This window comes from Dermochelys coriacea, chromosome 26, assembly GCF_009764565.3.
Source record: "Dermochelys coriacea isolate rDerCor1 chromosome 26, rDerCor1.pri.v4, whole genome shotgun sequence".
Lineage (NCBI taxonomy): Eukaryota > Metazoa > Chordata > Testudines > Dermochelyidae > Dermochelys > Dermochelys coriacea.
The window spans coordinates 2,572,391-2,716,569 of record NC_050093.1 but is presented as its reverse complement, the minus strand read 5'-3'; the positions used below and the strand labels follow the sequence as shown (position 1 = coordinate 2,716,569).

The window sequence follows — 144,179 nt, the reverse complement described above, 5'->3', positions numbered from 1 at the left end:
ATTTATACCATGCCTGTATCCCAAACCAAACACAAAGATTTGCACTCATCCTAACTATTGGGAGCCAGAGATGTTTTGAAATCAGATCTTGATCTGAATTTGCAAAAGGACCCTGTTTTCCTAGCAGGTTAATCCCCCAAGTGCACACAGCCCGAGAACCCTGGGACATTCAAAACCCAGATCTGAATTTTGCAACCTACGTACATTAGTGACTCCCACTCCTTCTATGGAAGCCCAGAAAACACAGGATTCTGCCTTAGAAATGGAGCCCTAGCTTTGTTCACAAAGCAGGTTTTGCTGTCTCAAGGTTTTTTAGGGGCTCTCAAGACTTTCCGTTTTTCTCTTAGTGTTTGAGGTTAAGAAGTATGCTAGAATATTCAATAAATCGCTTGGCATGGTGTATGACAAAACAAGAAAATGTAATTCAGATTAAAGTCACCCTCTGGCTAAAATGATGGTTTATTAAATAAACTGCAGCACTGCCAATCAAGTCTGCTGGCAAGCAATCCTTTGACATTAATCTTTTTTGATGTGATTTAGGGTACACCTGGGCCTTTGTAGAGTATTGCCCATAATTTCTTTCCCATCTCTCTGGATCAAGCTGCTGTGCTTGGCTCCGTTGACAAATTCCCCAAGTAATCCCTCAAAAGACTGGAGAAATGCTCCAAACGCTCCATTAAATTTATTTTCCGTGCTTTAAGAGCCCCAAAACTATGTCCAATAAATAAATGTTCACTCTGATTTATTGAAATGCTTCTCTGATTTAAAGTTATGGGAGGGGGGAAGAAGAATATGTCGCCCCTGGGAACTGGAAGACCAGACTTGCAAGTGAGACCAGATGTGCTATTTCTGCATCAGGAGGGGGAGACAGAAAAACTAGCCAAACTGGTAGAGCTTTCAGAGTGACAATGTCTAAACCCTAGTTCGAAACTTTAACATAAAAGGTCCCCAGTTGAGTTTTCTTTCTCACAATATTTATTGTCCTTGTAGTTATTGGGGAAACCATCAAACGAGTAATTCTGGCCCTTGTTTTTGCACAGCCCTTTTGATAAATATGATACTTAGAAGTATGCCTCCCACAAGACAGAAAAGCCATAGAGTTAAAATGAAGTAATCTGTCAGTAAACTCACTGGAATCAAAGCCAGAATGAAACCTGTAAAAGTAAAGGGAAGGGGAAGAAAAACAGAGGCCTCCACTCAAAAGCATTTTAGTCAAAGTGGGGAGAAGGCAGAGATCCTTCCCACAGATATTTTTATCTGCAGAGTTAAAAGTGAAGATTTATTTTGAAAGATGGGTCTATTTCTGTTCAAATTTCTAGCAGATGGATGAGATTCCTTCCAGTCTCTCTGAAGTCTCTGTGTCGGAGCAAAAGCACTTTCCTTTTGTCTTTTACATGCTGCTTTACCTGAAACTTACCCACACCCTCACAAGCTTAAAAGCTTACGGAATAAGATAATATTGTACATCCCATTACACCTTTAAAGCACTGTTGAAATGCAGCCACCTGCAGTGTGGGAGATCACACCTAGCAGGCGCAAATGAGAGGAAAGGACAATTTGGCCAAGGACTTTGGGATAAACGACTCTTATGAAAAGACCAGTGGGAGTTTTGGGGTTTGTCTAAACTGCACACCAAGTCCACACACTGACTCGGGTTTGAGACCAAGCCCTCCTTCCATTAGGGTGACCAGATGTCCCAGTTTTCATAGATTCATAGATACTAAGGTCAGAAGGGACCATTCTGATCATCTAGTCCGACCTCCTGCACAGCGCAGGCCACAGAATCTCACCCACCCACTCCTACGAAAAACCTCACCTATGTCTGAGCTATTGAAGTCCTCAAATCGTGGTTTAAAGACTTCAAGGAGCAGAGAAGCCCCCCTCAAGTGGCCCGTGCCCCATGCTACACAGGAAAGCAAAAAACCTCCAGGGCCTCTCCAATCTGCCCTGGAGGAAAATTCCTTCCCGACCCCAAATATGGCAATCATCTAAACCCTGAGCATATGGGCAAGATTCACCAGCCAGATACTACAGAAAATTCTTTCCTGGGTAACTCAGATCCCATCCATCTAATATCCCATCTCAGAGGATTAGTCCTATTTACCCTGAATATTTAAAGATCAATTTCTTACCAAAATCACATTATCCCATCATACCATCTCCTCCATAAATTTATCGAGTAGAATCTTAAAACCAGATAGATCTTTTGCCCCCACTGCTTCCCTTGGAAGGCTATTCCAAAACTTCACTCCTCTGATGGTTAGAAACCTTCATCTAATTTCAAGTCTAAACTTCCTGGTGGCCAGTTTATACCCATTTGTTCTTGTGTCCACATTGGTGCTGAGCTTAAATAATTCCTCTCCCTCTCCTGTATTTATCCCTCTGATATATTTATAGAGAGCAGTCATATCTCCCCTCAACCTTCTTTTAGTTAGACTAAACAAGCCAAGCTCCTTAAGTCTCCTTTCATAATTCATTTTCTAGGGAGAGTCTCAATATTTGGGGGTTTGTCTTTTATAGGTGCCTATTACCCCCCAGCCCCAGTCCTGATTTTTCACACTTGCTATCAGGCCACCCTACCTTCCATCCACACACAAATGAGCCTGACTCAGGTCAGCAAGCTCACAGAACCCCGGTCCTAAGACCCCGTTAGGAAGGCAAGTCAGAGACTGCGTCTTGCTGTGACTCAGGTCCAAGCCCTGTTGTTTTTCAGCTCAAGCTGCGGATCTGAGTCAGAAGGTCTGTGCAAAGCAATATGAACACGTTAGCATGGCTGTGAGACCCAGGTCCAGCAACTGTAAGCCCAACCTCACAATACAGTGTGGACATCCAAGTGCAGGCTTAGAACTATTGAATCCACAAGCCCCAATCCCACAGACATGGGTTTACCATGCAGTGTACACATACCCTTAATGTCCATGCAGAACAGGCAGAGGCAAGGTTTTTATGGTCTCACACACAATCAAAACAGCCTCATTTCTCAATATACGTATCAGGGATGCAGGTCTAAAGGCTTGATCCAGTGGGAGTCTCCATTAACTTGGATGGAGTTCTCAGTGAGTCAGCATTGTTGGGAGTTGAACCTCAGGCTCCAGGAAGACCTGATACTTCAAAGCATACATCTAGGGTCACCAAGCCGTCTTCCTCTAGTAACGCAACACACAGGAGGTTTCTTCTTTCGGGAAAAGTCCTCTAGCTGCATTTGTTACAGGTGAAGCCAAAAGGCTGCAGTGAGTGAGCTCCCTGCCCCAGCACAGGGTGCAGGTTGCAGTTAGGTTCTGCTTATGAGAAGCCCAAATGCTGCATTGCAGCATCTGTTTTCCTAGCATTGCTACAGACAAGCTCACCAGCTCACACCAGTATCACACCGAAAGGTCTGTCACACTGCACAAGGAATGGGAAGCAACATATGAGATACAAGACCATGAAGGGAAAAGGACTATCCCAACCGCCGCATCATGTGTTTCAGAAAAAAATCCTCTTGCCGCGCACTCTCCTGTTGAATAAAACGTGCTACAGAGCTCAGATCCTGCTAGCCCCCTGCATGCATGTGCACTTTCTATCATTGCCCTAAAATTCAAAGTCAGGCAGAAATCCTCTATGTCTAAATTTAAATTGACTTCAGCAGGGCCAGGATTTCACCCATTGTTTTAAGGGATTCTCAAAGAAAGAGAAATGAAGGCCACAGGAGATGCCCGGAGCCCTCTATTTCACACACACAACCAACTTGAGGCCCCTTTGGACCTAGCGGGCCAAAACAATTTGTCAGTTCAGAGATATCCCATTGCTGAGCTTTTGCAATGTCGCCTGAGTTTGATCAGGCCCTGTGCGTATAAGGGACTAAAGCGCAATAGGGGGATGTCCCGTATGCATCTCCCCTGGAAAAAACAGAGGTCACTCCACATTAACCTCCCAGGCCCATAGATCACTTCTTGGTGCCTCAGAACCCCAGCCAGACCTGATCCCAGCACAGGTTGACCAGAGGGTCAGCAGGGCCAAACCTGAGATGGGGGCCATGTGCAAGTGTATCCAGTGCACATTGGTTAATCCCTGCCTGATTTCTGCAGGTGCTATTGCACATGGACCACCGCTAAAGCCGCTGAAAAATTTCTGTGGAAATTTCCCTTTCACTGAAATCAAAGCTTTCCACAGGAACATGTTGATTTTGATTAAATTCTATTTTGAAAACATTTGAAAAGAGCATTGCAGTCAAGTCACGGCATGGACTTTATCCGATTTCGATTTTTTATTTCAAAATGACTTTTCATATCAAAATTCATTGTATATTATATTAAAAATTATAACATTGATTTTTTTAAAAAGTCAAGATTGGAATGAAACAAATTGATCCAAAACCTTTTTTTTTTTTGAAAATTAATTTCACAGGAAATTTTGAAATTATTTGGTTTTACTCCAGTTTGGAACGAAAAGAAATCTGGAAATCTCAGAATTTTCCACAGGGCAGAATTTTCTTTTTTTGGCTGGCTCTAGAGGGTACTGAGTACTTTTGAAAGTCTGCCCCCAAGTGAGAGCCTGCCCCTGCCCAAAGAGCTTGTAATCGAAATATGTGCCAACCAGAACTTTGAAACAACCAAAGAAGAGATTCCCACTAGACTATTCCAGGCTTTATTTTGAACCCAGTGCATTCTGGGATGGGACTTTGGAGAGTTAGTGAATTCTATGTGGATCATGTGCAGCGTTACAAAGCCTCTGGCTCTGCATCTCACTATCAAATCTCACTGCATTGCTTTAAGGAGTTCCCAGTAACCAGAGAAACAACAATGCGGCCCATGCGGATTAATGGTCATGTTCCTTTAATAGAGTAACTGAAATAAGAGGCAGTTCCCATCCTTGCTCGGAGTGCCTGCTTTCTGTATTGTCTCTGCTGGTCTGGACATAGTTAAAAAGTGATCTGTCTTGTAACACCTGTGTTTACACTGTACAATCTGCAGTTTACTGTAATAAAACCATTTAATACAGTGATAATTTTTTTGGCAAGGCGCATGTTTACGGTAAGTGGCACAGAATGAGGCTGATTGACAGCAGCCTGATTAAAATGAAAAATCAAAAGCGAGTCTGCTTTTAACAGGAATCAACATGAAAATCCAGTTTAAAGCTCATGCTTCAGTGTTTGTGGTGTGGTCGCATTAGACTCTGCTGATGGGTATGGCTCTCCTCAGAACTCCAGCCAAGCTATGCTGAGCCTACTGTCTAGAAACCAGGCTTGAAAAGCTCAAGAAAACAAGCTCTCTCTTGAAATCTCAAGTGCTTACTGGCTCTGGCCAAGTAATAAATACCGTGAGAACACCCTGAGGTGGTGCTATCTAGCGATTAGATCAAGGAAGTGGGAGTCAGGATTCCTGGGGGTTCTGTTCTAGACTCCACCACTAACTTTTTGTTTGACCTTGGGCAAGTCACTTCATCTCTCTCTGCCGCTGGTTCCCCGTCTTTAAAATGAGTACAATAATGAGACTTACGTTATCTCACCGGAAAGTCAGAATGTTGAAATCTAGGCACGTTGAACCTGATTCTCATTTATGCTAACACTCCTTTATACTGCTCTGGTAATATAAAGGGGCATAAATACATTGACACCCTCTTCAAGGCCCCTCTACAATGCCACAGTAGGGTGAAGGGACCTGTGTATAAATAAGAGTCAAGAATCACCTTGATACTACAGTGTTAAGAGCATTAGAAATACAGAGCAAGATTAGATAAAATGCTAATTCATCTTTGGATTTTTTGGGATGAAAGTGCAATGATTTTTTATGCAGAAAGGGATCCTTTTGCTTGTTTTTTGTGCTTAAATACTTCATTGTTTTGTTAAATTAAAAAAAAAAATGGGGCAATGGATGTTCCAGTGTCTCCAGAGTCAGGTCTTAGGACAGGACTACACACAGACTTGCCATGAAATAACTCCATCAGTGTAAATTCCCACCTCTTGTTATTTCTGTGCCAGTCCGTGTGTGAATGGTCTTATTTCAGAATAAAAGTGTCCTAATTTGATATTGCTTAAATTGGTGAGAACACATTGGTTCTGAAATAAATCAGTGTTGGGAAATAAAGAAAAGGCAAAGGAATTGTTATACTAGATCAGACCAGCGGTCCATCTAGCCCAATCTCCTTCAACAGTGGCCAACACTAGTTGCTTCAGAGGAAGGCGCAAAAAATTCTGCAATAGCTATGATGGAATAACCTGCTCCAGGGAAGGTTTCTTCCTACCCCAAATAGTTAGTTTCATGGCTGTTGTTTTAAAGAAAATGCTAAAAAAGAAAAATTAAACCAAAAAATATTTCAACCCACTCCCCTGTGAGAATAAATATTCCATGTAGTTCTTATTATCTCTGAACTGGCTGACTCGCCTTCCCTAGTATATTAGCACTTTTGTGCAGGAGCAGAGGGAAAGAGTCATGGTGAAACATAAGGAGCCTGTTGCATTCCTTTTGCACTTGCCATTCAGCCAGCATTTATGTGAAATGGGGAAATACAGTCTCCCCAAGACCTAACATGCTGGAGCTGTGCAAATGAACAGGTATGCTTTATATATCGACACCGGATATATAAGAACTAATAATTTACATGTGTGCACCAAGGTAAATTATACAGGGCCTGGTCTTGGCTTTGAGACCCTTCACACATGTGGAGCTGGAACTCGTGGGGCAAATCCTTACTTTGCAGCCTGTCTATGCTAACTTTTCTTTACCCACCCCAGGCAAAAAGGGGAGAACTCATTTCACCAAAGTCAGAAGGCACTCAAAAATCAGGGGTTCCATGTTTAGAACAGAATTTGAAACTTGGAGCCGGCTCTGGCAGCATGTGAGTTGTTGTTGCTTCAAGTTTCTTTTATTTTATTCTCCTCCTAGTCACAGAAGCAGAGGAAGAATAATAAGTGCTTGCTACATATAGCGGCCACAAAATAAGCCCAACTGGCAAAGCCTCACATAAGAATGGGTACCACTGAAAGAGTAGAAGTGGAAGCCTGACATGTATTTGGATTGAAGAGCAATCTGCAAATGCAGTTGATCAACTGGGTATATAACTTGTCTACTGAAAAGGATGCAAAAATGATATTCTTAAATAATTTGATGAGGTGTTTCACAGGCTGTGATGCATTAAGGATCCAACACACTGATCCATCAAAAATGCATGCATCCTGTAACATCTCATTAGCACTGACAGATAAAACAAAAGCTGAACTTGACCAGATAGTGAAATCTGTTAGTGAGTGAACTCACACATCAACTGACAGTCTGGTCATTCTAAAAAAAGACAAATAAATGAAGGATTTGTATAGCTCCAAAAGATTTCACAAACTTTTTTCTGAAAAATATTTCCCAACCAGCTCTGCAGTCGCCACACAGGGTCTATTCACTTCTGGCCCGGATTCAGCAATCATGGAATGGATTGCTGACAACACTACAAGGGAAAAATTCACAGCGAGGCTTGGGTTTTCCTAGATACTTTGATTCCTTTTTCCATCTCCTCCTGTTGAGTTCAGGGCTGTGGATTGTTGCTTCTTTTTTTCCCCAAGTTAATATGAAATATACAAAGTCTAATTGAATCGTGTAGCAGTTTCTTCACCTCAGGACCCAGACTGCTGCATTCTAAAGACTATAACATGCTTTCCAATTAAAATCCCAACCATGGCCTCACAGACAGAAAGCTTCTTGTATGGGGCTCTCTCTCTTTTTGGCGGCTGTTTTCCTTTTGACTGTCAACACAATCAGTCCTATGAAGCGTTGCTGATGAAGTGGATCTGTAACAATAAATTTAAAAAGCACAGCAGGGCGGGATTGGTAAAATGATAAGCAAGGCAGTATGGCAGACGTCTGCAAAGCCCTGCTAGGCCATACCTGGCTGCAGAAAGCTAAAAAGAAGGCTTTCCAGGTACATTAATCTTCAGCTTTCATCAGATCCAAGAAGTTTGGCAAAGTGAAGCAGAGAAGTAAATCAGGAAGCTGGGAGACAAAGACCGCTCTTAGGAATGTTATACAAAGTGGGGCCATGGGGCTTGAAAGTATTGGCAAAAGAAAAGGAGGAAAACCAAGTCCTGATCACTTGCAATGCTTAGTGGTGTGAGCACAAGCCAGTCACCCACCCAAGACCAACGTTCCACCGCAGTTTTGCACCCACAAAATCATTCGTTTGCTCCTGCAGTCAAGGTAACCATGGACCCATTTGCACACACAGCTTTTCCCTGTCCCTGTGCTGATGTACACTTAGATGAAGAGGCTGCATGTGCATTCCCCTCGCACCCTGTTTTGGGAATTTGATCCCCCCCTCGGGTTTAACAAGGAAAGAAAAGATTCATTTAAAGGGAGACCAAGTAAGGGAAGCTTTCTACTACTGACCAGGGGCCTGATTCAACACCCATGAAAGTCAGTGGGAGTCTTTCCCATGACTTTGGATCAGGCCTCGAGTGAGGGAGGAGGGGATGCGGGGGAGCAAAGAGCGGAACGGCAGAGGGAGAATGAGGAGAGGAGAGGAGAGGAGAGGAGAGAGAGAGAAAGGCATGTGTGTGCAACTGTTAAGAGAAACAGGATTCATGGTAATTTCCTGCCAGATGCCTGAACTTCTCCAGCATGCAGACATTTCACATGCTAAATATCAAAGGGTTCCCAATAACAAATGTACTTCCTGCAGCTTCTCAGATCTGCCTCTGTGCCAGCAAGGGAGCTCTGGAACTCAGGGGAAAGGAATGCTCATGTTTTTGCAAAGCAATGTAAAGTTTCCTTGAATTTATATCTATGCGTGTGTGTGTGTGTGTCTCTGTGTGATTACATCCCATTCATCAAATTAGCGTTACCGAAAAAGAAACCCCAGTGCATCTCTCTCTTCCTCTGCCAGGTAAGTGGAAGGGCACTGGCTAGCTGCACGCTCTTCGGTTTTGTTCCACCGCAATCTGTGAAACGTTAGCCTCCTTTTTTCGGAAGCAGTGCCTGGGCCTCTGTGAACACTTTTACACATATTGGTTCTGACAGCTTGAATTAATATGTCAGATTCTATGATCCATATTGGCAACAGGCCTTTTGACCCTATCAGCGCAATGCTTCCCCAACTGACAATCCCTGGGCCTTAAATTGATTCAGAGCTTTGTAAACATCCTCACATCGGGGCTGGAGGAAGGGGGAAAAAACCACTACCAAGGAGCTGCTCAGAAGCTCAGTCCTGTGCCAAGCAGTGTGCGGACTAGAATGGAGGCATGAAAGAGATAGTTCCTCTTGGCTAACGGCTGGTGAGTAAAGCCAAGTGAAGTTCAGGATTTCCTTCTCATCGGGCCTCAGTCGCTGCTCCAGTGCCCATTAGCTGCAGAATCATGGGTCACCCCACTGGGGTTTGAATCAGACTAATCTAAAGGGCCAAGTGCCTTTCTTAAAAACTAGTTTTAATCCGTGATGTGTTTATGGAATCCCTAAGAAGGGGAAACCACAAATAGCCATGCTTAGCAGTTAAAGGAGTCAGGACTCCTTCCTTGTGTGACTCGCTTTTTCTCGGTCTGTTTTGAGGGGGATGGGGTCAGAGGTTATCTGCTATAAAGCTGGTTGAAAGTTTCAATTAGAAAAACAAAACAAAAAATTTTAAAAAGGGGATTGGTGTTTACCCTGTTTTTCAACCTGTTCTAAATGCCACCCTAGTTGTGCAGCTTAATTAATTAATATATGTAGCATGTTTTAAGACCTATCAGTTGCTGTTGGAGCACTCTGTGTTATCATCATGTATCACTGGCAGGTAGAACTGTGGCTCATTGCCCACCTTCTTTGCAAGGCATTTGTAACCTTGGAACAAATCTTCCTCCCCTATTTGCTTCTCCTGGAATTAACAAGTGTGTAATCCCTGCCTGCGTGAGAAAGTCATGCAAAGGACCCAAATAATCATAAATCAATATTAACTGTACATTGCTTATTATTTTCTGTTTATTATCCATTGGCCTAAGAAGTTAATATTGACTCAGTTGGCACAAAATGTCAATAATCACAGACCCTGAAGGTCATGTAGCTTGATACTGATTGAAAATAAAGGCTGCTGTTGGATGGATTAATTGGGTACAACTTCTAGGCCAGAAGGACGGCCTTTCCTTCCCTGGCTGTGTGAGCAACCCACAAGACGCAGCTCATTGTGTGCTTCAGAAAACAGAGGGGGGTGGGCCTTGAAGAATTTTGGAATCAGGAAGAAGACACCACCATAACTGCCAGGTTCCAGAGTGAGCTGTGGCATGCCACAAGATGCAAGAGACCAGGTCATTGCTTAGTGACAGTTTCAAAGGCGCAGCCTCACAAAAGCACTGCTCCTTACCCATTTCTGATGTCTGTGGAAGGCCTCAAAAGTCCTTGAGCTGGAAAGAGGGAACGTTCTTGGGGCAAGTTCCAAGCCCTGGAACTCCTGACTGTGTCTCTAAGGGGTTATGATCTCATTGGCCTTAAGATGGACCTGCAAAGCAGCTGGCAGGTTTTCATATACTCCAGGGTGAACGAACTAATTTCTCACCAACTCCTGGTCTTGGGTTTTGTACTGAGGCAGAAGGAAGGTGACTTCAGTGTCCCTGTAGCATGTCCCACACAGGCCTCAGACACTAAGAAAAATGACTTGTTGCCAACAATGGCTTTAAGAAACAGGTCCCCTCTGGGGGCCCCTTTGACTAGTGATGAAGCTGGTTTAGATGCTAGAGTATATGGGTCAAAGCAATTTCAAGGCCACTGCAGAGAATGGAATTGGCCCGGGGCTCCACAGCAATGCAAATGATTTGGTTCCATCTACAGTAACAGAAAAAATGTTTTCAGCACCGTTGAGGGGAGGCTTTTGCTGAAAACTATTGTCAGTGACTGGCCAGTTCCCTAATGTAGATGGGGCCCTAATTTCTTCCTCCATGCTTGCGAGCTAATATAAGGAACCTTCTGCCAGATAGCCAGGACTGAGCTATGTTGTCATGTGTGAAATGGGAACTAGGCTTTCCTCATGTTCAGACAGGCCTAGCCATTTCAGTTTCCACCCCTTTCCCTCTTCCGAGCCCCAGAAAGGATACCCTGCATAAGCATCCAGAAAATAAAATGCTTGTTGGGAAGCTTTTATTGACCAACACAACAGCTTGGGTATGCCAGCTTGTGTGGGCAATCTTGCCAAAGCAACCTTTCTCGTGGGAACAGGCCGTGCCACTTCCAATCCGGATAAGTGCTCAGGTACCACAGTGGTGGATGCAATAGAAGAACCAGAACAGAACACTGCATGCAATCGTCAGGCAGACAGACAGAGGGAGAGAGAGAGGCGTAGATGCAATGACAAACCGATGAAAAGGACACATCACGTTAGGGACAATTAATGGAATGTTCCCAAACTTCAGCTAGTTGAAATTCAGGATGAAAACTTTACACTGATTCTGATTCTTTTCTAGACCATTTTGGCCTGCCCCTGTTTCTAACCTGCCCCCGCCAGTGCACCTTTTGTGTGTGTGTAGAAAATACAGCACCAGCAGCAATTATTACCCTGCCAGATTTCCGTCGGCTTTTGCAGCAACGGAATCACAACAAAGAAACACCACTTCAAAAGCTTCCCAGTCTGTTTCCTATTCAGCCCTTCAAGTACAACTCAATAAGGGAAGTTGACAGGCCGTTCTGGTGAGCGATCACAGTGTTTGCCATCACACCCCCTTTCTTCGGCTGTCATGTGCACCGTCCTCTCCCCTTCCCCGCCTCCTCTACTTTCTAGACGTGTGTGAAGAGCAGTGGGGAGGGGTTCCCCAACTTGCCTGAGAGTTGCTAATCACACTCTTGTCAGGAGCCCGGGAGAGAGGGGAGCGTCACTCGGAGATGTTACTTTCCTCCCTGAACCAGTTGCTTCCCTTTCTAAATATTGCTCCCCTTTGAAGGCTTTGTTGGGTGGGTTCTTTCTTCAGGAGAGTCAGGCAAGGTCACTTACGATGGGGTGGGGAGGGAAATGAATTACAAACACCCTTAGGAAGCCTCCCTGTGACAGTTTTGGGGCACAGCTAACCCAGTGATCAGCCCATACACCGAACCTTTTATGCCTTGAAAACAACTTCAGCCAGCTATTTGATTGACTGATTGATTGATTGCTGCTGTTTCTTTATTTGAATTCCCAAGGCCAAGATTTCCACAAGTGACCAGTGATTTTGGGGGCCAACTTCAGCCATTGTAGAGAGGCCTGATTCTCAGAGGGCAGGTGCTCAGCACTTCCTATAATTCAGGTCCCTTTAAGGAGTCTCAAGCTGGGGGCCCAAAATCATTAGTCACTTTGGAAAACTGTGGCCCGATTGTCTCTGAGTTTCCTGAATTTGAATTTGAACCCAAGTCCCAGATTGTGGCAAGAAAGGCAGGTGGTACCGAAAAGCACATTTGCATGAGATCATCAGGTTGTGCTTCCAACCCAGAGAAAACTTAGATTCATTTGGATGAGAATGTGAGTACTTTTCCAAAGTGCACCTCAACATTTTGTTGAGGCTCACCCATCATTGCGTCTGCTCTTGCATGGAGTTTGTTCTGCATCTGCTTAGATTCTGAGCATTATTTATCGGAGTGCAGTTCATTTTGTAACAGGGAAAGAGTGCTCCCTGTTATTACATAAGTGGCTCTCTTAGCTGTTTCACTACAATGGAAAGAGTTTAAAGTCAGGCCTGTAAAATTTAAATCTGATGAAAGGAAATACTTTTTTACACAACGGACCACGAGGTATCACTGCGTCCAAGAGCTCAGCAGGACTCGCCAAAGGACCAGACATTTATCCAGGGGTATCTGGGTTTTTTAGTGCTTACTTTTATAACTCTAAATGTTTTAGAAGGACTATAAACTCCTCCCCCTGCTGCAGGGCACACACCCACCTCTAACTAATGGGATTGAGGCAGAAATTTCCCCAAGGGGTGAGTTATCCCATGGGTGCTACTTCAGGGTTCCCTGCACCTTCCTCTGAAACAGCTGGTACTGGTCACTGATGGAGCCAGGATACTAGACAGCCTGGCAATCCCCATGTTCCTCCATTTCAAATAGAATACATGATGGAGCTGATGATAATCTCAGGAGTCTGCACACAGGTTTGAGACCCAGGAACACCGCTTAGGTTCTAAACCCTGCTCTGATATTGACAATATCTGTAGCACCGGGCCTTTGTTATTATTATTTGGGAAACCATGTACCTACTGTACCAGACAGGTGGGGTTGCAGGGGCTGGGAGCACTCTGAAGTAGAAAAGTGCTGTATGAGAATTAAAGGATGATTATTAATATCAACATATGCATTCCCCTCCCCGCTGCAATATTCACATTAAATCACAGGAGCCAGTCCATTTCCATCAGGCAGCTGTGACTGGAACACCCACACTCACACATCCACAGTCCCCCCAGCAGAGTTAGGTCCTTACTTCTTCAGCTCTGCGGGCCATTGGGGCCAGATCTCTTGTGGAGTTTAGCCACTGCAAACTGATGTAGCTTCGTTGGATCCAAGGGAGCTGTGATGAATCCCACCAGCTGACGATCTTGCCTGCTTTGCCTGAACCTCACTCCACTGGCTGGGCTAGGCATGCGTTTCCGTTCTTGGCCCCCACCTCAGGGTTCTTCTGGTCAGTTTTCCATCAATGACCCTGATTCTCCTTTCACTGACACCAGTGGAGTAATTCCTCATATGCACCAGTGCAAAGAAGATCAGTTCAGTTGGAGATATGAAAGAGGTCACATGACTGAGCTGTCCCCCCAGAACCACTTGAGTTTTGTATCTCCAAGGCTTGCAGCTGCTAACTATGGATTTCCCTAAAAGGGCAAGTTTGGCTTTCTTACTCCTTATCCTTTCAGGGGAAAAGAAAATCTTTTTAACTAGGTAACACCCCGATTAGTTCTTCATTCTGTTCATGGACTTTTACACCACGTAACGCAGAGCCATGGAAATGGGGTGGTTAAATAATACAGCACATGGCCAGCTGTGCTTGGGTGAAGCTATAAGCTAGAGGATAGAACAAGCCAAACATGTGGTTATTCCCACAGGTTGACTCACTCTAAGCCTGACTGCAAAGTCCATGGAAATTGCTTCTGAACGTATGAAGGGTGGTGGTTTGCATATCTCTGCAGTTACTGCAGTACTCACGTCCATGTACTGTCAATGCCTGACACTTTACCTTTAAAACTCATCCTACAGAAGAAAGCTTTAAAAAAACAAAAGCCCCACACTCCTCTGAGACTGCGGTATCCTTCTTTGAGCCCGCCTGGTCCCAGTCACATCTGCCACTTCTTATTAGACCCCATCAGCAGGGTAATGTGACTTGACTGATGTAATCAGAGGTGACATGCCAGCAAAAAGGATCTCCAGAAACTTTAAACCATGTGGTTTCCAAAACCACACTGTCTCCAGCTCTTTCCTGGAATTGGAGTTTAAAGGGAAAGTTCTGCTCTGCACATGCAAAATTGGGGTCAAGTGTTTGCAAATCTAATCTTGTTTTAGAAGCTATGGAACACTGACTTAGCCACTGCATATTTCACCACCAGCATGGGGAACTAGATTCAGGGCCCCATCAGAACGTGCTGGTTAGAAATGCAGGATGCTAGTTTTAAATTCCCTCAGTCAAACTCTGAGGTTCTGATCCAGTCCACAGCTCAAGCAAATTTCCCACTGACTTCAGGGGGAGCAGTGAGTGACAGGACCCCAGAATAGGGCCCAAAAGGCATTGTAATCCCCCTTTTTCTGTTTCATACAAAACCTCTGTTTCTGGTGCCTCAGGTAAACAGCAGATTCCCCTTTGAAAATACACAACTGCCTAGTGGGGGTGGGTCACACCAGGTTGATGCTCACACCAGTTTTGGACTCAGTGGAGCCTGATATGCAGCTTAAACCATCAATGTCATAGCTGCTTTTGGCCCACTGTGTACCTGCTGGCCTGCCTAGAGACTAAATAGGTGGGGCCGGGCTGATCTCTGAGCAGTGCCCATGGCATATTCTGGATAGAGGGAAGACATGGACTTTTCCTGAAGAAAGTCAGCTGAGAAAGAGTTAAAAATGGGAGTGGGGAGGGAGGGGGGGAGAGAGAGAGAAAAGATATTCAAGCAATGTACAAAGTAACAGTATGTCAGGCTCTGACTGACTGAAAATAGCTGGAGTGGAAGTTTCCCAGAGCAAGAAGTTAATAAGATCCTCACGAGAATGGCCACACTGGGTCAGACCAATGGTCCATCTAGCCCAGTATTCTATCATTCAACAGTAGCCAATGCCAGATGCTCCAGAGAGAATGAACAAAACAGGTGATCGTTAAGTGATCCATCCAGTCGTCCATTCCCAGCTTCTGGCAGTCAGAGGCTAGGGACACCCAGAGCATGGGGTTCCATCCCTGACCATCCTGGCTAACAGCCATTGATGGACAGATCCTCCATGAACTTACCCAGCGTTTTTTGAATTTATAATTTTGGCCTTCACAACATCCCCTGGCAACAAGCCCCCAGATTGACTGTATGTTGCATGAAGAAGTTTGTTTTGTTCCTTTTGTGTTTTTTAAACCTCCTGCTATTAATTTAATTGAGCGACCCCCAAGTTCTTATCTTATGTGAAGGGGTCAACAACACGTCCTTATTCACTGTCTCCACACCAGTCATGATTTCATAGACCTCTATCACATCCCCTGTAAGTTGTCTCTTTTCCAAGCTGAAAAATCCCATCTTTTTCATCTCTCCTCATAGGGAAGCTGGTCCATACCTCTCATCATTTTTGCTGTCCTTTTCTGTATATTTTCCAAATATATTTTTGAGATGGGGTGATCAGACTGGTTCGCAGTATTCAAGGTGTGGGCGGTACTGCAGGATTTGGCGTATTGTTAATACAAACGGTCCTTCTGGCTCATAAGAGACAGCCTATGTCAAGAGAGCTCTGAGCCAGTATCCTCAGGTTCCTTGGGGCAGGCACCTCAACTTCCTCCATCTTCACACAACATCGAGCAGGATAATGGGAGTCTGTTGAGAACCAAGGGCTTGATCCAATGCCTACTGACGTCAGTGTGTGTCTTCCCTTGGGCTTTCCACTGGGCTCCAGACTGAGGCCAAAAACAATGCAAGGTGCTTAATCTCAGAATCTCTGGACTCCAACACAGCTTGGGGGGGATGGACCTGGGGGCGGAAGAAGGGAAAAAGGAGCCTCCTGTCACACAGAAAATTTACCAGCTTGGGTGCATGACAGGCTCTGAGATCTCCCAGCAGCTCCCTCTGCAACCAGATTTAAGCAACCACACTCACCTCCAGCCAAAACAAACCCCAGCATGTTAAATCCCAGGTAAAACATCATCTCAGTTACTCTAACAACATTCCTCCCTGGGTGGGATTGAGAGTTAAAGAATCTTTCTCACATCTCCACCCTGTCCCAGAGCGTGAGGCTTGGGGAGGCCATGGACAGGTGAGACAATGCCTGCTAATCTTTCCTGTCTCAAAGCTGCATGACAAGCTAACACCTTTCCATACCTGGTGCTTCCCCTTGTCTGGCTAAGTGATACCCTGAGCTTTCGGTGCTCCCCTTGTTCTCTGCTGCCAGAGTGGGCAGTGAGCAAAGAATCAGTCGGGCTGCAGAATATGCCAGGGTGCTGGAACTAGGCTGCTGGGTGGGCAGCCGCACACCTTGGCTTCAAGTGATAATAGTAATGGAATAGCCAGCTTCCATCACATACAGGGCATCGGCACCCCACTATGAAAACCGCTCCAGTGCCCGAGTAATACGTATCAGAGGCAGCACGAAGAGGGAGAACAAGCTCCTGCTGGTCATTCTTAGGGCGCGTCCTCACTGCAGCTTTAAGATGAGTTTTCTATGCTCCCGGCACTCCTCTCGAGTTAGCCTAGCTCGAGGGAGAACAGGTACGCAGCACCATAGCCCTAGGGCTGCCGTGTCCACACAGCTGCCGCACTCACTCTGTGTGGTGCTAAGACTTCTGGGGGGCGCATCCCCTGGGTCTTAGCACAGCTGCAAGTTGAGCCCTGCTATGAATTCCTTCCCAGTGAGTGGTGAGAGAACTTTTCCGTCCTTTCTGGGCACGGGGGGGAATTGTGGGAAGCCCTGGAGGACTAGCAGCCCTCAGGTGGCACTAGCCAGCATTCACCCTACAGAGCAGCAGTGTTAGCAGCTGACAAGTTGTGCTCACTCGAGCTGTAGCCCCTGACAAACCAGCCAACGTGTGAAAAGCACCATCCCACTTGAGGCAGGCAAGGGTTTTTGCGTATGGACAGGACTCAAATTAGGGGAAACCCTTGAGCTAAAATTTGAGTTAACTTTGGAATGAAGACAAGCCAGTAAACAGGTCCCAGATTGTATTGTACTCTGTCCTGTTACCTCCTTCTCTCCCTGGGCACAATTCACCCCTGTGCAGAAGAGCTTAGAACAAGACCTTTGCATCACTTACACCCACTGAAGCCCTGTGGGACTTAACTGCCACCCAGTACTGACTATGTAGGTTGCAATTCCTGCAAGCTGTGATTACAACTCCTAACTGGGTAAACTGTACACGTCCAGTTATTTTCATTACCCCATCTCTGACCTGCTTGCCCATCTCATCCACCTGCTATGTCTTGTCTTTTAGATTGTAAGCTCCTTGGGGGAAGGGACTATTATTTAGAGTATGTTTGTATGGCACCTAATACACTAGAGCCCATGTTGGTTGGCCTTTAAGGTCTACCACCCTATAGATATTGATAGACCTTATTCTCATTGACATGTACAATCCCATTAAGGTCCTTTTATGCTACCAGAATGGCAAACGAGACTCAAACCCATAAATAATAATAGATGATGCCCAGTGCTTGTGTGAACCCCTCGGCACTGGATGAACAGCTTAAGAACATAAGAACAGCCACACTGGGCCAGACCCAAGGTCCATCTAGCCCAGTGTCCTTTCATCCAACAGTGGCCAATGCCAGGTGCCCCAGAAGGAATGAATAGAGCAGGTAACCATCAAGTGATCCATTCCTTATCGCCCATTCCCAGCTTCTGGCAAACAGAGGATAGGGACAACATCCCTGTCCAGCCTGGCTAATCGCCATTGATGGACCTATCATCCATGAACTTATCTAGTTGGGACTTAAGTGGTGCACCCCCTCTGTAGGTTTGGGTTTGTACAGTGCATGCCCAATAAGGCCCCAATCTCAGTCAGAGCATCTGAGTGCTATTGTAATTCAAATGAAATACTACAAATATTGCAGCATCCAGAGGCAGCTAGTCATGGACTGTGGGCCATCTCTAAACTTTATTCACTAACACATTATCCGCTTCACATTGTTGTGTCGCTCATCACAACAGACACATGGAAATATAGGAACCTGGTCAAGAACCATGGTAATAGCTCTAACAAAGTATCTGAAATGTCTTTGCCACTAAATTCCCAATCCTTTCAGATCAGTTTATATGGTAAGTTTGTTGTTTTATTTGCCGCAAATGCCTTCTAACTGCCAGCATCGTATGTAACAAGTGAGCATATCCGGCACTTTGGAAAGATCAATATCTTTGCCATTGTAAATATCTTGGAAAAATCGATGGGGGACATAAAATGTATTTTGTCTATTTTCACTTTTAACATCTCTTTGTAATAAAAATGCTATTTTAATAAATGAAAATGGTGAGATTCATCGCTGGACTGCGCTTTTTATCACAGCCACTGGTCCCTGAGCTCCCAGAGCAAAACAATCTACCCGAGGCAGAACAGTTGCAACCTGAGCTGGAGATTATCCGCTTCCCCTTGCTCACCTCTTGTAATAAGTCAAATGCATCCTCTACTCTTTAGACTTCTATTTCCCCAAGCCATACTGTGGAGCCCTTACTCATGTTGGTGAGCATTTACTCATGCAATTGCCTTCAGTGGGACGACTCATGTGAGTAAGTGTTCACCAGTGGATGGAACGCACACAGGAAAAGGCATATGCATTGCTCGAGTGCCACTTAATCCCTCGGAACAAACACTTAATGTGAGGCATAGACCTTGTGTTGGGCCCTGTATGCTGTCTGTTAACGACACCCCTAACACCAGTGCTAAACGAATTGGGATGTTCTCTCCATCAACAAACTGTCCAGGTCTTGCCTCAACCTTGGAATGGATTAAAACCAAGATAGAGGGGAGAGGACTTATGTTTATGGGCTCATTCTATGCCAAAGTATCATTTACTCACACTCAGGTTGTTAGTGTACTTGCAAAACAACAAAACAAAGCAACTCAACTACAGTGTGTTGGCATGATATATAAATTGAATCTTTACCTCATCTGTAATTACTGTGCAGTACTGGCTCAGTAATTATTAAATAAAACCTCTTGCTGCATCTGAGATGGATTTATGGAAGAAATTCCCTTATCAACATTCATGGCAATGCCAGTGAGAAATGTGTGGAGCGGTGGGATTGTTATATCATTTGTTGCTGTTGTAATTGTGACTGACCTTGGAATCTGCCAGGGGGATGAGGGAGGCGGACTCAGGGTTTGGGAAACATTTGCTTTTAAGGAAGACTTCCAATATAGATATTTAGGGAGAGATTTCCAAAGGCACCTAGGTGATTGGGGGTCAAAGCTGAAATTTTCAAAGCTGCCTAAAGGATTTGGATGCTTAATTCCCATTCAAAGAGGACTAGTCTGAGGGTATGTCTACACCGCGGCAGAGAGGGTGCTTCCCACCATCAGTCCACATAGACAGGCTAGCTCTGGTCCAGCTAGCACCTAACAATAGCAGTGTGGCCTCAGCAACACAGACTGAATCTTGGGCTCACTGCCCGAATACATACCATGGAGGTCAGGCAGGTTTGTACTTAGGCAAGTAGCCTGAGCTGCCACCTGGGCAGATCTAGAGCATGTCTGTCCAACCGTGCTGGGAAACACCCTCCCTGCTCCTCCTTAGACATACCCTCAGAGGCAACAGCTCCAATTATCTTTATCATTGCATGTTTGTTATAACACATGACCATCTACTTGCTGCTCCAGAGTGGGCTTGGAAGGCCTGATAATGTTATACTTACTTAGGCCCTAGCACCTGTCAGCTGAAGATCTCAAAATGCTTTACAGGCATTACTTAGTTGAGCCTGAGATCAGGTGGGTCAGTATATTGCTACCCCTTAACTATCTGGCTAAGACTGAAAGTAATATCAAGTCATGTGCCTGTGGAACTCATTGCCACAAGATATAATTGAAGCCAAGAACTTAGCAGGATTCAAAACACAACTGTAATATCTGGAGTTATAATAGTGAATATTGAAAAAATAAAACAAAGAAGTGCTTTGCAAAGGCTATAAACCACCCTATTTTAGGACACCCTTAGCTATTGGTGGTTAGGAAGAGCTATTCCCTGGGGACAAGTTATCCCATAGCTGCGGGCTGCAGGGCTTCTGGCACCTTCTCCTGAAGCAACTGGTACTGACCCGAGTTGGATACAGGACACTGGAGTAGTTGGATCATTGATCTGTTCCAGTCTGGCAAATCCTATCTTCCAGTTATTGGACATCTCCTTTACTGGGGTGCTAGATCCTGCCCTGGCAGGGAAATGGACATACTCAGCACATGAGACTTCTCCACCCTTGATTCCTAGAGTGCTCATTTTACCCCTAGGCTACAGACTGGGAAGTTGAGGCACAGAGGAGTGAAGTGACTTGCTCCAGCCTTCCCTGGGAGTCAGTGTCAGAACTGGGAATAGAATAAACCAGGGCCTGATTCCCAGCCCATGTTTCCCCTGGTAACCTGACCTGGTCCCAAACTCACCATACAAAGAAGAGCCAGTCCGTGAAGTTTACTTCAGATTATGTGATGCTGGGAGAAGGCTCCCTTGTCACAACCTTCAGCCCAGTCTGCAAAATGCCTTTTTTTAGTGTGTCTTTTCCCTTCATCTCAACACGCCCCTCTCCTGTTGCCTGTGAGCCTCCAGGCAGCTTATTCCTCCTTTTCATCTCCTGGAGAGCTTCACCCATTGTTTTAGCAGTTCAAAGGATAGCCTAGTGGCTAGGGTGTTAGTCTGGAACTTGAGAGACCTGATTTCAATTCCCTTCTCTGACACAGACTCCGTGGGTGACCTTGGGCAAGCCATTTAGACCCAGATTTTTAAAGTACATAGGAGTGGCTAGGCTCAGTATTGCAACTCCTGATCTAGAGCCGAAATCTCATTTTCAAAGGGAATTTAGGGACTTAGAAGCCTAAATCCCATCAACTGTAAATGAGAATATGGCTCCTAAGTCCCTAAATCACTTTTGAAAAATCTGGGTCTCAGTCTGTTGGTGCCTCAGTTCTGCGTCTATAATAACGCCCCCCACCTTGTAGGCATGTTGTGAGAATAAGTGCATTAAAGGCTGTGAGGTTCATAGGCAGCACAGTAGAAAGGAGACTGAAATCTTGGCCAGAATGACGAAGCAAGGTGGAGCTACAGTGGCTGTGAATTTGGGTTTGCTCGGAGGCACATAATTCTTCTCCACTTCTCCAGCCCAGATTGCCACAGATCTCCCCGTGTAGGAGCACTGTGGCTCAGGACCACCCAAGCTTTCCAATCCCTCAGACACAAGTGAGGAGGGAGTGGGAAAACCCATCTCCTCACCTCACTCCTGCCTATGAAGGAAAGTCCAAGAGCCTCAAAAAACAATCTCCTGGCAGCTGCCTAACTGTGTAAGTGTTTGATTCTACAAGACGGATCAGTCAGTGACAGCTGGCTGACATCAGCTTTCATGTCTCTCTAGGAGCATAGAGTGGAAGGGGGGCCAGGTTAGCCTGGAGATAATTACAGAGCAGAGAATGTCAGTAAGTAGAACTAAGATAAGAGCAAACCACCAAAGAATACATAAATAAATAAGGACAGGTTTCAGAGTAGCAGCCGTGTTAGTCTGTATTCGCAAAAACAAAAGGAGTACTTATGCTCTAATAAATTTGTTAGTCTCTAAGGTGCCACGGGTACTCCTTTTCTTTTTGATAAATAAATAAGGTGTTTTTTATAACAGGGTAATTACCCATCTTAAATATACAATCATCTCGCATTTTGCTAAATTTTATGACACATGATGACAAGTTAATAAATGAGATGTCTTACCAGCAGTTAAACAGCTATTACCAGCCACCTTGTGTGGATGAGTAGCCCAGAGCAAAAAAACCACTAAGCCAAATGAAAAGAAACTGGTTATTTCTGCTTGTCGAAATAGCCCCTGTAATAAATCACCATTAACAATGCTGTCATTTATCAAAGGGAAAGCTCTTGTTGCAAAAGCCTTTGAAGTCCTGGCACCCATAATTTCCTACCTATAAAAAGATACCTTTGTGTATGTGTCATACCTTGAACTGACAGGAGCCAGATCCAGAAAATATTGAGGAGTTCACCGCTGAAACATGCCCCTCCTAATGAGCACGTCCAAAGCATCCCAGGAAATTGCTCATATGCGTATGTAGGCAGTGAGGTGTTGACTTATGACTGGCCAGCCAAAGGAAACTCCTTCAGAGCAGTAACTCAGCCGGAGTGCATTGCTGTTGTGGAGATGGTCCATCAGACTGTGGAAGGAGCCTCCCTAAAAGATTCTCTCTAGTTCAGCCACAAGCTACTGGGAATCTGTGGGTGATATTGCTTGCCCTGTGTTAAGCAAGTCAGCCTAGATGACTGTCATAGTCCCTTCTACACTTAAAATCTAGGAATTCAGGGAAGAGTCTCCCATGGGAAATGGTGGAATCTCCAGTGATCAGAGCCTTTAAAATGCTGTAGAATGTACAGTAGGGAACTATCTTGGGCTGGCCAGTGAGAGACTTTTCGGATCTCCAAGCGCCAAATCCGAGAGCTGAGCTTCTGTAACTCCCAGTGAAGTCGCCAAACGACTAGCAGTAACCTCATCCCCAACAGATTGAACCAATGGTAAACCTCGTCCAGTGTCCTGCTCCTTGTCATGCCAGAACAGTTCCAATCCAGGGTCCCTACTCCCGTACTGGAGATTACAGAAGAACAGGGGTCTCCTTCCCATAATGCACCTGACCCACCATACCACACCACAGCACACAGAGGAGGAATGATCTCCCCGCCCCGCCAGATAATCAGCTGATGCTGCAAAGTGGGAGGATGAGCCCTACCCCTGCACCTTTTCATTCTCAGTGTCAAGGCTGCAAATGTTATTAATACTTGTGTAATTATGAAATAGTTGCAAATATCCTTGTTTAACTCTGCACCCTGGGAAGATGTGCAGCATCCACTGCTTTGATAAAATGCAGTTTTCCTTTTCATCTCAACATTGTGTTGTGTCTAAGGCTAACTCAATACAACAGGCACAAGCAAAGGCAGTTGTAACAAATCCTGGCCCTGTAAATACAGACAGCTTGGCTGTCAGTGGGGATTGAACCCTTCATCATCCAAAAACACAAGCGTCCTGCCACTCGAACAAAAGAAACAACTGTTTTAGATGTGCGAAAGGAAGAGGCTGTTATAGCCATTGGGGCCAACCCATAACAGGAGACATGGTCCCATTCACTAAGCCAACATATTATACAATGCATGCTAGATAACACTAGAAGGAGTTGGAGTGACAGAGGAAAGGTGGCAAAGAGTCCTGTGGCACCTTATAGACTAACACAGCTACCCTTCTTATAGAGGAAAGGTGGTCTCATGGCTAATGCCCTAGAGCAGGTCCGAGCAGATCTGAATTTACTTCCTGGCTCTGCCTAGACTGCTTATGTGACCTAGGGCAAGTCACTTTATCTCTCTGTGCTTCAGTTCCCTATCTATGAAATTAAGGTAACAATCCTTCCTTTCTCCCACCCTTCATCTGTCTGGTCAACTTAAGCTCTTTGGGTCAGGAACTGTCTGTCACTGTGCGTGTACCGCACCTGACACAATGGGGCCCTGCTCTCATTCAGGGCCTCTTGGTCCACCACAAGATACCTAGTAATATTAATGTAAGGAATATTACTTAGAGATAACACAGCGAGATAATGGAGCTGCTACATTGTTTGAGTTTGTTTTAGGGTTGGCTGGAAAACAACATTTCCATTTCATGAAAAATGTGACGGTTCTGGCATTTGTTTTCATTCTGATGCAGAATTAAACCAAGACATTTAGAAAATCTCCATGAAAAAATGAGAGAGAGAGAGAGAGAGAGAGAGAATATGAATTACCAGAATAGCATATAGTCTGGGGTCCAGGGCATATAGCTATGACATGGAAGATCCAGGATGAAGTCATTCTCTGCCTGATTCAGAATTTGCCTATTGAGTCAATCTCTCCTCCTGAAGCTGTTCCACTTTGGATAAAAGTAACTAAATATTCCTGAATCAGACAGAGAGCAACTCACTCTCCAGCCCAGAGGTTAGAGCACTCACCTGCTCTGCCTGAGAGTAGCGACTTAAACCTGAGTCTCCCAGATATTGAGCAGGTGTCCTAACTATTGACCATTCTGTCAACTCGCTCTGGCTTGGACAGAAATTCCACCCTGGACCTGAGAAACCTTCCCAATGAAAGTCTAGTCAAAACTGATCATTACATTCCCAAGAGAAAATGTTTAGTCAAAAAATTCCTGACCAGCTCTAATTTATGTTAATAAACACTCCAATATAATCCTTCATTTGCTTACTAACATACATCGTGAAGGCTGGACCCTCCCCTGGTGAAAACCAGCATAGATCTCGGGCCCATATTATTTAAAGCAGAGAATATTCTACAGCCACCCACAAATATTACAAAGCCAAGGAACAAGTGCAGGGATCAAACTGTTGTTCCAACTGCATAACTTGAGGGCTGAGTTTTGTCCATCTGCTTTGCCCCCTGACTGATGGAGGGTTTGAGAAAACTGAACAATTTAAGCAGCACCCAGCAGCCAAGGGAGTTGTCCTGGATTCTAGGGAGGGAAAGTTTTACAGCAAGCAGAAGCCCTTTGCCAATTGGGCCACCTTGCCCCGTTTGTGCAGACTGGAACACAAGCTCTGGGTGCAGCATGACCCATTCCCACGCTTTTGAAATCTCATGGGACAGATTTCACCCCGCCTCAAGACAGTCATAAATCAGCCTCAAAGTACAATGAATGAAACATCTCCAGCGAGTCAACAAAGGTGACCTTACATCATCTCGGCCAGCTGGGAAAACAACACACCTAATCATGGAGCAAGAGGCAGCTTATCACTGGCGTTTAATTGAAGAAAATAGACCAGCAGCATTGGAGGTTTATCCCTCATCTGGGAATGCTGGATGGGGTGGAACAGGAAGGCCCAGAAAATTAATTATTCTTACATGAGCTCCAACCTAGACAGACCCAAGGGATTGGATTAGGGCTGTGTGAACTTGCCATGAATCCTGAAATTCAGCTGGTTTGAAGTTCTGTTACAAACTCAAAGCCCAGACCGTGACTGGGCAGAGATTTGCTTCGGAGCCCGAATCCAATTCCCAATGATCCTGGGGTTGATTTATGGTTGTATGAAACAAGCATCATCACACTGGTTTGATGGGACACCGGGTGAAAGGCATCACTTTTCAAGTGATTTTTTGCTGAGAGTTTTGGGGCACATTCAAATCTGAACCTCAGAGCTATCCTCCAAGTGGTAAAACATCTCACGCAGATTGGAATCAAAGGAAACATGCATGGATCCAAGAGCTTTAGGAGAAGGATCCACACTTAGGGGCCCTTATTCAAATGGCATACTGAGCTCTGGCCTGTCTTCACAGACCACTCAAAAAAGGGCAAAGATCAGGGCTGGGGTTTTCAAAGTAGCCTCAGGGAGTTTGGTGCCCAAATCCAATTCAGTGCAACTCCTTTAGAGCTGCTTTGGAAATCCCAGCTTGACTGCTTAATGGAGGTAATAAAGGTGGAGCAGAATTGCACTGAATGAGTTAGAATCCAGTCTCACTTACACTGATATAAAACTAGACTAACTTAGTGGAGTCACCACTGGTGTAACCCAGATCAGGATCAAGCCCAGTGAGACTGAGAATTCCTTGGGGCAGTCTCTCAAGATAAGAGTTTGTTTGCAGTGTTGTTGTAGCTGTGTTTGGTCCCAGGATAGGAGAGAGACAAGGTGGGTGAGGTAATATCTTTTATTGGACCAACTTCTGTTGGTGAAAGAGACATGCTTCTGAAGTACACAGGGACCTGAAGATGAGCTCTGTGCACCTCAAAAGCTTGTATTTCTCACCAACAGAAGTTGGTCCAATAAAAGATATAACCTTGCCCACATTGTCTCTTGCAAGACAGGAGTTGGTCTAATAAGGGTGCCTTCTGGTGCAGGTTAAATTGTACGTGTTCCTGTTTTAGCAAAGCAAACAATAATTATTGAGACTGTAAATGCTTCAGGGCAGGGACTGTCTCTAATTCTTACAAAGTACAATGAGGCCCTGTTCTTGGCTGGCCCCTACGTGCTACCATAATAAACATGTTAAATAATCAATTCTAAATGAATGCATTTATTCCTCAGAGTATCCATCCATTTAGGAGGATAGGGCTAGTCTTCTTATTCCAGAGACCCGGTATTTTTGATTTCCTCGGCTGTTAAATGAGGCAGCTCGTGTGTAGCTTTGTCACTTTTCTGCTGCTGAAGAGGCTTTTCTTTTCTTCTCATCTGAACGGCTTGCACTTCACCTGCCTTGTAAACATCTGCCACAAAAAGTCGTCCCCGTCACCTCATCCCAAGTGACTTCAGAAAAAAGGATACGGCAGCTATAAATAATTAAGGCCCTGTCTTAGGTGGGCGCAATGACAGAGTTTTGAAACTGCCTGTACATCATTGAAACTCACTTGGTAGCCAAATGGGGATCTAACCTGGTGCAGAAGGATGGTGTGAATGGAGCCATGACAATTTGCTAAGAGTAAATAAGAGTGTAAGCAAACTCTAGCCTCAATTCTTACCTAGTAATCCCTTAGCTAGGAATAACCCGCCCACAGTGGTGAGTCAAATCATGCTAGAACCCCATTTGGCCACAGCCAAGTTCAGACTGTGCTTAAACCTGCAAGAGAAAAGCCCTAAAAGGAGCAATATTTGCTCTAAGCCCAGGATTCCAGGCACATGGCATATCTGTGTCCCTTCATATGTCATGGGAAATGAGGAGCTTCTTGCATTTCCACAGCCTCTCCATTAGCATGCATGATTTACTGATCAAATCCTCCAGTCATCTCAGAGTGTGTAAGAAGTTAACATCAAAGCCATGGAGGGGAGGGGATGGTGAGAGTTAGAGAGAGATGTCACATTAGTGTCTGGCTCACTGCGTGCTTCTGCATTTTATACCTTGTTCATCGAGATTTCAACTTCATTGCTGTGATTCATAGAAAAAAAACAGGCCACACATACCTCTCAACTCAAAACATCCCCAAAACATCCTCATCTTTTCAGAGAACTGCCCGGGTCCTGCACTCAGCATGCAGCACACTCTGTGTTCTGCTTTGCAAAGTTTGGTGTTCTGTTCATGTCTGCTCGTCTCCCATACTGCATAGTGTTGGAGCACCTGCCGGTAGGCCAGCAAACAAAGGGATTAGCTTCTATTCTGTGCGTCTCTTTCCTTCTTTTTCTCTTCCTCCCCAAATAAGAGCCTTTGCAAATTTCACCACTTCCACCAGAGAGTGCTTGGGAAGGCAGCATGATCTAGTGAGCAAGGGACTAGATTAGAACTCAGATCTGTGGTCTCGACTTGCCTCTGTCACTGACCCATCGTGTTACCTTGGGCAAGTCACTCCCCCACTCGTAACATTGTTTCCCCTACCACTCTTTGCCTCTCCTTGTCTATATAGAGGGTAAGCTCTTCGGAGGAGGGACTATTTCTTAGTATGTGTTTGTACTGAACCTAGCACAATGAGGCTGCAACTTCAGCTGGGTTTAGGTTCCACAATGACATTAATACCCCAAACAAAATGTTAGGATGTATAAATAATGGGAGAGACAATAATACTGAGGTGATAAGAAGGGCATTATGTAACTCAATGGTACCCCACGCCTGGAATACTGTGGTCAGTTCTGGTCCCCCTATCCCAAAAGAGAGATGACAGAAATAACCGAGGTTCAGCAATGCCTGACAAGCTAGTTAGAGTCCTTCTGTGTATAGGACAGGGAACAGTTTGGGACTTTTAAAGAGGGGACATGACAGAGGTATAAAAATAATAAACAGGCTAGAGATGGTAAATCTACTTATCTTTTCTTGTAAAACAAGAATAAACAGAGTAGGAATAAAAAAAACAGATTAGACATTAATCCTCAGTCCTGCTTAGTGGGGGAATGAACTAGTTGACCTCTTGAGGGCCCTTCCATCCCTACATTTCTATGATTTTTATGGACAATGAGAACAATCCACATTTAAATGAAAGGGAATGAAAAAATGTCTAAGGGATATACACCCTCCTGCTTTGGGGCATAAATCAATGCAAGGCGTAACTGACAAGGATTAGGTAGAAACTTTGTGTTGGAGCAATTCTGTAACTATACGCTAAGGCCCTGATCCACCAAAACATGCTTAACTCCCACTGAAGTCAAAGCAGGCACCAGTGAGGGTAATTAACCATTGGGACACCTTACCTAGGGGCATGATGGATTTAAATAAAGGCTGGATGTCTTTCAAAACACTGAGCTGTGAATCAACCAGAAGTCATTAGGCAGAGCTGGTTGAAAATTCCCTGACAGAGCAGGTTTCTGTTGGAAAATGCTAACTCAACAGAACTGAAACATTCCGTGGGAACAAATTGATTTTGTCAAAACTTTTGACGGAAAGCAGGAGGGCAGGCTTGATGGCCCTGCCTGGTTCCCTGCCAGCTTGCCCAGCTCCCAGGATCCCTGACTTCCCTACAGCCCGGCTGGTGGCCTGCCTAGCTGGCTGGCTCTCCAGGCTGCCTGGCTGGCAGACAGGCATGTGGGTTGCCCAGCTCCATGCCTCCCCAGGCATCTGACTCCCTGGCTCCGCATGGAGCTGGGTGGCTGGCCCTCCAGGTGGCCCACCTCTGAGTTGGCTGGCTCCCTGTAAGGGCAGCCAGTAAATTGAAAAATTCCATTTTGGTTCTCCAAATCTCAGAATTTCTTTCCCATGGGAAATTTGGAATATTTGATTTTTTTGGTCCCAATTTGTGATTTTTTTTTTCTTCAGATTTGAAAATTTTCACGTGATGGAAATTCCATTTTTGGGCTAGCTCTGTTACTGAGCTAGAGGCAGGAATCACAGTCTCTGCCCATGTTCTGCAGGAGGTCAGACTTGATGATCACTGTGGTCCCTCCTGACCTTAACATTTATGAACCCGTGCTGATTTGGGACACCTGTTGAATTGCAGCTCTGGAGTTCTTGCACCTTCCTCTGCAGCAGCTGGTACCAGCCAGAGACAGGAGACAAGGCTAGATCAGTCTGATCCAGGCTGGCAGTTCCTGTGTTCCTAGGCTGATAAGAGAAATCATACAGTTCTGCCCTAGAACAAATCATAAATGTTCACTTCTGTCTTATGCAAAAAAAAGTTATTTTTTTGCCTCCATGTTTCAATGATGTCTTTTGGCTTTGTGCAAACCAGAGAGAGAATTTGCTACAAACCAAGAAAATACTTTACAGGCCTTTTGCAAATTCCATGATCAGGGGCCACCTTTCAATCCTCTGGTGGTGTGTGCACTTACTGAAGCCTGAGAAGAAGAATTGAGCACTTCAACATCATCCCACCACAGATCCTCCCAGGGATAAATCTTTGGCCCCAGCCCCTGCCCTGTTCATCTGTCAGACACATGCAGTAGGCTCTGGGATTTCTCCTTCCCCACCAGTTTTTATGAAGGGACACCCATTAGTGCAGAAAGCTGCTTTGGTTTGAACTCCATGTTACAGTCACGGGGAGATTTATGACCTGAGCAGCTTTGATGTGGGCCTCTGATAAGCATCAGGAATATGTTTGTTTCATGACAATGTCAGCCAGTAAGCTCTGAATGAAAAGAGTTTACGGGCAGCAATGTTTCCTGGAGCTATTCAGCCGGCGGTTACATACCAAGGGAAGGCCGGCCATTAAAACAAAATCATAAAAAACCCTCCTGGTAGGCTTTGTAAACAGAGTGAGGCTTCTCCTTTAAGGTAGAGGACAGGGGAATATTTCCATTTCAGTTGGGAGGGGGTAGCCCTGGAACAAGACTACAGAAAGGCCTGTGTAGAATTTGTCAGAAGATTAGCTCAGGAAAAGAGAGAGAGAGCAGGATTTTTCCCCTTCACACTCACTCGGCTGTTATTCCAAATTAGGCTGTTCATGTTCGGCTCGGAGGAGGGATAATGAAAACCAGAAGGGCAGCAGCGGCCGGGGCTGGGTGGAAGGGAGGGGGCGGTTTAAAAGTCGAGAGCACATATGGCAACTCATGCTGGCCCAGACCATCTCCTCCTGTTATTCCTTGACAACCCGATGCAGGAGACCGTGGTGCAACCCCACACAGCAATGCAACACAAGGGGGCACCCACCACCCTCTACGCCCAGGGTCTCCTGCCCCATTGGATTACCACAGTCAATGTTTGGGGAGTGAAGGGCCATCAAACCAGGATGCATCTGCTAGGGATGGGAGGAGATTCTTGGTGCCATTGGGATACCTTGTCTGAATGTTAGAGGATTCCCTTCCCCACTGCTAACCTCTGCTGCCCGATCACCCTCACGCCTTGGGAAGGCTCCTCTTTTACTTCATGCTCTCTTCCTGCCAGGGACGACAGGTTCCTAAATGGGCCACAGGTTATGGGGGAGAGAGAAATTATCTTTCCTGCCTCCCTAGTGCCCAGCCAGCCTTCTGGTGTGCATGACCACCTCGTAGGCAGCTAGGAAGTGTGCGGCTGTTATGAATGTGTTAATATCCTGCTCCTTTCTTGCAGCTTTCCTGGAAGGTGAGCAATCCCCAGGCCAGGCAATGATACACACAAATGGCCATGAAGACACATGGGCAGTGATTAGAACGGTTTTTTTAGGGGCTGGGTGTTTGGTCATCAAGGGAAGCACAGGATACTCTAGCCCTGGTTCGGACAATGCAGCAAGGGTCACATGCAAGGAATCTCACAAGAAAACCCAGTGTCATTTTGCCCTCAGCAAACCACTTAGTAACCAGACAGTAAATGGCCAGCAGAGCTGGAAACATTCAAGTAACTGACACTCCTGTTTCTCAGCATTGCATTTTATCCAATCAGGGAACAGAAAACAGTACCATGTGACCTCAGTCCAATCCAAACCAACCAAGCAATTCAAATTTCAAAGACTCACAATGAGCAAGAATTATGTCCCCTTCTCCAAAATTAATTCAGCAAATAATGTCCATTAACAAACAAATCAGAGCACGTAGTAAACATCTCACAAACACAGAAAAAGAGTCTGAAAACACAGACTAAATTGTCCACCAAGAACCAAGAACCACTCCTACCATCCTGGATGCTACCTTGAGCATCGTCTCAGGATCTCCAAGAGCGAGGCAGCATATTCTAACACAGCTTGGATGGCAGCTGAGGATGGGACAGGTCATGTTTATCCAAGGATCCTCACCTGCTGCTCTCCTTCCCTTCCTACATCCCCTGTCTCCATTTTCTAGCGTTATTTTTTATAGATAGATTATTTATTATCTGTATTGTGATAGCTCCTAGGAGCCTCGGTTACGGACCAGGACCCCATTGTTCCAGGTACAAACAGAACAAAAAGATGGTCGCTGCCCCAAAGAGCTTTCAATCTATGTATAAGACAAGACACACAAGATGGACACTACTGGATTTCTAGGGTCACTCCCTAGCTGAGCAAGAGCACATTTTTAAACAGAGTTCTAATACAGCTGGTTCCTGTTCATACTGGGCAGCCAAATTGGATTAGGAAGCAGTTTATCCAGAAGCAGGTTTAAACCTTGCCCTGGATCTATCCATTCCTGAGCCACGCAGGCCTGCATGAGAGAGGAGCTAGCTTTCCTTGGCTCACGGAGACTCAGGCCTTGTGGTACCGTCCCCAGGCTGATCCAGCCTCCTGCTTTGGAAGGAGCGATAATTGCCTGGCGTTCTCCCCACACCAGGCTCTGCTCACTGTCAGCTGTTTCCATTTGATTTATTTGAGGTTTACACTCCATTCTGTAATGTGAAACCACCAAGCACATTTCTTCCTCCTTGCAATTAAGACCCCCCCCCACCCCGATGCTGCAGCACACACCTGGCATAAATAGCTATAAAAAAATATATAGCACCAGCCCAATTTAAATGCTGGCAATGCGACATGACACTGAGGTGCACATCCAAGAGCAAGACAAAACGGGGGTGCTGGCTCCAAAGGTGCCACATTCGCAAGGCAGAGTTTAGGAACAGCAAACAGGACTGTGGCCTGGGCCACCTGACCGTGCAGCTGTGTGACTCTCTGAGGAACCCAGCACGCTATTGCTCTTTTGCACTGCCAGGGATGCAGGGGCTTCGAACAGCCACCACCGCCCATCACCTTCTCTGGTTCTACTGCTCCGGCACCCTGTTTGCAGCAATAAAAAGGTGGCTCCCCTTTCTTTTCGTTCTTTCTTTCTTCACTAGGGAAAGCACAGAGGCTTTCAAAAGGGAGCTAGATACTTGGCTGTATGCTCAGAGCTAGCATCACAGCTTGAACCCAGCATTATAACAATTCCCTTTTCAGTCCGCACCACTCCCCACGAGGTACACATGCAGCCCTTCCTCTTCAAGCTGAGATTAAAACATGGGAGCCACATCTAAAATGAGCTCATTAAAACACCCTGGGCAGCAGACTAGTGTCCAATCCATCATGCTGTATCCCCCGCTGCTGCGGCTGAGACTAAGAGCTGGAGGTGCAAGGGAGCTACAGAGCATCTGTAGGATAACTCGGATGATGTCAGCCGGTGCCTTCATAGGCCCCCATACTAAAGTTAACTCACTTCCTCCATAATGGAACCGGACGACGAGAGAGAGAGAGAGAGAGAGAGAGAGCTTCCACTCTAACAGCCATAGGAGGAAAGTTACTAAAGTTGAGCAAATTTACCCTGCCTTCGGCTCTCACAGTGCTTGGCTTGTGTCTGGCTCCGATGTTCCCATCCCCGGCTGAATATCAGGCAGGAGCTGAGCCCATCAGAATGTTAGTGCAATGCAGTTTTGAGGAAGCAAACATAGCAAGGAAGCTTCCCTCTGGTGTTCAGGATTCCAAGCCTGATTGTCATCACATCCGTTTGAACCAAGGGCCTGAGTCTCCATAGCATTAGCCCAGTGCTCCGCCAGCACAGAACTGGAGGAAGTTAGTGGTGAATCAGGTCTCTGACCTCCAAAAGGTGCCATTACAAATTCTCCATTGCATGCTAGTTTTCAGCAGAAATGCAACATCCCACCTTTCCCCTTCCTGGCCCAACACTCGGCACTCACCACTCAAGCAGACTGTGCCAGTTGGAAGTCAGAAGTATCAGTCTTGTTAGAAACTTGATAGGCACTACATTAGGGGAGGTGTTTTTTTATGGGGACTGAACGTTCTTCCTGCCTCAATGGGAGCACCATGTATCCAAGGCCGAGCTCCAGGCTTTAAAGTAAAGTGATTAATGCTGGATGGGTTTGAACTTTCCAATGGTAAAGAGATCTACAACAATGGTCTTCCTGAACTACCATGAGATGAAGCCGGCATGAATTCTAAAGCATGCTGTCTGCAGGAGGCTAAGTCCACTTGTCAGGGTGCAGTGGAACGAAAGAATCGCCGTACAATTTGGAGGAGGAGACAGAAGTACAGATGCTTCACCAAACCTCCGTGGTCTAGAAATCAGACTGGAACTGAAACCCATAAGAGCCAGGAAATGCACGCTTACAAATCAAGCAGCTAGGGCCAACATTTTCCAAGCGGGGTCCTTAAATTTTGGCTCCTAAATCCACACCTGACCATCTAAATAGAAGGTGGCCTGATTTTTTTCCCCAAAGTTGCTGAACAATGTGCAGCCAACAGTGACTTTCCTGTTTGTGCCTGTGAGTCTACTGTGGATGCAAAATTGCACCAGCAAAAATGGAAGCCAAGTAGAGGCCCCCGTAGAAATCAGGAGCACAAAAAAAGCAGACGGCAAGTGCTGGAAAATGAAATAATGCAACAAAACACCACACACCTCCCCTCTTCACAAACCTCCCCCCACATGTGCCATTATCAGATTGCTTAATACCAGCAAGTCCCTTCAGCCCCATCATTTCGCAGATTAGTGTTGGTGAAGCAGGCTCTATTAAACAGATTCTGAGGAAGGAGAGAGGCCCTTTGCACATGTTTGTTCCCCTTGTTAAAGCTGGACAAAGGGGCTGCCACTCTGCCAGTGGCTTTCTGACAACGATGCACAAACCCCAGCATTTGGGCTGCCACTCACCACACTCAAACCAAACAGAGGCCAAGCTGCATGGAAGTTTAAATCCTAGGTTTGCAGAATGGGGCACATGGGTGGCTGGGCTTGCTATTAGTTCTCCCCTTAGCCAGAGTTAATAAACCCTTGGTGGATTAGAGTTGGGGCAGCTTGTTGTTTTTATGTATAATACAGTAATGCTTAGAGGCTTCATCTGAGATCAGGGCTAAGTGCTGTATAAATACATAGTAAGAGACTGTCCCAGCCCCAAAGAATTTACAGTCTAAGGAAGCACAACAAAAGTCTTTGCTATTCTAGTATCAGAGAGCCTGTTCCAGTCAGGTGAGCCACATGGTCCATTCCTTCAAATGCAGGTGTCCTGGAAATCTGCTGCCCTAATGCCTGGTGAACAGGGCTTTTCATAGCAACAGGGATCCCCAAACTCCAGTCAAAATGGATTAAATGGCCACATTTCAGCCTGTTTTCAACATGGAACATAAAGCAGGCACACTTTTATTCACAATGTGGCCCAGCATGGTCATGGATCCCAGCAAAGAGCCTGCACCAAGTTTCAGGCTTGTAATGAAATGCAGCGAGGGGTGTTTTGCACTTTTGGGGGGGAGGGGATGTCTCATTGATATCACTTCAGCAGCAATAAGAAATGGGCATAAGCCACAGAATTCAACTCTGTGCTTCAAGCACCCCAAAAAGCTGGGTGTTTGCACCTGGGGATTTCATTCAGATCCATCCCTTGTAGTGCTCTCTGAATAATATATTGTTCAGATGACTGGCAGTTCTGAAAAATAGAAAAAAATCATTGTGGTCAACCCAAAACTGTAGGGGTTTTTTCAGAATTTTCGGTGAATTGAAAAGTTAAAAAAAATCCATTTCATGTTGAATGAAACTTTTGTTTCTATTTCAGGCATTTTTAAACTTTTTAAAGTTCAAACAGTAGGGGAATGTCTACAGGAAATAGCATTATGACACAAAAAATCAAACCATTTTGTTTCAAAAATATCAAAACAACACATATTTACTTTTTCAGATTTATTTTTCTTTTAGGTTTTTTCCCACAAAAACAATTAGCTGAAATTGACATGAAATCACCAAAAGTTTCACCCAAAAAATACCACCCCACTCTAATGCCTGACAGCGATGGAACATGGGCAACTGCATTTCTAAAGCGCCTCAGATTGTTCCATTCCCGCCAAGTTTGCAAAGCCAGGCCAGACATCTGGCAAGAGCAGATTTTCTCATGAGATTTCAGACAGCTTGAATTCTGCTCTGGTCCAGAAATAAATCCAGTCTGGAAGCACCTTTAGAGCAGGCTCTCTCACTGCATTTTTGGCAATTCCAGTCCTTAGCTGGAAGCTCACAGTGGTGAATAACGTTGTTGCTGAACACCTCCGAACCATTAAGAAATGCTCGGTTTGAGTCTGGTTCTCAAATAACGGACAAAGACTTGGAGGGAGGAGATGTCCCCCCTTTGCCCTTCACGGGAACAATGAAACACAAAATAGAAGGCTTCTGAGACGCACCTAATCATTTTGGGTAACCACACTTGAAACAACCTCAAAGCTCCAACCCTGGGGCTAAATCCTGAGCGGTGCTAAGCTGCGCAGCTCCAGCTGACTTAGACCTGGAAATCTGTGGACTTCAGGGAGATTTCTGATGTGGATCCAGAACAGCATGCTGTGACACAGACATGCCCAGGCAAAAATGTTGAATTGAGACTTGTCAGCTGAGGCAAGGCGGGTCTCAGGGTTAACTCAATCAATATTAAGAACAGTGTACATTCAGGGAGACAGCATTTTGTTTATTGTCTGGACCAGGTGGAGACTGGAGCATTTACAAAGACAAATGAACCCCAGGAGAGTTCTCTGAAGATGGGGCCCCCTGGGCTAAGAGCCAATAGCCTGTAACTGTATAAGAGCAGAAGAAATGGCACAAGTGGAGAGAATCAGTTAGTGGGGGTGTCTCATGAGAGGTGAATCCCAGCTCTCAGGCTGGGACAAGCATTGCAAGGACTGACCACTAGGTGAGAAATACCTTGTTAGACAGGAAAGTCATCTGTTAATAAGTACAGGCTACAGAATGCAATTTATGGTGTTCTTTTGACTTTTACCTGAAACCTTTTGTTCCCAAATCCCTAAACTTGCTTTTATTTGAATCTTTAACTCAAGGTTTGTTAAATAAACTTCAGTTTGGTTTTATTAATGAGTAAGTGCCTTGTGCTAAGGAGAATGTAGAACTGAGGTGAAACCAATAAACTGGAGGGCCCTGCTTCCATGACAGCAGCAGATCAGTGTCCATTGGGCTGTCCAGAAGGTCAAGGACTGGGCACTCAGGGGTAACAAAGTGGGGTGTGTAAATTGCAAGCCTGCAGGAGAAAAGAGTGTGGCTCACAGAGCCCAGGGCACAGCACCTGTGTTACCAGCAGCTGATGGCTGCGGAGAGTTTTCACTGGTGGGCACAAACAGGGCTCCCTACTCCTGTGAGTGGCTAGTAGTGATTCACACTGGACACCTGGGGTAACCATGAAAAGTGTTACACACACCAAGGGACTCTTAGGCCCAACTCCTGTCTCACTGAAGTCAGTGGTGGCTTTGCCATTCACTAGACTGGGAGCAGAATTCGCCTCTGGTGCATCTTGCTCTGGGACGTAGTCTCTCTTCACAGTGGCCTGAGAGCCATGCAGGCAAAGGGAAGGGTAAGTTGCAAGAGGAGCAAGCCCCACGGGGATCTGTTCACCAGGCAGGAGAGCGAAGGCGACCTCCAGCCAACTGCGTGGCTGGGTTTTGTGTCTGGGGAAGCAAGAGAGTCCCGCCATGTGCAAAAGGAAATCTAAATGCTAATGCAGGACGAAAGCAAACAGCCAGGGCTTGGTTGGCTTTGCAGAGGTAGCGAGAGCAAGTGAGTGCAGAGACGCCTGCACTGTGTAGCATTGCAATTTACCCTGGACAGGCAAGATGTCTGAAATTCCACCACTCAGCATAAGGAAATGAAACTTTTTAATTGGACTCCGCTTAGCAATCACGCTGGAGGGGTGTATTATATGTACTGCATATATAACCAAAAAAAAATTTACAGCTCATGTTCGCCATAGCAGACACATCTGGGCTGCCAGCTTCTGCCTGTTATAACCCGAGGGTTTGCAGTGCACGCGAGAGGGGGAGAGAGAGGGAGTGTCTGTATGTGTATGTGTGTGCATGGAATTGGAGTGAGGGAGAATATAGTGCAAACACAAATGCAGAGATTATTCCAAATCCTACCCAGCGAGTCTGCGGTTTCACATAAGTTCGCTGAGGGAATGGGAGCCTTTTCAAAAGGAAGTGTACTGCCGAGGTATTGGCGAGTCCCACGGCCTAGGCCAAGTTCCTGTAAACATTCTGCCATGAGCATTCAGGACACATCCATGACAGGCCAACAGTTTCATTGCTCCAGTCGAATGTCGTTGTCATAACAGGTCACAGCAATGGCAGGAGAGGCAATCTGGCAGGGAGGCTTTTGCTTATCAGGACAGAGGCACTTCGCTGGCCAATGCACTCAGTGGACAACCAATGCAGAGAAGAGAGCCCCAGGACGATGTGGCTGCATTTTGTGCAAGGGAGTGCAGCTCCATTCCTCCACACAATGAGTTGCAGAAACCATGCTTGAAGGTCACAAATGTATCCATCATCAATGGTGGGTTCTGTGCCTGATAGGATGGTGGGTGGAGAAAAAGAAGCTAGGAGTCCTGCCTCTAACCACTCTCATGCCTGTTGGTAATGGTGAGAAGAAAGCTCTTCTGCATATTGATTAACCAGTAGTTATAGTGACCAATACAAAAAGTCTGCTCTTACCGAATAAATAGGACACAAAGCTGAATTTGCTTTGAAGAACTCACCCAGCTGAAAAATGGAAGCATCTAATTAAGACTAAATGCTATTTTAAAAAACACACACACACACATTATTTTTAGAGATTTCTTTCTGACTGTCAAGCCCTTCTGCATAAATTAAAGTGAAAGGAAACAGAAGGCGTGAGGGCGCAAGGAGACTTGTCCCTTTTAAGTGCATCTCAGCCCCGCCCCCATTGATTTCTTCCTGTGTCCTTCAGTTCCCTCCACTTCGTAAACATGCCAAGCTGTCCATCAAACTCATTTATATTATTTGGGCCTAATGCATTTACCTGGCAGCTTATTCCATACGATTCCTAGGAACTGAGGGAGTTCTTCCTGCATCCCTTGATTTGTCTCAATTTGCTGTTCTTTAGCGATTATCTCCTGATAGTGTGCGTGCGCCACTGAAAGAGCTGCTTGCCCGGCAGAGGGTGCTGAGCACAGAGAGCTGCCCACCCTAGGAGAGTGCATGAGACATGAGAACAAAGTGCTGAGGGCCAAGGCACCTTCCACTGATGCACCTCTGAATGACACGGCTCTTGAGCACGTGTGCTGCTGTTGTAGCAATGCTGGGTACTGTCGGTGGGGTACTGGGGTATGCTGTGCTATGCAGGGGCGCTGGAACAATGTGTATAGTGGGGGTGCTGAGAGCCATTGAACCAAACTCTAAACCCTGTATATGATGGGAACTACTTTCAGCCAGGGGGTGCTGCTGCACCCCCAATCCCTCTCGTGCTATGAGGGGATATTCCCAGCAAGGTGACTCCTGCTCTTATCTAGCTGATAGCCACCCACACACCCCAGAGAAGAGCAAGCCTGGACAGCATTTATGCCAGCCAGCTCTGCTCAGCATTAAGATCATCAGCAAGTGCAGATTATTCCCCACCACCACCCCCATTATTCAGGGAACAAAACACACAGAAGCGCCAGCCCCATGGGTAATCAAATATGGTTTCTGTTCAGAGTCTAACAAATAAACATTTAATCAAAACCTACTCAAGCACTTTGCACAATTAACCTTTTATAGCCCTCAGGACTGGCATCAGGCAAACCGAACTAGGGGCAAAGGAAGGGACACAACACAAGCCAGCTGAGGCCAAGCCAGGGCCACGCAACCACTCCTCCACCAGTGGGACTGTAAATTCACATTGTGCACATGGTCCCATGTGCGATGGCATGTCTGAGAAATGAGCACTGCTGGGGCACGCCCCGAATACGGACATACCCTGGCGGTGGTGTGAAACAGGGCCTGTGCTCATGGGACTTACACCAGGAACCTGCCAGAGCAAGCTACGCACAGGTGCAAATCTCCCTAAGGTAGGCAGGCCCGTAGTCAGGCCAGGCCCAGCACAATTCAGCTGAGGAGGAAACGGTGGGAGGAGGGATTGCCCAAGGAGGTGAGCTTTATGAAGAGATTCTGCAGGCACTCGGCAGGTGGGGTCAGGGAAACGGCATGGTCCTGCTGTGACAGTGGAAGCCAAGAACAGGAGTAAGACAAGAGGATGAGGAGGAGCAGTGATAGGTGGAGGGGGTACAGAAAGAAGGAGCACAACGATGGATTTCATCATCTTGCAGGTAAGGCCGTGGACTGGCACTCAAAAAATATGGTTCAGTTCCTGCATCTGACAGACTCCTTGTGGAGCTCGGGAAGGGGCCCCAGGAGGTTGAAACTGCAGGGAGAGCAGTATGGGATGCTGCTAATGCAGAACAGGAAGGGAGCGCACTGCTGCTTTAGTGGGGAATGCAGATTTCCCAGGCTAGGTGTTCCATCCTGAGGAGCTCTGCTGTCCCTACCTGCACCCGACTTTAACCCCAGACCCTGGGCAAACAGCTTGTGGCCAGACTTCCCAGGGCTCAGCACCTACATTGGGGGGCCAGGATTCCAGCAGAGCTCTGCACCCGGTATGCTGCACTCGGTTAAAAACCTAGCCATGGATTTTGGTACACACACAGAAAGAGGTTAGATAAAAACACAGCTCCTCTTGCTGGAAGATTGCAACCCACTCGACTTTATTTCTCCACCTTCAGAACGATAACACACAAGAACCCAAAACCTTAGCGAGAGAAAGCAGGCAGCTCCCTAGCTCAGCAAGGCTCAGCTCACCTCACTTCGCTTGAGGCTGGCTCTTTCCAGACGGACTCCAAATGCATGCTTTGCTATACAGTCCCCTAGCCTGCGAGCAGGACAGGAACCTCTCCCTCCCTACCACGGGTAAAGTGACAGCTTGCAATTCCTCCAAGTGGGAGCTAACCTTTACTGAAAAATCTGGCCTTACCTTCTATGCACCTCAGTTTCTTCCTCTCTAAAACAGGAATAATGACACATCTTCCCTTCATAGTGTAGCTGTGGGGACACATCCAGCCATGCTATTGTTTATGAGTGTCTCAAACACTTCAGTGAAGTGGGTTGGATAAGTACCTAGGAAGAAGTAGTTGAGGATGAGGTTATGTGATGCTTTGTAGGCTCTAAAACCTGGTGGCTTAGATGAATTAGTTAATCAACAGCACACCTTGAGTTGATGAATTCCAGCCTTAGAGCTGAGCAAATTGAGCCCACTTCTTCTGTAACCCCAAGTATCAAATATAAATCTTCCTTTCTTATAAAGCAGTTTGATCTCTCTATTGACAAAGAACACAATCTGGCAACCCCCGCACAACAAATATACAGTAGGAGTTCTGGAGCACAGCTCGGTCATTTAGATAAAGGACATGCCAAAAAAAAATTTAAAAATCTTTTTTTGAGCTAACGATTTTGCATTGTGTTACCCGTGAATAATCATTCCCATCATAATAATACCTTGCAATTATATACAGTGCTATTCAGTTCAAAATGAACAGCATTTAATATTATTTCACATCAAAGAGAAAGGTGGGGGAATACTATGTAAAATAGCATTTATTTCTCTTCTATAAAGGACATAAAGTCAGAGGCACACAAGATATCAGAGCTCAGCTCTGTTGTATTCACCTAGGGACTTCTATAGCCCTCATCACCATAGCATCTGAATGTCTCATAGTTATTAATAGAATTTTATCCTTCCAGCAGTCCTGTGAGGTAGGCAAGTGCTATTATCCCCATTTCACAGGGAAATAGAGGCACAGGGCAGATTCAATAACTTGGTCGAGGAATTGAACCCAGCTTTCCTGCATCCCCGTCCAGGGAGCCATCCTCTAGAGCAGCATCTTTCACTGAGGATGTGTGGGAATACATGGGATTTTTCTAAACTATCCTGTGGCTACCTATGCCCTTCCTACCTTAGACTCTGGCGAAGAAGACCACAAACTTTCATGACCCTTCTTCCTCTTTTGGTGTGATTTCACTTGCACAGGGGCATCGGATTCTGACTCTAACTACAGTATGCACAGGTGGTTGAAGACATATCAGTTGACAATAATAGTGAGAGATGTAGAAGACCTATGAGCCCTTCCAGTCCATCTCTCCACTAGATGAGCAAAGGCAGAGCAGAGGCTGTTCCCCTTGCTTGAAATGATGCATTTTATATTGATACTACCCTTGATCTAAGCCCAAGGTCTAAGGTGTCACTCATTAGTCAGTGAAGGACATATTGACTGAGATGTAAGACCAAGGTACTGGCCACTGGACCACTGAGATCTTCACGTCCATTCCCCCTTCCAAGACAGGGTAAAGTCATTCCCAACTATATGATGTGCCAGAGGTTCTACTGACTCCACATATGATCTTAGCCAAAGGGCTCAGATTTCACCAGTTGCTTATTGAAGGCTAAGGAAGAGGATATCATAGCAGCATCTTCAGAGGATATGTAAAACTGAGGTCCTGACTTCTTTGTAGAACCTGGTCACCCTCAAGCTACAGGGCACAGGGCAACCTCTCATTATTTGGGGTTAGGAGGAAATGTCCCTGGGCAGGTTATTCCATAACCACCTACTGCAGGGTTTATTGCACCTTCCTTTGAGGCAGCCGGCACTAGCCAATGTTGGAGCCAGGATACTGGACTAGATGGACCGTATCCTACATGGCAGTTACCAAGTCCCTTTGTGTATATGAGGGAGCACAGGTATGCAGAGGGAATGTATTTGGGAGATGTACCGGAGAATTAAATGGGGGAGGTGTATATGCAAGGGTGAGGGGCCTGGGGATCTATGTACACACAGGGCTATACTCCCTTGTGAGTAGCTGGTGTGAATAAGGGGAGCAGACTGGTTTCCTCATGCTTTGATCATAGGAAATTTCCTGGCCTCCCCACACAAGCAGGACGGTGGGTTCAACAGGCTTGGCAGGCGGCGCAGAGTCACAGGAAGCATTTAATGTCTGAACAAACATTCTCTTTTCTATTCTCGGCCTACGATAACAATCAAATCCCCACCTGCGGGGGACAGAGAGAGCTGAGAACAACAGGATCTCTTCCCCTGGCTGCCACACGGGGGAGGATCCAGCCAGTCCATGTCCTCTCCCATTTCCCAGAGGGAGTGACACCCAAGTCAGACCCGGGAGCAAATGCTCCCAAACCTCTTGCATCAGAATCTACTCCCCACACACCTGGCCTATCAGCAAAGGGTTATGACTTTGTTTTAACTAGGGATGGACCCCACCTGTAAAATGTGAACCCACCGTTTGAAGCTGTCCTGTCAGCAGTGTTCTGAGGTGTTTGCACCCAGCTTTTGGCACAGGCCCATCTCTAGCTATTTCAGGTGTCGTTCCCTCACTAGCCATCTCCCCCTCTTTGCTTGTCCTCGGCATTATGCCCTCCCAGTTGCACAAGCTCCAGGAAAGTAGTGGGGAGGAATAAGCTGTTATGTGCCCCTCAAGCTAATCTGGTGCAGATGCTCACTTTTAGCATCCCGCAGAGCTAACTCACTTTCTACACCTTGATGTGCCTTTCGCTCAGCAGAGAGCCAAATGCGTGATTATGTCATAGCTCGGCTGCCGCGAAAAGTGCCGCAAACGTGGCTCATCTGGAAAAAAATCAACACCCCCAGGATCTTTTACAGCTCACCTCCAATCTGTACCTCCCTCCCTCGAAATTATCAGAGGGGCCTTCAGGGAACCTTGCCCTGAAACTGTTAACATATGTGAATTTTTACCCAGCACTGAGCAGGAACAAATCAGCAAGCGGTGTGGCAGTTTGCCAGCAACAAAATGCCCCTTTTAAGGGGGAAAATGGACACATCGAGATGTCAGGCCTCTTCTAGTGCAGCAGAAAACACCTGTTAAGGGCTTAAGTATTAATGACAGGCCTGAGTGAGTGGCATGAAGGGTAACACCTGCAGTAGTGCCTGCCCCCCTTTGAAGGTCAATGGTGCCAATTTAAATCACACTAGTGAGAAAAACTTCAATCAAGAGCTGCCGACTCCATTACTTATGTTCAAACTTTCCCCAGTCATCCATGTAATTGACATAACGGAGGGGATTTTCTCCCAGCCAGTGCCTGGGAAGGGTTGTTTGAGACCTTGTTTATAGGATCTCATAAATGCACCGGGGTTGGGTTGTTCTGTTTTGCGTTGCTTTATGTCAGTGTAAGGTTTAACTTTGGAGGCTTTTTCCCTTTGGCACAGAGTTGGTAAGAGCTGCGGAGCAGGGAGCCTTCCTGCAGGAGTCGCTGTGGGGACCTATCCTCCCCAGTGCCACCTGCCAGGGGACAGTTTATAATGGGAAAAGTTTGTACAACACCTGCAGTCAGAGATTCCCCAATACAGGGAAGGATTGTCTTGTGGTCAAGGCACCAGACTGGGACAACTCAAGAGAACTGGGTTCTATTCTTGCCCTAGACTCCCTGTGTGAACTTGAGCAAATCATTTCCTCTCTCTCTCTCTCTCTCTCTCTCTGGCCTCATGCATTCCCCCGCTGCTGGAGCGGGAGTCTCCTGTATGCCTTGCCATGAGTATCGCAAGTAGCAAGGTTTCTGGGCCGTGATGTAGACAGCGGAGACTGATCCCATCAGCCTGTGAGCCTGCTGGTAGAAGATAATCCCCCAGGAGCAGAGCATGTCTATGTCACAATCTATGTCAACCTGAACGTCCTGTGGTACCTAAGAAAGGAAAGATGCAGAAGCAGGAAGTTGATCTCACGATGGTGTAAATCAAGAATAATTCCTCTGAAATCCACGTAGCCTGGTGGGAGAGGAGTTTCTAGCCAATGGCATTCTGAACTCTCAAGATACCTTCTTGCGGCTTCCCAGGAGGATATGTCAGGCCACATCTCCATCCAGCAGAACCTGTGGCTACCATGAGGCTTCTCCTGTGGGACTGTGTTGCAATGAAATTCCTGAACCAGGTAAGCATGGAGGAGAGTTGTGCTGTCCAGCAGGTACCTCTTATCCATATTTCACACGGGAGGAGGTAACAATTGGGCATGTTACTCCTGAAAACCAGGAACTCAAAGCAATTTTAGGTGAACTTTCAAAATGATGAACAAATAGCCCTGTCCACATTATACAGCAAATAAATCACACCAAAATGATAGCTGTAATTCCCAAAAGAACACAGAGGATTGATTTTTGCTATGACACTCATCATGATAAACTGGCGCAGCAGCACATAGGCACATCTTAAGTTGCAGCTGGTTAACCCCGTCCATTTATCTCCCATCCCATCTGCACCATCCGTATTTACAGTGCCATTATCACCACTGTTAGCAATAATCCTGGAAGCCACTCCAACTCATCCTGACACAACAACCCAGCCCCGCTGCTTCTCCTTATCCCACAACAACAAGAGCAAGGCTGGAGCTGCACTTGAGAAACTGACCACACCACGTAGAACCATTTTAACCTCCTAGCACATTTATAAGGCTAGGGGGTCATATTCTCAGCTGGTGTAAATTGTCATGTCAGTAGGGTATGTTTACACTGCAGCTGGGAGTATCCTTCCCAGTGCAGGTAGAAAGACACACTAGCTCTGCTCCACATGCTAACAAATAGCTGAGTGGCCAGTGCCACCTGAGTACAAACCCATAGAAGTGCCTCAAATGCTTCAGAAGTGTGCTACAAAGAGGGCTGGGCAGATTTTAGACCTGTCTACACTGAGGAACATTCAACCATGAGACCAGTCCAGTAAAAATGGGTCAGACTACCATAAGCCATGTACAATCAGGTCTATGCTATAGGATCTAACCAGTTTTAAAAGCAGTTTAGCTAAATTGGTTTTAAAACCAGTTAGAAAATGTCTGTAGTGTAAACAGGTCCTCTCCAGGGCTAAATACTAGTTTAGTCTGAACTGATTTAGTGGACACAGACAAGCTGAAATGGTCCAACCAGTACTCCTGGTACTGTCCCATGATGCACTAATGGCTTAGTGAAATTTCCCAGAGTGCACTGCTTCTGGGAGCTACACTAGGAATTGAGGGATAGGTCCCAAGAGGCCACTTCAACTGCAAAAGTGTAGGACAGCTCTAGTGTGGACAAGGAGAAACCTGCAATGGATCCTAAACAGATTCAACCTGGCTAGCGTGGAAATAACTCCATGCTTGTGCTTAAATCGGTCCTATACAACCAGACTAGTTCTCTAGGGTAGAGAAGTCCCTGATGACTCATTCTGCCATTCTGATCTCATTGTTTGCTGGAGCCTTTGCTTTCATTGGGACAATCACCCCCATTCCTGTTACTCTGTTCATCAGGTAAAAGAAGCAGTTGGCAACTTGGGATCCAGTGGGTTATCCCAAACAAAGGATAAGGAGCCCCCACTTAAGCAGTATGTCTATGTTCCCTGGCAATGCCCAGTGACTTTCATGTTCCCAGGCTGGCCTCAGAGCAGAGAGGCAGAAGATGTAACCCAAGTTCCAAAAGAGAATCAAAGGGAGGTCTAAAATTTTCAACAGGAAAAACTCAATCCCTCCCCGAAGCACTCAGTTGTTCTCCCAGAAAGAAAGCAGCAGCCGTGACTGTGCGATGAAACCAGCTACATGAGGATAACATTGTTTTCAATTTGCAATCACATTTAAAAAACTACACCCCTTTGTCGGAGCCTCACCAGGCCCTCCCTCCTCTCTTTTATTTGTCTTACTGCTGTTGCAGTGAAAATGTATTGGCTTTTCGGTTAGTGATTACATATCATCACCTACCCAATTTATAACACCATACCCCAAAGAACAGATGTAATAAAGCCAGGCCAGGAAACAGCAATGTTATAAAACAGAGCAGTCAACTCAAAGGTCCTTGCACGTGTGCAGGAAAGAAAGCATTACACAGAGTGGTTCAGCAGGGTCTCACTTTGTGCTCAACAAGTAGTCCTTTTCTTTTTGCGAATACAGACTAACACGGCTGCTACTCTGGAACTTTGTGCTCAGAATGTCAGTATAGGATGTGTGCATGCGTTGGGTTATCTAATCCAGGAGTTCCTAGCCTGGGGGTTGTAAACAGGTATCAAGGGGTCACAGCCAGCTGGCCCTTCTTGTATTGCTAATTGGGTGGGGGTCCAGGGTGACCCCCAGAATGGAAATGGGGGGCACAAGGTGAGAACCTCTGATCTAGTCCATCTCCTTGACAATGGAGGATTATGAATGTGTAACCAACACACACAAACAGCAGGAGTCTTTTCTTATGTCCTAATTCTTGGTTTATGTCTCCCTCCCCACATACCCCACCACAACTCCGACATCCTCTGTATTCCCCAAACATCCCTACCAAACAGCAAATCACCAAGGGGAGCAAGCAATATTCTATGCCCTGGCCAGGAGGACAGCTGAGAGCGCTTTCTTCCATGGCACTGTCAAACCACAATTATCCAGTAGGAGGCACCCTTATCAGGGTCTGGCCAGCACCCTTTGCTGGGAAGCAAGCTTTTCAGCTGAGGGAACAATCAAATCTGTCTGGTTTGGACTTGGCTCATATAAATCCAGAAGCTAGGGCTGGGGGGAAAGCTGGATCATATATATATGGAGCTAAATATGGTCTGTACAATTCCTAGTAGGATACACGTTTTACTATCCTGCTGGCTGAACACCCACTGTTATGAAGACAGCACACTGAAGTTAAGCCCATGCTGCGCATTAGCTAGGACACTTTCTTCCTAGGCCCAATGTGGCCTTTACTCTCTTTCAGCTACTTACTCAGCTCTGATCTAGTAGTGCTATTGAGCATTTACATCACGCTTCCGATCTTCAAAGCTCTTTGTAATGCACTCACTAATCTGCACACCACCCCTGCGCGTTACTGAACAGTATCGTCCCCATATAACAGGGAAACTGAGGCAGAGAGGTTAAGTGATGTTGCTCCTGGCCATATAAGGAGTGTGTTTTAAAGCCAGGATTAGACTCACTCCCAGCCCTGTGTTCAGGTCACCTCTCTGTCTCTTAGGTGGCATGGGATGCGGGGACCTGTTACTGAAATAAAATTAAAATGCAATGGTTCTCCCGCTTCCAAAGCCCTGAACCAAAGAGCTGTTGAATCATGAGAGCCATCTTCCAAGAGGACCTACCCAAAGCAATAAATTATCTTCTATTATTCCTCTTCCACAGAGACATGAAATCCACCAGCACAACTGACTAATAATAACCAGAGATGGACGTAAAATCCCTGGCTCCGATAACCTGTGCAGAGGCAAAAGGGGTTAGAACAATGTAGCATCTGTGCCTTGCTAGAACCAGCTTAGAAAAGAGCAAGTCTCCGTTACGGTGATTCCAAGTTTAAGAACAAATGTGAAGACGCCTAACATTTCGTTATCTATAACTGTATGTTTAATCATCCTGGGTAATAAAATACACCTCTCGAGGGCTTTGCACAGGTAAAGGAATGCAAATCCATGATAAAGAGTTTTGAATCTAACTACCACAAAGAGTTTCTATTGTTTCTATTGTTCTCCTTTGGATCATCGAGGGGGTTAAGACAATTTCCAGCTCCTCCTTTAGCATCCTGGGGTCAGGCTTGCATTAAGAGGGTTTTTGCTAAAATCCAGGGGCCAGCCTGAGTGAACTGCAGAGGAGAATGCATCCAATGAAGTGAGCTACAGCTCATGAAAGCTTATGCTCAAATAAATTTGTTAGTCTCTGAGGTGCCACAAGTCCTCCTGTTCTTTTTGCAGAGGAGAGCGAGGTGACATTTTTTGACAAATAGTTTATTGGAAGAAAAATGCAGTGTCAGTCGACCCAAAACTACTCACAAATTTGACACAAATTGTTTTGACCATTCACAACCCTGCTAGAGGAAGAGGTGCTGCTGCTGCCACTGCTCCCCCACATAAGCTTAGGTTACGGCACTCACCGGGCCTGGGAGAGACCTAGATTCAAATGCCCCTCTGGAACAGCCCTGAAGTGGACTTTTTCAATTCACTAAAAATTCTGATGATTGTCAGATTCGGAACGCCCACTGACCCAGACATTCAGTTATTCACCCAGCTTTGCTGCAGAATCCTGAATCAACGGGCTCCTCTTCACTAGAAAATTAGGTCATGTTTAGCGGACGACCTGGAGGAGTCATGTTAACCAGCATAACCTTGCAGCCAGCGTAGGCCAGGTCACACTAAACATTAGATTAGCTCTACTCCTCAAGGTCATATTAACATGACAATAATTTTCTAGTGAAGGGAAGCCTAATGCGAGCAGCCATCTGCCACCAGTGTGTCTGCACTAGAAGTTCTGGTCTAAAATGTCCAGCTGTTACCACCACCAGTTCAGCTCCACTGTAGACAGGGATCTGGGCAGCCACTGGCATCTGCACCTCCCAGGGTGGGATTTTCAAAAGCATGTAAGTGATTTAGGAGCACAGGTTCCAGTGACTTCCCTTGAGATGTAGCATTATATAGTCCCACTGACATTCCATGGGGCTTGTGCTCCTAAATCTCTTAAACTCCTTTGAAAATCTCACCCCACGTCATCTAATCCATATCAGGTCTCCATAACATGGTGCTTAAAACCCCTCACCTGCAATAGGGAACCCAGTCTTGTTATCTTAGTATAAACAAGGGCACTGGGTGTGCTTCCAGGACAAGCTTGAGCCACATTGGCAGGAGACGTTGTGGGTGTGTGCGCGCACATGTGTTGGTGGCATCTTTTTGTGTTGCTGTCCATGCTACCCCGTCCTGGCAGCAGACAACAAAAGTCTCCAGGGATGTCAATCCAGCACCTTTCACCAGCATGAATTCACATGAAAAAGTAAACAAAGTAAATCACATAGGAAGGGCCAAAGTCCCTTAAACTAAAACCAAATCTGTCCGGGATGGCGACTTAGGGCGAGAAATGATCTATGGATGATGAAAGCAATTGTGTTATATGACACACACGTGCCCGCATCTGATATAGGCTCTGGGAAAATAGTCATATTAAACAGCAAAAAAGTTTGAATACATCTTGCGTTCGGGGTCTGATGCATTCATTGACCTAAGCCCTTGCAAATGTTTGGCAAACATGCACTAAGGAGGTTGTAAATACAATGTAAAATACCACCCTGTATGCCTGTAGACTCAGAGGGCTAATCCTGGCTTTGTTGACTTCAAGGGAGCCAGGATATCCTCCATAAGGTTTATGTAGGACTTAAGTGGTACATTAGCCTTCTGTACAGGGATGACTTTCCCCCAGTGAGGAAACCAGCAACAGCCATTCCCTCCCCCCAGCAAGCCCACAGATGCTGCCAGGAGGGCCAATCCTGGGGATTGTGTGGGAGACAGGAAGGATGTTCTGTGAGGCAGACATAGGGAGGGACAGGCTGTGGAGGTTCAAGCTCACCAGATTCGGACTGCCAAGCGATCCAGAAGAGGATGCTTTGATTTGATTCCAAGCTGTGCAGGGCTCCGCTCCCCGACACCTGTATGAACCACATCTTACAGGGTTGGCACGGGATACTGGTCATTGTCCATCTAAAGGAGAAGAGCAGGAAATGCAGGTAGATATATATATGGAGCTATTGGCCGATATTTCATTCCGCCCGTCACTGTCATGGGCACCAGTCAAAGCTAAAACCACTTCATCCTTCTGCCCTGGATATACAAGTCGCGTTAGCAGGAACATCTCATCATGGCAGACTGCATCAAGCCTGCTTTTCGGGAAGATTGCAGATAGGGGTGACATGCCTGCTGTTACTGCTTTGGCAGCAGGAAACAGAGCCATTAGTTACTGCCCTTCTCTTATTTTAGAGGAATCAATGCTGGGTCATTTGAAATCAAAGCTAGAAGCATAAGAAATTTAAAGTCACTGAAACAGAAAAGAAGCAAAACTAAGTATTGAAAAATTTACTGCTAACGAGACCATGATGGGACAGAGTTAAAGCCAAAATTAAATGGGGTTATAATGTCCCAAGCAAAGCCTATACAAGAGAATGTAAATTATCTAGAAAAAATATCTAATCCATGTGCAGAAATACATACACCCTTACTAGACTGGCCTGTATTAGCAACCACATTTTCAAACCTGGCTGCCTACACCTTCACCCATCTTTGAAAACAGTGGGCAAAGATTTTCAAAATTAAGGACCTAAAGCTGGCCTCCATGGAAGCTTTTGGGTGTGGAGTGTTTTTGAACCTATGACCAGTAGGACCAGATATTCAAGGGCTCAGTATAGCAGGTGCATGCTGGATGCTAAACTCTTTTGAAAATCTGGGCCCAATTTCCAGTGCTGAAGATTTGAAAATCTGGTCCTGAGCAATTTGGAAAGTCCTCAACACTGCAAACTCTGACGCCCATGGTTCACTTTGCACACAAGGAGTCCCAGTGACTGTAATGGGACTGTGTGATTGCACGAAATTTTGCCCGCAGGTATCTGCAGGGTCAGGGCGTAGATTAGGTACCTGAATATGGATCTGAGGCCCTGACTGTAGGCTTTTATTCTTTAAAACCTCAGCCTTGGCTGGTGTATATAGTTTAGAAACTGACATTATGCAAATTAGTTTGCTTAAAAAGCTAATCACTTTGAAAGGTCAAAACTCCCATTCATAATCGGACTAAACAAAAAGCTAATTAGAGGCCTTTTGTGTGTGTAAATGAGGAAGGAGAATTCTGCGTACTCTCAGGAGCTTTGATGTTCAGGAGGGCTCTTGGCAGAATTAATTCCACCCTGAGGTATTTACTAGTAAAACACGCTTGCAAAATGAGTGGAAATAATGACACAGAAATGGCAAGAGTTTTAAATGTATATTACTGTAGCCATTATGGATTGAAGGATGAATTAGAGGGAGGCCAGAGCCAAAGCTGGACCTTTGGCTGGGAGTATTGAGTATAGAGCATGGGAGTCACCATTATTGATGTTAGAGATAGTTAGACACCTTGCCCACCCTCTCTGGCCTGCACCAGACCGGTCCCGACACTGTACTCTATCTGGCCCCCCATTACCATAGCATCTGAGTACTTCGCAGCCTTTAATGTATTTAAAGACTCTGAGCATTGCCTTGTCATCCCCATTGTACAGGTAGGGAACTGAGGCCCAAAAAGACTAAGTGACCTGCCCAAGGTCACCCAGGAAGTCTTTGGCAGAGCAGGGAATTGAACATGAGTCTCCTAGGCTAATGCCCTAAGCACTGGACCATCCTTCCTCCCTGTTCTCCAGTGCTTTGACCAGTCCATTTTAAAATGAATCTACCCATGTGGCTTTCACCACTTCCCTTCTGAGATTATTCCAGACCTTGCCCTTAGGAAAATATTCAGCACATGATTCTCAGAAATGCCCATTCACTCCAGTTGTCGATCTGGCCTTTTGGCTTTAGAAGAGCTGTGCTGACAGCGGAAACAGGAAATCCATTCAGTGAAAATATTGTGTGCACACAAAGGCAATGTGCGCAAAACAGCCACGTGGGAGCTCCTCGTCTATCCAGCCTTCTCATTAGCAGTCCCTGATTTGGGGTGTGTCTTCATTCCCAGCTGACCCAGTGCACCCCCTTGCAGGTGGGCGTGGAATTGTGGGTGAGCCCTTACTCGATTTTTCCCTCTCCCAGGGTATTAACCGGTCCCGACAGTTAGATGCTAAAGAGCACCTCCACCCACTTTTGGAGGCCCTTATTTATTAACAGAAAAGCTGCCGCAGGACACAAACAAAGCTTTCACCCCAACATTTCAGCTGGTGACCAGGTCTTTCTTAATCCATCTGTCTCCCACCTGCGTCCAGTTCTTGCTTCCAGCCAGGGGATCTCTCAGTTCCAGTCTTTGCCCCTGGTGTTAGGCTTCCTGCCTCTGGAGTCAGGAGTCCAGGGAGGTCCGTCCACCGCCGCTCTTCTCCATGGATAGTGGCTGATCCTTGCCAGGTTGGGCTTCCAGATGGTGTCAAGGGCATCCATGGCTGAGACCAGGCCCTCCTGGATGCCCACTGACTGCAGTCCTGCATCTAGGAGGTTCTCCCCTTCCACAGCACCAGACTGTGGGGTCCCCGGATAACTCTCACTCTAGGCTCTTCAGCAGCAAACTCTCCTGGGAGCTGCACTGACCAGGAGCTTCATGTCTCCCTTGGGGGCTCTCCTCTAACTGAGCTTGGGGAACCTTTATTAAGTCCAGGTGCTCGATTACTAACCAGACACCTGGGGCAGTCAATTACCCCTAGGTGGGACCTTCATAAGGCAGTCAGGGACAGACTGGGCACTAACTCCACATAAACGGCAGCTGGTCTGTAACTGGATCCCACAAGTTTGGGTGGCTGAGGAGAGTCAGTGGAAGTCTCTACGGGTTACATCTATGCTGCAGCTGGGAGTGCACTTCCCAGTGCGGGTAGACAGAAATGGGCTAGCTCTGCTTGAGCTACTGTCCTAAAAATAGCCGGGGAAGTGGGGTAGTACAGGCCATGGCTCGGACTAGCCATGCAAGTGGAAACACGCCCCAGCACCCTGGGTTCGTATTCAGGAAGATAGGCCAAGCCGCCACCATGCTGGTATTTTTAGCTCACACAGACCTAGCACGTCTGTCTAAGTGGGCTGGGAAGCGCACTTACAGGTGCAAGGTAGACATTGCCCTCAATGCGGTCTCTCACTTTAGGTAACGAAAATCAGTGGTGTGTTGGAAAATGTAGCTGTTAGATCCCAAACCTGTCAAAAAGTGACTTCATTTCTGTCTCAGGGTGCTGGGCCCCAGCTTGCAGGATTGGGACCTAGTCAGGCTGTATTTGCATGAAGGCCGAATCAGACATGCCCACGAGTTTGGGATAAGGCGAGTCTCAGCAGTTGGAGGAAAAGCTTTTGAAAAGAAAAAGATTAAAACATGGGGTCAAGCAGAAGATAAACAGTGCTGCTGTCACTCTTCCAACAGTCCAGCTCACAGCACACAGACTGCTGGGGACAGCACAGGCTGGGACGTAGACCACTGATCCCCTTGAAATGGGTTTTCACACTGGTGTAGCACCAGCCTTCCAGCTCTCCCCAGCTGTCATGCACCACTGTCACTCCAGCTGCTACACAGCAATGGATTCCTGTTGCCAAGCTATGGATTTGGTTTTAATAACAGTTAGTGCAAACATTGTAAATTTACTGCTGCTAGAGAGAGTTTTTGAAAACGTCCAACTCTGGTTATAATTTTTCAACCGCACCAGCTGTTTGCGTTCTGTTCATACCTGACACGGTGCTTTGAAATAGCAATCACTGTATTTATAAGAAGGGAAGGACTCATAAATATGTCAAGAGTGGAATATACAACACCATATTTCACCATTTTCTATTTTAAAATTGTGAGTTATGGCTACAGAAATGTGGGCCCATTAAAGGTGATATGATGTATTTTGTGTCTTGTTCAGGAGCCCATCCATCATTGAGACAATAAAGAAAACCGCACTTACTTTTTTCCCCTGTCGTCTGTAATTTATGATGCCCAAAAAGCTGTAACCTTTTGGCAGGCTTTGCAGAAACTGCTGCACTGTTAGCAACTAAATAACCTTTTATAAGGTTTTAAATGTGTTGCTGCAGTCTCAATGCACTTGCCATATCGATCCAGAATATCCTGCAAAAAAAAGGGGGGGGGAAAGGAACATGATCTATAACAGGATCGATAACGGTATATAGATTGTTGAAAAATGCTCTAATGATTTTTGCCAGCCATCATCTCTGTGTGTTGCTTCCCGTCTTTTAGGCTTCAGCCTTTGCTCAAATTAATTAACCTTGTTGAGGCTCTCTGTGCTCCAGCATTAGTAAAGGAGAGACAGGGAGTACTGCAATGGCTTATTTGCAGGCTGAAAATGAACCCGAATAAATAAATAAATAAATAAATAAATAAATAATGAAAGGCAGCAAATAGGGCACTAGTCAGGAAACCTGGGTTTTATTCCAGCTTTGCCACCCATCTGCTGTTTGACCTTGGGCAAGCCACTTCCCCTCTCTGGGCCTCAGTTTCCCCTCCCACACCTTTGTTCGTGTTCTCTATTTAGACTGCTGTTTTGGGGAGAAAGGGACTATCTCTTGCTGTGTGTCTGTACAGCACCCAGCATGGTGGAGCTTAAAGCTCATCTGGGATCTCTAGGCCAGTGGTTCTCAACCCAGGGTACATGTACCCCTGGGGTACTCTGAGGTCTTCCAGGGCGTACATCAACATATCTAGTTATTTGCCTAATTTTACAACAGGCAACATAAAAAGCACTAGTGAAGTCAGTGCAAACTAAAATTTCATAGACAATGACTGGTTTACACTGCTCTGTATACTATACACTGAAATATGAGTACAATATTTATAGTCCAAATGATTTATTTTATAATGATATGGTAAAAATGAGAAAGGCAACAATTTTTAAGTAATAGTGTGCTGGGACACTTTTGTATTTTTATGTCCGATTTTGTAAGTTTTTAAGTGAGGTGAAATTTGGGGGCACACAAGACAAATCAGATTCTTGAAAGGGGTACAGTAGCCTGGAAAGATTGAGAGCTACTGCTCTAGGCATTACCATAATACTAATAATAATTTTACACCTAGGGAACAATAGTTTTATGTCCCCAAGAAGTTTGCCCAAGATAGTGACTTAGGATCAGTTCAGCCATTCAGCCACCTCCATTTGGACCATCTCTCTTATGGCCCGAGTCCTGCCTCCACTGAAGTCTATCTAAGTACTTGTATGGCCCCTATCATCACAACCTCTCCAAAATATGTAAAAACTGACCCCCAGATCCTCAGCTTCAATCTAGGAGCATCCGATGGTTCTAAGTTACCTTTGCACTTCACTAATCCTGGGTCACCTATGAATCAGGCTGGTTCTCTAATGTGAGTTACAGCAGTGGCCATTCTAACTTGCAATGGCTTTGCAAGGTGCAAAGGAGCCCTGAGCATCCCCTCTTTTCCCCAGCCATGCCTCTACTCTGGCAGAATGGGTGGGTGGGTGCAATAGATGCTGCTGGTCAGGGATGATTCCCCACCCCACCCCAGGGCCTGCCCTGCCAGCTTTAGAGAGATTTTGCATTGGCAGTGGGGTGCAAAGCAGAATCCAGCCCAGAAAGTCAAGGGTGAAACTCCCGTTTAATTTAATGGGGCAGGATTAGTCCCTTTGATTGCAGAAGCCCAACTCCTTGACAAAAAGGGAGGGCTTGTGAATAAGGACGTAGAACTTTGGAGACCTAGGTTCAGTTCTTGACTCTGGCACAGACTGGCTGGGTGACCTTGAGCATATCACTTCATCTCCTCTGCAGCAGCTTCCTATGTGTAGAAGGGGGATAATAATACTCCCCGTGGCTACGTAAATTGTCTGCTCTTTGGGGCAGGGTCTGTCTCCTACTGTGTCTTTGTACAGCACCTAGTACAATGGGACCTAATCTCAGTTGAGGCCTTTAGGTGCTACTAATACAAATAATACATACCAATGGGCATGGGACAAAATCAAGCAGCTCAAAATGAACACCTTGTAGAAATCGCTTAGAGTGAAGTGGGATCAATTATGTTAAGCTACAGCATATTTTTCCAGAATCTGATTTCTCTAGGGATAGGCCTGAGCCTCAAAGAAAATGCTGAGCACCCACACTTTGAAAATCAGGGTATTTAAGGTGTCTCATGTTGGGCACCCAAAATCACTAGCCTCTTTTGAAAATCTTGGCCTGGTGGATTCTGCTGCTAAGCAAGGTCCACTCACAGACCCACTAGTTTGTAGACATAACAGATCCACTTTCCCGGGTTTAATTATTAACACTAGACACTTACAGGTTTTCAAAGTGCTGAGTGGAAAGCAATTATAAGGCAGAAGTCTCCTGGTTCGCAGAGCTAGTCAATCAAATATAAAAGAGAATACAAAATGAACTGAGGAAGCACGTAGCCATGTATTGACAGTACACTGCTCCCATAAAGCATAACTCCAGTTACTGTCCCTTTGTGAATTGGTCTCTTTGTCATCTATGTTCTCCCCCCGCAGCAGCCACCAAATCATTATTAACATTATAAATAAAATGAGAGGGCAAGTTATTAAATCTAAAATATGTGGAGTTCTCCTAGAACTCACTGAGTAGTTCATAAATATGATGGCTTAATTTCATCTGTAATCCAAATGGCTGATGAAGCATTACACAGCTCTCTGTTAATTGAAGTTGTTAACAAAGCTGAAGAGAGAGATTATTATGTATAGACTTATCCTTCAGGGGTATCATCATAACAGATCATAAATGGAAATGAATTCAATTGCCTTCATGTGCCACTGCAGGATCCCTGAACACAGTTTTATCTCAGATGGATGGACACAGACACCCAGCAAGTTTGGGGGATATTGCACTGCTGGAAATGTCGTCTTTTGGATGGAATATAAAACAAAGGATTTGGACACTTGTGGTCGTTAAAGTTTGTAAAGAACAAGGTTGCCAGCCCCATGTCCTGACCAACTTCCATTCTCCCTGCTTATCTTAGCCCAGAAGTTTCAACTGAATAAGGTATTCTCCTTCATTGACTATCCTAAACCCCTGTGTGCCATCAAACAGCTGCCTCATTCCACCCCACACATAGCTGCATTGCAGGGTGATCCTGTGTAGAGTTGGTCTATCAGACTGTGATATTTGAAAAGCTCTTTGACACCCTTCAGGATGAAAGACTCTATAGAAATGCAAGATCATTGTCATTATAAGGATTGTACAATACAGGAGTAAAGATGCAAAAGCCATTCCAACAGCCCATATACTCTGACAGAACTGTCCAAATGCAATAGACTCCTCTGAGTTCAAACTGGTTAATCTACTCCAGAGCATAAGCCAAGTTTCTGTGCTCGTTGCATATAAACAAAAAACTAGCACATTTTTCCAATTCATAGACAAATGGTCATTATTATCCCCATCTTAAGTGTCTATATTTTCAGCATGTTGCTTACAGTAATAATTGTTTCATTTCTGCAATAACTGCTTGTTAGTGATGGGCTATTTGTTTTACGGAGAAGAGGCTGCATGCTGTAATTGAGGATTAGAAGTTTATTGATACAACTGTACCTCTTCCAGAAGCTTTTGAATCTTTGTTTCTTAAACTCGGATTCCTTTGGGCACCAGGAGATATTTCAGACACCAAGTACATGCACATGCCACCAGAAAGTAAACTAGCTAATCTAATTACACCCATCTCCATAGGATCTATAGCGTCTGTTTCTATAGATATACATGTTCTAACTACCTAATGGAATATTTTAAGCATTATTTGATGTGTTGCATTCATATAGCTGTCATGGATTCATATAGCTATATTTGTGTAACAGAGAAAGGATGGTCTTGTAGTTAAAGGACTGGACTGGGAATCAGAAAATCTGCATTTCAGTTCCTGGCTCTGCCACCGATTTCCTGTATGACCTTTGGACAGTTAATTATTCTGTGCCTCAGTTCCTCATCTGCATAATAATTAATAATGTGTCAGAGCAGGAACTGCCCCTTGCTCCATGTACATATAACACATAGAACAATGAGGGCCCCAACTGGGTTGATTGCCCACCCTCCTCCACCCCACATATACAACCTGCAAAACACCGCACTGTCCTGTCACAGGGTCTCTAGATGGGCCTGTCAGGTTGATACTAATAAAGAAATAATATTGCATCACCGCCAAATGTGGGGTGCAAAATCATGTATAGATCCAGCCCATCAAATTTGCTCACTGATCAGAGGATCCGCGCCGCCCCTTCCCTCCCCAACAAATGTGCAGGACTGGCCCTTGTCCCCATTAGTACTGCCTCAACTCTAAGGTTTACTACGGAGCGCAGCAGCCTCTTTGTTATTCCTGCTGCTACTGGTCTGCCATTGTATTTGCAGCACTGCAGTATGTATTTCTAAGCTGCGCCTATTCCAGGTGGCGTTATGAAAACACACAATGCTGTTTCCTTCTCCTGGATCCCGTCGGGTTTTTCCATCCAGCACATTATCCAGGAAATTCTCCTCTATACCTTTGAGGACTTACCACGATTATCTGGAATGTGTTACTTGCACACAGCAAATGCAAATTAACATTGTCTTCACATTTTGCTGGGGCAGTAAAGGGGAATGTTGACATCAGCCTGAAAGTAGAATTAGCTTTTGCATTATGTGGTGCGAGACAGAGGTGTTGAAACCTGCATGTGAGACTTTCCAAGTTCAGTAAAGAACTGTTCTGGCAGCACTGCAAAAACATTGTACGGCTTCCAACAGCCAGAGGTAAGCTGAGCGCTCTCTCTGTTAGAGGCTGTATTATTGCTTTTGCTGGCCTTTCAAAACCCTGCCATTTTGTCTAGTTACTTCTAATGTGCTGCTTGGTTTATTGCAAGCTCATCTCTTTAAGAAGAACAGAGTTGCAATGCTGTCAGGCTCAGCTACTCTCTGATAAAAAGCTGCTTTAGATCCTAGCAACATGAGCCCCCAATTACAATCTCTCTAATGACATTTCTTTTATAACATCCATAGGAACACTTTGAACTAGACTAGACGTGGACAGTAGGGACTACTCTGTAATACCTGGGAGTCAGGCGGGTTGCAGGGCCATCGTACTCAGCGGTCAGAGTTCATGCAAGGAGTCTGATCGCCAGGAGATCCAATCCAAGGGGAAGGTGCAGCTGGCAGGGTCAGGAAGTCCACGCAGCAACTAGAAGGCCATGGCTTGTTGCTCAGACAAGGGCAGAAGATAAGCAGGAAGTTTTATGTATAGTCACCAGCCAATCAAGGCCAAGGCCATGTGGCCAATCAGGAAGTGGGTCACGGAACCCCGGAAGCTGGACCACCCAGGTCTGTGAATTCCCTGGCAAGCTAACGTGTTGATTTGGCACGGTGGCTAAGCCTGCTTTCTGAAAGAGCAGCAGGCATGGATTTGAGACCAGGGTCCTGACGCAATCCTGCACCGGCGGAGGTGGGACATACTCGATCTCTCCCAGCTATAACTTCTGTGAGTCTGTGTTAACACCTGGCACACAAAGGTGATGTTTAAGCTACTGGCAGCTCCTTAAATTGGGGCACAAAGACTTCATAGTAAGATACAAGGCTATGAGCTTTTCCCATGGGCATTCATGCACCAGCATCTAACCTCCAAGATACCGTGCCCAGTCCTGACAGGGCTGGTCTCTTTGGCTGTTCCACAGTCCTGCAGGAGATGTCCTCGGGACCCCACTGTGATGTAAAGATGCTGGAATGCTCACTCCATCCCACTGAGGGTATTTTTTTATCCCCGGGAGATCAACATTAGCATTTGTGTAACAAAGTGTCTAGTGATTTGGGGCACCCAAAATGAAGCAGCTTAAAGGGGACTGATTTGCAGACAGTGCTGAGCACTGACCCTCTGAAAAGCAAGCTTCTTTAAGGTGTCCCAGATTGGAAACCCAAAAATTCAAATCACTGTAGAAAATTTTGGGCAGGTAGAAGTCAAATACATCATGCTTTGTCAAGAGCAGCTGTTGCAATGAGTGCCAGGCTCTGGCCCTGCCCTTTCTATGTACTGAGAACTTTCATAGTGATGGTGGAATGGACATGTATCTGAAGCCATGGCAGGTCAGGGTTTGACCCCGAGGGTGTTGGGCAGCACTGTCACTGGGCTATTTTCCCACAAAAGTAGGTCAGTTTCAGTTTTCCACCTACTGTTTCGGAGCCATCAGATGTGTTGCAGGTTTGATGTTTGGCTTTTTCACTAATTATATTGAGAATCGCTTTACCAGACATGCTGAGAGGGCAGGGGCTAAAAGGATCAGAGCTGAAACCACGAGGGGAAAGCAAGAGCAAGACACTTACAGAGGACAGGCTTGTGAGGTCAAGTAGCCTTTGCTTGCCTGGCAATTATATTCCGTCCTTCTCTTGAGGCAGAGTTTTGAGAAGAAGGGTAAATTAGGCTGCGTGATTCGAATTAACCCTTCATCTGCCTTTGCCTCACAGATAGCCTTCAGCACCTGCAAGACGAGAGGCTGTTTGGGGATCCCACGTAATCCAATCCTTACCTCTAGGGAGGCTTCCCACTGTCTGGTTCCACCTTGCCCAGAAGCAGGCAGCAACTTATCACTCAGTCCTCCTACACAGGGTCCTGATCTTTCCAATAAGTCTACGGCCATGCCTCCTACTTAATGGGGGGACTTGACAAGGAACAGGGCAAAAGCTGATGGAAGAATAGAACAAAATTGGGGTATGTGCCCAGTGGGGGCAAAATCCTCACTTAACTCCTTGCTTGTCAGAAATTGTGCTTGCTGCAGTATTTTTATGGTAGGAGTCACCAGGTGGCACTTTTCAGAGTAGCAGCTGTGTTAGTCCGTATTCGCAAAAAGAAAAGGAGTACTTGTGGCACCTTAGAGACTAACAAATTTATTTGAGCATAAGCTTTCATGAGCTACAGCTCACTTCATCGGATGCATTCGGTGGAAAATACAGTGGGGAGATTTATATACACACACAGAGAACATGAAACAATGGGTTTTATCATTGATCATTTATCATTTAACAGGTGGCACTGTTACACATAGTCTTACAAGTTCTTCTTAGCATGCAAGCACTGTTCAGTCTTTGAAGAAATGCTGTATTGTTATTAGTTTTGTTTTTACAGCATCAATTGGAAGGTGCCATTGCAAACAGCAGGAGAGTTTGCTCTCTGCCTTAGTTCTCCAACTGTTCAGTTCCTGGGGCAGAGTTGCTTCCTGGGTGCCAGGCATTGGTGTTTTGCCTGAAATTTCTGAGAGGGGATTGCCTGGGTGTCATTTGTGACCACATCTGTTCCAGGACTGGTGTATATAGTGTAAATAAACAAGTTACACTAAGAAAGAACAGAATTATCAGACACACAGATAAACATGGTAAGTTGGAGAAGGGTCAACACAGCTTTTGTAAGATGGAAACTATGCCTCACCAATCTACTTGAATTCTGTGAGGATGTCAACAAGCAAGTGGACAATGGTGATCCAGTGGATATACTGTTCTTGGGGTTTTCAGAAAGCTTTTGACAATGTCCCTCACCAAACACTCTTGAGCAAAGTAGGCAGTCATGGGATAAGAGGAAAATCCTCTCATGGATGAAGATAAGGTTAAAAGATAGGAAATAAAGGATAGCAATAAATTGTCAGTTTTCACGATGGAGAGAAGTAAATAGTGGGGTCCCCCAAAGATCTGTCCTGGCATCTGTGCTGTTCAACATATTCCTATATGATCTGGAAAAGGGGGTGAACAGTGAAAAATTTTCAGACAATACAAAACCACTCAAAGTATTTAAGTCCAAAGCTGACTGCAAAGAGTTACAAAGGGATCTCACAAAACTGGATAACTGGACAACAACATGGCAGATGAAATTCAATGTTGATAAGTAATGCACACTGGAAAACAATCTCAACTGTACATACAAAATGATGGGGTCTAAATTAGCAGTTGCCACTCAAGAAAGAGATCTTGGAGTCATTGTGGAGAGTTCTTTGAAAACATCCACTCAATGTGCAGCAGCCATCAAAAAAGCCAACAGAATGTTAAGAATCTTTAAGAAAGGGATAGCAAAACAGGAAATATCATAATGCCACTATATAAATCCATGGTACGCCCACACCTTGAATACTGCATGCAGTGCTGGTCATCCCATCTCAAAAAAGATATATTAGAATTGGAAAAAGTACAGAGAAGGGCAACAAAAATACAGGGGATGGAACAGCTTCCATAAGAGGAGACACTAAAAAGACCGGGACTGTTCAGCTCAGAAAAGGGACAGTGAAGGGGGATATGATAGAGGTTGATAAAATCACGAATGGTGCAGAGAAAGTGAGTAGGGAAGTGTTATTTACCGCTTCCCGTAACATAAGAACTAGAGGGTCAACCGACTAAATTAATAGGCAGCAGGTTTAAAACAGCACACAGTCAACCTGTGACACTCGTAGCCAGGGGATGTTGTGAAGGCCAAAAGTATAAATTGGTTCAAAAAAGAATTAGATAAATTCATGGAGGATAGGTCCATCAATGGCTTTTAGCCAAGATGGTCAGGGATGCAACCCCATGCTCTGCGTGTCCCTAAATCTCCAACTGCCAGATGCTGGGAGTGGATGGCAGAGGATGGATCACTCAATAATTGCCCTGTGCTATTTATTTCCTCTGAAGCATCTGGCCACTGTCAGGATACCGGGCTAATGGATCCTTGGTCAGACCCAGTATGGCCATTTTTATGTTCTTACGGAAATTCACAGATTCCATATCACTGATTTCTCTTCCACCAGAAAACCAACCTGTAAGGCCACCCCAACATCTGCTACTGATCAGCTCAGGGGTGAGATTATCAGTGTAGAGGAGAAAGCCTCCGGTGTGGCCTGGTGATTCATGTTCCAGTCTGCCAGGAAGCCATGTTGTTGAATGTTTCAAGCTGGGGAGGCAGGATTCCTGAGTTCTATTCCCAGATCTGGTACTGACTCACTGTGTCACTTTGGGCAAAGCACTTGCCCTCCTTGTGCCTCAGTCTCCCCTTTAGTAAAGTGGGGATAATACAGTCACACAATTCTGCCTCACAGCTGGGTTCATTTGGCTTCCCAGGTCACAGGAGGGGAATGATGCTGCTGCAGATGAAGGAGCATACCCAGAGCATTCCTCCAGGATGAATTGGGAGCAGTCTTCACACTTTCTGAAGGGAGGCCACATCCGACCTACTCTAGCCAGAAAACAGGCATCCATCGTAACAACTGGGGCTGAGAGGTTTGTAAATGGGGAAGGAGGGAAACCCGGTGATGCCAGAAGCAGGTAAACGAAATGAAGGAGCATTATGTATAATATTAAATGTAATGCTATTCCATTTTCCATCTCAGTTATTGTATTAACTGAGAACTTACGCTTGCACTTAGAAGATTCCTGTCACATTTTATGAATGCGATGATCTCAAAGTAATTGGTGCTAGAAATATGTCATATTAAATTAAAGATACCAATAAACCTTATTGAAACTCGTACATGGTAGATAAACGATATGGGCCAGATTCTCCATTGCCCCTCTCCCTACGGAGGTATTTCCATCTGTGCAGAATGGGCATCAAATCAGAGGTAGCATTTCAAAATCTCTGAGCACCGGGGTAAATATTCACACAACTGGTTGTCAGGGTTTGAGGTTCCTTTGCTTTGGTACTTGCTTCTTACCTTGGGCCACCAGAATGTGTTGGTGGTGACTTCAGGGCCCCATGTGGACCCACATCACTTTTGCTTTGCACCTTGCATCATCATTTACACAGTATAAATTGGGTGTAAAATGCTGAACCATTCAGATTTGGTAGGTCTTTGCACTTCCTTGCACAACAACACAAGGTGCAGGTCAGTGGTGATTTGGACCATTAGGCCAACATTTTCACAAGTGCTCAGCAACCCACACTTGGGGCCAGATTTCAGAAGAGCTCAGTTCCCATTTAGGCACTTAAATTAGTGGCCCATTTTCCAGAGATGCTCAGCACTTCCAGTGTGTGTTGCATGCTGAGCTCTGTTGACAATCCGGCCCTACAAATCCAGTCTTTTCTCCCAGGTTTTTCTTGGTTGGGTGGGGCTGAGTAGGATTACTGGGGTTCTGGGGTGGAGATTTTGGAAGGAACTTGTGCTATCGAGACTTGCCCTGGGACTGATTTCAATTATACCAATTATATTCAATTTATTGAAGGCATTAGTTAATTATTGTCTCACTATTTCCTTGTGCTCCCTGTCTATCTCCATCTGTCTCTTGATTCAGAGTAGCAGCCGTGTTAGTCTGTATTCGCAAAAAAGAAAAGGAGTACTTGTGGCACCTTAGAGACTAACAAATTTATTTGAGCATAAACTTTCGTGAGCTACAGCTAGTGAGCTGTAGCTCACGAAAGTTTATGCTCAAATAAATTTGTTAGTCTCTACTTATGCTCAAATAAATTTGTTAGTCTCTAAGGTGCCACAAGTACTCCTTTTCTTTTTTGTCTCTTGATTGTAATCTCTTTGGGGTAGGGACTGTCTTTTTGTTCTGTGTTTGTACACCTAACACAATGGGATTCTGGTTAATAACTGGGACTACTGGATGCTACCACAATTTCTATAATAAATAGTAATAATTAATAATAACACCCTTGTGCTCAGAGAGCTGGGGGTGTCAGATGGCTGTGGGAGTGGCCAGTCTCCTGACTCTTTTCACAGGAATCCCTTTGCAAATGTTCCTGTTGCTCTGTGGATTAGGCTTTTAAAACTTTTGTAAGTGCTGGAAGAACTTGAGAGGGGCAGTAATAAACCAGAATAAATAACAGATAGCTGTAAATACCCACGCACTTGAATAGGACTGAACACTCTGCTACAGGAAAGTATAAATCAATTCATTTGATAACCTCCACTCCCAAAGCAAACAGAGACATCTCCCAGGTGCTTTGGTTATCCCTTGGCTGGAATGTCGGTCACCTGCCAAACAAGCTTTTGCTCACAGACTGCACCTTACCTCTGCTGGGAAGTTTATATAGGTTCTAATCAGCATGAAAAGACATCCTGGCAACTTTAAACGCTCTTATCGCTTGCCATACTTTACCCAGCGGCCGGTATCATGATTTGAGACCACTATTCTCATCATTCTAGGGTAGGTTGTTTTATCGACTTCGCCAAGCAACACAGAACAAAGTTTGAAGTCTATCACAATGCAGTGTCTGGAGCGGGACATAGACACAGTGTTACTCATTCCCATAATCCAGACAGAGCCTGCAGAGTCCTTTGCAGAGGGCTGGCCGCTTATCGGCTTGGAGAGTGTGGTTTGATGGCGTGGCAGAGCGGAGTGGTAGCCTCTAGGAAAGTGACAGGCATGGCTGAAGTGGGACAGGTGTTCTGAAGGGGAATGCTGGTGGCTGGGGAGATATTTTTTATCAGCATCAAGATTTCTTTTCTCCATATCAGAAGCGGAATGATGCGGGTCTGGGCCATATTGTGTGTCACTTCCACCAGCATGAATCCAAAAGACCTGCTGTACGGTGCACGCTCATTTGCCCAGTGCAAAGGGGGTGTTAAACACCAACGTTCTGAGCTGGTAGCATTTCACACCCATTTGCCCTGGCATCATGGATTCGTCCTCCATTGAGCTCAGTGGGCTTACTCTGCATTTGTGCCAGCGGAAGAGAGAGCTGAGTTTGGGCAGCTGCTGTTTCCTGAGGAATGCCGGAATCCTTTTCTTTATTCCATTCCTGAGTCACATACTGAGGTCTTGTCTAGATTACAAGTTACACCAGTTTCACTAATGGAATGTTTTGTTATTGATTTTAGGTAAATTTGTATGTACACTTAAATCAGTTTAAATCTGGCGTATTTTAGGCTTAAACTAATCTCATCAGGGCCCACGCAGACAGCTTCACCAGTTTAACCAAGGGCTTCTCTACACATGGAATTCTTCTATAATAGTTATGTGAAAATGGATTAAACTAAACCAGATCAAAGCACTTTTAATCCAGAATGAGAGATTACACACACAGTTATTCTAGAATAGCTATTGCACCTTAAATTCACACCCCATCTTAATCTGAATTAACTTTCTAGTATAGACAAGCACATAATCAATAAAAAGCCACCATTAGTGAAACCAGTGCATTTTATAACCTAGACAGAGCCCTATTCCCTCATCTCCTCTCCCTGTCACTCATCAAACAAGACAAAGCTCACGCTGCCCTCTGCACTGCAGAGTTCTTGATACCATTCACTTTGGGTTACTTTAGGGCAAATGTAACATTGTCCTTGTTAAAAAAGTCAATTCTTATTAAATAGGACATCTTATCAATTTTAAGCTGCCAGCTCCTGATCACTGCATGACTCTCACTGTCTTCTTAGCATTGTTCCTGGGATGAAGGCGAGCAGGATTGGGCCCTGTGTTAATAATAATACTCAGCACTTTATCGTGCTTTAAAACATTCAGATCTCTCAACAAGCATTATATCATTAATCCTCCAAGCAGCCCTGCAGGGTAGGTAAGAAAACTTATTATCCCCATTTTACAAATGGGGAAATCAAGGCAGAGAGGTTAGCATGTATCTAGCTAAAGGGGACATAGCATGTCAGGGCAACACTGGGCGTAGACCTGAGGAATTCCTGGCTCATTGTGGAAGCCTGTGTTGCTGGTTGGGAAATGGGTGGAGGGGAAGAGGGAAATTACAAAAATGTTCTCCTCAAAATAAAATCTGCAAAAACGTTGACAAAATTCCATTGCCGTTTTTCATTGAAATGTAAGTTTCTAAACCTCCCTCTGCTCACATTAAGTTGTGCTGAATATAAACAGTGAGGCTAGATCCTCAGCTGGCATAGCTCCATTGACTTCGCCAGAGCTAGGCCGATTTCCACTGGCTCAGCACCTATCCAGTGAGTCATGGACCCAATCCTGCATGGCTAACACTCCCACCAGGACCAGCCTGGCATGAAAAAGAAACACCTAGAATAGTGTGTGACTCTTGGGCATTGATTATAAAGACCTTTAAAAGAGTAACTCTGCTTGCTATGCTCTCTCCTCCGTCACTCCCACCTTGGTGTTTTGCCTGCTCTCCCAGCTGCCTGGCAATGCAGCACGCTCTTCTCCCTGCGTCCTGGCGGCGATGGGAAATAATTGGGTGCAGCAGCACATGTTGTATGGCTGCTTTAATCCTGATCCAGGTGGCTGCAATCCAGTGCATGATTTACATTGCCCTGACCCTGAGCTGTCAAGAAGGAACAGCCAGATTAATGGGGTGGGCGGGTTAGTGTAATAATCGTTTGTTTGATGTGACAAGCCTGATAGGCGTTGATTTACTTACAGACTGATAGGCTTTTAATTGAGCACCTCCATCCCAGTCACATCAAAGGCAGAGAAGTTGACAAGAGGCCCCCTTTTACTGAAAGCTCTCAATGACTGACAGATCCTGTATGCTAATTATTCGGGGGTTCTCAGGATTGGCCAAGCCATATTCAGAAAAAGCCCCTTTTCTTGCAGAGGGTGAGTCCCTCCCTGCATTATCCAGTGCCCTCTAGCAAAGTAACACATTCTCTCTGTAACTCAGCAATAGCCTTTTGTCAGCTTTCCAAGAGGCCTTTTTAAAGCCCCAGTGTCTCTTTCCTGCTGCTAGGAGAGCAAGAGGGATGTGTGGACAAGGAGTGGCATGAGATGATCAGAAGCCGTGCTATGTTGTAAACCCATGGGTGGTGAGTTTATTTTGACATAAGCAGGAATGGCAGCTGCCACTTGTTTGCAACTAAAATAATACACACAAGAGTTCTGATGGCGGACAAGAGGCCTGTCAGAAGTTTTACCCATGAGCTATGTACAAGCTCTGAGTATTGGCTGTCACTTTGGGTTTAAAAGTAAAGGGCCGAAGCACCCGCCACTTCCACTAGAGACCAGGGAGCTCTCACCACCCAACAGTCAGGCCCTAGTGTCTTGGCATTTGCTGTCTCCAACAGCTCTTTGATTTTGTTTTTAAAAGAGGATTTGATTTTGTACTATTTGGTGATCACTTAATTCTTCATTTCATACGATGGAGCAATGTTTTTTTTAGGTACAGGTAGGTCTTATCTGCACTGGAAAGGGTTTGCTAGTCTAGCTATGCCAGCAAACTGAAAGATGCATCTGAAAGAACTTTTTTCCCAGTATAATTTATACCAGTTCCCCAAATAGAGTAAGTTATACCAACAAATGGATTTGTGCGTATGTCGTTGCTGAGCCTATACTAGGGCTTTTGAGGGCAGGGCTGTTGGTTGGGGTGGGAACAAATCACACCTCTGACTGACAGCGATGGTGCTTTGCCTGGGTTGGGATTGCCAGTTTGGGTTTATTATGAGCTCTGTTTTGCTATCCTTATGCAGCCAGAGTAGTCCCATTGAAGACTCTTCTCAAGCTGAGTACGAGTGGCACAGTATGTAAATATGTGTTTTCCTTATGTCCGTCAGACAATTCCACTGTAGCTCTGGAGATATTTAATCCAAGATCACACCAGAGCCCTGCAGCCAAATCAGAGCTCTGTTCTGAGAGAAGTTTGTATCCTTTAGCATGAGGGGTCACCTTTGTGTTTAGAACCAGAGTTCATGCAGTAGGACACAGTGGGTACCTGAAGAGTGGAAACTAGCCAGTACTGCCAATCCCAAACATTCAAAAATCATGAGATTGGCTTAAAAAACTCATGAAAGTGTACTTTTTATTTGCCTTCCTGTCTTTGAGCCTTTAGGGGGGGTCACATTTTCAAGCTTTTCTTCACAACCATGAAGGCTAGACACTTACTCTTTTTAAACCACAATGCAAGCCGAGATTCCCATGTAGTATCATGATTCCATGAGCTGGAGCTTTAAAAAAAATGCCAAATATCATGCGACCCATGAGAGTTGGCAATGTCTGTGAGACCACTGTGAATACTCAGCCCACGGAGGGACTTTAAAAATGCCCCATAGAAATATTGTGTAAAATGCAATTAGCCAAGAACTTCTAGCCCTCAGTAATATGACTCTCTTCCCCCGCCGCCCACCAAATTGAGCCAGATGCTTGGGCCTTTGTCATCCTTCACTGATGTATTAAATATTTGACACAAACCCAGTTGCCCCCTAAACACGGCTAAGCTTGTGGTTGCATCTGTATTAGATCATGAACAAAAGATGGTTTAAAGGATGTGAAACTGGGGGGGCAGGGGAGAAGCAGGAGCCAATATGCAGTTGTTTTATAGCTGATTTGTTATGTATCAGTTACTTTAATCTATTTTATCTGGTGTATAGTCTTTGTTGGGATTTGGTTACTCCACTGAAAAATAAATATTGTGAATTAGCTAGAGATAGGTAAAGACAAAGAAAGTAATACTGTATCTGTAAATGAGAAAAGTGTATGAGTATAGTGCGTGTATACTTTGTGGGTCATGTGCAATGTGTCTATGTGTACATTTTCATAAAATATTGAATGTGGTCTAAAACAACCAGATACTTTATGTGAGACTTAAGGGAGATTATACTCTTACTGGGAAATTTAAGAAACTGGATATAAATCACCTACAGTACAGTATATGCCTGAGTCTTTGGGATAGGATTAGCTATGTATATTTATGCTTTAAAGTCTGATGTATTTTTACTGTATCAATGATTAAATATTTTTCTTTGAGATCACAGAGTCCAAAAAAACAAATGTTTCTGAAAAGGCATTCAAAAAAAAAAAACAACTGAGAGCCTCTTTTGTCATTGGCAACCAATAAAAATGCCCATTGTTATGAAGGGCTCATAAATAATCTGATTTTGGCATGCTTTCCTACCATACAGAAAATGAATAAATTAAACTTGATTTACAGCCTTTTTCATTTTTATTAGCACTGCTCCAAACATTTTATGTAACAAACATGCCAGACGAGCTATGCCAAATGGTTTAGGGCTCTGGTATTGATATTGTATAAATTAATTTGCATAGTTCAATTAACTAGTACTGGCAAGGAAAAAAAGAAAGCCAGAGGTAACTGCCTCTGCATCTGAAAATTAGAGGAACCCACTGAATCAGAGAGCCCCAAAAGCATTTCATTCAGCTTCAGTCATCAGTTAAATGTTTTCATTTCTTTTCACTGTACTTTGTTAAAGTATCATTACAACTTCGGACCAGATCCAGCACCCGTTGCAGTCAACAGGAATCTTTTCCATTCACTTCAGTAGGCTTTGCACTGGGCCTCTTAAACTAAATACCAAGAGGTGCTGGGGACCTGCAACTCCCATTGACTACAAGTCCATCGCTGGATCAGGGCCTTGCAGGATTGAGCCCTGCTTGCATTTCAGTGAGTGATCTAAAATGTCAACATTTTCCTAAATAGGCATCCAAGATGTCACAAGTTTTACTACTCAAGCTTTCCAGCTGAAAAATTCCACCTCTTATCTGAGAGCAGTTCTAGAGCAGATGTGGTTTGGGGAGGAATATTCTACCATCCTCTGACTTACACCCCTCAGCAGACACTGAACCCCACACAGACAGGGACTCCAGGCACTCATGTGGAGCTGAGTGCATGATTGGGGTCATAATTAGTTTGAATTATGAGACACAACTCAGCAGGCTGACTCGTGGCTGAAGCCTGAGAGTTTTGTCTTAATTGGGAGAACAGGATCACTCCTTGTTTTTCAAGAGCAACAGTAAAACTGTAACTAAGCTGAAACAATTTTTTACTCATTCCAATAGTATGAACAGTAAAAAAAATAATAATCACACACCTTCCAAAAAGAAAAGGAGTATTTTTGGCACCTTAGAGACTAACTAAGGTGCCACAAGTATTCCTTTTCTTTTTGCGAATACGACTAACACAACTGCTACTCTGACATCTTCCAAAGCATGCCATCCTCTCAGTGCTGTGGTCTGTGCATGACTCTCAGACTTGGATGTTAAAATTATTGCAGTTTCATGCATGGCAATATGAGAGATTGTCCACATTATGCAAACAGAGGATTTCTGTCCAAGCAGTTACATTTGTATTTGGCATAGGCCAGGGTTCTCAAACTACTACTGTCCGCTGGCCCTCAGAATAAAGGATTTGAAAATCAAGCAAAAAACATTCTCTTTACGTAGTGCATAATTGGCTTGTGGAATTCACTGACACTAACTGTCACTGAGATTGAGAGCTCATTGGGATTCAGAAAAGGATTGGACACATATAGGTAACGAATGTATCCATACTTATGTTAGATGTGTGTGGGTGAATGAGGGGAATATATAAGGGATATAAAATCTCATGCTTCAAGCATAACCAGTCCCTAACTGCTGGGGGTTAAGAAGAAACTTATTTTTGAGGCAGGTTATTCCATAATTGTCCTTTACAGGGGTTCTTAGCACCATCCTCTGAAGCGGCTGTTGCTGGCTACTGTGAGAGACATGATACTTAGCTAGATGGGACTGGTGGGATCCAATGTTCCTAAGCACAGTGGGTTGGGAGGGGAACTGATCCATGTGAGGAGAGCTCTTTCATTAGATGAGGAATGTGGAGAACCACCAGCATAGGCCGTTTGGAAATGAATTTGAGCCAGAAAGTGAGACGTTCAATTAAACTTCTAAGGGCTCACTGCTGCACGTTTAGCACTGGGTGAAATTTTTCATCGGAAACTTTTTTTTTTTGCCAAAAATTGCTGATTAGTGTTGATCAAAACTTTTCATGCATTTGTTCAGATTCCAGCAAATTGTGTTGATTGGGAGGAAGAAAGGGTGTAATCAGAAATGTCAAAATGGTTCATTTCCACATTTTTGAAAAAAAAAAACCAAACCTTTTTGATTATTTGAGCTAGATTCCCAAGGGGACTTACATGCCATTCACAAAACTGCGATGGTGATGCCTACTTTGTGCCCAACAGTACATTTTGATTTCAGGCTGACTCAGGGCAATTTTATTTTGGTGACTTTTTTATTTTTTGTAACTGCCAGCAAACAGAAATCAGTATTTGCGCAGCTCTGTGGGCTGTACTGTGTGTGTATACCTGGGGGCTTCTACTGCAGGGTTGCATTAACTCTGGAAACCAAATGAGTTGAAACCATTTTGTGGCTGTATCACATACAGTATATGGAAAGCTGTAAATACTCAGCTCAGAGGCTAAGATGGCACTTTGAGCTTCTCCTCCTTTGGCACTCAGCACTTTCTTCCAGAGCACATGTCCAGGGACACTTCCTCTTGCCCCCACCTACTTCACACCACCTGTCTGACAATTTCAACTGAGCCTGGTCTACACCACACAGTTAAGTCGGCGCAAGGCAGCTTACATCAACCTAGCCGTGGAGTGTCTACACTTACACGTTGCTCCCGCCGACATAAGTGCCCCACTCGGCCGACATAATAACACCACCTCCCCGAGTGGTGTACAGTCATGGTTGATGTAGTTAGGCCAGTGTGGACGCTGCGTTACTTACGTCAGCTGTTACTGGCCTCCAGGAGCTGCCCTATCCTGACCTCTGCAGCACCAGTACAAGCGCTCCTGGTGAGGACGTGCCCCGCCGGAGCATAGTCTCCAGACGTACAAACAATGGAATAACTGCGGCGACTGTATGCCAGCATATCTTAGGTCAACATAATTTTGTAGCATAGACATGGCCCAAGGATGGCAATTGCTGTTGTCTTCTCACATGTTCGATACTCAGGGCTTGTCTACACTTACAATGGTACAGCTGGAGTGCTGCAGCTGGGCCACTGGAGCGCTTCAGTGTAGACGCTACCTACACTACTGGGAGGGGTTTTCCCATTAGTGCAGGTCATCCACCTCCCCAAAAGATGGTAGCTAGGTCAATGGAAGAATTCTTCTGTCAACCTAGCACTGTCTACATGGGGACTTAGGTCAGCTTAGCTATGCCGCTCAGGGTGTGGATTTTTCGCACCCACGAGCAATATAGCTGGGTTGATCTAGTTTTCTAGTGCAGACCAGCCCTCCCGCTTAGCAGTAGAAGGAAGGGGCCCCGTGTTCCTGCCGGCTTACACAGCCTGTTAACCTTTCAGCTCTTTAGCTCACTTGATTGAGCTTTGAAATCTGAACTCTGAGATCCTCAGTGGAAATCCCTCATATTCCTTCCCCCCCACCACCACCACCCCTGCCAACATATTTCCCTTCTGAAAAGCCCAGCAGCCTACCATTAGCACCCTCTTGAAATCCCTGGCCTTCCCGTGAATTAAAGAGAGGTACGAATAACCACTGATAGGCAAGGGGTGTTTTTTTCACACTTCCTTGGTGCATGCTCTGAAAGGTTTCTCCAAACATTGCTGAAAATGTATTAGAGGCTGAAGTCCCACACGGACCCATACAGCCGGATCCGGCTCCCACGGATGTCAATAGGAGACTTTCTATTGACTTCATGGGAGTTGTAAACAGCCCATATGAAATATACAGAGTTTGGGGTTTGCTGTGAAGTCCAGGAAAAGTGGTCACATGGAGGCTATGTTGTCACTGACCAAAAAGGTGAGATCAGCACGATACCCCTTACCTGGGTTTGACCTCCCCTCACTACATTGCAGTAAAAACTACCTGTGCCTTTTTGTCACTCGAATTTTACAGTGAGAGAGGGAATGTGTTCTAAACCTGCTGTACACACAAGGCAGTGTAGAGTTTACAACAGGTTAAGGTGGCTGGGTTGAGACCTAGTGGGGAGAGAGACAATTTGCCCTGTCTCCACTAGAGGTTTATAATGCATTAGCTACCACCTGCTAACACCACACCTTTAAACCCTACTCAGTTCAAGCCCTGTGAGATGAAGATGTAAAACTGTAAACTCTTTTGGGAAGGGACTGCCTTTTCAATAAATAATAATGCCAAGCTCTTATAGAGTGCTTTCATCAGGCCATTTCAACGCACTTTGTAAAGGACATCAGCGTCATTATACCTATTTTATAGAGGGAGAAACTGAGATACAGGGCGGCGATGTGACTAACATATGGACAGCACCTAAATACATATAAGTATTAATACAATTGGATCATCTGGGGAAAACAAATCTGAATTATGGTCATCCAACATAACACGAACCATTTTTCAATGAAGAACATCATTTTGCTCATAAAAGGCCCTTTAAAATAAGTGAGAAAAATAGTATAAACGAATATCACTGTGACCCAGTGTCAGTCACTCAAGAGTGTATTTTGATCTGCTGGCCATCCCTTCAGAACAGAGGAGTGGTGTCCCCCGAGCACTTTGATAAGTGTGTGAAGTTCTCCTCCCCTTGTGCAATTTATCCTGTAGAACTTCACACCAGGAAACAACTTCATTATATCAACAACAGGAAGACCCCACTGATTTGTCACAAAGTAAACCAGCTGTTAGTCACACATCAAGGGAATGGAGAGGGTGGGGAACGGGCACTTACCTTTTTTTTTTTTAACATTCACACAGTTCTTTAATGTTAATCACTCTGTTGAGGGAAGCAAGCTACCAGGCTATTCAAAAAGTAACCATGAACCAAGTGTGTATCAGTTAATATCTAAGTGTCTTGCTGTTTTTCCTGCTACACGATTGCTTTAGAAATAAAGATCAATTCCAACTTTAAAAAAGGTTTCAGTGTAGCAGCCGTGTTAGTCTGTATTCGCAAAAAGAAAAGGAGTACTTGTGGCACCTTAGAGACTAACAAATTTATTAGAGCATAAGCTTTCGTGAGCTACAGCTCACTTCATCGGATGCATTTGGTGGAAAAAACAGAGGGGAGATTGATATACACACACAGAGAACATGAAACAATGGGTTTATCATACACACTGTAAGGAGAGTGATCACCCAAGATAAGCCATCACCAGCAGCAGGGGGGGGGAAGGAGGAAAACCCCCCACGGTGACAAGCAAGGCAGGCCACCTCCAGCAGCCAACAAGAACATCCGAGGAACAGCGGGGGGTGGGGTGGGGGGGAGAAACAACATGGGGAAATAGCCCCACTCCGTGCAATGACTCATCCACTCCCAGTCTCCACTCAAGCCCAAGTCAACTGCATCCAGCCTGCAAACCAACTCCAAATCAGCAGTCTCTCGTCGGAGTCCGCCCCCGAAGCTTCCCCGCTGAAGGACAGCCATCCCCAGGCCTGCAATCGAGTGACCAGAGAGACCGAAGCGCTCTCCAACTGGTCCTCGAATGCCACAATTCCCAACGTCTGACCTGTGTCCACCCACTCCCCCACGTAGAGACCGTCCAGCCTGACCAATGCACATGGCAGAGGGGCATCGCCGGCACACGATGGCACACACCACATTGGCAGATGCGCAGGTGAACGAGCCCCCGACAGCGCGGCCGATGCGATCAGGCCCCACGATGGCGTCCCCTGAATAGACATGTGGACAGAGTTGCCAACCACCTGCTGAAGTGAAGAAACAGATTGACAGAGCCAGAAGAGTACCCAGAAGTCACCTACTACAGGACAGGCCCAACAAAGAAAATAACAGAACGCCACTAGCCATCACCTTCAGCCCCCAACTAAAACCTCTCCAACGCATCATCAAGGATCTACAAACTATCCTGAAGGACGACCCTGCTGCTGGTGATGGCTTATCTTGGGTGATCACTCTCCTTACAGTGTGTATGATAAATCCATTGTTTCATGTTCTCTGTGTGGGTATATCAATCTCCCCTCTGTTTTTTCCACCAAATGCATCCGATGAAGTGAGCTGTAGCTCACGAAAGCTTATGCTCTAACAACTTTAAAAAAGAAAACCCTATTTTTATCTTTGCCAGAAGTCTATGCGATTTTAAAAAGAAAAAGAAAGAAAGAAAGAAAGAAAGAAAGAAAGAAAGAAAGAAAGAAAGAAAGAAAGAAAGAAAGAAAGAAAGAAAGAAAGAAAGAAAGAACACATTTGCTTGTCATTTTACATCTTGCAAGTTTGTCAGTTGTTTTAAAACATGTCTCCTGTAATAAATAAGATCATTTCTAGGCACTTGTTCTGCAGTTACAAAGGATGCCTTTCGATTGTATCACACTCACAGTAAGGTGGGACTTCGAAACCTGTGGGGAGAAATAGCTGACGTTTACAAATTTTCTTCCACAGAGTCAGGTGGAAGGGACAGTTACAGTTTGAGTACAGGATCCCATCATCTCATTGACAGGGCGGCTATAGATTTACCTATATAAAATAGCAGGTGCATAACAAACCTTTTCTTCACTGTTATGTCAGAAAGCCACAGTGGATCACTCCTTGCCTCCACTGTCCCTGCCCCCACATCACACACTGCCACCTTCGCTTCCTCCCCGCAATAGATAGCCTAGATCTTATCCTGCAACACTCATTCACATTAGGATCCTGGTATTCCCTCCTTTGCTTGCTTTCTTCTCCATTGGGCCTGATGCAGATCATACTTATACCAGCATCACTCCATGGACCACAGTGCTGCTACTCCTGATTTATTCCAGGGCAAGCCAGCATTTCTAGCAGGGAGAGTGGAGGTTCACCCATTTTCTTGCCAATGTCCTCGAGCCTCTCCTTTCATCCAGGCGAGCTGCCAGTGCATCTAGAGCCTGGACTGCCGCATCTCTGATCTTCTCCACAGTTGGACCATTTCATCTTCAAAACAAAGAGGTGGAATATGGGGGTGCAGCATTTCCCACTTTCTCTTCTGGGCCTTCTCTACAAGTAGCCTCTGAACAGGGCGTGAAAATAGATGACGCACGCAAAGCCCCAGTACGGCTATCTTAGCCCTAAAGCTACAAGTGCCATTTCCCCATATTTCTAGTACTTTAGCCCCTGATTAGGATGACATTTAGGGCATGATCTAAAGCCCACTGAAGTCAGTAGGAGAACCCTTCCGCTAAGTATAATGGGCTTTGGAGCAGACCTTTAAACACATGCTGAAGTCCACCCGAGTCAGGAAAGCCTGTGCTTAAATTGAAAAGTGCTAAATGCCATTGAACAATGTACTCAGAGCTAAGCAGGTGTTTCCCTGGATCCAGAATGCTTCCCTGAATCAGGACCTTTTTGGCAACCGCAATGTATCTTCCAGCATGCGTGCTATTCTCTGTACCCTCTCTTTCTTTGCAGTCCCATGGGCAAATACAGTTCTTCTTCTCTTTTGGACGTTCTTCTAACCACAAGGGGACTGGCTCCATGAGAGGTTCTCCTGAGATAAGTTTAGGGTGTGGATTAAACTGAGCAGTATAACTCCACTGTTGACTCTCTTATTCAGCAAGGAGAGTGGATTTTTCCAGTTTAGCTTAAGCAGCTTCCAAAGCGACACATTAAATTGGAAAAAGACATTCACACCGGAATAAGAGTGTCTACATGGGGAGTTACACCAGTATAACTATAGATGTTTAAATACATGCTACCCCTCATACTACTATAACTTCCTATGGGGACAAGCCCTAACATTAAAATACCTCTTCCCCTGGTTCCAGATCTGGGATTTGCTATTTAGCTAACTTGTTAACTTTCCACAACTCCACCCCTCGGTTTCAGAGAAAAATGCTTACATCATTCGCTAGCACAAATCCAAGCCGCAGTAGATGCAAGTCTTGAAGCTCAGGGCAACATTCTGCATATCAGCAAGACAGGAATATGTTGTAAAAGTCAGGGGTTCTTTGTTGAATGACAGGGCAGGCATACAGAACAAAAACGTCCAGTTTGAAAACTCTGTAATCTGTTAACTGAAGACTGAAAATATGCAACCTTATTGGCTACAAAAGCAGATAGGTAAGAGAATATTGTTAACACAGTAAGGAACTATGTCAATTAAGTTATTTATTACCGCTTCAGAGTGGGGGGTGGGGGGTGGGGAGTGACCACCTCAAACAGTAATTTCTGGAAGTCAGGATTACTGTCCAATCCATCATAAATGACATGCTTCCTGTGTTAAAAGAAAAGAAGGACTTGTGGCACCTTCGAGACTAACAAATTTATTTGAGCATAAGTTTTCATGAGCTACAGCTCACTTCATCGGATGCATTCAGTGGAAAAAAAACCTGTGTTAGTAACTCTGCAGACAGGTCTGGTATTCAGGGAGTTTTTCCAGTAGTCCCTGTACATCACTCACTTCCCAGTTTGCATTTTTTTATTTTTGCTCTTCTCCCCTACGCCCCTGTCCAATGTATTATGTTTTTCTTTCCTTTAGAAAGCACTTTTTTTTTGGTAGTGTCTTAAACTGCTGGGACGAGGCCGGAAACAAGTACAAGGAGTGATGGACGCCCTAATCTATGTGTTTAACAAGGAAGCCTTGCCAAAGGGTAATTACAAGTTGCTGAAAGATCTTAAACACAAGAGGAAAACAAAATTCCCTGTTTGACATACATACTTTTCAGTTTGTAAATATATAAATAGCTGCAGAGGGAGATATTATTACATGTTGTTGCTATTAGAAGATGTGTGTTGTTGTAGATTTGCAAAGAAGAGATCAAACAATACAGAGGGGAACACTTTGGCTAATATACATTAAAGCCCTGGTCCTGCAAATACTTGTGCACATTCTCAACTTTATACATGAGTAGTTGTATTTATGTCCTTCAGTGGAACTACACATGTCCATAAAGTTAAGCACTATAGATTAAGTGTTCTCAGAACTGAGGCCTGAGCTAATACAATTCATTATAGAACAATATCTGTTGGAGCATATTTCCTGGCTGTGAAACTTTATTTAAACTATTACAAACACATAAATATTTAGGGCCTACATTTTCTAGAGGTTTTAGGTGCCTCCATTTTTTGGGTGGCCAGATTGAGGCACCCTTTGAAAAACAGGCCCCTTTAAAGGCACCTGAGTTTGGAGAAGTAAAATCATGGCACCCAAAAATCATTATCAAAATCCCTTTTGAAAATCTTGTCCTAAGTTCCCAAGAAAGCCTTTTTTGTTTGTTTTACCGTTATTCAAAACTTTGTTTCTCTTTATTCAATACTGTGTGTGATTTATTTATTTTTTCTTACCAAGTGTTCTCGTTTCTACTGTAAAAATATAAAATACATATTTCTTGAAAGGCATTTTTCTGGCACGAGGTGACTTTTTACAGAGCTGAAATGAATATGAAATAGGGTCTTATTTCTCGTCCTCTCCCTCCCCCCCCCCCCCGGTTAATGTTCTGCTTAGGGAAAATAGCACCCAGACAGATTTAAAAACCAAGAGTATAATCAGAGATAATAAGTCCCTATAATATTAGAATGTTAAACAGGACTCATCATTATCTTGATGATTTTTTGATGACGTTTTATTCTTGCAGACACAAGTTTGATCTGGCAATTTTGTTTTCCAATGTACTGATAACTGCCACACTCTATTCCTGCAAATGCTCCCCTTGCTCTGCACTTGTTCTCTGGCATAGAATATTTAGAAAGAAAAATAGCCCCTGCCTGAGCCTGAAAACTGTCAGTACAATTCAAGCGTCAGAATGCCGCACCTTGATTATCATTAGAAACTCAAATGCAATCTACATAATAAACCCTCACTTTCAGAAGGAGAGAATGTATTTTCTCTACTAACTTGACTGGTTGGGATTTTTTTAAAAAAAAAAAAAGGAAAAACCTTGTGTAATTCATTCTGTTGGGCTGATTCACCACTTCATTTACTCTAATTTTACAATGGTATAACACCATTGACTTCGACAGGCTGCATCAGCATCCAAGCAGAGTTGAAGCAGGGGCAAATTAAGCCCTGTAATATTTCTGGGGACCAACATATACAGTCCTCAAGATACCATTTCTCTGCTCCCTACCTGTATTTTTTTTGTTTGCTTGGAAGTCCAAGTGCCCGTTGTAATGGCTGCTGAATTCCAGCCCACATAACAAACTAAAATAAAATAAGGTGTGACATGGGTGTAAACGTGGTGTTGTTGTTGGCACACAACTTGAATTACTTGGCGGAAAGGTTTTTTATTTCCTTCTTACTTGAATGGCTCCTTTGAAAGGCAGACCTCTCCTTTTACATTTTTTGTTGTTCGGATTGAATCAATCTTGAGGTCAGCTTCGGAAAAAAAAGTCTCACAATGAGGCGGAATTGACATGTCTGACAAACAGAGTGATTGATTGTGGTTGGGAAAGTGGTCCTGGAAGTGAGGCATGTAACACAGAGATGCCTTCATTCCACTGGGGGAAATCCAGCAAAGCTTTTTTTCCCAGAACACTGAGCACACGGACTGTAATGGGTGGCCATATGAACTTAATAATAGCAACATTGTTGTTACATAAAGCATCTGCCAGGACCTAATATGATTAATTATACGTCTCTCTCTTGCGTGCTCGCTCTCTCTCTCATTCTCTCTCTTTTTTCCCCCAGGTAGCTGGAATTTGCACTTTGCAAATGTAAAAGTGTAACTGTACTGCAGAACTCTGGTTCCCAACAGTGAATTCCCCTGGCCAATAAAGTGTATACAGAATTAAGAAACACACTGCTGAAACATTGTTCATTTCCATTATCCACAACTATGCAGCAAACAATTGCCATGCAATGTACTACTGGCAAATTATATGCCTTCAGCCAGAAGTACATGAAAGAAAACATGAAAATGTCAAACATTCAGAGTTATAAATATGTTAGTGATATGCCAACGGGAGAGGCAGGGTTACTGGTTTTTCAATAGCTAATTTGTTCCAGATAAACCCTGATTTTAATACTGTAGCAATGACATCACCTAAAATGTACTAAGTTAGTGGTTTTCAACCTGTGGTCCACAGACCACAGAGGGTCTGCAGACTGTCTAAGATTTCCACAGGGGCCCATGCCTTCATTCAAAATGTTTTAGGAGTCCACATATTGAAAAAGGTTGAAAACCACTGTACTGAGTAGCTGTTCCTTGGCTTTTCAGCACATGACTTGTCTGTGCAGAGAACACACGGCCTTTAGTGGGTTTGGTGATTGTTTCATTGTCTAAACACATGGAAAATAAGTTATGATGGCTGCCAAAAATAATTAGATAGATAAGTAGAATGTGGCTTACAGTTAATTCTAAAGAAATCACATTTTTGTTTTATTGGCCAAGGCAGGCCTCTCAACTTTCGCCCACCCACAGCCCCCAAAATACTCCCTGGTTTTCTCCCATGAGCCCATAATCCTTTTCACCTCTATCCCAGAGTTCTCTGTTCTACACAGGCCTCACTGAAATCCTACAAATGCTCATACAGGTGTGTAGCTTAAATGCCAACTCTAAAAAGACTTAGGTAGGGGCATAACTTTATATCGGTGAGTAGTCTGGACTATTTAAAATTAAGTACCTGCATAAATCTCTGCAGGACTGAGAAAGGCCCCAGTCCTGCAGACTAATGTGCTTAATTTTACTGCTCCCGCTAGTTCTCCTGATTTCCACTGGAGTACTCAAAGTAGTCAAGTTTTTAGTAAATTTTCAAGTGTTGGCAGGATGAGAGCGTTACTTTGCCCTGGTTCACTGGGCTATGCATTCAGTGCACAAACCTTGATGATTTCACATTTAATGATTACATAAATGTAATTAATTAGTGAATGTTTGTTCAGCACTCTGAAAACACAATGTGCAATATAAACACCAAGTATTATTATTATGAAGTATACTTTAAATGCAGCAATTGCATACTTTATTTTACAAATTATAAAATGTAAACTCCCATACCAGATTGCACAACACTACAGGATATTTCCAATAAACCTAACTACTGCACCGATTTGGAGTTGGAGTTAACCTGGCAACCAAAACTGGACACTGCAAATAAATAAATAAATTAAATAAAGCTTGGCTTGGAGAGAGAAACCTCTCAGCATTCCAGATAACAGCTTAGCAGCCCACCGAGGTGAATGTCACTGCTCCAGTTACTAACTCAGGGCTCACACTCTTAAACCTAAAAAGAACAGGAGTACTTGTGGCACCTTAGAGACTAGCAAATTTATTTGAGCAAAAGCTTTCGTGAGCTAAGGTGCCACAAGTACTCCTTTTCTTTTTGCGAATACAGACTAACACGGCTGCTACTCTGAAACCTGTCCTTATGCAAGGCACTGAATTTAGCCGTATGGAGTGGAAATCTGTCAATGCCATCCGATGAAGTGAGCTGTAGCTCACGAAAGCTTATGCTCAAATAAATTTGCTAGTCTCTAAGGTGCCACAAGTACTCCTTTTCTTTTCGCGAATACAGACTAACACGGCTGCTACTCTGAAACTCTTAAACCTAGACACTGTCTGGAGTGTGCCCTGTTGCAGTCACCTGCTCTGTACCTTTTCGGTAGGTTATATTTCACCACCTGTCTCAGGCATGAGACTGGGACCTCTCTAAGCCAAAAAGCAGCTCTCCACCCGCTTCCTTTTTGCGCTGTCTTGATCTTGCTTGGCTGGGATGGGATGTGCTTTTAAAGGGGGGCGTGTCTCGTCCCTTCTACGGGTGGAAATAGGTCTGGTTCAGCCTGGATCTGGCATTGTTAGAGCCGGGGACAGGAGGGCCGCCCAGGGCCCTTTAAGCCTCTCCCCTCCTACTAAGCTAAGCTCCCCCCACGGCGTCTGATCCCGCCCCGGGGTCCCTGGCAGGTCCCGGATTGGTGGGGAGGGTTGGTCCCTTTGAAGTGTGGCTGCTGATCTGGGCTATTTGACGTGTTGATAGGGGAAGGGGAAGGTTTTTGTCTTACCGGGGCCGGTGCTGCTGCTGCTGCCGCCACCGCCCTGCTCAGCTCGGCAGCGCTGCGGAGCTCGCCCCGCAGCCCCCGGAGCTCGCCTCCCTCCCTTTCCCCTCCCCCCTTACCCTACCCCACCCCGCCCGGCTCTCTCCCCCTGCAACCTCCTCCAAATGAGCGGTTCGCCCGCTGGATCTAACCCAAGGACATCGCAGAGCAGCGGAGGGGAGAGCGCACCGTCCCCAGCAGCAGTAGCGTGCCCGGCGCTCTCGCACCTGCCCGCGGCGGACCCTCTGCGCCAGGCGAACCGGCTCCCCATCAGGGTCCTGAAAATGCTCAGCGCCCACACTGGCCACCTCCTGCACCCGGAATACCTGCAGCCTCTCTCCTCCACGCCTGTCAGCCCCATCGAGGTCAGTCCCGGCCGGGGGGCCCCAGCCATTCTGCCTGCCCGGGGAGGGCGCAGCGCGCTGCCCCGGTGCCGCGCCTTTCTCCTCCTGCCCCGGGCAGGGATCGCACCCGGACCGGTCCCCGATCCGGCTTGCCCAAGACCGCCCCGGTCCGCTCTGCTGATCGGAGCCGCTCTTCGTCCCTTCCCCGGTCCTTTGACTGTCCCACGGAGCGCTGCCCTGGGGCAGGGCGCACAGTGCCTCCCCGAAGTGCGGTGCGCCTTTGCGCGCACGCCCCGCAGCAGGGGATGGCACTATGCCCCCCGTCGCTTCCCTTGTTTCTATCCCTCTCTCGGCGCTAGGAAGCTCCGGGCTCCTGCGACCTCCTGGGAGCACGCTGGGGAGGGTCGCCCCGCCCTGCGCCTCTCTGATCTCTCGGGGTCGGGCAGCCTGGGAGAGCCTAAGGAGTCCAGGCGACTCACACGGCACCGGGGTCCCCCTCCTCTACCAGGTTTCCAAGCGAAGTTCCGGAGCGGGGCGGGTGGAAGGAGCAAACCCTCTTTACCCTGCCGGGGGTAGAGCAACAGGACGAGCCTGGGGCGAGCCTTCCCTTGGCGAGGATCCAAAGGAGAGAGACGGGGCTGGGGCTCCTCCTGGTGGGGACCAGCAGGGGCTGAGAACCCGGAGACCACCCACCCTAGTCTCTACCCCGCTGGAGGGTGCCAATGGGGCTGTTACCCCCAGTCTCTCCCCTGGGCTGGGGGGCTGAGCCCTTCTCTGTCCCCAGCCTTGCGCTGGGGCGCTGCGGACACCCCCCAGGGTCCCCCGGCTTTGGGGGGCTGTGTGCGCGCGGCTCGGAGTGAGCCGCGGGGTCCGAGCCCCGGCTCCCCCGAGCAGCATCCCTGCCCCCGGCTCACCCGCGCTCTGACCTCTGTCCCGCAGCTGGACGCTAAGAAGAGCCCGCTGGCGCTCCTGGCACAGACCTGCTCCCAGATCGGCAAGCCGGACCCGCCGCCTTCCTCCAAGCTCAACGCGGTGACCGCCAACGGGCTGCCCGGCGCGGACAAGGAGCCTGGGGCCCGCTCCAGCTCCTCAGCCCTCAAGCAGCTGGGCGGCGGCGGCGACTCCCCGGCCGAGGACAAGTCCAGCTTCAAGCCCTACTCCAAGGGCGGCGGGGACCCCCGCAAGGAGGCCGGCTCGGCGGGCGCGGGCCCCGGCGCGGACAAGGCAGGGTTCCGGGTGCCCAGCGCCACCTGCCCGCCCTTCCCGCCGCATGCGGCCGCCGCCTCCTCCCCGGGCGGCTCCCGGGGCAGCTCCCCGCAGCACGGAGACTGCAAGGGCCAGGAGGACAAGAAGGAGCCCGAGGCGGCGGCCAAGCCCAGCCCAGAAGCGGCGCCGGGGCCCGGGGGCAGCAGCTTGAGCCGGGCCGGCGGGGGCGCAGGGAGCGCAGAGACCGGGGCGCATGGCGAGGCCGCCTCGGGGCGCAAATCGGAGCCTCCGGCCCTGGCGCCCGCCGGCCACGTGGCCCCGGTGTCCCCCTACAAGCCGGGCCACTCCGTCTTCCCCTTGCCCCCTTCCAGCATCGGCTACCACGGGTCCATCGTTGGGGCTTACGCCGGCTACCCGTCCCAGTTCGTGCCCGGCCTGGATCCTACTAAAGCCGGCCTGGTGAGCAGCCAGCTGCCGGGGACCTTGGGTTTGGCCGGCAAGCCGCCCAGCTCCAGCCCGCTGACCGGGGCCTCCCCGCCCTCCTTCATGCAGGGATTATGCAGAGACCCCTATTGCTTGAGCTACCACAGCGCCTCGCACCTGGGCACCAGCAACTGCTCCAGCTGCGTGCACGACCCCGGCAGCCTGAAAAGCGGATACCCCCTGGTGTACCCCACACACCCTCTGCACTCCGTCCACACCACCCTGTCCTCCAGCGCCACCCCGAGCCTGCCCAGCCACCCCCTCTACACCTACGGCTTCATGCTCCAGAACGACCCCCTTCCCCACATATGCAACTGGGTGTCTGCCAGTGGACCCTGCGACAAGAGGTTTGCCACCTCAGAGGAACTGCTCACCCACCTAAGGACCCACACGGCTCTGCCCGGGGCGGAGAAACTCTTGGCTGGCTACCCTACCTCTGGCCTTGGCTCTGCGGCGTCCTGCCACCTCCACCTCCCACCCACCGCCCCAGGGAGCCCCAACACTTTACCGGGATCCCTGTCTTTGAGGAGCCCACACACTTTGGGACTAAACAGGTACCACCCTTATGGCAAGAGCCACTTGCCCACAGCCAGTGCCCTGCCAGTGCCCTCCTTGCCAGCAGCTGGAACCTACTACTCTCCATATGCGCTGTATGGCCAAAGACTAACTTCAGCTTCCGCGCTTGGATATCAGTAACTAAAGCACCCCCGTCTCCTCTCCCTCCCCCGCTTTCCTTCCCTTCCTTGGACTGTGTATTTATTTACTGTATGTTAGCTTAAAGCTGGGAATATTAAGTGCATTAATACACCAATGAATCAATGGTATGCAAAAAGTCTGTGTCTAAAAAAAAAAAAATCCTTTCCTTTGCAGGTGTGGGGCTTTTCTTTTTCCTTTGTTTTCCCTTTTACTTCTTCTTTTTAAATTTTATTTTATTTTGCCCCCTCTCCTCCCCTCTCCAGGAAGTCCTTGCATGCCTCTTTTAACAAATACATTTCCCCTCCCTCGTTTTATCATTTTGAAATTCCGTTTCTCTTTGTTTGTACAGTTAACAGAGATGTAATATTTTTTTTTTGTAATGTATTTTGGGGAAGGGGCAACGGCGGTGGGGAGGGAGGAAGGGCAGCTGGGAGAACATCTATGGCAGTGCTACCCCAGAGCTCTCTTCATCCCAAAATGTAGCACTGTCTGCAAAAGCCAAGGAGACCTACTGATCAGGACAGTGGGTGGACGCTCCCTGCTTCTTTCTATAGTTTGGAAAAGGACAAAGGAAGTGCCATACTGATTCAAACCAGTGGTCCTCCATCTAGTCCAGTATCCTGTCTCCTGCTCTCCCGTGCTTGGAAAATCTACCTTGCCTTCCAGCACCAGTGGGCTCCTGTACAAACCTATAACTAGTGTACCTACCAGTCAGCCTGGTCTCTGGACTCCCCTGATAATACTGAAGGAGTCCACTGATGTCCTGGGATAAGGTGTAATGGCTGTGCCACTGCAAATGACTTGCTTTCGCGCGCTGACCCACCACAGGGCACCTGATCAAAATTAAAAGAGGTGGATTATGAATTTGGTGTCCGTAACTCACTGATGGGGGCGGGGGAGAAGAGACCCTTCACAGCCGCAGAAATAGGAGAGAGCCGCCCTGCCTGGTACCAACTGGGTCATTTAATCCAGCGCCCAGGGCCAAATCCATCTTGATCTGATCTCTACAGGCCCAGTCTACATACCAAAAACCCCCATCCCCAAACCCCAGCTTTTCTTGACCTACAGGAATGAACTATGAATGGGGCGCAGAGCCTGCCCCCCTCCCCAGTCTTAACACAGCAGGGAAGGCTGTGGATCATTTTGGGTGAATAGAGCTCCATCTTGGTAAGTCTTATTTTGTTAATAAATGAATACTTGGTTATATTCACCCTGTGGTGTGTTCTCTCTTGCATTTTCTCGCCCATTTCCCCCGCCCTCTTGTCTTTACACAAATCGCCTCCATTAGCCAGGCACTTCCTTTGCAGCAGCCAGAAGGTTTTCTATGCAAAGTGAGCCACTAAGTGTGGCCACAAATGATTTGGGGGAAGAAGGGGAAAGCCCAGAACGTTGTTGTAAATGTCACTCCTGAGGGCTGCGGCTTTTGTTCCCCGTAGCGAATGGTGTTGGGTACAGTTTTTATACGGGCAGTACAAAAAATGAAGGGCAAGAGACTGTAACTGAAGAGGAGTAAGAGAGCTGCAGAAGCAGCTGGTGGAGGATTTTTTGAGGATGAGATGGGGGGGAAGAGTTGGTGGAGGTGGAGGCTTGAAGGGTTACAGCACCACCTAGTGGCACAAAGAAGCCCAGTAGCGAGTTTATTTCTCTACCCCTTGCCCTATTTACACCTATTCTACCTGCATTGCAATTATGCACCTGGAAAAGAGCAAGTGCAGCTGCTGGCACTGCCTGTTTTCTCATCTGAGTAACGCCAGGTGCCAGGCATTGGGTATAACGGTACCTAGCAGCTACTGAGTACAATGTATATGGCCCTAGACAGCATTTCACAAAATGTTTTGATCTCAGCAGCACTCAGAGTTAGAAAATTATCCCCACATTGCAGATGTTGGGCTGGGGGAGGTGGGGGTGAGAGTGCTTAATCCTAAATTGACTAGACCAGTCCGTTCTGGGACTAGATAACTGAATCGAATGAGTCATGGAGTCCCAGGCCGGAAGGGATCATTGTGATCTAACACAGGCCATTGAACTTCTCTAGAACAATTCCTAGAGCATCAGGGTGTTAAGGATACCATTATTTCCATTTCTGGCCCAATTATAACGTCATCACTGGACAATACAGAGCTAACCGTGCAGAAAAGGATGTCTGGTACCTTGATTCCTTATTAATATATATGCTTGTGTGGAGGTTTTGCTCATGTCATATCAAGCATGGTGGAAAGGGGTGGGAATGCTTTTAAGAACCAGGAGCAGCTGTGCAAAGATCCAAAGCCCCTCAGAGTTTCTCTAGCTATTCAATTCCAGATCATCTCTGTAACTGCAGCCATGAGAAGGAATTTATATATGGCTGGAAAAGCAACATAAATGGGAACCCATGCCTGTTTCTGTACCTAGCTCAGTGTCTCCCCTAAGGTAAACGTGAGTGCTGCAGAGAGCGATTTTTCTCTGGTTGCCTTTTCACCATGCAGGCAGAGCGAATGAGAACAGGTTTGATAAATGAGTCTGAAATCCGTATCCTTCCCATCTCCATCCTGCTTGGCAGAAAAGATTACAGGCCACCCAACAGCGTCTGTCTTCACAGTGCGCTGAGCTTGCCGCCGTCAAGCTTGGAGCAGTTTGCAAAATGGAAACCTGGGTTGTTTTGGAAGGAAAGGGACAAGGTGAACCACCTCGGCCTGGCTGGTCAGCAGGGATGGGAAGGCAACACCTACCGCTGCCCCCTCTTCCTGTGGTGGGGGGATGTTCTGCCCTTCCAGGGGGAGAGAGGCCTGTTTCTTTTCTGATCTCTTCAGGTTTTTTAGCAGTTGTGGGATCTCCATAGGCATATCTATCTTGCTGCACCTAAAGTGTCTCTACCTGCAATGCACTCCTTCTGAGGGCTTTAATCCTGTTGCATAGGGGTGAATCATGGAATTAATTTTAGTTAATTACTCTCTCTAATATGTGTCTTGTGCCCTGTGTTTAAATTTCTGGATGTTCCTCCAGCTGAATATAACATGCTTAAACGGGAGCTGCTAGCCAAATGCAACCTTTTTAAAAAAAAATTCCACTATTCATCCAAATTGTGCTGCAGGCAGCATGTGAGGGAGAGAGCACACAGAAGTGCACTTGAGATATGCTGGGGTGTGGCCAAGCTGTCATTCCCCCTGCTCCCTGGCCCCTGGCCATAAGAGACTCCAGGCAGTTTCCCATGGCCTCATTCTAGGGAACATCACCACCGCGAGGCTGTTCAGGGACATCATGGTACCTTTGGGGCTCCGAAGCCACAGACACACCCTGCTCTTGCTTACTGCCGGAGGGTTCAAATGTCCTTACAAGAATTCAGGGACAGGAGCTAGCTAAATAACAACAGCCCCAGGGGCTTCCCATCTGTAAGACTGGCCCAGTTTCCCCACCCCCCTTTGAGCTACATTGTCTTGCTAAGGCTTTGCCTAAGGAGCTGGGGTACTGCCCAGGTGAGAGGAAGCTGTAACTTGCCAACCACCAGTGCTGCAGGTAGAACTGGTCAGGGAACAATGACCCCAACTCGGCACTCAGTCTTGCAGTCCTGTGCAGTGTGTATGCTGTAACCATCAACGGGGGTTAGGTGTATGCACCGAGGCTGCAGGACAGGGTGGGTCTTTCCACCCTGTCCCATTCACCACAGTCCTTCCCCCACAGGATTTCCTGCTGCAGCTGCATTTCACAAGGCCAGGATGGTAACAGTTTAATGGGAGGGGAGGCTTCTCTTCCCTTTCCTTCTGTTCACATTTTCCCTTACACCCACTTTCCCTCTACTTGAGCCCTTACTACAGGTGAATAAATTGCCTGCTGGTTCTGCTTCCTTGCCTCCCCCAGCCTGATGACACAGAGGAGGCCCCAAGTCACTGGAAATAAAGGGGACTCTTAAAGAAGAGATTGTCATGGGCCCAGAAGGCTGGGCAGAGAGAAGTTGCATCATGAAGGTGGGAGGCATTCCAGCCTGGCTCAGTTTTCAGTGATGGGGCCTGGGTGCTGAGATTTACAGCCTTGCCACTTTTCCTGATTGTTTTTTATACATCTCTTGTTGCAGTCGGGGAAGGGTGAAGGAGAGCAAATGGTTTATCCGAGTTTTGATTTCAGATTAGCAAATTCCATGGTGTGCCTCTAAGGCACTGGAGAGAGACTACGCTGATGGCTGGAAGGAGACCCATGCTTTGCGCTAGGCATGGCCTGCAGCTGGACAAAGTTGCCTTCTTGAGAGCGGTGCAGTGGCACATCCCCATCTGTGCAGCTCGCTCTGTGTGTGTGTGTGAGTGAGAGAGCCTGCACCCCCAATCCTGCATATGCTGATCTTTACACACCAGAGCTGCTCCTTTGGGAGTACGGCATTTGCAGGATCAAGACCTCTCTTTGCTGACCATGGTGCAGGGCTCATCTTTTCAGCAGAGCAGTCTCCTCAGCTTGATCTGACTGTGGAGGTTTTCCCTGGATCCGGTGGGAGGTGGGAGGAGCTGCTGAGGCTGTGCACGGTGAGCCATGTTGCTAATGATTTGTCAATGCCGTCTAATCATCATGCCCTGATGCCCCAGCAATGGACATGTGCTATATGGTTAAATAATAAGGAAGCTGTGAGTATCTGCAGGAGGTGGGAGGAGGGTGTCTCTGAGCGGGAAAGGGCATGAAGCGTTTGCTCCATCATCTCGGGCACGGCACATGGTGGTGGTGTCTGACCATGTGCATCTCCCTCCTGCCCCCTGTGGAACCTGCACAGGCACAGATTCGTATCTTCCAGGAGCCAGCAAAAGCTGAAGAATCATAGAATATCAGGGTTGGAAGGGACCCCAGAAGGTCATCTAGTCCAACCCCCTGCTCAAAGCAGGACCAAGTCCCAGTTAAATCATCCCAGCTAGGGCTTTGTCAAGCCTGACCTTAAAAACCTCTAAGGAAGGAGATTCTACCACCTCCCTAGGTAACGCATTCCAGTGTTTCACCACCCTCTTAGTGAAAAAGTTTTTCCTAATATCCAATCTAAACCTCCCCCATTGCAACTTGAGACCATTACTCCTCGTTCTGTCATCTGCTACCATTGAGAACAGTCTAGAGCCATCCTCTTTGAAACCCCCTTTCAGGTAGTTGAAAGCAGCTATCAAATCCCCCCTCATTCTTCTCTTCTGCAGACTAAACAATCCCAGCTCCCTCAGCCTCTCCTCATAAGTCATGTGCTCTAGACCCCTAATCATTTTCGTTGCCCTTCGTTGTACTCTTTCCAATTTATCCACATCCTTCCTGTAGTGTGGGGCCCAAAACTGGACACAGTACTCCAGATGAGGCCTCACCAGTGTCGAATAGAGGGGAACGATCACGTCCCTCGATCTGCTCGCTATGCCCCTACTTATACAACCCAAAATGCCATTGGCCTTCTTGGCAACAAGGGCACACTGCTGACTCATATCCAGCTTCTCGTCCACTGTCACCCCTAGGTCCTTTTCCGCAGAACTGCTGCCGAGCCATTCGGTCCCTAGTCTGTAGCGGTGCATTGGATTCTTCCATCCTAAGTGCAGGACCCTGCATTTATCCTTATTGAACCTCATTAGATTTCTTTTGGCCCAATCCTCCAATTTGTCTAGGTCCTTCTGTATCCTATCCCTCCCCTCCAGCGTATCTACCACTCCTCCCAGTTTAGTATCATCCGCAAATTTGCTGAGAGTGCAATCCACACCATCCTCCAGATCATTTATGAAGATATTGAACAAAACGGGCCCCAGGACCGACCCCTGGGGCACTCCACTTGACACCGGCTGCCAACTAGACATGGAGCCATTGATCACTACCCGTTGAGCCCGACAATCTAGCCAGCTTTCTACCCACCTTATAGTGCATTCATCCAGCCCATACTTCCTTAACTTGCTGACAAGAATGCTGTGGGAGACCGTGTCAAAAGCTTTGCTAAAGTCAAGAAACAATACATCCACTGCTTTCCCTTCATCCACAGAACCAGTAATCTCATCATAAAAGGCGATTAGATTAGTCAGGCATGACCTTCCCTTGGTGAATCCATGCTGACTGTTCCTGATCACTTTCCTCTCCTCTAAGTGCTTCAGGATTGATTCTTTGAGGACCTGCTCCATGATTTTTCCAGGGACTGAGGTGAGGCTGACCGGCCTGTAGTTCCCAGGATCCTCCTTCTTCCCTTTTTTAAAGATGGGCACTACATTAGCCTTTTTCCAGTCATCCGGGACTTCCCCCGTTCGCCACGAGTTTTCAAAGATAATGGCCAAGGGCTCTGCAATCACAGCCGCCAATTCCTTCAGCACTCTCGGATGCAATTCGTCCGGCCCCATGGACTTGTGCACGTCCAGCTTTTCTAAATAGTCCCTAACCACCTCTATCTCTACAGAGGGCTGGCCATCTCTTCCCCATTTTGTGTTGCCCAGCACAGCAGTCTGGGAGCTGACCTTGTTAGTGAAAACAGAGGCAAAAAAAGCATTGAGTACATTAGCTTTTTCCACATCCTCTGTCACTAGCTTGCCTCCCTCATTCAGTAAGGGGCCCACACTTTCCTTGGCTTTCTTCTTGTTGCCAACATACCTGAAGAAACCCTTCTTGTTACTCTTGACATCTCTTGCTAGCTGCAGCTCCAGGTGCGATTTGGCCCTCCTGATATCTTTCCTACATGCCCGAGCAATATTTTTATACTCTTCCCTGGTCATATGTCCAAGCTTCCACTTCTTGTAAGCTTCTTTTTTATGTTTAAGATCCGCTGGGATTTCACCATTAAGCCAAGCTGGTCGCCTGCCATATTTACTATTCTTTCGACTCATCGGGATGGTTTGTCCCTGTAACCTCAACAGGGATTCCTTGAAATACAGCCAGCTCTCCTGGACTCCCTTCCCTTTCATGTTAGTCCCCCAGGGGATCCTGGCCATCTGTTCCCTGAGGGAGTCAAAGTCTGCTTTCCTGAAGTCCAGGGTCCGTATCCTGAGAGTCCATGATCTTGCTAGCCCTTTCTGTGTCGAGCCACTGGGGTACCCCACTGATGGGGGCTTGCACAAAGCCCCAAGAGAGAAGGGGCTTCGTAATCCAGGGCTGGTGCCATCACAGGTTGTTACCACAGGTGTTTTATTCAATTGACTCTCCCCACAGCAATAAAAAGGTGCTTTAATTATCAGCAGAGCCTGCAAGTGAAGGCACCATCCCATTTGCAGCAGATCTCATCACGGCAGGAGGGAGTGGGCAATGAGAGGACCTAGAAGGTGCAAAGCCCAAATGATCTTCATGACTAGCACAACTGGCAGGAGAGTTCACTGCAGGACAAGGGAACGGCTGAACTGACCGGGGTCCTGATTCAGAAAGGGATGTAAGCAAGCACCTAACTAACTCTAAGCAGGTGAGTTGTCTTACTGAGATCAATGGGGCAACGTCAGGGCTGGCGGCAGGGAAGTTTGAAAGATCCATCCTGTAGGAAGGACAAACAGAGCTGCTTTATCTCCCTACTAGAGCATTGCATTGCTTTAGGAATAATTTCCCAAGTTAATGGGATGGAGAGAGTGGGGCCAGATGGATTAGCCCTCTACAATGAAGTTGCCATTTTTCCTGGTTCCCTTGGAGATCTGCCCTTTGGGGGACACTAAGCCCTCACTTGAAAATGTAGCTGTCTTAAAGAGATCCTTCCCGAGTTTGGACTCCCCATGCAATTAAACCGCTGGGGCACAGTTCCGATACGACCATACGCTAGGGTTGCAACTCTCTAAATTCCTGGGTCTTCTTGCAGGAAAATTCTCCATGGCAGTTGTTTCCTAAAAACTGCAGTACCCACCCAGACTGTGTAAACACTGCAAAGTATCCTCTAATGCCAGTCAACACTCTGTGACTTTCTCTGCTAGGAAATGATTGTGTTGCCAACTCTCCATTGAATGTACGTCCTGGTTACTGCAGAATTCATCTTCTAATAAGAGCTCTGGGATGCACTTTATTAATTATTCTAACAATCTGCACTCCACAGTTTCAGTTTGATTTGATTTCATCCTGTCTTTCCGCAAAATATATGGCTGAGTGCATTGGATAATGTATGGCTTAATTTAGAGTTGTATGGGTTTGAATTACCATTTTCATAATGTGCTGTGCGTTACTGTGTGACATCATTTACACAGAAAAATGTACCTGGTTTCAAACTTATTCTGAAAGCAAAAACCACCTAAAGGCAACACAGTGAACCAAAGATGAGCTTTTCAAACCCAGACGGCAGGGAGTTTTGTTGGAGGGGGAAGGGGGGAGAATGTTGATAACACAGGTGGGTGTTAGGACATTGGTAAATGTATGTTTGGATCTGTATTGGCAGCAAGCAGCTCGCCTCATTATTGCATAACAACAACTTTTCCAGCTCGCCCTGAATTGCAGGAGACCTCCAGTGGTTGACTCTCAGTTGACCCTGCTCCCAGCTCTCTCCCATGAATGGCTATAATAACACCAGCTGTCCGTTACTAAAACTCTGACTGAGGAGGAAAAAGCACTGATTATCCAAATACAGTCATTAAAGGGGAAATGTGTTTTTAGGACTGTCAGAGTGATTAATGAGGGTTAGCAATCCTTGCAAATGCACTTGTTTAGTCTAACTGGCAGCCTCTATTTTCCTATTGATTTATTGCAGCAGTTGCTGAGGCCACAGCGTGTGTGTGGAAGGAGCCAGGACACTTCACAACTGTGTGCTATTTAAACAGAAAACATGCAAGATTTTGTTGCTGGGGCGGGGGAGGAGGACCAAATGAAAGGCAGGGTGCGCTTTTGCTTTGACTCTGCCTCCGACCCAAAGCGAACAAAGGCAACATTATCCCTTGTGCTGGAAAAGGAGTGACTTGGACACACATGCAGAGCAGTTCCTTATAAATATCCCCATTGGTAAAGGCTGAAGTCAAGCCGACCGCAGAATGATCTGCCCACCTAATAAATATGTGAATGAAAGGGGAAGGCGTATTTTTCTCTCTTTTCTGCACACGGATCCCTGGTGTTTTTCAGGTGAGGCAGCGGTGTCTGCCCACAAACACACACAGCATTTCAAAGGACAGAGCGGGGCACAAAGTTACGTGCCCCTCAAGAGTGTCCGACACACACATGCCAAGCGAAGGTCACAGGGGCATGCTGGGCAGAGGCAAGGGGAGTTCAAAAAGAAGCTTTTCTTTTCTTCCCCCCCCCCCCCCCCCCGACTAGTCCTGGTGGAAGCAGCAGCCCTGGAGAATAAAGTCCTGCATTTATCCACAGAAGTGGGACAGGGTGAACTGTGCCAGCCCCATGCCAGGGTACCCCCAGTGCTGACCTAGAAGTGCTATTTCTAGGGGGCAGACCAGTCGCCGGGGCCCATTCAGCCCTCTACTGATGCTGCCAGGAGAGAGGACATTCGTGCTAGGCACCATGGTGTCTTTATAGGCCAGCAAACCTCTGCCCATTGTGCTTACTTTTGGTTGCTAGACTCATGAGCCTAGATTTAATCTGGTGGCCTAGAGCTGAAGCGAAGAAGCACCATATGTAACAAAACGAGGCACCCTGGAGATAACACGGACAGGAGGGACATACTGTGGGTGGCCCGAGAGGAAATAAGACCCCTTGGATGCCGTGGTGCAAAGGGGCAGTGTTCCGTGCAAGTACCCGGAAGGACAGCACGGCCCAGTGCCACAGCTGCTGTAGTGAGCGTGTGTCCTTGCTGAGTTGCATTGGAGAAATTGACGAAAAGCCGGGAGATACCAGAAGGAGTTGGGCTCCTAGGACCCCTGGTTACAGGGAGCAAAACAGGTAATGTGGCAATGTTCAAGGGAGCCATGGCTGGAACAAACAAACAGGGAGGGGGGCTATAACCACCAACATGTACACTGGGACTTGCTCAAAGGACAGTAATAAATCAGACACAGAGAATTCTGTTCCTCCGTCACGGGGGGGAGGGAGGGGGGTTAACTCGTTACCCTTAATGGGAGCCGTGTGTGCCCTGGGGAGAGGGGACTAGACCCTGTGGTTTGACGAGGTACGGGAGCATATTCCTGACAGTGCCACACCCACAGTGTCTGTTATAAAGGGTTAAATAATTTTATGACCAATAATATTGTAGTTATACATGTGCTAAGATCAAGGCAATTGCATCTCATGCTTCAGGGCACAAAATGATCAACTGCAGGAGACTAGAGAAAATCCCCACTCAAGCCCACAGCATTGCTGATAAGGCTAGCTGGGCTCATCTTCAACCAAAACACCAACCACTGTCAGAGACAGGAGTCTGGACTAAATGGACCATTCATCTGGTTTGGTAAAGGATTTTCTATGTTCCTAGGTGTTTAGGGATTGAAAGGTTAGGGGGTTGAGTGGGATACATGTCTGTGTTCTACTTGAGTCTGTAATTTGGAGTAAAATGGGATTCAAATATGCACAAACCCCTGCAGGACTGGAACTGTACAGAGCAAACCTGGGGAAACTGTAGGCAGGGCTTGGGTGGAGTGAAGTTCCATGCGCTAAGCCCAGGGAGCGGGCACAGAGGAGAACTGGAAAGCAGTCAGAGTGAATTATTCAATGCCCAAGGGTTTGGGCGCAGCCCATTCCAGCTGCAAATACGGCGCGTGGATGGAGAAGGAACTGCAAAGAGTAAGCCAGGGAAGAGCAACAAAGAGAACTGGAAGGGACAGAGTCCAGAAGGCAGAGGCGAAGGAGCCATGATGATGAAAACACGGAGCATGTAAGAAAGTTTCACCAAGGCTTATTGGGGAATGGCTACTGTCATTTCCTTGATTAAAATAGATTTATTAGACAGCTTCTTGGCATGTGTAAATCAGCATAGCTACACTGAAATCAATCAATCTACACTACAATCAAATTGTGCCAATTTACACCAGCTGGGGATTAGATCCCTTGACTTGATAATGATAATAATAGCACTTAGCATCAGGTGACCTCACAGTGCTTTACAAAGGAAATCAGCACCATTATTCACAGTGCACAGAAAGGGAAACTGAGGCCATGAAGTGATTTGGCCAGTGTCATCCATCGGGACCAGTAGCAGAGAGGAGAACATAACCCAATCCAGCGCCGTACCACTAGGTCACACTGCCTTGCCAATTTACACCAACTGGGGATCTAGCCCATTGACTTCAGTGGAGCAAAGCTGATTTACACCAATGGGGAGTCTAGCCCATTGTTCCTTTAGACGTTCCAAACACAGTCACGTTACATGTGGAAAAAACAGCATTGTTATAAACAAGCTTTTGTTAGGATATAGATCAATCTCAGGGTTACTGAAAAACAGCCTGCAGGGGCAGGTTAATCCATAATTGTCCACTCTGGGGTTACTTGCACCTTCCTTTGAAATATCAGGGACTAGCCCCCCCTGGAGATAGGAGACTGCACTAGACAGGCCACTGGTCTGACCTGGTATGGCAGTCCCTACAACAGATATCTGTCCTTTGATGAAGTCATTCAGCTGGTAGCAGTCTGGAAAATGCCATTGTCCAAAGGGTTAAGCTAAGACGACATGGAGATTGCATTACCTGCCCTGTTTCTCTGCAGAACGTAGCCTTGTTAGCTTTCATTCAGCTTTACACAGCAATGTTTGTAAGTGATATTGTTCATTATTGTGATGCATGGTTAATAGTTATCCCTCTGTTTACTATAATGACAAATAACTGAAGAGATGTAATTCCATATATACAAATATCTCCGCTAAATGCTCATTGGAGATCTCTGGGAGAGACGTTCAGCTGACAGCTTGGTTTACAAAGTACTATATAGTTCTTTAGCTTGATTCACACTAACAAACAGATTTCCACAGACCATAGTATTTTCTAACATGGTAATTATGAAAACTACCCAGAGAAGCTTCGCCATGACTTCATACCACCTTAGAGCATGGGATCTGAGAAGCTAAACCAGGGCTTGCATGCTTCATAAACCTGGCAGATCTAGCCTTTGCAAAGATGTACTAACCTCAAAGACTCCATTGTGTCACAGGCAGTTAGATGCTCTGGTGGTGGGGCCCAAGACAGAACTCTACTGAAGTTGCACCCGCTGACAGCCAGACTGAGCATTATCAGCCAAGGAAAGCAAGGCCTTACACTCAATTTGATGGCATGTCTCTGTTGGGATATTGGGATGTAATGCAGTAACATTTGAATGCCACATCCAATTGGATCCAAAATTTTAAAGAATGTTCTAGGCATCAGTGGTTAGACCCCTGTTGATTTTGGTGAAAATGGGAGAACTGGAAGGAGGAAATGGAGGACACACAGAGCCCCTGGCATCTGGTTAGCAGTCAGCAGCTTCAACCAGGTCTATAGTTGTGTATAGGTCAATGGCCTGGCTGCTGGTGCCATTAACACCCAAAGGGTAAACAACAGCCCCATCTCAGTAAAGCCCATTCTCCCAATAGAGTTTAACATGCTGACACCCTGATTTATCTCACAGAAATAAAGAAAAGAAACAATAATGGAAGTGTGGGAGGAGAACGGGGAACCCCAGAATAGGAGGAGGGGGAAATGGGGGCACCTTGGTGGGGGTAGGGAGAATGGGGGACCCTGGTATGGAGGGAAAGGGGATATGGGGGACACACAGAGCCCCTGCTTGGGGAATGAGGGTCACGTGAGGGCACAGAGAGGTCCTGGTGGGGTGGCAAGACAGGTGGTGCCCAGGCAGCCAGGGTGATGGAGAGATGCCAGGAGCTCCTGGTGGGCACAAAGAGCCTGGCTGACAAGCTACAAAGCACACGCCATCTAATCATTATTATTTATCATACTGCAGCGCCCCACGGCCCCAACGGAGACTGGAACCACAGTGCATCAGGCCGGAGTGAGTAAGCCCCTGCTTCAAGGAGCCTGGTGTCTCAGCGGAGGTGATGAACAATGGCAGGGAGGGGAAACGGGCCTGAAGAAGGGAAAGGACTTTCCTGAGGTCACAGTGCAGGGCAGCAGGAGAGCCGGGAATGGAACTAGGTGTTCTGGTTCCTAGGCCAGCGGCTCACCCGCTGCACACGCTGCCTGCAGGGGTCAGGCTAGATGGTCAGAATGGTCCCTCCTGGCCTTATCAGCTATGAATCACTCACTAAGGAGATTTCACACCTGCTCCTTCAAGAGCCAGGGATTCCCAGTGAGAATGCAAGGCTGTAGCTTTAAAGAAGCAAAGCCTGTGGGCATCCCGGCAGGAGATACCAGGCCAGCTTTCTGCCATTGGCTCCCTTCTGAGCAGCTTCTGCTGCTGGGGGACCAGGGGAGGGAACCTGGGAAGGCAGTGCTGAGTCTGGAGGAATGTAGGGACTGGAGCCTTCATAGCTATTATTTGCTTTTCCTCTTTTTTGTTTGTTTGTTTGTTTGTTTTGTTTTGTAAGAGCAAAATTCTTGGCTTCTTTTGTGTGCTATAGCTGCTGAGTTTGCCCTTCCTGCTTCCTTTATCTCTCTCCCTAAAGCACCCACAGCCTATGATTTTAATTTTTGTTGGGGGGAGAAGGGAACAAACTTTCTTACAGTGGCTAGTAGTTTGTTGTGGGAGAGTGGGCGAATCCAGCTATTTATTTACTGCCAGGGCCTTCCTGCTATCTGACTGCACCTGTTTTACGAGTGGCTGTAATGCATGCAATGGAAGGGCCAGCACAGGTAATAATTAATGGGTCAGTGGTAGGTAGGGGGCTAATAGACTGTCCACCTTACCTACAAATATCAGATTGCTGGGTGCAGAGCCAGCCACGCCGATGAGAGCCATGTGTTTACTAGCGCTCATAAAAGTGACTAATTGTTTCTGCTGAAGTGATTGTTACCTTTGTAGCTTCTCATTCCAATTATCTGCACAGTTTCAGTGACGTCTGTTGGTCTGGAAAAGAAAAGAATCCAGGTTCTTCCATCCCCCCAAGGTGGAAAGAGTCATGAGTAAACTGCTAATTTGTCACAGACACAAGCTGATCTAATGCTTTAAGAGTGTTGTTGCCCTCCCTAGAAAGTGAAGCCCTGGCCTTACAGGGATGGGAATGGAAAGTTTTTATCACTGCAGCCCTTTGGGAAAGTGACTTGAAAAGAACTTCAACCCCACTTTGGGTTGCAGATCCTTTTTTTAGGTGATGACTGAATTGTATATTGGAAATGTTTTCTTGGCGTCTGTCTCACTAACGCTTCCAGCTGTACAAATGTATTGTGTGCTCACGCCATAGCATCAGAATGCTACTAGACTTCATCTGCATTGATAATTTCTGAAGGTTAATGGCACAGAGAGAGAACAGGATCCCACTGTCCTTTCGAATTCATTCTGGGGGCAATCAGTTGTGACTCGGTAATTCAGGCTTCATCCATATTTCTGTTATAAGCCCTATTTTCACCTCCCTCTCTAGCCCTCTATTGGAGTAATCTGAGAGAGAGAAGATAGGTGAGGTGATATATTGTACTGGACCATCTTCTGTTGGTAGAAGGGAAAAGCAGTAATACATATATATGTTTTTAGTTTTGCAGAAGGTAATACTTAAAATAGGAGATGTACCATGTTGCCAACTTGTGTGATGTTTGGTGTTTTTCTTAAAGCTCTGGCTCGGAGAGCTATGTTCTTTCCCTAGAATCTTAGCTCCTTTTTTGGTAAAGGACATCTCTAGCCCTTGTGGTTGCAGAGACAAGCTTGAAAACCTACATTATTCTTTTAAATCTCTTGATTTTGGGGGTGGGGGGCAGACTCATGACTTTTCAATGCTTGGGATGGGCAATACTTCAACAAGAAGAATTGTTTTAATGGAGATTTGATAAGTGCTGATTTTCTGTAGCTGATCCACTCCCTCTCCAAGCAGCTCATCCCTCATGTTCTCTCCCCTTCTGTATCCCTCCTTGCCCTGCTCACCCCTGCAGCAGGCAGGTTTTATTTACCATTGTAGATGTCAGATGAATGGTGCAGGCACATGAACCTGGGTGAAGATGTGAACAGTGGAAGCAGGGTGAGGCAGGGAATGAGCTAACGAAATGCAGTCAGATTGCTGGAGGGTCATGCCATGCTGTAACCAGGGAATGGAAACACTCTACGGAGTGGGTAGGGGCTGGATATGGAGAAGAAACTCAAGGGGAGCCTGGACAGCAGGAGTGGAAACACCTGGCCCTCATGCGTGGTGTTGTTTGTTCCCAAGTCAGTCTATTATGGAAGGCTTTAGCCCAGTTACCAAACATGGGTCTGGTCTGGTCTGAGCAATGAGTTGGAGATGAGAGCCCCACTCTCTGCTGACACCAGTTTAAATCGGAAGTATACACATTGATGTCAGTGGAGTGAGTCTGTAAGTCTCTAAGCTCAGGGGCCATCTCTTTGTTATACACGGGTACAGTGCCTCGCACACTGCGGCTGGGGCCTCCAGGTGATTGGCACCCCAATATGAACAACCCCTAAGAGACTTATTACTAGTGCAAAACCAGCGTGAAGGAGAGGAGAATCAGGTCGGGGGCCAGATGTCTCACCACCAGGTTCCCCAGATTTCCTGTGCAGCGGGGGCAAAGCCACACCCGTGCTAGCACGGCCGTGTGGTAATGGTGACCCAGCCAGCGCCTGTTCACGCACATCCGTGCAAGGTGACGTGCCAGCCGCTATCTCCCTGGCCCCTTGATTTTTGTCATTAGTATCTGAAACAGGAGCCAGCCCTGCTGGAGAGAACAGAGGAGGAACCCATCTCGCTCCATTATCCCTTTACAAAGACAATTCCTCACGTCCCGCACTGGCCAGCTCAGCCGGACTCCCCTGCCAATCCCTCTCCGGGCAGCCCCCTCTCCCTGCACTGCCCCTGAGCTCGAGAGGTGTATCCTGTCCCCCCCACCTTCGCCGACCCTCCCTTTGTTTCAATGAACAGCCCTTTTATCTATTCTGTAGGTACAAATGAAGCTGTCAAATGTGATCAGGCCCTTGATATGACAGGTTGTGGGAGTCAGGGCCCCTCGAACAGAGCGGGCTTGTCTGTCAGAGCTGCCTGACATGCTGCATAATGGCCAGATTGATGAGACTCTGAAAGTAAGGCCCGGTGCGTTTTCAACTCTATTTTGGGTGAAAACACTTCTTGAAAGATCTTGAAAGGAGCTGGCAGTTTAGTAGTTCGAATGATTAATGAGCACTGGCTCTGCTGGGTGGATTTCTCTCTCCGTGCCAGCAGCAGGCCCTCTTCCAACAGGCCAAAACATGCTGCAGCCCCCCTCCTCCCCCCCGCACACAACGCCCCCCCTTGTTTTCCCGGAAATGACACTAAAGCGACAGGCCCCGCATATGGAAAAAGTTAAATATAAATTACTGCTGAAAGAGGCCTCGCTGAGCCACATTAGTTAAAGATGTTTATGGATTCAGAAACACGGGCCTGCATATGTATTTAGAGATGATAAATGTGATTCAATAAGTAAAGAATTTCTCTGTGGGCTCAGGCAGAACCCGGGGCGGCTCAGGCGCTGGTTAAGTCTCTGACTGACTCTGCCACTGCAGCTCCATAAATCTGGGAGACAGGCTGGGTTTATTTTTTCCTTCCCCTTTTAGGTAGGTCTGGGTTTATTTATTTATTTACTTCAGCGCCAAACAAAATAACTTCATCGAGAGAAGGGTTCCGGCTCCCCGTCCTCAGCCCGCAGGAGTGTAGCCGCGCTCTGCGCCTGTCTCTCTCTCTTTCCTTGTGCACCTATGTTGCCATCCATCTGACTTGCTGTCTGCCTTTCTTTCTCTCCTGCTTGTGTTTCTGACTGTCTTTCAGTGAGAGTGCATCTCTGTGCACTTATGAGTCTTTATTTCTCTCTGTTTTTTAACTCCGACTCATTTAATTGTACTTCACTTTTAAATATTAAAGTACCAAGGCCAGATCCTGTCTGGGTGCTGAGCACCCTGGATTCCCAGCAGCTTGGGTGGGCATAGAAGGTTCTCAGCAGCTTGCAGGATCATGCCCTAATGAGACGGGTGCTAATCCTGGGGGCAAACCTGCTGCATGCACCATAATCAGGACATTAGCAGAGCATATGGCATAAACCAGTACCAGTGTCACCAGCTCTTGCAAGTGCAGTGTGAGTCTCACAATACGTGGTATTGCTCGTAGTGCTCCAGCCCCTGGCAGCATGAGATGACATGGAATCTCTGCTTTCACTACCAAAAAAAGTGTTTAGCCCTCAGAGTTGCTAAGTAAAGCTTGAAAATGTGAATCAAGAGTAATCTTAAAGCTCAGAAAGCAAACAGGAAGAGCCTAAAACATATTTGTTTGACTTAAAAATCATGAGGGGTTTTTTTTGTTTAATCTCCTGACATTTTTTAGGCCCGAGGCATGGTTTTGGCATGTCTGGGGTCAGTAATACTGCAATGCCCTATCTTCCATCCATATGGCTCAGCTGAGGGGCTTGCTCCAGCTAGTGCTGCCACTGGGGAGTGGCTGCCTGGTCCCCTTCTTCCCTTCAGAGGCTTTGCTGGTGTGACTTGGGTAGCAGGACTGATATCTAGCATAGGTTGGTGCCTGCCTGGGCTCTACATCACCCTCCAAGCTGACTCTGGAGCAGCCTGAGCTTTCAGAGCTGCTGTGCTGGCTGGAGAGACCTTCCACTGCCCCTTCACAGTGGAAACGTCCACAGAAATGTTTCCTCTGTTCGGATGCATGTATAGATGCAGAAGGCTGGTCCTTGTTTGCCTCTGATCTGAGTCCAGGACCTATTCGTCATCCTGAGGACATCTTCAGCCTAGAGCTTCAAAGCTGCAAGGAGGGACAAGCCTCCCTCCCTCCTTCTTGCGACTCCGCTGTAGATCCCAGTGGAGCACTGCTCATGCATCCACATCAGGGTTTCCCATTGAGCCTCCCTAGCCACTTTCCAGCACGACTCTCACCCCTTGGGAAGGTCCATACCAGGTGGAGCAGTGTCTGCTGCTTGCTGCAGGAGGGGGAGGAGCAGCAAATTTTCAGGGACGGGTGTGTGTGTTTGAAACTATTTTTAAATTGGGTTGCCCGTGAGTGATGCAAGTTCAACTGCTCTGCAGACTGAAGGCCTTGTTTACCCACAGGACAAAGACAGCCTGGGCATCAGCAGGGCAGCACCCCAAAAGAGGATTGGGCTGAGAGCACTGCTGCAAAAAGGGAGTGGGGTCAAGCCCTGGTGAGCATTTGATCCATGAGGCTTCCCGTCACCTGAGTTTCCAGGGTGGAGCTTTCTGGTAGCAGCCCTGGCATGTCATAGAGAGCAGGAGCAGCCCCATGCAGTGCGAGATGGGAATGTCCCCATCCCAGGGTGCAGGGAGAGCCCTGCAGGGAGATAGGCTGTCCCCTAGTACTGCATTGTTGGTAACTGTTACGATGGAAGCGTCTCAAGGTGCTCACAGAAGGTCCAAAGTCAAAGCAGCTGCATGTGTGCTGCCCTTGGAGTGAAAATCTTCTTACCCAAGTCCCTAGCAGAGTGAGGAGAACAAGTAAGAGATGAGCCCAAGTTGCAATGTGGATCCTAACCCGAACTCTCCCGGGGCTGCTTTGATCCAGGGTTGTGGTTTGGCCCATTACAGATGGAGATTTGGATCTGGCTCCAAAGCCCACCAGGGCAGAGATCCCATCTCTAGTAAAAACCCATTATCCTTACAACCTCCCATTTAGCCTACCCCTCCCAAGTGGCCTCACTCCCCTCAGGCCAACAGCATGCCTGTCCAGCAGTGTGTGTTCTGCACAGTAATCCCCTTCTCAAAGGCTGCTTGCTTGATGTGATTCTCCTTCCCTGGGCTCTCCAGTTACTTTCCCCAGACAGCTGAGCTCTTTGTAGTGACCGGACCCTTCAGAATTGTCACAGAGTGATTAATGACCAACAACCTTGAAATTGCCCTGATTGCCAGTTTGGGTATTGTTGGCCTGACACTTAATGAGTTCAGACAGACTTTTGCAAACCACTTTACTTGAGCAGCTGTTTAGTCTCATAGCTTCAGATTCTGGTGGAGTGAGGCGGAAAAGAGGGGGAAAAACACACATACACCACACCATCCCATGCACTCTATCCACCTGAGCCTGCCCCAGGAAGGACTTGGAAGGTGGGTCACACATGGGCTCTGGGGTCACACATAAGGTATGGATACCAGCTCTTGCTAAGCAGTGGGCAGTTGCGCCATAAACTCCAATCAGTGAGGCTACTTGTAGGTGAGTGAGGATGATAGAATCTTCCCCTACATTTATATGTATGTGCTGAAACAGAGGTAATCAAACCCTATGCTTCAGAGCATAAGTAAACCGATTATTGCGGAGACAGGAATACATTCCCACCCCTCCCCTCGCCTCCCCATAGAGCATTGCATAGCCAGCCAGATGCATTGTAGGGCAGTTTTGCCTTCCACTGAAGCATAAGGTGTTGGCTGCTGCTGGGGGCAGGACACAAGAATCAAAGGCGCAATTGTGTGTCCTGGTGAATCCATTCCTGTGTTCCTCAGTGCAAATGGTGATGCAGGATTTCACTGAATGGTTTGAAACTTTTCCTCCTCTTGCTGCAGTTGCCACTTCCCTGGCAGCAGCAAGGGAGCCGAAAGAGGGTAACTGAATTCCTTAGATCCAGTTCTCAGTTATGCGACAGCCTCTCTGCCCACACCGTCAGCATAGAGGGGCCTTTAAGTGGCTCGATATGGCCCGCCGGAGATTGGTGGCTTATGCTGGGGCCTTCCGGGCTGGCATACAGCTGGTGTATGGGCTCTGCAGAGGCCTTGTTCCCTTACAAGACATGTTGGGGCCATGTCATGGGTAAGGCGAGGGCATGGCCAGAGTGCATTGCATCATGGCCGTTCCTGCTTTCCAAGGTCATGAGAATTAGGGTGTAAGTTTGAGCTGCCATGATGTTGCTCTAACATACACAAAGGGGCAGGAAGGCCCTGAAAGGCCATGGACTACAAGGAGTGCAAAGTTGGTTTAAAGCCACCTTACTCCCAAGTGCAGGGACAGAGTAACTGCAAATCAGGCCCCTTGCCTTGTCAGCCAGGCTTCTCAGTGCAGAACTCAACGGCAAACAGCATTTCCACTCGTCAGATTCTCATTGCGCATTTTACTTCCAGCAACATTCCTCTGTCTGAAGCTGATTCATTAGCAGCGTTTTGGATCATCACAGAGGCATCTAATGAGGGCCAAGTTTATTGCTGTTTGATTTTTCTGTTAAAACAATACAATAAAATAAATGCATTTGGAAATCTGGTATGTGTTTGTACATGTTAGATTTATTGCTCTGGAGTCTTCCAGAGGGACATGGCCTTTCATTCCCTTCCTTATGGAACAGATCATATTGCAGAGTTTAAAGGACTCTGGAGCTATGATTTATTTGCAGGGAAAAAACTAGGGAAATCCAACTCTCCCCTGCCTGGGTCAGATCGTCCATTAACTCCACAGCCAACGGAATGTAGCTGTGTGTGCATCCTCCTTTTATTATCTTCTGTAGCTGGTATTATCATATTCTAAATAAAGCACACAGATGCTGCTGATCTCTGACCTCGGCTTCAGCACCTCTGCGAGGCTTCCCTGGCCCTTCTTGGAATTCCAGAAATAAACCAGCATCCTAGGAGGTTTTTCTTCACATCTGAAAAACAACTCACCACGATGGGAGAACTGCAAGCGCCCTTGGCTGTGGTCTCCATCTCCACATCAGTTGCCAACTCTGCTTCCTTTCCTGACCACGCTGCACCGAGCTGGGTTAAGTCGCTTTATGTCACTCGGCTGCTTGATTAAGAGCAGAGACCCGGGTTTCTGTCTCTAGGCTTGGCTTTTAAATCCATGCCACCAGCCGCCCTTTCCTTTCTAGGAAGCTCCCTCCCAGCCCTGCATTTACACAGGCGCACAGGAGAGAGAGTGTGGCTGCTTGGATTAAAGTCAGCATTCATGCTCAAAACCTTTTTTCCATGCATTTCCAAACTAACCAGTCCATCGCCTGTTCCAGTTCCCCAGCCTAACCCTCTGACAAGAGAGGATTATGTGATTGAGCTCATCAGTCGGAATGACGGCAACACGAATGCAAGCGTCGTGTAACAAAGCACTGATCAGGAGGGTGGCTGTTATTGCGGCTGGCCCTGAATCATTCCTTTATTTGCATCTGATCAGAAGTGAAATTCATTTTTGTCACTGATTCAGTCAGCTTTTCTAATCCTCTAGGCTCTACTGGGCTGAAATGACCAGAGCAGGGCAGCCTCCCTTTGCTCGGAAAGGCCGTTTCCCTAGTAAAACAACGGCCAACACACATTAAACTGAAATAGCAGCATAGAGGAGAGCTCCTAAATGACAGTGCTGCTGCAGCACGGCCAGTGCTTCCTGGACAAGAGGAACCAGGGACTCTTTCAGTTCCAGCGGAGTGACCGTGTCACAGATCCAAAGCTCGCCCAGCAAGTTCACAGTTGGCAGTCTGCTGCCTGCCATGCAGCAACGCTGGAGTTAGAATTCAGATCTGCCTGTTCCCAAAGCCCCCTGAGCTACAGAAAACTCTTCATTAGCTGTTAGCAATATCGGGCAAATGATACACAGTTGAGCAGTTTGGATTCTATCCAGTAGAGGGCAGGGATATGCTGACGCCATATAGTCTTCTTTAACTAACTGGGGTAGAAGCAAACAAGTTTTTTAAACTAGCGTAAATGGTGAATTTTCTGTATCTTGATGTTTTTAAACCATGATTCGAAGACTTCATAACTCAGCAGAGGTTAGGGGTCTATTTCAGGAGTGAGTGGGTGAGGTTCTGTGGCCTGAAATGTGCAGGAGGTCAGACTAGATGATCACAATGGTCCCTTCTGACCTTAAGGACTATGAATGTCAGTTGGAGTTGATCAATGTTACCCAAGCTAGCACTGGAGGGAGCTTATGTTAAAGCATTCACAGTTTGGATAAAGGAACTATCTTGGAACCTCTCCAGACAGCAAATCTCTCAAGAAAAAGCTTCCAGTGTGATCCCTAGGTTTTTCTGTTCCCAGCCCGGGTGGACATCCCATGGCACTCTGGAGATTCCCCTTTGGACTCCTAGAAGTGCAGAGGCAGCAGCAAAAATGAAAAATAATTTTGCACCAAGCACTACAAACTTTCTCCGAAAAGGGTTGATTCAAGTTTCTGGCGCAGGTTTGGGCCAGTTCTTACTATGTCCAAATTACATTGCCCCATCACTCACCATACCATGTCTTGCCTCGGAGCTTGTTAAAGCCCTTTCCACGTCTTAATTTTCCATACACTGCATTGAAATGAAGAGGCTTCAGACATGCTGACAGCTGCACTTTGTATACAGCTGCGTCTGTGAGGTTTGCCTGAGCATAGCAACGCTTTGGAGGAAGGTGAGCAGATTAAATGTTAGTTTTTCATCCTGCCATTATGGTGGAAGGTGAGATATTTTCACCACTGTAAATAAACTGTAAGCTACTGCACCTTTCCCCTGAAGGGAACTGGTTTGACTCCATCCCCCTGCTTGATATTGAGGGGCCCCAACTGAGATCAGGGCCCTGTTGCGTCAGGCACTCTGCAGACACAGAGTGAGACATTCCCTGTGACAGAGAGCTCACAGCCTACATAGACAAGACAGATAAAGGAAGGACTGATATCCCCATTTTACAGATGGGGAACTGAGGCATGAAGAGATGAAGTGAATTGCCAGAGATGACACATGGAGTCTGTGGCAATGCTGGGAACTAAACATAGAAATCCTGAGTCCTAAACCAGTACCTTAAACTATCCTTCTTGTCCCATGATAGCCATCTTAACAGTCTAGATAGCTAGAGTGACTGATGACTGGAATCTCACTAGGCAGCCTGTTGCCAGAAGACTTTCGCCCAAAGGGGCTCCAGATTTTTGGAAGTTTCCCCCATGCCTGTTTTATCGGAACTTCTCTAGCAAGAATTTTTGCAAGGGCATTTCTCTCTCTCGCTCTTTGCACAGATGGATTCTGTTTGCCATTAGCTTCCCCTTGCCCGCCCCTAGGAACTGATCTGAGCACTAATTCTCATGCATGTTCTGGATAAATCTACTTTCTTTCCCTGGATGAATTGTGGTTTCTAAGAGCCATTAATCATTTTCTCTTAAAAACGGGAGCGGGGGCTGGGAACATTGCTCCTTTATTTACTGAGAAGATGACCTGGCATCCTGGCAGCTGGCTCTGGGTTGGCGTCTGGAAGATTAAGTGAATGAAAAGCCTCTGGGCAAGTTCCCCTCAGTGAGTGTCGACTCTCTGCATTTCCTCTCCCTAAGTCCTGGGCTGAGCCGTGATGGCCTCCACTAGGACAGGAAGTGCTCAGCAAGCTCCTCAAATGCTGCAATTCCAGGGCTGGGACAATTCCATAGGCCTGCCAGTGCTCAGCTCCAACGCTGCTCCGGGTTTCCCCTGGTGCTTCTCAAGGTGGGAGGTGAGGTTAAGCAATAGAGTTCTGTCCTGTCCCAAAGGAGCCTGTGACTTGAGGCTGGGATCTACGACATCCCAGTAGTGATGGTACGTCTCACTGCATTGAAAGTAAAAAGAAAAGGAGTACTTGTGGTACCTTAGAAACTAACAAATTTATTTGAGCATAAGCTTTCGTGAGCTACAGCTCACTTCATCGGATGCATCAGATGAAGTGAGCTGTAGCACACGAAAGCTTACGCTCAAATAAATTTGTTAGTCTCTAAGGTGCCACAAGTACTCCTTTTCTTTTTGCGAATACAGACTAACACGGCTGCTACTCTGAAACCTGCCTTGAAAGTGGCTTCCCTCCCCATTCTGGCAGCTGCATTCCAGCCCATGGCTGCTGCTGCTGGGAACTGGCTGAGTGAAAACAGTGCAAAATGAGATCAGGCTGCAAAGGGGAAAAACATATAGGAAGTCAGGGGTGTCTGACAATGAGCAGACATCAATTAAACCACATCCAGGTTCCTCCAGGATCACACGCAACATCCACATTCCCATGAATCAGGCTCTCCTAGCCCGTTTCTGTTCCCTGCCACCTGGCTCTCTCTCTCACAGGCTGCCTCTGAGGGGCTTCAGCACATCTCTCTGTGAGGACTTCCTTCTGGTCTGGAACAGCCCAAGTTCTGCGCTCAGAGGCTAGCTCACTTTGCGAGATGGTCTGTGGCAAGAAGGCTGAGGTCACAAGGCTGACATCAGAGGCCATTATCTGTGCTTGGTAGCCAACAATGCTGTTGTAACTGCAAACACGCTGTGAAAGACTGGGTGCCAGGAGAGAGCTTTTTTGTTTATGGAAAACTGGAATGTTTGATGTGCAAATGCATCAGATCCAATCAGGTTATGGATCCCTTTGCAATGAGAAGGGGATGTTTTCTATGGTAATTCATCATTTATTAACATGCCCTCTCCTTGTCCTCTAAGTATAAGCCTATAGAGGACTATTGTGTTATAAGACTATTTACATAGGGCCCATGCAACCTCTGCCTTCAATCTCAGTTGGGTCAACAGTCTTTCATACCTCTAGCTATCTTGCTGTTCAGGTTCTTAAATTGCTGCCCTCCATAACATCTGAGTGAACTGCCCAGGAACATAAATACTGTTCCACACAGTTCACAGCGACCTTTCAGCGTGACTTGTCTTAATGTGCCAGCCAAAATATCCTTTACCCTATTGTTATGGACCATCTTTGGCAGCATCCTCCCGTCTCAGAGATGGCTGCATTTCAGCAGTACTGGATGTGATATCATAGAATCAAAGGACTGGAAGAGACTTCTAGAGATCATCTAGTCCAGTCCCCTGCACTCAGAGCAGGAGTAAGTATTAACTAGCCCGTCCCTGACAGGTGCTCTTAAAAATCTCCAATGATGGAGATTCCACAATCTCCCTGGGAAATTTATTCCCATTCTGATAGTTAGGAAGCTTTTCCTAATGTCCAACCTAAAGCTCCCTTGCTGCAATTTAAGCCCATTGCTTCTTGTCCTATCCTCAGAAGTTAAGAACAATTTTTCTCCCTCCTCCTTGTGACAGGTCAACCTTTTATGTACTTAAAAACTATCGTGTCCCCTCTTAGTCTTCTCTTCTCCAAACTAAACAAATCTATTTTTTGCAATCTTCTTTCAGTCTTTCTCTGGTAGTAGGACGGATGGCCTGGTGCTTTAGGTGCTACCTTAGTTCTTTTCTACCGATTTTCTATATGATCCTGTGCCTCAGTTCATCACCTGTAAAGTGGAGATAATCCCACTGCCCTGCCTCACAGGAGTCTGTAAGGATAAATAAATACACTTAACAATAAATGCTTGCAAGGGCTCAGATACCATGTTGTGGGGGCAGCGATAGAGAGATATGAAAGGTGCTCTTGAAATGTAAAGTATTTTAACTCTCTTTTTAATCCTTTTGTGTTGAAAACATCTACACAGTTGTGATGACCCCTTGAAAGTTTACTTGGGTTTGTAAAATTTGTCTGTGTTGTAAAATATTTTATAATGATGGCTAGAAAAACTTAAATATAAACTCTGTTCTTTATACGCCCTAAGCTCCCAATAAATACCTATTAAATGAAATAAGGACCCTTTCTCCTTATCACCATGACTGAGGCTCTGGTAGGCAGAAAGTCAAAGAAAACTTTTCATGCCATGATTGCAGGGAAGGAAAATAGGTACATCTAACACAAGAACAGTTTCCTAGTTTCCAATTCAGGAGTGTCAGAGAGTGATTAATGACTAACAGCCAGGGAACTGCCTTGATTGCCAAGTGCTGTATTGTTAATGCTGACATTTAATGAGCTCAGACATACTTTAACACAATTCTGCACCATAATCTGCAAATAATGTTCAATAGATTCAATTTGTTACGTATGTTTTTCTCCCCCTCCCTCCCACCTTGTTTTTCAAAACTGTGTCACAAAATTGCCAGGGACAGAGCTAAGAGGCACTGTATTGTCATGCAAACTAATGATCCCTCACTGGCCCTTTAACAGTCTGTTGGAGGGGACAGCAGAAGAGAGCTTGCCTCCTCCAGGGGCCAGGCAACACAATTGCCTAGCCAGCTTTGGCCAAGATGATGGTCAACAGGTTGAGGCACTGGCCTGTAACCTAGGAGACCAGCAGTCAGTTCCTTGCTCTGCTACAGATTCCCTGTGTGATCCTGGCCAAGTCACTTAGTCTCTCTGTACCTTGGCTCCCATCAGTACAATGGGGATAATAGCACTGTTTCATAGGACTGCAGCAAGGATGAATAATGACTGCAAGGCACTCAGATACCATGGTGATGGGGAACATATATGTACCCAGGCAGCAAACCAGTTCATGCTGTTATGCAAAACTGATTTAAAATGTTGTGAAACAAGACCCATTGTCTGCTGTATTCATGCCTGTCCTGTTTTGCCTGGTGTTCTGTTGTCCCAGTGGTAGCAGCTGCCCATAAATTTGAGCTTTGTATTGCAAAGTCCTTGGTTTCTGCTGAGGAAGCAGGTTGGTGCAAACGCAGCAACCTTAGCCTGCTTTCATGTAGCAGAGGACTCTGAGTATACGCCCATTGGCTTCAGTGGGCATTTTGGCTGTGCTGGGAATGCAGACTTAGGCTCAGAAGCTATCTTATAATCAGGGAAATGAAAGTAGTTTACCTACTTTACAACTGAATAGGGTTATTTTTACATAGCTGTTTGCAAACCCCACCCGTATGCAATTTTTCATTACAAAACTTTGATTTTTAAACCAGGTGTTTTTTATCTCTGCCAGCTCCTGAAGCTACAGGCAGGCTGCAAAATCATGCAAGCCTCCTGGATCCAGTTTATGAAACAAGCCCTTCAATGAAGGGGGATTTGGTTGGTGTGGTTACTTGCTTTAAATAACAGCAGACATACATATACATATAACCTAAGTGTGATGAGATGGTCTTGCATATATATATGTGATCTAAGAACATCTGGTGGGAACTGCCATACCAAATCAGTATTTATAGAATTACAATCTGTGAGTGTTGGTGTATATTTATGGTCAGAGTTAAGGGCGCACGTGATTACAGGCAATTTAGAACCCAGCAATGGGAATGAGTAGTTCAAACTGTTCCTTCCAATGTGAATTACCTTGCTCTTGTCAACTCTGAATTTCATCTGTCATCACCCTGCCCAGCTAAGCTTTCTCAGGTCCCTCCAGAGTTGCTCCGTCTTAGCCAGTCTCAACTCAGCTAAGTGCTTTCATGACATCTGGAAATGTTTCCAAATCACTTCACTCCTTCCCAAAATCATGACTAGGCATATGACCATGGCATAGTGGTCATACACACATGCATGTGAACTACATGTGACAGAAACCTTACACACACATGAATACAATCAAAATAGCACGATAGATGGCCAGGCACACATTCATCTGACCCAAACACAATGGGATGGTCATTCTTTGTTTCCAACAACAGGCCTGCTCACGACTCTGTGTTTCAGGGGCTGTAACATGTTACAGAGCCATTTTGTAATTACCTCCAAGCCCTGAAATACCAGGCTGTCATGCTTACCAACTTTAGACTTTTGCAGCTGTGTGGGTGACAGCTCTGGGAAGGAATAATGAAGGGGTGCATTTCCTTTTTGCATTTCTGGACATGGGCCGTTACTGTAATGCTGTTGCTGAGTGTTCACACATTCCCTTCAGAAAGCTCCTTTTCCTGCCATCTCCTTCCGCCAGGAGTGCCAGAACAATCTGTATAGTGGGGGTGCTGAGAGCCATTGAACCAAACTGTGTGTGATGGAAACCACTTCAAGCCAGGAGGTGTGGCAGCACCCCTCACAGCCGTAATTCCAGCACCCCTCCCTTCGTAGTTCCAGCACCCCATATTTCCACTGGATTTGTTTCCCTTGGCCTGGTATCACAGGAAAAGCATCCTGAATAGAAGGGACTACTTTCGCTAGCCTCATTTTAACAATGAACCATTTATCTTCTCATGAATCCTCTCCCCATTGAAAATCTGGCTCAGTGTAGCCAGAGGTACCTCGTCCTTCTAAGTGTTAATTTGCCTTTTCTTGCATCTTTGGCACTGCATGGTTATTATTGGAGTCAACCTTTGTGTATAATGCCATAAGGGTGCTCAGCACTGAAATTCACCCTAAGGCCAGTGCACCCTTAAATCTTAGGATTTAGCTGATGGGTAGCCCTGTGCTAGCCCTCTGCATATGCGTGAATTTCACCCAGAAAGAATAAAGACATGGTCAGTGCACCAAAGAGCTTACAGTCTGCTGTGCTGATCCTGCATCCCTAATGCATGGGAAGCAAGTAGTTCCATTGCAAGGTTACTTCTGTGTTGCAGGATTGAGCCCTAGGGAAGACATGACAATAATAATAGTAATTATTATTACAATAAAAGATGTTCAGATCCAAGCAAACTACTTATGTGAAAAGAACCACCTTTCAACTCCAGCTGATCACGTCTCCAGGGTAGAAGTACTAGCGGAGCCGTCTGTAAATAATAATAGTGCTTACACAGCGCTTTTCATCTTCAAGGCGCCTTACAAACAACTTATTAAATAATTATTAGGCATCATTATTAGAGAAATGCCTCATTTCTTTTCCCCAGCAATTTTGCCCAAACGAGTTGGAATCGAAGAGCCGCCTGGCAAGAAAGCAGGAGCTGGAGCTGTCATTGTGGGGGCTGTTAATACCCAGCCATATTGGCAGGGTAAGCAGAAGGGCCAAGGAATGGCTGAGCCAGGGAGACTGAATTCCCTTCTTACACTCAGAGGTTGATTCAGACTGGCCCACACAGTGGCGGGTGGAGAAGTGTGGAAGAAAGGGGCAGAAAGGGGCACTGCCCTTGCCTTTGCTGTACTTATTCTATGGGTAGAGGACATTAGTCTCCAAGGCTCTTAAGGTGTTACCGTTCCACAGAACTAAGCAATGCACTTTCCTTGGTGGTCTGGTTGTGTTCTGGCCCCATCTCCTCCTCCAGAACAATAGAGGAGTGGGTACATTAATTGGTCACACCTCCAGCTGACAGTTCGGTTTTACATCCAGGCCCCAGCGTGTGTGTCTCCACAGGCAGCTGAGGGCACCAACTCAGTACCACCCAGAAAATAACCAATGTCTTTTGTCGGAAATTTGGCAATCATTTTAATGGTACTGGCAACACTCCCAACAGCTTAGCATAAGACATGGGGAACGGTCCTGCAGGCAGGAGTAGCTGCAGTGGGCAGTGTATGGGCAGGGAGAAATAGCGGGATGTAGAATTTAAGGAGACAGAACTCATGTGGAATTTGGCCAGGGCAGCAGGGTTAGCACTAGAGGGCTATTGAGGCACGGTCTCTTGATAAGAGTGTATAGCAGGGGTCACCAACCTTTCAGAAGTGGTGTGCTGAGTCTTCATTTATTCACTCTAATTTAAGGTTTCGCATGCCAGTAATACATTTTAATGTTTTTAGAAGGTCTCTTTCTATAAGTCCATAATATAAAACTAAAACTATACTATTGTTGTATGTAAAGCAAATAAGGTTTTTAAAATGTTTAAGAAGCTTCATTTAAAATTCAGTTAAAATGCAGAGCCCCCCCGGACCAGTGGCCAGGACCCGGGCAGTGTGAGTGCCACTGAAAATCAGCTCACATGCTGCCTTTGGCACACGTGCCACAGGTTGCCTACTCCTGGTGTACAGTGTCTAGTTCATTTCAGGTGCTACCACAGTACAAATAATAAAAATGCCAGGGGATCATTAAAGATCATGAGCAATTAAGGCCTGATTTTTATGGCTTGTCTTAAGGATGACTCCTCCATCAGTAGAGCACTCCCTTCACATCATGGTGGGGTCTGGGTTGAGTCCAGACCAGTGGAGAGCATCATCTACCCAGACATTAACAACCCTTTCTGAAGCTTTTCTGAGGTCTCTCATGCAGGGCCAGGCCTGTTCAGCAGATGATGAGATCACAGTCTGAGGGGGTAGGGCTGCAAACAAGCCTCATAACTCTTCTAAGGCATCCTCAGGCAATGCAGCAAGCAGTGATAAGGTAAGCTGTGGAACTGGAGACTGCCAAGGATTCAGACTAGGGCTAGACGATCATGTATCAGTACGCTCTGTGTGCAGGAGAGAACACAGTAGTTCCATGTAATGGGACCGGGGCTTCTTAAATCTGAAGTCTCCTCTACACAGAAGAGGTACAACCCAAGCTCCCCTCAGGCTCCCTTTCCAGTTCAGTGCAGACCATCTGTAAATGTGAGAGGGCTGCTCAGTCTTCAAGCTCCCTGCAATCCCGGCCCTCCCTCCTGGGACTATCAGCAAGGACGTCAGTACCAGCTTTGGAGATGTTCTCCTCTTTGCTTTTTAACAGGGATGCTTTTCCACTGGGAACTTGGCTGAGACCTTTACACCAGCCACAAAACAGCTGGTGTCAGATCCTAAGAACTCTCAATGAGGCTTTAAAGAGGTGAGATGGAGCTAAAGCCTTCCTCATCCCATTAACAGTCCCTGACGTCATCCAGTCACCGGTATCCTACACTTCCATTGGATCTAGCTAGTCAGCATCTGCAGTCATGCAACAGCTACATCACCTGTCCCAGTTCCCTTCATCAAGAGATGGAAAACTCTCTAGCCAGTTATATAGTTTACGGATTGTGACACTCTCACACTGAAGTCAATGGGAGTTGTGCCACTCACCTCGGAGCCCCTAAAGAGGGTCCTCCAGCTCCCCCTTGTTACCAGGAATGCTATGGCCCCTGGAACGCCCATTAGCTGCAGCCCTTCCTTGCAAAGGTAGAGTGTATTCCTTGGGGCGGGGTGCAGTAACAGGCACCATGTCAGTCATATCTGGGCTACATCCTTGCAGCACAGACATGACAACTGAGAGGTAACATACAAGCCTCATTAAGGGACCACTTGATAGTGTGAGATTCCTGCTCCATGACTGTGGTGTTGTTATTAACCCAAAGCCCCACATCTCCCAGTAACATGGTACACACTGGGCTAACCTTAAACTCCAAAGCAGGAGCCATGGGGACATAGTTTTTCCACCTCTATTCACAACTGTCAAGCAGTGATTAATGACCAACAAGCCCAAAATTGCCTTTATTGCCAGCTCAGTATTGTTACTTGTGACAGTTAATGAGGTTAGACAGACTTTTACACAGCACTTTATGGGGGCCACAGATTTGTCTCCTGCAGAGCTTAACAACACCACAAGCTTTTGTACACAAAGAGCAAAGAATGTTTGGTTTCCTCGAAGACAATGGACAAAGAGCCAGCTCACTTTTAACATGGTGTTTGTCCACCTGTTCTAATCCATTATCAGTCATTCACTTTTATGCTTTTGTAGCCAGGGCTTGTAAAGGGCCAGGAGGAAGGTAATGAAATCAAATATTGCACCTTTATTAAAAGGGGAGAAACTTTCCTGGTCTTCACACTGCAGACAGGCAGGAGACAATGGCGTTAACAAGAATATTTCAAAGACTTTCAAACACCTCAATTAACTTTGCAGTAAAACCTGCAAAATATTTGTATCTGGGCTCCCCTTCACCAGGCCAGGGAAGATGGGTGGAGAAGGAGAGAAAAAAAAGTTTTCAAGCACTAGAGAGAAGTGGATGTAGTAAACCAGTTGTTAATATAAAAAAGGCTCTGCTGTTAAAAAACAGAGAGCCGCGGCACAGACAGCACCTCATGTTCCTGGCCCCGGGTCTAAAAATAATGATTTCTTGGCCTCCCCCCCCCAGGATTATTTCAAGTAATATTTACCTTTGTTCTAGTTCACATCTTGATACTGTTAAACACATGACCACAGATGGTTTCCCATTTAGAGTAACAATATAGCTTGAGCTTTATGAAGCAAAACCCCACTGGTGAGCCAAAAAACACCCTGCTTTTAAAAATCTATTACTTCTAAATATTATATGTATTTTGTTTCAGCTCAGAGCAATTTCCTAGTTTACTCTTATTAAACCAAGAGGCGGCTGGACAGCAGTTTTTGATTTATGAAACACACACTAGATTCATTAAAACCTTTAAAGATTTAATACATTTTATCAAGGCCTTAAATCTGGGCAAGCATTTAAAAAATCTAATCCAGGGCATATTTCATCCCAGGTGCCCCTTTGCACTTATTTAAGAGCTGTAAAATTTGAACTGACAAATATTGCAGATATTTCATTCCTTATTTCTAAATGGTGCTGAATTCTTCTGACAGGTTTGTTATATATACCCTGGGAGATCTATCAAGTGTAAAGATCAAATTATTCTCCTTTATTGACATTGTATAAGTCTTTTCTATATTTCTTAAGTCCCCTTCAACAATTATGGATGCTGAAGATTTAATATATTTTTGCATGGTCTGTCACTTTTCTTATTATTACTCCTCAGTCTGGCCAAACTTGCATCTGAATAGGGAACAGATTTTTAAAATCACCTACAGATTTGTCAAACCAGGAATAAGAGAGGCAAAAAACTTGTGACATGGTCCAACAGCCACTTCGCAGTTTGAGATTGACATTGGATTAGTGTCAGTCAGATGGAGTTCAGGAGTTTTTGATTTCCAAAGAAACTTGCTGAAATCTTTCCCATGCAGAAAGAAAATTAAGGCAGGTAGAATCAAAATGTATCTGTCTCAGCCTCACTGTGGGACAAAGGCTTCTCCAGCACTGCCCCCCTGTCCAACTATCTAATTGCTGCTAGCCCCTTTGAAGGGAAGAGGCCTCTTTAGTCTGCTCCTGCCCATATCTTCCTCCCTGACATTTTGAACCCCCTGTAGCCAAAGACCTGTCTAATGCTACTTCTCAGCATTATAGGTGGGTTTCAGTCACTTTCACCCACACCTAAAAAGAACAACAAACATTTTATCCAAAAGACAGCACCTCCAAGCTGCACAGCACCCCCCATACTACCATCACAGGGCCAATCCAACTCTTCAGCATCTGGCTAACTCTTCAGCATCTGCAAAAAGAAAAGGAGTACTTGTGGCACCTTAGAGACTAACAAATTTATTAGAGCATAAGCTTTCGTGAGCTACAGCTCACTTCATCGGATGCATGCATCCGATGAAGTGAGCTGTAGCTCACGAAAGCTTATCCGATGAAGTGAGCTGTAGCTCACGAAAGCTTATGCTCTAATAAATTTGTTAGTCTCTAAGGTGCCACAAGTCCTCCTTTTCTTTTTGCGAATACAGACTAACACGGCTGGTACTCTGAAACCTGTCTTCAGCATCTGGTTTTCCTTGGCCTCGACTGGCCAGCTCTCACTGTGTTGAGGTCACAACCATGCGCTCTGACAGCAGGGCAGCTCCCAAAGTGGAGCAATGGCTCCGGGCCACGGAGTGCTAACGAAATCTTTTGCACACTTGCATTTGTAGAAAACTATTCCTGTGTGTGAATGTAATTTACTAATTTGATGGAGCCAAGTGGCTACTGATAGTTCTCCGACAGAAGTCCATGCTGTTTTGTGTCACGTGGTGTGGGTAATAGATAAAGAAGGGAAGCAGCAGAGCCCTGGTTCCTTTCAGAAAGCTGAAAACAGTGCATTTCAAGAGTTGCTTGGAGTGTTGTTGTAGGCATGTTGTAAGGAAAACGCTTTTATTGGACCATCTTCTGCTGGTGAAAGAGACAAGCTTTCAGGCTACCTGAAGAAGAGCTCTGTGTAAGTAAGCTCCAAAGCTTGTCTCTCTCACCAACAGAAGTTGATCCAATAAAGGATATTACCTCACCCATCCTGTCTCTGTATTTCAAGAGTGACTGTGTCCATCAACTTGCAGACACCTGGGCTGCTAGCTGGTTCTGAAATGTCAACTATCAGCAGTACTGCATGCACTGAATTTCCCAGCATGGAATTGTGCTTGCAGCCAGTCAGCTGAGCGTGACTTTACCCGAGCTGGCTGCATATAGAGTTTTCAGCCAAGGCTCTTACAAATGTTAATTCACAGACTTTCACTACAACCCCCATTTTGCAGATGCAGAAACTGAGGTGCAAAAAGGCTAAGGGTAAAATTTTCAAAAGCATGTAAGTCATAAGAACTGCCATGCTGGGTGATCGTGGTCTATCATGCCCAGTAGCCTGTCTCCAACAGTGGCCCGTACCAGTGCTTCAGGGATTGTACGGAACAGTGCAATTATGAAGTGATCCAGCCCTGTCTTCCATGCCTGGCTTCTGGCAGTTAGAGGTTTAGCGTCGCCCCAAGCATGGGATTGCATCCCTGACCATTTTTCTAACAGCCACTGATGGACCTAATCTCTCATCTTCAACAGAGATTTAGGAGCCTATTGAAAGTCAATGACTTCAAGTCAAGACAAAATGACTTGTGCACATTCATTTGGTAAGTCAGTGGCAGAGCTGGGACTATAAATTATATACATATATATAGACTATATGCTATAAGAAGCCTCAGTGTCAGAGCTGAAAACAGAACGCAGGACTCATGGGCCACAGGGGTGAGGCAGTTTTGGAAAGAGGCATAGGAGCATGACAAACTGATGGCCACATAACAAGTGAGCATCGGAGCCAGGAAAAGGGCCCAGGAGTCCGGGGCTATACAGTGCGTCAGTGTGGGAGCCGGGCGCAGGAACAGGACCCAGGCGTCCGGGGCTGCACGGTGGGTCGGTGTGGGAGCCGGGCGCAGGAACAGGACCCAGGCGTCCGGGGCTGCACGGTGGGTCGGTGTGGGAGCCGGGCGCAGGAACAGGACCCAGGCTCCGGGGCTGCACGGTGGGTCGGTGTGGGAGCCGGGCGCAGGAACAGGACCCAGGCGTCCGGGGCTGCACGGTGGGTCGGTGTGGGAGCCGGGCGCAGGAACAGGACCCAGGCGTCCGGGCTGCACGGTGGGTCGTGTGGGGAGCCGGGCGCAGGAACAGGACCCAGGCGTCCGGGGCTGCACGGTGGGTCGGTGTGGGAGCCGGCGCAGGAACAGGACCCAGGCGTCCGGGGCTGCACGGTGGGTCGGTGTGGGGAGCCGGGCGCAGGAACAGGACCCAGGCGTCCGGGGCTGCACGGTGGGTCGGTGTGGGAGCCGGGCGCAGGAACAGGACCCAGGCGTCCGGGGCTGCACGGTGGGTCGGTGTGGGAGCCGGGCGCAGGAACAGGACCCAGGCGTCCGGGGCTGCACGGTGGGTCGGTGTGGGAGCCAGGGGTAGGACCCAGGAGCCCGCCCCGCCTTGGCACTGGCAGGCCGGCGCGGACCCCACGCTCAAGCGAGGGAGCGAGTCTCTGGCTCCCCCTGGCGGAGCCGCCGCTGGAACTGCAGGGCTCGCGGGGCCGGGGGCGGCGCGCAGTGATGATGGTATCAGCGTCACCGCGGCGACACCCGGAAGTCGCTGCAGCAGGCGGTGAGTGCGGGAACTCTCCCCCCCCGGCCTCGGTCCCTGCCCCCGCTCCGCCGAGCCAGTCCCCCCCCTTGCTCCCCGAGGGTTGTCCCTTCCCCCAGGGCCCGCTCCCCTCCCAGGCTCCCACTCCTTCTTAGGGGGCCCCTCCCCCCACGGACCCTCTCCCCTTGATGGGCCCCTCCACCCCAGGGCTGGACTCTCTCCAGCCCCCCCCGCTGCCCCCAAGCCTGGGACCGGCGCCCCCCTTCTCCTCAGGGCTCCCCCCCCGCTGCCCCCAAGCCTGGGACCGGCGCCCCCCTTCTCCTCAGGGCTCCCCCCCCGCTGCCCCCAAGCCTGGGACCGGCGCCCCCTTCTCCTCAGGGCTCCCCCCCCGCTGCCCCCAAGCCTGGGACCGGCGCCCCCCTTCTCCTCAGGGCTCCCCCCCCGCTGCCCCCAAGCCTGGGACCGGCGCCCCCCTTCTCCTCAGGGCTCCCCCCCGCTGCCCCTAAGCCTGGGACCGGCGCCCCCCTTCTCCTCAGGGCTCCCCCCCCGCTGCCCCCAAGCCTGGGACCGGCGCCCCCCTTCTCCTCAGGGCTCCCCCCCCCGCTGCCCCCAAGCCTGGGACCGGCGCCCCCCTTCTCCTCAGGGCTCCCCCCCCCGCTGCCCCCAAGCCTGGGACCGGTGCCCCCCTTCTCCTCAGGGCTCCCCCCTCCGCTGCCCCCAAGCCTGGGACCGGCGCCCCCCTTCTCCTCAGGGCTCCCCCCTCCGCTGCCCCCAAGCCTGGGACCGGCGCCCCCCTTCTCCTCAGGGCTCCCCCCGCTGCCCCCAAGCCTAGGACCGGCGCCCCCCTTCTCCTCAGGGCTCCCCCCCCCCTGCCCCCAAGCCTGGGACCGGCGCCCCCCTTCTCCTCAGGGCTCCCCCCCGCTGCCCCCAAGCCTAGGACCGGCGCCCCCCTTCTCCTCAGGGCTCCCCCCCTGCTGCCCCCAAGCCTGGGACCGGCGCCCCCCTTCTCCTCAGGGCTCACACACATGCACGTCCCCCCCCGGGGTCTCAGCCCCCGCAGGGTGAAGGCTCATTTAAGCACAGCTCCTCCTGGAGTTTGCTGTCTGAGGTTTCCCTTATGGCTGCGTCATCCCCTGGGGCAGGCAGGGGGTGACTGTGGTTTATCCAGCCCCCCAGGTCAGGCAGGCACTGCACGGGTGAAAAGACCAAGACAAGGTCCCTTCCCCAGTGTAATTTACAATCTAACCCAAGACCAGAGTCTGAGTAAACCAGCAGCAATAGGGTGGGAAGGGTGCAGCTGGGGGAGGAGGGAAGGAGATGGCAGCAGCTTGGATTGGGTATTAAGATTCCTTTTAATGCCTGAGGTTACGAGCTACTTAATAGGCAAATACCTTTAGCCTTGTGTTTGTGGTTATGAATTATATCTCATGTCTATAGCATGGTTCAAAGCCTTCCTCGGAAAAGGAAAGAGACATGTTTCTTTTTGTAGAACATCTAAGGACTTACCGTTCTAAGTAACCTTTCCTTAAGATCCTGTGCGCTCTCATGTGTGCTCTTTCTGATATTTACAAACAGTAAATAATGGTTTGTTGGGAAATAACATGCAATGACCATTCTGTGGGCGCAGTCAAAATTACAGTGGCAAAGCTGCACCCGCTGCTTTGTTGGGCAGCCTGTATAATTTGGTCAGGAGTGCAAGAGGCCTCCTCTTCTGTGGAGGGGCATGTGTAACTCCTGGAGTTAATGTGCCCACATCAAACAAAGTGTGTGTGCCAAGAGTCCTCTAGTCCACTTGTGCATGCTGCTACTATAGCAAAACAGCTTTAAACTCCACGGAGACTGAGCCTGGAGAATAGGACATCTACACTAATAATGTGAGGTGGAAGTTGCACTAGGCTCTTGGCTTTCTGGTTCCTTTAACTGTACCCCAAATGCACTGGTAGGCGATGTCTTAAAACTAGTATTTTAGTAAATCTAAACAGAGAGAGAGAGAGAGAAACAGAGCTGAGATGTTGTCCAGTGGCTAGAGCAGGAGAGTTGGATTCAGGACTTCTGAGTTCAGTTCCCAGCTCTACTACAGATTCACTCTGTGACAACGGGCGTTTGAGTTCTCTGCCTCAGTTTCCCTGTTTATAAAATGGGAGTAAAACATACCTCCTGGGAATACCTGAGGGGCTTAATTTTTGTGAAGCACTTTGAGATCCTCTGCTGGAAGTATAGTTATTATTCGATCTGGTGTTAGTAGTAGGCTAAGTACATTTAGTTAAATATTTCTCAGTCTGCCTCAGTCTCTGATCTCATGTGCTGTACATTCCCTTTCCCTAGGCTGTGCTCTCAGGGATGGCCCAACTAGGTGCGATAGCGGCACTGTCTGTTAGTTTTCTGGCTGCAGCTCTCTTCTCTGCAGTACACAAAATTGAAGAAGGACATATTGGTGTTTATTATAGGTAAGACATCCATCTGAAATATTGTTTGGGTTCACAGTATTTTGAAACCACTACCCAATGGTTTCCCCATCAGACGCCAATATTCTGTCAAAGGGGGGTGGAGTTGGGGAAAGACTTGTGGTCCCAGATTGGTAACAGAAGACACTCAAGCAGTCTTAGAAATTATCAGTAATTCCACTTTAGTATGAAATATCTTGTGACTCATCCTCCTTCACCTGGATGTAAAGTCTGAGTTTGAGCTTCTGTGTTTTCCTCAGAAGAGTTGATGACACCCCATAACCCTGTTATTGAAATAAGGACTGCAGCTCTCTGCTCTGCTTCAGATGCTTGTTATGATATCAGCTGTGTTAGGCAAGAAACAGAAGTTCAATTTATGGTCTTGGCTGGCTGGCTGGTGAAGGAGGGACTGACTATGGAGTGAGTGATGTTGGTGAGAGGGGCAGACCTGACAGCCATGAGACTTTAAGTCCTCTGTTCATCCTCAGATAAGATAAACATTGGCAGCATCAGCTTCCCTGCTCATAGATGTGCTCTGACCTAAAGGGACCATCTCTATGTGCGAGAGTAATTCAGTCTCCAAGGCTTATTCAAGCACTTCTGCTGAGCCTGCCAACTAGGGGGGTGATTAGTGACAAATGTAAGGGCATGTTTTTGTGATGTGGACACCTGTCCATTGGGGACTGGATTGAGGGCCCTCTCACCAACTCATTCCACATAAGCTACTGAATAGCTGTTGGGTGATAACTTTTGATTACTATCAGCCTGGGCTGGATTTGAACCTGTGACCTTGAGGTGAAAGGTCCAAATCCCATGGCACTGATTTTCAACTATTTAGTCTTAGGGTATATTTATTCCATCTCCATTTGTTTTCTGAGGCTGGCGGGCTCTCCAGTTGCTTTGGGTTATTTGTGTCATTAGGGTTCATTAATTGCTAAAGTCTTTCCTCATGTATTCATCATAATTTTGAAAAGGTTTTCAAATCCGCAATCATAATGCTGTGTGTCTGATTCTTAGCTAGCTGGTGACTTTTCATATCCTAACTGGCAATTGGATGTGGCTTGTGACAAAGCAAAACCAACCCCCCACAACCACAGAGAACAACTTTTCCTTTCTTATCAAAGACGGGAAGAGCTTGTATGGTTTTAGTATTTGCTCATTATCTAAAGTGTCTTCAGTATGCTCTGAATTCAGGGTACACAAACTGTATCAAGGACTTAAATTAAAGGAGAAAAGTGTCCAAGCAGAGATGACAAATGCAGATATATTTTCAGATATCTGTCTGTGTTTAGAAGTGACAAGATGATGTCAGTTTATTTACCTTTTCAGTGCATCTAATCTTTAATGCTTCCATGCCTTCCTATAGTCAAAGGCTCTGCAGATACTTGTGAATAAACTGTGTACCATTCTTCTCTTTGTTTCTTCTCCTGCAGAGGTGGCGCATTGCTGACTTCCACCAGTGGACCTGGCTTCCACCTTATGCTCCCCTTTATAACCTCCTACAAATCAGTGCAGGTATTTTTGCATTTGTTTGCTTACATTAGTGTTTTCCCACCAAGTCAGTCAGAGGATGCTGCATTTGGGACATCACAATCTTCTAGGGCAACAGCCTGTGATGTTGCTGGCACAAGACTGATGATGACACTCTCAAGGACCTCCCAGAGGAGAATCTAGGCAGGAGAGGGAAATGCCCTTATGCTCAGTATGAACCTGATCCAATGTTCACTGAAGTCAGTGGGAGTTGGTCAGACTCTACTTGCACAAAGGGTGAAAATGGCCTATATACAGAGGGCCAATGCAAGGCATATGTACCACTTAAAGCCCTGTGGGTACATAAGGCTTGTGTAGGACCTCTGCATGGGGCCATTTTCCTCCAGAGCAAAAGGGGACAAAGAGACCCTGCACTGTAAATGGTCTTGTGCAGTACGTTCTGCCTTTTTGTAGTTCCTCCTACTCCAGCCTTGGTTAGATACAACAGACTGCTGCAAGGTTTGCATCACTGGAGTTGCCCCAAACCTGCTCTGAACTTTCTGGGCACTTTCCTCATGATCTTTCTCTTGGGATGGTATATCTTTCTTTCCCCAGTTTTTCTTTCAAGCAGGGGAATAAACATTCTGAAGTGAGGACTTAGAAGTGAGGACTTAGAACCTGTCCAGTAAACTTGCAGGCTAGATCACTGGCAAATGCACTCAAAGAATTATGCAGTGATGCATTCTTTCTGTTGAGCAACCTTTGGACAAGTGGCTTTAAGGTTTCTCTCTAGAGCCGACAAGCGCTGGACAGCAGATGGCAGAAGAATCAATAGAAGCAGATTTAGTTCTGGCTTTTGCAGTTCCCCAGGCTATTCCAGGACAAAGGGATGATGTAATGAGGAACCTGAGAGATGATACTCTGTAAGATGACAGGAAAGTTGCTCAAAAACAAAGGAATTACATAACTCTTGTACTGTAAGCTGACTGGCGCTTAACTGAATCTTTGTTCTTTCTCTCTCTCTCTCTCTCTCTCTCTCCAGACTACATTGCAGACAGATGAGGTGAAAAATGTTCCTTGTGGTACCAGGTGAGATGTTGAACCATCATATGGCACAGGAATCAAGTTACCCCAGTTTTTCTTCGTTGTTTCTCCCCATGCTGAATCATAGTTTGCAGTAGTTGAATGTACTTTGCCCTTTGTTCCTGTTAACAGGCTGGTCAGATGCCGCCCTGCCTTGCCCCTGAACTGGATCCTATGTTTTCAGGAAGCTCCAACATACTTTAACATTTGTTGCCTTATTGTTGCTGCACGTTTGGTGTGTGTGTTTGTTCTTAGTAGGAAAACAATAACACTCTGCTCTTAGTGTTATACCACTTCAGAATAACATACAGTCAATAATGCAACTGTATAATAGTAACAACGAGCAAGACCTTCCTATAAGTTGGCAGTTCTCTTAAAGTCCACTGATCTGATTCATCTCTGGCCAAAAAAAAAAAGAAAGACTTCTGCTGGCATAAACCAGGATGTAAGGTTCCCTGTAGGAGAAAGTCCATCAGGGTATAGGTTGTGGTGACTACAGCTTCCCTCTACTGAGAGCACACATTAGTTCATCACAGCCTGAAAATTTTGTTGTGCTGACTGGGGCAGGGCCATAGACAGGGCAGGCAGGGAACGTGCTGTTTCAGAGCCTCCACTCTACAGCCTCAGCTGGTGGGGCTTCTGTGGTGTGTCAGGTAGAAGCTGACTGTGGCTTCCCACTGTGGTACTCTGGGGAAGGGGGCAGTGCAAATACTCTACCCTCTCCAGGGCATTAATGTCCTTATGGGTGTGACTGCTCTTGTCTCTAGGCTTGAGAGGGGAACTAAGTCTTCATGGCCTGATTCTTGGCCTCCTTAAATTTCAAGTGAGGATAGACTGCATTACAACTGGCTTCAGAGCCTTTTCCATGTCTAATCCTTTACTTAACACCTTCTGTCCATGGATCTAAAATCCTGAGCCTCGCATGCTCTCTGTGAAGCAGGTTTTATCCTCATTTTGCCAGTGGAAAAATAGAGGCACAAAGAGGATAAGTGACTCGTGTGAGGTCACAAGAGAGTCAAAGAACTAAGGAAAGGATTCAGGAGTCCAGAGACACCCCCCCACACACACACACTCTAACCACTAGACCTGCTCCTTCCAACTAGAACCCATTATTCCTATCTTACACATAGCTAAATCCAGAGTAAACTGGGCCATTGTTCTTGGGGTTCCCCCGAAACCTTCCACTTGGATTTGCTGTAAGTGCAGACCCACCACTGTGAACCACTCTTACCAAAGGTTGTGAAGTGTCCCTTTCAGTCCGCTAGAGGGTGTTGTCTCCATGATTGGTCCCTCCTGATGTTGTCTGTGACAGTTGCATGATCAGCCTCTAGCAAGTTGTGAAATAAGAATTTGCTTTATGAATGGGTTCAGATGCTGGGCTGTGTTGCTGCGAGCTCTGTTCTCTGCCCCACATCCTAGTCTCCTTTAAGTGCTGAATAATTATGGAGAAGCAGCGCCTTGTTCTAGAAGAGCCGGTACTGCATACATCTTACACCTACCCTGGACCCTGGGTGTATCCCTGAACAGCTTTATTTAGTTTGGAATATTACACCCTCCTTTTTCTTTTTCTCTTTCTTTTACAGTGGGGGAGTGATGATTTATTTTGACAGGATCGAAGTGGTGAATTTCCTGATCCAAGGTGCTGGTGAGTTATCTCTGCCAATGAGTCTGTGAGGCTACAGTATGAAGGACTGTCACATCTGAGCGTTAGTAAGGCTTTTGCCTTCTGAAAGCTCCTTATGCTCCTGCTAATGCAGCATGGGGTTGAGAAATCATTTCTGCTTGTGCAATGATTGATTTTGGAGGCCAGAGAGCCACAGAAATTCAGCAATGTCCCCTTTAAAGCCCTCTGCTCTTTAAGTGTTTACGCCCATTTAAAATTAAGTTTAAACTTAAGAGACAGAACCAGTTTTACTATTTTCTATATATTTCTGTGTTTTGTTATCACTTACATGTTCTTATTACTTACTACCACAGATACAATGAAAGGTACTAGAAAAATGAGTGTAATATCTATAATGCCTAGCAGATTATTATTTATATCATAGTAGCCCCTACAAATCCCAGTGGTGTTGTGCTAGGCACTGTCACAAAGAGCTAACAATCTAAATAGACAAAGAGTGGGAGAAGGGTTCAGAATACCATCAGAGAATTGGCATGTGAGACACAGATTAAGAGGTTTGAGCACCTTTCACTCGAAATGCATCACAAACTGATGTATAGAGTCCCACTGAAATGCAGCCACCTCTGGGGTGGACTGCAGCAACCATCTAGCACATTGGAAAAGAGTGGATACATTGGCCAAGAACATCAGGGCAAACCTCTCTGCTTGTGAATACACTGGTGGGTTCACAAAAATTCATGGAGTGGAACAGAACCAGACCATTTTAGGTCCCATTGATTAAAAGTAAATCCATGTGCAGCTTTGGGCCTGGGGGCTTCCTCTTGCTCTGAGAGTCTCACAATTGCTTTGTACATGCCCAAACTCACTAATCCACATATCGTATTGTTCAGACACATAATCTGTGTCTCACTGCTTCTCAGCAAAGATTTAATAGCAGATGCTATAGAAAGGTCTGGTGTTACTAAGACTTCATTATGTTTACAAAGCATATGATAGAACATTGGTTGGTACATTATGAAGTATTAGCATCAGTAATTAAAACTTCCCTGTCAAAATAAATGAACAAAGTGTGCTTCTGCAGTGCAGAGATAGTCTTTTCATTTTGTTCACTTGCTAGTGGGAAGGCTCCAGGCACTGGCAGTGAGTCGCCCCCAGTGATTAGTGCAGATGTATCAAGCTCCCATTGCATGTATCCCAGGTGGAGCCCGACTCAAGACCACCGCCATCCTGGTCTAATGCAAACTTCTCTCCTTCTCACCAGTGTATGACATAGTGAAGAACTACACAGCAGACTATGATAAAGCACTCATCTTCAACAAGATTCACCATGAGCTGAACCAGTTCTGCAGTGTTCACACTCTTCAGGAGGTCTACATTGAGCTGTTTGGTGAGCCCCATCTCTGCCCTGGGTCACTGTAACCTTTACAGATAAATTGTCACATTCACCGGAACCTAACAACATCTACTGTTGCTTCAGCAAGGTTTTCTGCTGCTACCACACAAAATCTAATAGTAAACAATCAGAGCCTCCTTTAGGCCCCTTTCCATAACTGATAGGATTCGGAGGAGATCACTCCAGTTGCTATTCCGTTCGTGACCAGGGTTGGTTCAGTTTAATTAGTTATAGTTACACATGGTTCTGGAGCCAGAAGAATGAGTGTGTAACTATAATTAAACTGAACAAATCCTGGTCACAAACCGAACAGCTGATTGTCCTAGCGAAGGTGAGGAAGCTTCATCAAGTAGATGGCTCTGTTTAGCTAACCCTTGCAAAATAGTCATGAGAAATTTACTGGCCCAATCATAAAAAATATAAACAAGAGCTTAGTCGCCTATCAGGAAATGTTACTCATTCAGGGCAAGTAAAATGCTGTATGGTGAGCTTATATCTTGGTTCTACTAAAGCAACTATTACCATACTACCTAGGCATGCCATGTGGGTGTTTGAGAACAGGGGAATCTCTCAGGACGGGACAGATTATCCTCCATTCTAGACTGCAGGTCATCTTAAAACTAGACTGTGCAGAGACTAGGAGAACCTGTTACAGGAGAGTATCCTGCCAGTAGAGGGACAAACAAAATGTCTTAATTGACCGTTACCCTTTATAAATTCTTTTGTTGTTCTCAGGATTAATTTTTCTTTTGAAATTGTGAGAATGTCTTTGCAATACTTATCTCAAGCCAGAGCCCAGGCTCACTGTGACATTTGCACAAACACCCTGCAGGTTCCTCCTTGAGACTCCCTGATCTATTCTTCCTATCAGAATGTGTGATGGTTGCTAATCATTAACTACTGTATCAGAACTGCACTTTTTAAGGGACTAAGAGATCCCTGTTCTGACAGTGCACTGCTACAAAATGTATCATTGGGACTCGCTTCTATAGAGAAACAGGAGGGGAATTATCAGAAAATATATTCATTCTTCACCCATAGATGTCTCCAGATGACATCAACAGCTGCTGATGACAGTAGCTAAAAAGAGACTAAAGTAAACTGATTTGCGCTGAAGGAAGGGTCTGTATACATTTATATGCACTCCTTCATGATTAGAAAAGGAGTACTTGTGGCACCTTAGAGACTAACAAATTTATTAGAGCATAAGCTTTCGTGAGCTACAGCATCCGATGAAGTGAGCTGTAGCTCACGAAAGCTTATGCTCTAATAAATTTGTTAGTCTCTAAGGTGCCACAAGTACTCCTTTTCTTTTTGCGAATACAGACTAACACGGCTGCTACTCTGAAACCTGTGATTATGCAAGGCTCCTTCATGATTGTTTCTGTCTGAGCAGGATGCTTTTTGGCTGAGGTGTTAGAAATGAGGTGCAGCCCATTGAATACAGACTTATGTCATCATTCCCTGCCTCCACATCTGGAGGCAGGTGCAGGAAACTGATAACAGCTGTTTTCTAAACTCCTGCCTGAACTGTGTTTTGAATGTGAATTCCAGACACCTGAACTGGGACGAAACTAATAACTGAGGAAGTGAGCCTGGATCACTTTCAGGGCTGTTAATTTTTTATTTTCCTGTTGCATTTCTCAGCAGGCCCCAGTGGAACATACAACTTTCCTTGGAGCTTTCATTGAAGCAGGGCTTTGAATTCTTTAGTTCCTTTTGAAATTCCCCAGCTACGCTGAAGTTAATTCCTACTCACTGAGCCAAGTGGATTTGCTGATGAAAATGTGTCCAACCTATTAAACTAACAAATGTGACCTTTTACCTTTCTGCCTTTTACTCGTTCTGTCTCTTGCTGGCACACGTTCAGCCTGGGTAGATCAAGGCCTGGCTAGGCCAGGTTTTAAATTACCAGGACTGCTCCAGGACCTGTTTGGAATGATAGCGTTGGGGGACATTGGGGGAATAGCTCAGAATTTACTTGCACACACACCATGCTTGTGGACATTTCCTTGAGTACTCACTGGAGCCTTGTAGCATTCCTGAGTTCCTCTAACAGAGAGTCTCTTAGAAACCCAGAAATAGACATTAGGGAGGATCCAGATCCTCTGTTGCCTGAGGACCCCTGACACTACAGGAAATGAAACTAACAGGAAACTAACACTACAGTTAGATGTTAGATGGATGGGATCTGAGTTACCCAGGAAAGAATTTTCTGTGGTGTCTGGCTGGTGGGTCTTGCCCATATGCTCGGGGTTTGGCTGATTGCCGTGTTTGGGGTCGGGAGGGAATTTTCCTCCAGGGCAGATTGGAGAGGCCCTGGAGGTTTTTCGCCTTCCTCTGTAGCATGGGGCATGGTTGACTTGAGGGAGGCTTCTCTGCTCCTTGAAGTCTTTAAACCATGATTTAAGGACTTCAATAGCTCAGACATGGGTGAGGTTTTTCATAGGAGTGGGTGGGTGAGATTCTGTGGCCTGCGTTGTGCAGGAGGTCGGACTAGATGATCAGAATGGTCCCTTCTGACCTTAGTATCTATGAAACTTGCCAAGCCGTGTACATCCACCTGATCTCATAACATGACACTTGCTCAGTACTTGGAGAAAGATGAAAGTCCCTTGAGGTCCCTGCTGTTATGATATCCTGGGATAATATTCCTTCCCTAGTTCTGAATTTGGCAGTCAGATATGTCCTGTGCATCTGAGTGGTAGGCATAGTGGATAAGGATCCAATCCCAGTTATCCCTTGAGATACTGCCAGTTGCCTGAATAATTGTCCATTTATTCCCAGTAATGTGGATTCTGAGAGTACCTCTGGGGTCCATAAATCCCAAAGGTATATTACTGGAGCTGTGGAAGGTTGCAGGAGTTTGTAAATCCCCTTCTTTTTTAGATATTGGTGGTGCAAGTTCACCATCAAGACAGACCACCTGCCCACTATTCGTCCTCCCCACCTTACCCCAATTACAGTATTTTGGTTTCACCGCCAGTTTTGTCTGGTCTTGCATCTTGTTTGTGATACCATCTTGTTTTGTTTGTTTTCAGCCTGAAATTTTAAATCAAACCTGATTTACTCAAAGGCTTCAGGGCCTGGCTCAAGACTGGGATTTTGTTGGGGGGGGGAGGGGGGAGTGTGCGCATGCACACGCGCACACACACAGGTGTGTCTTTATTTCCCCTATGGGATATGTAGCCTCTAACTTGTGTTTCATTTCCAAGAATACTAAATAAAAGTCTATCCTGAATAACTCCACAGATGATCTGAGAGCCAAATGCCTTGTGTGTTCTTTAACCATGTCTCACTTTTTTGATACCAGATCAGATTGATGAAAACCTTAAACTGGCTTTGCAGCAGGACCTGACCACCATGGCCCCTGGACTCATTATACAGGTAATCAGGGTCCCACCTGGGCTGCACAAAGTGCTGATCATGGGGAGGACAATCACATCTGGTACAGAAATGTTTACGAGATTGGGTTTGCAGTGCTGGGCAGGGATGGAGAGCTGCAAGTCATTTCTGGAAAACTGCTCTACCAACTAGACTCCATGTTGAGTTCCTTGAGGCAACTAATTATCTCTGCCCCAATTTTAAGTCCCATACTTTTGTTGCCAGTGTTTTGGTTTCTCGCAGCGTGTTAGCTGTTTGTCTACCTTCCTTCTATTCACTATCTTTCCAGGCAGTCCGCGTTACGAAGCCAAACATTCCAGAAACAATTCGGAGGAATTATGAACTCATGTAAGTGCCTGGGACTCTCACCTTTGTGTTACCAAACTGAATTTGTCATCCAGACTAATATGTTTTCATAGTATGCTGTGATCTCAGTGCCCTCTGCCAGACGCATTCGTTTACCCTCATGCTGGCTTATTGCCATGGGCAGGAGGCCCAAGTGATGGGAATGGCATCATGCAAGCATGCCTCTGCCGATGGGAAGGTTTTTCTGTATTTTGTGTGTGCTCAGGCATTTGAGTGGCAAAAGTGGTTCATTTGGGGGCCCCGTTGACCTTGACACTATGCCTTCAAGGCTTTTTAAAAGGGCCTCTTGGTGAGTGTGCACGAATGGCAGGGTGGATAATCCATAATCCTGCTGTTTGAATGGCGATAAAGAAATTGTTGATACAACAGGCTGAAGACTTCACAAAGCTTTGAAATAACTTGTTTTAATAATACTTGACGACATGATCCTGTTGTTTCAACACTTTCTAAGCCAGCAGCCTGTCTTGCACTGACCATTCAGAAACACACAGGTTCTCTCAGCACTTTGCCACCAAAGAGAGAGTAATCAAGAAAGGTCTTCCTTTCTCCCCAAATCCTCTCCCAAGCCTTTGTCCCTAGCCCCAGAAGTCCAGGTAGCTTGTGTTTTATGCGGCCCAATATGGGGATTCCTTATTTTTACAATCAGCCTGTTTTTATCTCCTCTGTCACTATAAATACAGCACAGTGTGTGGTTTACTTTGGAGAGTGGCTAGTTCCTCAGACCTGACTTCTGCTCCCTGAGCTGTTTTTGAAATGGGTGAAATTTTAGGAGAAAACATGAGGGTGATGTTTTCAAAAGAGAATGTTCTTTAATTTTACTTCGTTCTTAGAAGGCAGTAGGACAGTGGGGGTGAGAGAGATACAGAGCCGTTTACTAAATTTAAAAAAAGTAGCATTTAATCCTGCACGTATACCTCCCAAAGCTATTTTCTTATAAATCGAAAAGTTTCCAAAATTTCCACGTGAGAAAGGGAAAACTTATAGCTATGGCTATGTTGAAGGCTTAGGTTTTTTTATATAGCTTCACTTCCTGCTTTGTGTTCCTAATTTAATAATTTGATACCTCCACTAACAGTAAATTTATAGGCATGTACCTGAGTAATTAGTGCTTATATCCTCTATCAACTGCCCTCCTCCACTGGAGGGTGATCTGCTCACTGGAGCAGGTCTGATTCACCCAGCAGAGAGCAGCAGTACACATCACATACTGGGTGATCATGCAAAATAGCACCTTTACTTGTTGTGGGGGAGCAGAAGACTTCTTATTTATTGGGTCAGAAAAATGGAGTGCGTGTTTTGTCTATGAAATTAGCGAGGTAGAATGTGAGTGTATGCATTGTTCTGTCCACTACCTGCCCCTGCAAATGCACTCTAGAGAGAGAATCTAGCCAGTGTCATGCAAGCGGGTTGCAGTGGGACAAGCATGGAAGGCGTGGCTGTCACCTAGGGAGGATGGCTGCACTTCCGAGAACCTCACACTCCTGTGTGGAAGCTGCATTTCTACATCTGGCTTGTTCTGGCTCACTAGGGAGAGCGAGAAGACGAAGCTGCTGATTGCGGCTCAGAAGCAGAAGGTCGTGGAGAAGGAAGCAGAGACGGAGAGGAAGAAGGCCCTGATTGGTCTGTATATGCATCTCCCATACATGTGGCTGGTTGAGAAACTTTCCAGGCGTGGGCGGGTGTTGAACCCAAACACCTCTCTGGAAGTACATGCAGCACATATGCCTCTGCTGGGTCTTGTGTGAGCAGCAGTGTAGTCCGATGGTGGCTCTAAGAGATTTAAATAAGGCGACCATAAACAAGATTAACACTGATGGTTTATGTGAAGTGGGAAGAGGCAGAGGCTGACATTTGGGGAGGGTGAGAGAAGCTCTAGCACATCTCTAGTCTAGCTGATTCTGTCCAGAGTCTGTTAAAAGCAAGCACAGTGACAACTGCACCACTGAATGTGTGAACCGAGGGATTCGTTGTGAATGTCTCTAATCAAAATACAGAATTTTACAGTAAATGTGCAGTCACAGGTTCCTGTGACTGTCTGTTTAAAAATGAGTTCCCCCTCATTTTGGCTGCTGCCAGCAGTTCTTTGAACAACTCTGTGTCTTGTAGATAAGGACACTGAAAATACAGTGTGTTCTCTTTCTGCTTGATACCCATCTCTTGCTCAGGTAAAACCTCCGCAAAGCTCTGGACTTCTCAGATGGTTTCTCTGTGCTTGCTTTGACTACAAACATCCCTGGATGTGATTCTGTACTCTTGGGGGATGAAAGCGCCTGTATGGGTATGTCCACATTGCAGTCCAAGGTGTGTGCGCTGCATGTATAAACATAGCTAAGATAGCTTTAATCTAGCTAACTGGGGTATCAATAGCAGTGAAGCCATGGCAGCATGGGCTAGCCACCCAAGTACGTACCTTGGCTCCCTGGTGGCTTCACTGATATTGGTACCTGAGCTAGCTAGATCAAAGCTAGCTCACATGGGTCTATACCTGCTGCAGTTGTATCTTCAGTTGCAGTGTAGATCTACCCCATAAGGATTGGGTTTGCCAGAGGGAGTATAAGGGTGTGTGTGGCTGAGATTGCTTCTGTGGGAAAGGAGCTCGGGTCATAACTCTTTGGGCATCGATATGTTTCCTTTACCACTACAGAGGCAGAAAAAATTGCCCAAGTGGCTGAAATAACATACGGACAGAAGGTGATGGAAAAGGAAACGGAGAAGAAAATTTCAGAGATTGAAGGTGAGCAACAACCTTTCCAATAAACAAATTCCTTTGTGCTTCTTCTTGGAAGATTTCGAAGCACATCACAGATATTTTAGTTAGTCCTCACGATGCTGCTATGAGGTGAGGCAGTATTATCCCTATTTCTTTTATGGGTAAACCGAGGCACACAGAGCATGTGAGTTGGCCAACGTCTAACCACAACATGACTGGTTTCAGAGTAGCAGCCGTGTTAGTCTGTATTCGCAAAAAGAAAAGGAGTACCTGTGGCACCTTAGAGACTAACAAATTCATTTGAGCATAAGCTTTCGTGATCTCCCCACTGTATTTTCCACTGAATGGATCTGATGAAGTGAGCTGTGGCTCACGAAAGCTTATGCTCAAATAAATTTGTTAGTCTCTAAGGTGCCACAGGTACTCCTTTTCTCTTTGTAAGGAGAGTGATCACTTAAGATGAGCTATTACCAGCTGGGGGGGGGGAGGGGGAAGGAGGAAGAAAACCTTTTGTAGTGATAATCAAGGTGGGCCATTTCCAGCAGTTGACAAGAATGTCTGAGGAAAGGGGGGGAATAAACTATGTTTATCCCTCCTCCTTCCCCCCCCCACTGTTCCTCAGACGTTCTTGTCAACTGCTGGAAATGGCCCACTTTGATTATCACTACAAAAGGTTCTTCTCCCCTCCCCCCCCCTCCCCCCTCCTGCTGGTATGAGCTCACCTTACTGATCACTCTAATGCTCAAATAAATTTGTTAGTCTCTAAGGTGCCACAAGTCCTCCTTTTCTTTTTGTGGATACAGACTAACACGGCTGCTACTCTGAAACCTCTCCTTACAGTGTGTATGGTAACACCCATTGTTTCATGTTCTCTGTGTATATAAATCTCCCCATTGTATTTTCCACTGAATGCATCCGATGAAGTGAGCTGTAGCTCACGAAAGCTTATGCTCAAATAAATTTGTTATTCTCTAAGGTGCCACAAGTCCTCCTTTTCTTTTTGTCTTAGAGGTGATGGTGTGTGTTTGTGTGTGGGGGGGGGAGGGAAGGAAACTCCCTAGGTTAAACAAGTGAGTTCTCTTTAACAAGTTAAACAAGTGAGTTCTCTTTCTCTTTAAGCATTATCAGCAGTAAGCAAGCCCTATATTCTGTCTTCTCCTGTCATGGATTCCTGCATTATTCACACCCATCTGGAATTGCTGTTTGCTTTCTTTAGGGGCCAATATTGACTAGGGGCAGGAATGGAAGCATTTCCTTGCCAATTATCTCTCTCAAATTTTTCTTTTCCAAGGTGATGGTTTTGAGTGCTTTATAGGAGCTTGAGCTCTTAACTGAGAGGGCTTTTCCCCATGCAGTGCCTTGTGTCAGGCAAATTCCAGGACAAGAAAAGGGCTCTGCCTCTCTTGCTCAGAGCTACAAGGTCCTATTTCCAATTATGTTCATTAGAGGCCCTGTCAAGTTTTGCAGAAGCCCACTGAGGAGCCAATTAGAGTTTTACAGATCAGCAGCTTCTCATTAAGAAGTTCCCAGCAGAACTACAATAGTTTTTATTTCTTTTGAATACATGTCGCCAGGTGCCAGGCCTTCACTCCAGCTCCATACCAGGCAGCAGTCTGTGCGTCCTGCAGGCAGGGAATTTCTGCCCTGCCTCCGCCCTTCCGGCTGCTCTGACTGAGTCGGCAGAGTGTTCTCATTAGTTGGCCAAATGGAGCGAAGCCTCAATTCACAACCTTCCAGCTGCTGGTATTGTTTTTAAATGTGGAGGTTCTCCCTATTGGTGAAATAAAGGAATGGTTTATCCAGTTGTTTGCTTTGAAACGGCTTAAATAGGATCCCAGTGCACTCTGACACGCCTGGATTGGGGACTGTTATTGCTCACTGAGTTGGGTGCCCTAAAACAGCCTGTGAATATCCAGGGAACATAGTGGACCATACAAATAAGCCTGGCTTTACAGACTGTGCCAGTGTAACATTAGTGTTCATTAAATATGGTTAACCACAAAAAGTCTGGGTAAAGGAAGAATGCAATAGGCAATGGGGAAGTGTTGGTTTCTTTAGATGACCTTTATAAAATGTTTAATCTTGTATCCCTGCCTGATACTGACAGGAGATGCTTCTCTAAGACTTGAGCACTCAGCATCTTGCAGGATCAAACCCTTTGTTTGCCCAGCTCTCGAAATCCTGGAAAAAGCCAAGCTAAGAGCCCATCCAGGGGCCTGAGTTTAGAGGTTAAAGATCCCCTGACCCTTACACAAATATTGGGATGTTAGCCGCAGTGTCCTGGCCAAATTCCAGTTTGAGTAATTACATTCGCTACCTAAAATTCCCCCTGTGGTTTCAGTTTGATGAGGTGTTCTTTATGTCCTGTCCAGATGTGGTGTGTAGGATTGCTGCCTGCTGTTTTGTAGTGAGATAGCTGCCATGCTTTTCCCCAAGAGATGACTGTGTTTTGGAGGAAGGTGAAGAGATTAGCCGTTTGCCTCTCTTGCGGGGGAAGCGTTGGTGTATAATCATCCCATTACATTTCAGGTGTGGGGAGAGACTGTAGCTTATGGCCCAAGTGTGCCACCCATAGTTCAGTAGTGGTGTGGATACCCTGGCAGTGTGTGGATGCTACTGTGAATACAAAGATGGGTCCAAATGTGGAGCACAATGTTTAACAAGTTACAGCAGCTTGTGTTGTCTCTTGTGTTTAAATGGCTGCTATGGTTTTCCTTACAGATGGTGCATTCCTTGCTAGGGAGAAGGCAAAAGCTGACGCTGAATGCTACACTGCCATGAAGATAGCAGAAGCTAACAAGGTATTTATTTGTCCCGTTGTGCTAGGCACTGTACAAACAGAAAAAGAAGATGGTTCTTGTACTTAAGAGCTGATAGTTTGTTTAAAAGAAAGAAAGAAAAAAAAAAAAAAAAAAAGCCAGCTGTGATGACGACTCCCTGCTACATGTACAAAATGAATGTAGTTACTGAAAATCAGGCCAGACTGATGGGGGCACTGTTTGAACAGTGTTCACATTAGTATTTTGGTGGCATTCGCTCTGGAGGAGAGTTAATCGTTAGACTAGAATGGCACTTTGTCCAAACAACGCACAGTCAACCTGTGGAACTCCTTGCCAGAGGATGTTGTGAAGGTCAAGACTTTAACAGGGTTCAAAAAAGAGCTAGATAAATTCATGGAGGATAGTTCCATCAATGGCTATTAGCCAGGATGGGCAGGGATGGTGTCCCTAGCCTCTGCCAGAAGCTGGGACTGGGCGACAGGGGATGGATCACTTGATGATTACCTGTTCTGTTCATTCCCTCTGGGGCACCTGGCCCATCGGAAGACAGGATACTGGGCTAGATTGACCTTTGGTCTGACCCAGTATGGCCGTTCTTATGTTCTGTAATATGAATCTGTGCAGAGGAAGCCTAAATGTGCTGGCTTGTGCTCTGTGGAGGCCGCTCTGTAAATGCTTCTGAGACCAAGGTTCCCCCTCTAGAGAGAGCTGGAGCTGCAGCACTTCGATGTGATGTTAGCTCTGCTACAGCCAGAAAGTTTTAACTAATGCTCTGTGTACCGCCTAGCAAACTTCTTGCACAAATGGAGCAGGCCTCTAGAGGATGCTTTTTATGAGAGGATGTGATTACAGGCCAGATCAGAATCATGCTGCTCTTATCCGTGGAAGTCATCAATCTAGCAGAGCCATGAACCTTCTGGGGAGCAGCAAGCGGGGGAAGGAGAAATCAAATGGACAAAACTCTCGGGTGCAGAGTTAGGGGGATCACTGCCAACAGCAGATACCGGAAGGGAACATTGTGTTTGCTGGTGTTTCTTTAAATAGGAAAACGATTTGTATTCATGTCTTCGGGTGTCTGCCAGGTACACTAGTGCTCTGGAAAAATGGTACCCTATGTGATCACAACAAAAGCTTGTTAGTCAGTAAATCTGGACGGCTGCTGATGTTCTGTTTTCTCTTCATGCAGCTAAAATTAACTCCTGAGTACTTGCAGCTGATGAAATACAAAGCTATTGCATCAAACAGCAAAATCTATTTTGGCAAAGATATTCCCAACATGTTCATGGACCACACGGGGAGCAAGCCTGCAGAGGGACTGGTGGAAGAGATGAGAGGAGAGAATTGGGCTCCTGCCGCTGAGGATGTGTGAAACCAGTTTATAATGCCTAATGACCTTGTAAAATTTCTATTTATTTTTTAACAAATGAAACAAACCGAGAAGTTGGTTTCCCCTTTTGATTTTTTTCACTGTTCTGTGCTGAAGCAGATGAGCCAGACTTAACCCTCTCAATCTTTTGTCTAGAAATCAGGTTAGACACAAATACTTTGATATTCACAGGCCATTTTTTGGTTACTTCTCAACAGCCAGGTTCAGCTCTGCACCGTATCTTGACTCCTCCCTTTTGGAGGCCTGGTTATTCTGGAGCGAGGGAGAATCCTGCAAATTTCCAGCAGGATGATTTGTTTTGTGGCTAGGTTGATTAAATGAAAGTTTAAGTTCTGCGTGAGCATTTATAGCAATGGTAATAGGAGAGGTAATGCCCTTCTTTGCTGCTGGAAGCTGTCGTTTCTTTTGCTGGAGATTTGCATTACATTTTTTTTGAGCCCTGTGAAAGAGACACAGGTGCTAGGATTTTTGTACACTACATATCCCAGCTTAAGCAAGGCAGCACCGATGTGATGGCAGAGCTTGTTAATTTCCCATGTCCTGAGATCAGTGTTTTCGCATTGTCCATATTTTGTAGAGAGATGAGGAGGTTCTAAATTCTCTAATTCTCTTTCTAGAAAATCATCTGTAGAAGTGGTGCTACTAGGTCAGGGTTGAGGTGCTCTGGTGGGGACAATGTGAGCGTACCCTGTTCCTGTTCTCTGGCTAAATGGGACATCAGTTTCCCAGGATGCCAACAATACGGTACCTTTCACCAACAGCAAATTGACTTTTAGGAAAAGTAGCTTACAAAAACAATGAATCACTCAGATCCCCAATTTGCAAACACTTTTGCAGGTGAGTAACTGTGCTCAAGTGAATGGTCTCAATGACTTATCATTTCCATAAGTGTTTGTAGGATTGGGGCCTACATTTGAAATAGGCCAGCATGGTTCAGTGGCTGCCATACATTATCAGGAAGAGAATGTTCAGACAAGTTGAAGCGAATGGCTAATTTAGACCTTGTGTAGGCATTTTGATTCATGTTTAGCAGGGGCATACAAAACACAGCATTGTATAGTCGTAGGGAGAGACAGGTGCCGTCTTTAGACAATTCAGAGAGAACAATTTCTCCTTCTCTCCCTCCAGAATGATGCTGTAATACATGTGGTCCATTAAAGTGTGATTTGATTTGTTTTTAAATCTTCAGGTATGCAGCTGGGAAGAGTCCATAGATTGTTTTATGATGTATTTTATATATATATTTTTATATATATAATGCAAAATCAACTGGGGGAAAATAAAGGGCTTAGCATAATTCAGGGCAGGAGAGACCATCTGTTCCCCCCAGGCCATCTCCTCCTACTTGGCAGGAAAGCCTGTTTATTAATCACTGTTTTATTTTGCAACCTTCCACAGATACATGGTGGCTCCAGCCGAAGTGCAAACACAGTTGTCAGTGGCCAGCTTATTTCCTTTATAATCTGCTGTTCCATAGAGCTGCCACATGCTACCATTGGTATTAGCGTCCTAAACTCATCAGAGCGCTCAACCTGTCTGGGTGTTTTTGTAACAACACCACCCCAGTCAAATAGAAATGTCATGAATTTCTACTGCCCCCTATATTTTTTCACATTGTTTCTTTAAGATTGTCACAGCTTGAATGACCGCTACTTTGCCTGTACTTGAAATGTTAAAACGAAAGCTGCCATCAGTTACTGCATGAAAAAACTGATCACTCTATTAGCAGTATAAGAAAAGTCTTTCTCTTTCTCTCTCTCTCTCTCTCTATATATATATATAATTTTTTTTACTTACTGGAAAACCTGAGGTTTATACCGTAAATTCAGATTCCAGACTGATGTACCACATTAGACAATGCAATAGAAAAATTAGATCACTACACCAGCTCTCACATAACTAGCATTTGCAAATAGGATTCTGCATAGAGAACAGGAAGAGCGTGGGAAGAGCAGAACTTTTTTTGGGGTTGGGGTGGGGTTGAGGTTTATACCGAGGGTGGTCTCTCTCGTTCAGGATTGTTTCACCCTCATGGTGAAGATTTGCATCTAGTAACTAATGCGTCGTTTTTAATCAAACATTTTTTACTAGGGGGAAAAAAAAAGCCAAAGTGTATTGAACCTTTTTATATGACTTTCATGTAAAACTGTGTGGAATAAATAGGACTTTTTTTATCATAAAATTCACTATAAAAGAATGAGGAAAAACACAGAAAAAGAAGTAGCCAATATTAGTACAATGTTAATTAAAACACAATCTTACAGCCTAATTATTCCACCTGGTTAACAACTTACAGTGTGTCTACACTACAGCAGCGAGCATGGCCGCCCAACTAAGCAGACTTGTGCTAGCCCGGCTTGAGCTAGTGCACTAAAAATAGCAGTGTGGGACATTGTAGCTGGTCAACACTATTATTTTTAGCCAAGTTAGCGTGAGTCTGTCTACCCGGGTTGGGAGGCTCGCTGCCTGCTGCAGTCTAGACATGCCATTAGTCACTGCAGTTTGTGAGATGATAAAGTGAAGTCTTGGCATAATTGGGGGGGTTTTACCATCATTTAGTTAGAGCAAAGCTGACACCATTACTTTCTCTACCAGACTGAATCCAGTGTTGGCGTCTGACACAGTTTCTTCATTATTTTATACATTTAACCTCTTTTGCCTTCCAGAGTAAATTTGCTACTATATTTGACGCTTTATTCCATCTCTTCCTGTGAGCATAGTGACAGGATGTCAGCTGGGTCTTTCTTTCTTTCTTTCTTGCATGCAAATTTGCAATGAGCATTTGAATGTTTAAAACCACTTGTTTAATGAAGGGTCTATAAGGGGGATGTGAATGGTGATGTTTGGGAATCCCTGATTGAGGCATGAAAATAACTGCATTGGCAGAGTCAGTTCTGACCTGTGCAAGCATTGGAAGTGATGTGTTGGAATAAAAAAGCCGTTTTATTTTACTATTTGTTATGACTGAATAAAAGGTTTTTCACTTGTAGCTGTAATATTTTTTCAAGCATGAATGAGCTTGAAACGTGTTAGTGTGTACCTGGACAAGGAGTGCGAGGGGAACAAGATCTACTCTGGTCCCTTAGCTTCACTGTGGCCATTCAGACAGCTGTGTGCAGAGCAGAAATGTATATACTGGGAGCATGCTGCCGTTACCAATGTGCAGAGTGAATTGACTTGGAGTATAATTATTGGATGCCAGTGACAAATTTCTAGGGTATGGAAGAGTTTGAGGAGAATAATTTTGTTCGTTCACATGCTTGTTTTACTTTTAACCTGACAGAGGGCAGCATGGTGTGTTTTTTAGAGCAGCTGTGTAAACACTAATTGTTCTGAATATCAGCAGAGGGGAAGGCAGTTGCCTTGCATCAGAAGACAAATATTTTGGTTCAGGGTACCATGTGACAATCTTACCTTTCGATTTGTGGTGATAAAGACTGGGATTGTCACAGGAGCCTAGTATCTAATTCCTGGATGGAAACCCTTTTATGCTCCCTTATCAATTCCAACTAGAATGTGTGACTGGTATTGTTTCAGCAGTGCTGTGAATGGCTCCAGCCCTAAGTCCTTGCGCTGTGAAGCTTCATCACTTGCTCAAATCCAATACGTGGAACAGTCATTGGGGCCTGGAAAGCTTTGGAGACAGGGAGGCTTAGTGAAACTAAGTGTGCATTTCATAACTTTTTTCAGTACCTTAGGCTGTGCTCTAGAGCAGCTGCTCCTAACAAGAGGGGGCTCAGTCTCTGTGGACCACGCAGTCCTGCCTTTCCTTGCTGGGACTGCCCATAAAGAAGCCAAAAGAAGTTTGTGATGTGGATGTCAAGAGGCTAGACGGAGCCCTGCAGCTCCTTCCAAAAAGCCTCTGATGGCAATGGCTGGACATGCTGGGTGTAGTTGAAAGGGCAGTGTCCCATTGTGAATACCTCTAGGCCATCCAGTCCTCAGTGTTTTAACAATAAGAAATAACATTCTCAGTTCCCCTCTGTAAAAAGAGCTAGTGATACTGTCCTCTGTAAAGCACTGTGGTGGGTGCACATGTAAAGCGCTCTGTAAGAGCCAGGTATTATTATTATTACCCAAGAACCCCATAGTCTACAATAGGATGAGTCAGCCTCCCTGAATTAATTAAAGCTAAGGTACCTTTTCTCTCCTCAGCTTCCTGTCAGAACAGAGGAGTAACCAAGCAACCAAATAGCTCAATTTGCTGTAATTTTTCTGAGTCACAAATGCAAAACATGAGCTAGGCAATTTAAAGCAGTTAAACACTTATATGCCTGGGCTGGATGAAAGAAAAGGCCATCATGCAATAATTAGTGGCTGTGAATGATTTAGGCAAGACCTTGTCTTGCATAACGTACTGCTTGGTTTCTAAATTGGTCTGCAGTAAGGAACAACAAATCATTGTGTGACCCACCGTGCACACACCCCCATCTACAAAATGTGGAATAGCTGGCTAGGTGTGGTCATACTGCTGACAGTGGAGCACAAATTGGATACGAGTCAGCCTTTTTTGCAACTGTAATACGCTGCGGTGTCGTAACAGGAGTATTGTATGTCAGACACAGGCTAATTGCACCAGAGAGGCCTCAGCTGGAGTGCAGTGTCCAGTTCTGGGCAGCACACTTAGGGAAGATGTGGACAAATTGGAGAGAGTCCAGAGAAGGAGCAACAAAAATGATAAAGTGTAGAAAACCTGACCTATGAGGAAAGGCTTAAAAAACAACAACACATGTTTAGTCTTGGGAAAGAAGGCTGTGGAGGACCTGAAAAGTCTTCAGATGCGTTATAAGAGAACCAATTGTTCTCCATGTCCACTGCAGGTAAGGACAAGTAGTAATCAGCAGCACTCACCTGGGATGTGGGAGACCCAGGTTCAATTCCTCTTTCTGGATGTGAACAAGGGTTTCCTACCTCTCAGCCTGGAGTTGGGCTGGTTCCTGGTTCATGGATTGCTAACATGAGAGAGGGTTGTGCTGGCTGGCTTAGGCAGTTCCCTTGCTGGCTTGTGTGGATCGCATTCTTAGATGCTCTCTCCCCCCATTCATTATAGAGGCAGCCTAGCTGCCTAACTCGGTTTTGTGAGATAAGCACTTGCGCTCACTGTTGTTCTGTTGATTTTCTACATTCCTAAGTTATGTGCTGTGATGCTCAGCGTTGCAGTGCCTAAGTCTTTTTGTGGCTCCTACGTGTGGAGAGGAGTCAGAGAGCAGAGGTCAGTGCCAAACTTGGACATGACTCTCTGACCTCTTAGGGAATCCGGTAAGGAGGGGAGAAAGGGCAAACAAATAAAATGAGTTAAAGGAGTAACGTAAAGCAAAATAAAAAATTAACCATAAGCACTGGAGCCAACAAAAATAGCTGGGTCCTAGCCAGGGCTTACTGCACAGGCCATAGCTTTCCTTCTCAATAAAAACATCTGTCTGAGCTCTCCGATGTTTACAGTTCTCATTTAATGCAGCAGGGACTGAAGGGAGGGACCTGGCAAAGGAAGGTTTAGCTTCCTGTTTACCCAATTCCTCATTTTCAAAAATGCATATTAATTGGCTGTTAAAGGGTACG

The 144,179-nt window shown here is 46.2% G+C and overlaps 2 protein-coding genes across 6 annotated transcripts; both read left to right on the top strand.

The window, feature by feature from the left end:
- The first annotated feature begins 81,971 nt into the window (after positions 1 to 81,971).
- ZNF703 (zinc finger protein 703) lies at positions 81,972 to 93,862 on the top strand. Of its 2 annotated transcripts, XR_006277125.1 has the most exons (6): positions 81,972 to 82,579; positions 83,498 to 86,110; positions 89,042 to 89,281; positions 92,074 to 92,288; positions 92,673 to 92,816; positions 93,549 to 93,862. XR_006277125.1 is itself a non-coding variant. In XM_038384809.2 (2 exons), exons 1-2 carry the CDS (start codon positions 82,340 to 82,342, stop codon positions 84,941 to 84,943), a joined length of 1,686 nt encoding a protein of 561 aa, XP_038240737.1. In that variant the 5' UTR covers positions 81,972 to 82,339; the 3' UTR covers positions 84,944 to 86,153. The 2 variants fall into 2 exon arrangements, 1 of the variants encoding a protein (XP_038240737.1); XM_038384809.2 differs by lacking the exons at positions 89,042 to 89,281; positions 92,074 to 92,288; positions 92,673 to 92,816; positions 93,549 to 93,862 and having other exon boundaries at positions 83,498 to 86,153.
- Positions 93,863 to 119,903: 26,041 nt separating this feature from the next.
- Positions 119,904 to 141,609, top strand: ERLIN2 (ER lipid raft associated 2). Of its 4 annotated transcripts, none has more exons than XM_038384806.2 (12): positions 119,904 to 120,000; positions 122,305 to 122,426; positions 123,857 to 123,938; positions 124,936 to 124,982; positions 126,560 to 126,621; positions 127,862 to 127,987; positions 131,307 to 131,380; positions 131,667 to 131,725; positions 133,272 to 133,363; positions 134,388 to 134,477; positions 137,175 to 137,254; positions 138,420 to 141,609. In XM_038384806.2, the coding sequence occupies exons 2-12, from the start codon at positions 122,320 to 122,322 to the stop codon at positions 138,600 to 138,602; spliced, it is 1,002 nt and encodes a 333-aa protein (XP_038240734.1). In that variant the 5' UTR covers positions 119,904 to 120,000; positions 122,305 to 122,319; the 3' UTR covers positions 138,603 to 141,609. The 4 variants fall into 4 exon arrangements, with proteins under 4 accessions (XP_038240734.1, XP_043358925.1, XP_038240735.1 ...); XM_043502989.1 differs by lacking the exon at positions 119,904 to 120,000 and adding an exon at positions 121,238 to 121,261; XM_043502990.1 differs by lacking the exon at positions 127,862 to 127,987.
- Positions 141,610 to 144,179: the final 2,570 nt, after the last annotated feature.

Coding starts and splice junctions, on each gene's coding strand:
- ZNF703 (XM_038384809.2), top strand. CDS start 82,340: ATGAGCGGTTCGCCCGCTGGATCTAACCCAAGGACATCGCAGAGCAGC. Junction 82,580..83,497: donor CGCCTGTCAGCCCCATCGAG/GTCAGTCCCGGC, acceptor TCTGTCCCGCAG/CTGGACGCTAAGAAGAGCCC.
- ERLIN2 (XM_038384806.2), top strand. CDS start 122,320: ATGGCCCAACTAGGTGCGATAGCGGCACTGTCTGTTAGTTTTCTGGCT. Junction 124,983..126,559: donor AATGTTCCTTGTGGTACCAG/GTGAGATGTTGA, acceptor TTTCTTTTACAG/TGGGGGAGTGATGATTTATT. Junction 131,381..131,666: donor CCCCTGGACTCATTATACAG/GTAATCAGGGTC, acceptor CTATCTTTCCAG/GCAGTCCGCGTTACGAAGCC.